At 40.3% G+C, this 121,896-nt stretch overlaps 2 protein-coding genes and 1 long non-coding RNA gene across 7 annotated transcripts; 2 read left to right on the top strand and 1 right to left on the bottom strand.

Annotated features, from left to right (window-relative positions):
- Nucleotides 1–526: 526 nt before the first annotated feature.
- On the bottom strand, nt 527–9,385 carry LOC308185253. The gene is made up of 3 exons (XR_013943219.1): nt 8,029–9,385; nt 6,889–7,441; nt 527–6,776 (listed from the first exon to the last, which is right to left on the bottom strand). It is a non-coding gene; the product is annotated as an uncharacterized lncRNA (long non-coding RNA).
- Nucleotides 9,386–10,622: 1,237 nt separating this feature from the next.
- TENT2 (terminal nucleotidyltransferase 2) lies at nt 10,623–54,621 on the top strand. Of its 3 annotated transcripts, none has more exons than XM_080573125.1 (17): nt 10,623–12,935; nt 13,067–13,166; nt 13,862–13,936; nt 14,699–14,890; nt 15,210–15,329; nt 18,223–18,472; nt 19,410–19,524; nt 19,635–19,726; nt 21,118–21,184; nt 27,048–27,117; nt 28,899–28,975; nt 31,451–31,579; nt 35,563–35,606; nt 41,704–41,840; nt 46,544–46,635; nt 51,898–51,977; nt 53,491–54,621. In XM_080573125.1, exons 4-17 carry the CDS (start codon nt 14,736–14,738, stop codon nt 53,563–53,565), a joined length of 1,503 nt encoding a protein of 500 aa, XP_080429251.1. In that variant the 5' UTR covers nt 10,623–12,935; nt 13,067–13,166; nt 13,862–13,936; nt 14,699–14,735; the 3' UTR covers nt 53,566–54,621. The 3 variants fall into 3 exon arrangements, with proteins under 3 accessions (XP_080429251.1, XP_080429253.1, XP_080429252.1); XM_080573126.1 differs by having other exon boundaries at nt 12,748–12,883; XM_080573127.1 differs by lacking the exon at nt 31,451–31,579.
- A 137-nt stretch (nt 54,622–54,758) lies between these two features.
- On the top strand, nt 54,759–104,801 carry CMYA5 (cardiomyopathy associated 5). Of its 3 annotated transcripts, XM_080573068.1 has the most exons (13): nt 54,759–59,062; nt 66,096–78,141; nt 80,415–80,510; nt 81,179–81,412; nt 83,115–83,137; nt 85,127–85,248; nt 89,848–89,997; nt 90,934–91,080; nt 94,291–94,435; nt 101,651–101,784; nt 102,416–102,515; nt 103,077–103,253; nt 104,174–104,801. In XM_080573068.1, the coding sequence occupies exons 1-13, from the start codon at nt 58,902–58,904 to the stop codon at nt 104,424–104,426; spliced, it is 13,788 nt and encodes a 4,595-aa protein (XP_080429194.1). In that variant the 5' UTR covers nt 54,759–58,901; the 3' UTR covers nt 104,427–104,801. The 3 variants fall into 3 exon arrangements, 1 of the variants encoding a protein (XP_080429194.1); XR_013943215.1 differs by lacking the exon at nt 83,115–83,137; XR_013943214.1 differs by lacking the exons at nt 83,115–83,137; nt 85,127–85,248.
- The last annotated feature ends 17,095 nt before the right edge of the window (nt 104,802–121,896 follow it).

Raw genomic sequence — 121,896 nt, 5'->3', positions numbered from 1 at the left:
TGAGAATTACACTTAATCTATAACATTTAGGTAACCAAGTTACAAGCATCTTTTCCTGTCTTACTGTATGCAATCTTAGTGTCAGATAGGTTGCAGGGGGAAGGCCACAGCTCCAATCAGAGGCATGTAACACCTTGCTATACTGCACATGTGGCTCCACTGCTGTGGAATGCTGCAGTTTTTCTCACATGGCAGGAGTCAAACCACCAGGTGAGCTGTGGCTAGCAGGTCATCCTCATGACAGGCACCAAGGTTCTGTGCTGCCAGGACATGACATAGAGACTCTCTGAATTGTGGGGGACACCAAAGAAGTCTTGTCCATGAAAAGAATGTGCCGCAGTAGTCTATATGGTCATGAAACAGGTGTTGCTTAGATATTTGTTTAATATATTTTTCAGAGGCACATTAGCAAATACATCCATATGTTATGAGATAAATGAACAAATGCAGTTGAGAAAAAAGTATATGCAGGATTATCCCACAGAAAGAGTATTGTCAGCTCCTCTACCCAACACCAGGGCAGAGACAGAAAATGATAAAGGATAATTTTCCTCCCCTTACTGCAAAATGTTGGAAGACACAGCTAAAAAAATTCTTCCTCACACATTTAAGGCTTAATTAAGAAAGTAAACATAAGCATCATTTTCTACTTTTTCTTATATTCTGATCTATAGACTAACTTCTAAGTACCATCTTTCTTTTCTCTCCTGTTGGTGTACACAGCACAGTAGAAATGAAAGCGGCATATAAGATCAGTCAGCAGGCAGAGGGCAAAAGGATAACTACTGCACACTAACACCCCCTCTTTTTCCGTCTATTTCAGTTTAAGAGGAAGGCTTGTATCTTCAATATAATTGAAAATAGAATAGGTATGACAAAAGATTAAAATATTTTGCACAAAGTTGAACTTCAAAGCTGTTGTCTACAAATTTTGAATAGACAAAAGCAGCTGCCAGTCATTTACAGAGATCAAACTATAGCTGAGGCTGGAAGGGATCTCTCTAAGTTCTCCAGTCCAACTACACTGATCAAAGTAGACCCAACTACAGCACATTACTCGGAACATTATCCAGTTGAGTTTTAATATTCCCAAATATGGAGACACCACAACCATTCTGGGCAACTTGTTCCATTGTATGACAAACCTCAGAGTGAAAAAGTTTCTTCCTATCATTAAACAGAATTTCAGAGGATTTTATGATGGAGGACTTTGTCTGCTGTTTTAGAGAAGTGTGTTCGGTTTCCTCCTGAACCCCAAATGTCTATGAGTCTAAAAGCCCCTTCACCTGTATCACAAAGTCACTGAATGGTTGAGGTTGGCAGGGACCTTTGTAAGTCACTTGGTCTAACCCTTCTATTCAAGCAGGGCCACCTACAGCAGGCTGCACAGGATCATGTCCAGATGGCTCTTGAAGATCTCCAATGGTGGAGACTCCACAGCCTCTCAGGGCAACCTGTGCAAGTTGTTGCAGGGATTCAATGCCTGAAGGGCTGTGGGAGTCCTTGTGGGACACAGGGCAAGAGCATTTCAGGGTACCTAAATGTTACGAGGGGATGTTGTTCAGGGGCTTATGCTGGGATGTCCCGGGGAAGACCCGAAGACAGGGGAAGGGGATGGTCCAGCTGGATGGGGGAGGAAGCAGTGTGGGCAAGGAGAAGGAAAGGACATTGGGAGGTGCACAGAACAGCTTCCTGCTCCAAGCTGCATAAGCCAGGAGGTCAAACCAGGAATCACAGAATCATAGAACATCCTGATTTGGAAGGGACCATAAGGATCATCATGTCCTACTCCTGGCTCCACACAGGACAACCCAAAAATCAAACCGTGTGTCTGAGAGCATTGCCCAAATGCTTTTCAAACTCCAGCAGCTCAGTGCCATAACCACCACCCTGGGGAGCCTGTCCCAGTGCCCGACCACCCTCTGGGTGCAGAACCTTTCCCTAACACCCAGCCTGACCCTCCCCTGTCCCAGCTCCATGCCGTTCCCTCGGGTCCTGTCGCTGTCCCCAGAGAGCAGAGCTCAGCGCCTGCCCCTCCGCTCCCCTCGTGAGGGAGCTGCAGGCCGCCATGAGGCCTCCCCTCAGCCTGCTCTGCTCTGGGCTGAGCAAACCAAGGGACCTCAGCCGCCACTCATATGTCTTCCCTTCTAGACCCTTCAACCATCTTCGTAGCCCTCCTTTGGACACTAATAGTTTTATCTCCTTCTTATATTGTGGCTCCCTATATTACACACAGTGCTCAAGGTGAGGCCACGCCACTGCAGAGTAGAGTGGGACCACCATTTACGTCTCTCAGCTAGCAATGCTGTGCCTGATGCACCTCAGGGTCTGGCTGGCCCTTTTGGCTGTCAGGACACACTGTTGACTCATGTTCATCTTGCTGTCAACCAGAACCCCCAGATCCCTTACTGTGGGCCTGCTCTCCAGCCTCTTGTCCCCCAGCCTGGATGTATAACCAGGTTTGCCCCATCCCAGGTGCAGGATCTGGCACTTGCTCTTGTTAACTTCATGTGGTTGGTGATTGCCTAGCCCTCTAATTACTCAAGATCTTTCTGCAAGGTCCTCAAGGGAGTCAACAGCTTCTCCTTACATAGTATCACCTGCAAACCTACTTAATATGCATTCCAGTCCTGCATCCAGACCATTTATAAAAGCACTGAAGAGAACTAGCCCTAAAGCTGAGTCCAGAGGAACCCTACTAATGACTGGTCTCCAGCCTGACATAACCCCTTTTACTACAACCCTTTGAATCTGAACCATGAGACAATTGTTCACGCATCATACTATGTGCTTGTCTGGCTGTATGCTAGGAGGCTCAGGTCCTTCTCCAGCCTGCTTTTGAAAAGGGAACCACGGACAGGGCTGTCAGCATGGCTTCTCTTCATAGCACTTGGATTAGCAGGTCCTTAGGGCAAGTGGCCCAGCTGATACTCAGGACTCAGACAGCCCTGTCCTGCTGCTTGGAAGAGGGAGGCTGGGAGAGGATGAGCAAACTGGGCTGTGCTGCAGCATATGTGGGAAACAAAACCAGAACCAAGAAAGACTCCCTTTTTGCCTTCCCACGTTGCAGAGACAGTGCTGGAAAGCATTCCCTGCAGAGGGTTGTTGATTGGTTCAAAAGAAAACTCCCCAAAATGCTTCTAGCTGTTTATTGGATGTTGAGGAAGCACAGGAGCTGAGCACGCAGCTGCAGCATGCCAAAGCAGAGGACAGTCCCATTGCAGGGCTGGCCAGGCACTGCCCTGCACTCAGCAGTGCTGGCTGCCCCAAAGCGCTGGCTGTGGGAGCTTGCAGGGAGGAGGCACTAGAGGGCCCTGCAGCTGTGTCACCCTGCAGTGCTCACTGGCTTCCCACAGGCCAACTTCTTCTGTCCACGGGCTGTTTGATGCTGGTCAGCAGGTGCAGTTGTAGTGCCACCGTGGGGACCTGCTCCGTGCCCTCTCCCTGGCCACATGCCTCTGGTGCTGGGCGGACACGCTGACCACATGCTCCTGTTAGCCAGAACCTGCTTGCACTGCATGCAGAATGTGGTCAAAAGGCCGCCTGCAGAGCAGGCTCTCGTGGCAGCCCACTGCCAGATGCAGTGGAAGCAGGAACAGCGGCAGCAGACGGGCACGTGGGCTGCGTGGCGGATGGTGCCTAGGCAGATGGGGCACTGGCAGCCTGCCTGCTGCAGCTGTCTCACGCTGCCCATCTCTGCAGAGCTGTTCTGCTCCAGAGCCTTCTGTGTGCCTGATGCCATGCCCTGCCAAGAGAGGTTTCCCAAATACCTCTGCTTTTTTAGCGCTGGGAGGAGAAAAGCAAAGGAAAACCCAGAAATCAGTGGGAGTGAGGAGATAAGGGCACCCTGAAGGATGTCCTTCCAGGTGCATCCCTGTGGGCCACCCAGCCCAAGGACAGCCCCTCCTGTCCTGCCTCACCCCCACACACTGTCCCCAGTCCCAGACCCGCAGGACTCCTGCTCTCCCCCAGACAAGCAGCACAGCTGGAGTTAGCACAGGGTACCTGAAGGAGGCAGCCAGGGAAGATGGAGGGACTGGAGTCTTCCATGGTGCCCACAGCCCTGGTACAGCCACCCTGTGAGACCCACAATAACCCCACCAAACAAGACTCTGCACAAAGGCACTGCTCCACTGGGAAGCCCACAGTCCTGCAGTCACTTGAACACTGTGTGTGTGCCCTCACAGAAGCCCTGGACTGAAGGCACTGGCACCGAACCAGCATCTGCTCTAGAGCAGTGAGGTCATGGGCAGTCACAGACATTTCTCAGCCACATCCCTGGGGGGCCAAGGGCCACCCACAGAGGAATGCTAATGTCCCAAAGGTGGGAAGCCTGCTGCTTCACAGGATGTTTGCCATCTTCTTTTGGGGTTGTGGGAGAAAGGGTTTTAACTGCAGGTTTGTCAGGTCCTGTGATGAGAGGCTGGTGCTCCTTGGGCATGCTCGGCCAGCAATTTGGATGGCAGAAGTGCAGGCGTGGAAGCCTGCTGACCTCCTTAGTGCAAACAGAGCTCCCTGACTTGGCTCCTGCAAGGGCTGTCAAAGGAACAGGACTTGCCCATTGTCTCCTGTGAGAAAGCCCCAAAGGTTGGAAGGGGTTTCTGGAAGTCCTCTCGTCCAACCCCCCTGCTCTGCTGTACAGAGGTGTATTGTCTCATGTTGAACTTGTCTTCCATGAGGACACCAAGATTCCTTTCTGCAAAGCATCTTTCCAGTCAATCCCCAGCATATACACTATTGCGTGGTCTTACTCCTTCCCAGGTAAAGAGCTTTGCAATTCCCCATGTTGAACTTCATTAGGTTCTTGTCAGTCCATTTCTCCAGACTGTTGAGGTTGCAGTAGCTGGCAGTATTACCCTCTAAGTATCAGCTACTGCTCCCAGTTTAATGTCATCAGCAAACTAGCTGAGGGTACGTTGCCCAAATCTCTTTTGGAGATGTTAAATAGCATTGGACCCAGTATTGACACCTGGGATACACAACTAGTTACTGGCCTTCAATTTGACTTAATGTCTTAGCATGGTAGATACACTGAGGTGGTGGTCCTGTCAGTCTTCATGTTGACTGTATGGGAGTTTCTTAGCTTTTTCTCTGTGTGTGTTGTGTTACCAGCAATTGCTGACAGCAGAATGCTGATTCCAGACAAGCCTATGTAACCAGATGTATCCTGGATGCACCCTACGTTTTAAGTGCGATGCAACACTTACATCTGAAAATAAACATTCAGATAGAAAAGAGGTGAAACATTGATTCACTGGTGTTGTAAGCAGAGGAACAGTTTGAAAGTAGACAGTAGAAGGCCTGACAATCAGCCTCAATAGACAGGATTTTAGTGGGGCAAGGAAAATATTTCTGACTGGGAATATAAGGAGCTGATCATCTGCGGGAAACGGAGGTGTGTATTGTGGGTTTTGAACTGAATGGAGTCAAGATAAACTTCACTGACTGTCTGGTATATGAGTGGGTTGCTGGTTTAAGCATGTTGGGGAGAGAACAGGCACTACAGAGTTACAGTGAGTAGAGCAGGGAAGTGCATACTGGTGCAGTAGAAGTAAAACAACTGAATAGAAACAGGTATCTATATGGCAGAAATAAAACTCTGGGTGTGGAAAGAAAATTAAACATATGTACACATGCCAGAGGGGCATGTGGAGATTGTTATAGAAAAGGACTTTAAAGTTAAAATACTGTTGCATTGGATTCTATATATAAGAAAGAAATGTCTCAATAATTGAGAAAACTTCAGGTAGTCCTTTTTGAACTGGACAGGGGAAATCTCAGTTTTGCAGCCTAACGCAAAATTTGCAGTTTTCATAGGGCGTGCCAAGCTGTTGGGAAGGAAACCAGAGTAGGAGCAAGAGCTGTGTTCTTGTGAAGAAGAAGATGGAGTACTGGAGGGAACAATGCACATTTGTAAAGCACTCGTGCTCTTTTTTTTTTACGCTTTGCTGAAGAAGCATACCACAATCATGGGTAAACTTTCCACAAAGTACCACTTTCAATTTACCTCCTGTAAATTGCCTGTGTTTTCTACAGTTCTGCTCTTGCTGTGATGATGCTCTGTAATGTGATAGCCACACTGTGCTATTTCAGAAAAAAACACTTGTTAATACCTTGGCCAGCAAGTTAGCTGTAGTAATATTTTCTAGATACACCATATAGTCACCTTAATATCAGCGTGCAAGGAATTTACATACAGTCAGTCACTGGTAACATCTGATTTCTAACATTTGCTGAGCAGCCAGTGCAATTAATATGTATTATAAATAGCATTCAATATCATCAGAATTCATATAAGAAAAAGAGGGCACCTATAATGGAGTTGTACAAAGAGAAAGTAATTAAAACCAGTAACATACTACCTACCTAAAGGTGTAGAGTTAAGGTTTCCATGGCAACCTTAACTCTGCATTTCCTGCCTTTTGTATTTCCAAAGCTTAGCTTCAGTGTTGCTTTAATATAGTATTTCGCACTGAATATTTTTACCAATAGGATTATTTTGAAACCTGAAGTTTCTAGGGCTCCTAATACTAACCCAGATTGCACAGCAACATTATAAATTATTCAGAAGAAACTGTACTAATACAGAGCTCACAACAAAGATCAAACTTGCCTTAAGCTGGGGTAATGTATTATGGATATGTTGTAGCCTCTTCATAGATAAGGTGCTGGCAGCTTCCCTTTGGAGCCCTGTTTCATTTCCTCTATGACACTGGCTGAAAAACTATCTGGCTTGAAAAATGTCAGATTAAAACTGAAAGCAGGAAGAAACATGTCTGCAAATGTAAAATGGGAAAAAAAAAATTATTTGAATTACAACTCACTAAGGAACATACACCATGTGCATCTGGAAAAATGAAGACCATGAATAAAAGCAACACTGAATACCTGTTGCAGTAAACAGAAGTATTCCAAGTTTAAACCTGTAACTTTTGATTAGACTTCTGTAACTCACTTAGGAAAGAGTGCATATGGGCGTTCCATGCATATAAATACCTGTCCATCTCTTAGGTGCCTGCATTGTAGAGAGAAAGTCACTTTTATAGGTTACTAGTAACATAAATGTTAGTACTCTGACAGAGAGAGACACTTGGGTTTGCAGAATCAAAATACATAGGTCAAAATCCTTAGAGAATGCTCTACTTAAATGCTAAGTAAAAAACATATTTTCAGTTATTCCTATTTTAAGGTTTCATAGAAAAACACTGAAGAAAGCACATGTACACGTATTGTAAAGTTTAAGGTACTCTTGACACTTGACAACAAAAATACTCTGATTTCTAGAGTAAAAACTCTGAAATACTAGAACATTTTATTTCAAAGTTTTTATAGTACGTATAAATGTACTTCATTCTGCCAAGTGGCAAAACTTGGCAAACTTTACAACAGCTTTTGTGTACAGAGGCCTGTACTACCCAGAATAGTAGTGCTGTGATTTAACCTGGTGTTGTGGTTTAACCCGGCTGGCAGCCAAACACCACACAGCCGCTCGCCCACCCTCCCCCCTCCCTCCCCGGGATGGGGGAGAGAAACGGGAAAGTGAAGCCCGTGAGTTGAGATAAAGACAGCCCACTAAGACAGGAAAACAATAATAACAACAACAATAACAATAGTGACAATGGCAATAGCACCAACAACAACAATGCGCAAGAAAACAAGTGATGCACAACGCAACCACCCACCACCCGTTGACCGATGCCCAGCCCACTCCCGAGCAGCCGGCCCCCCACCCCGGCCAGCCACCCCTATATATTGTTTAGCATGACGTCAGATGGTATGGAATACCCCTTTGGCCAGTTTGGGTCAGCTGTCCTGGGTCTGTCCCCTCCCAGCTCCTGCTGCACCCCCAGCCTGCTCGCTGGCAGGACAGAGCAAGAAGCCGAAAAGTCCTTGGCCTGGTGTAAACACTGCTCTGCAACAATTAAAACATCAGCATGTTATCAGCGCTCTTCTCATCCTAATTCAAAACATAGCACCCTACCAGCTACTATGAGCTACTTAACTCTGTCCTAACTGGAACCAGGACACCTGGCAGGCAGCTGAGCACTAGTAGACAGCTGTTCCCTCACTCCCTTTGCAGTGGGACTGGGGAGAGAATTAAAGACAGTAAACGTGTGAAAGCTCGTGTGTTGGGATAAGGAGAGTTTAATAAGAAAAAGGGGAAAATAAACAAAAGAAAAAGAAAAAAAAATCACAAGAAAAGCAAAAATTACAAAGCAAATGATGCATAACACAACTGCTTATGACTAGCCAGTTGATGCCCAGACATTCCCCAAGATGTAGCAGCACGCCCAGCCAACTCCCTCATTTTTATTGTCCAGCATGACGCCACGTGATATCGGACATCTTTTTGACCAGTTTGGGCCAGCTGTCCTGGCTGTGTCCCCTCCCAGCTCCTTGTGAACCCCCAGCCTCCTCGCTGGCAGGGCAGCACAAGAAGCGTAAGAATCCTTGGCTCTGTGCAAGCACTGCTCCGTAACAACTAAAATGTTGGTGTGTTAACAGCATCACTTTCATCCCACATCCAAAATATAGCACCGTACCAGTTACTAGAAAGAAAACTTAATTCTATCCCAGCCAAAATCAGGACTTACCTTTAATAATCTTCTAGTGGAGGGGAAAAGAGAATGGAATTCATATACAGGTCTAGCCAAAAGATATACTTCTTTGTCAGCAAAGCCACTATTTTTTTCCCCCTAAAATACTATCATCATATATATCTGAGTGACCAAAATTATTTTTTAAACATGGGAAAACTGAGTCAAACTGGGTGTTTGAGTCAAACAAACTGGGTATTCAGCTGCATTATCCACAAACAAGTAACAAAGCAAAACCAGACGTAAAACCAGGAAGGAGACAGTAAAGAAGTGTAATACAACAGTATCTAAGTTGACCATCACAGCTAGCTTTCACACCTACTCAACCTTCCGCAGTGCTAGGAACTCAAGACACCAGGTAGCAAGCAAGTTGTAGTTTATTTATTAGCGCACAGTAGGTCTTTCCTAACTTGTTCAAACTTCAACCCTAGTTGAGACCTACTAAGTCTATGCTTAATTTAGAAAAGTGTAAAAGAGGTAATACTTAATGTCTCAACAAAATGCTTGGTGCTTGAAGAAATAAAAAAAAGATTGCATCTGTTTGTCCCCCAGTCTGGCTATATTAATATATACATACAGTTAATTTATTAATTAAGTATTGTCTCCAGATCCATTAACCCTAAATGGTTATTTCTCAGCCACTGATAAAAAAAGACCAACTGGGCCACAGTGAAATGTCTACTAGACCTTTACAACAATAATCAAAGTCCTTGATAAAAATCTAACCCTCAGTAAATGGTTTATAAGGCAAACCTCACAAAAACTTTACTCACTAGTTTAGGACTTGATGAACATTAATATCCTCATGGGATTACAATGGACTAAAAATAAATAAATAAAAAGTGAAACAAAACAGTTTTGTAGAGCTGTGCAGAACAGCTGGCATCATTCACTGTTTTCAATCAAAGTTCATGGCTCCATTTATTTATTTTACAACTTGTCTTTATTCACATGAAAGAGAAAACAGTAAAATTTAGGAAAAATCAGAACTTAGACTTCCCTTTAAAAAAAGCTGTATCTAAAGGAGTCTAATTACAAAATTTACAAAACTGGAGCACTGAAGTCATGAAATTACTAGCAAGTAAGGACATTACATGAATTAGTGCACAACAATAATGTTTATCACAACAGTCTTGGTTCTCATCAAAAACAAATACTGTAGTCTCAGCAGTAACCTAAAATGGCACAGTACAAATAATGAATCTGAAAAAGATAGATCACTCATATGTATGCACATTTTTACATCATCTCTCTCAAATAAAAACAACTGTGCAAACATATTTTGCTATAAATTAGTACAACAGATATATAAAATTTGTATTTTAGAATTTTAAGCTAGAATTCATAAGTACATGTATACTGGTTGTATAGTTCCTATACATTTTCGCATCAATGCTTATGGTATACTTCTTACATGTAGTACACTGTATACTGTGTGATCGGTATATACACTTAATAAAAATACAATAAAAACTTATTGTAATCAATAAATATATCAACTTATTTCTCAATTAAAAAGCACCAGAGAAAACACATATAGGAGTAACACAAATATCACTGAACCTGGTTCAACGCTGAACATCAGAACTAGGCTGTTAGACAGTGAGAAAAAAAAAAAGTTGCATTTATTTAATTAAAACAACAACAACAACAACAAAAAAAAGCACTACTACTTTCACCTTCACTATTTGCTTGCTAAACTTTTGAGTCTTGTTTTCAATGCACTAGATACTGACATGGACACCAGCCAACGTTTACCAATAGATTTGTGCTTTTTAAAAATAGTTTCTTAATGTACACTTGATTTAACTTCTTCATATTATTATTACAATCTTCTATTGCTTTCCTGAGGAAAGCTGCTTTTTGCCTTATACATAACATTTATTTTAGACCTACATCTCTGGTTTAGCTTCATTGCCAGAATATCCTGATTTCTAAACAAAACGCTAAGTACATCATATATATCAGCTGCAATCTTCACTTTGGATCCTGCACAATATTAATCCCTGGTATAGCTCAATTTATTTAATTAGAGTTACATTTCTTTCTTTCTTTCTTTCTTTCTTTTTTTTAATGTATTTGCCATGTTTAGTCTCAGTGCAAAATACAAAAATGGCATACTTATACTGAAATACTGTGTTGATACAAGTTTCATTATTTCAGACCCAGTCCTGGAGACTAGTAACATAAAAAGCAACAATGTATTATGGCTGGTTTTGATACTCAAAAATGTTTCAAGAAAGTTGAGCTTCCCTGTAGGGAAAGCATGAGCACAGGGCTGCTTGCTAAAGTATTCAAAACATACTGCTTCCTCAGTTCCCACAGGTATTACCTACCCAGTGTTAAGAGAGCAAGAAAAGAGCCTATAGACTTTTTAAGATTTTAAGGTTTCCATAAAAGAATAGCTTTTTCTTCTACTTATGCTGCTTGTGCTATTGAATGTCAAACTGCTCTGACCAAGCTTTCCAGCACTATTACCTTCAGACAGCAACCTAAACCTGAAGCATTTCAGCCCTAAAGAAGTTTCAGAAAATTGTGACCAACACCAAACAGGAACTTAAATGTTGTGTAAATTTTTCCTTTCTATGACAGAGATTGCAGCTGCTGGATCAGAGTAGTAACCAGAATTGCTGTATCCAGAATTGACTTCTGGAAAGTATCTTCTTCTCTATCCACTAGAAATAAATATTATTTATATTTTTTAGAGGTTGAATTCAGCACTCTGCTTCTATTACAGACCATACTTCTTTCATTGTTCATTCAGTTTCTCTGTTGTTGTTCCAATTAATTCGCTTTACAAACTGTTCTAATAATTATACCATTTTTATTCTAGAACAATATTCTCTTTGGAGGCAGAAACACAAGACCAGTCCTAATCCTATTCTGTTTTGGTATTCAAGTTAAATTTCTAGTGCTAGTTCTCAAATTCCCTCTCTTACGGTTGTTATCTCTTGACCAGCAGTCTCATTCTTTGCATGAATGACTAAAACCAGAAGTAAGGCTTTGAAGCTCTTTTCTGATATAAGAGGATCTGAGCTATCCTTTAACTTTCTGAGATCACAGTTGGGGTCAGGATGTAAGAATGCACATATTGAAAAGAATAGAACAATACCTCTCAGCACGTCAAAGCAGAGATTTGTCTCATAAGGCTGTTGCTGATCTTTAAAACATCAGGTTATTTGAGGTGCTTCACTGAAACATGCAGCTATTTTGAAAAACAGATGCAGGTATGACATGGGGTAAAATCCTTAAGACTGAACACTCTGCCAAAAAAAAAAAATAAGGTTAGATTTAGTACCTAGATTAAGGCACACATTAAATATCAAGTTGTGCCGAGCAGCAGAGGAAAAGCACACAATGAAAAACATAGCAACACAGGTTACTTAGGCACATGCTCTTCCAAATTATTGTTTTTATCTGTACACAAAATGTGATGCTCAATGCACAGGCCAGAACCTTTAGCCATGACAGCTCCATCTGTGGCCAAGGTAAGTTCGCCAGTGAACCAGTCCTCAACCTGCCCCTTCTTTCTGAAAGATGGCAGCTTCCACGGTGTCTCCACACCAATGCCTAAGCTCTTGATCTCAGTCAAGCGTTCACTGATGGTAACTCTCCTTCTCCCAGGGAAGGAATCAAACTTTGGTGTGGCTCCCGCCTCATGAACTCTTTCATTCTTCAGCGTACGAGTGTTTTGACTCATCTTGACCTCATATTTACCCCTGCACATCCACAATCTCTTGGGGCCAGCTCTTTGTTTATTTACCCAAATATTACCTCCTTGACACACGTCTGGGCTGTAGATAATGTAAACAACCAACACCCTTAGAAACCAAAGGTCCTGTATTATCAGCCCTGCGTTTTGGCCCGACTCGCCGCCGCCCGCCAGCACGACACCGAGCTGCCACCTCCTTCTTTCAGCCCTCCGCCACCGGGGAACGCGCCGCCAGGCGCTGCCCAGACGAGCCAGCCGCCTACAGCAACGGCTGGGCACGGGGAGCACACGCCGTGCGCCCGGCCCTTGGCTCGCTTCCTTGCGGGCAGGCGCCTGCCCCAGCCCGAGGACCGCACCGCGGCCCCCCGCAGCAGCCCTCCGCCATCTTCGCGCCGCCATGCCGGCGGCCGCCATGTCCGCATGCGCCCAGCGGGGGGCGGCGGAGGCCGGTCCCGGCGGGGCGGGCGCTTCCTGGCGGCGGCTGCGGATCCGGGTGAAGGGGCAGCGCCCGGCTGGAGGCTCTCTGTCGGGCTACGGGACGTGCTGCTGCCCGAGATCCGCGCTCAGACGCAGAGTACGGGCGAGGCGGCTGCCTGAAGCGCGGAGGCCCCCTGATCCGGCCCGGTGTGAGCGTGCGGAGGGGTTGGCGCCGCCAGGGGGACCGGGTGGCTTCCGCCGGGCCGCGGTGAGGCGGGAGGGCCGCGGGGGGGCTCGCTCTGTGGGGAGGTGCCAGCGCCTGCTCGTTTGTTTCCCTCAGGAGTACGCGCCCGCCTGGAAGAAGTGCCCGCCCGAGGAAGGGTGTTGCAACTGTGATGCTTGTGAGTCTCCTTTTGGAGAGCCCTGCGACTTCCTTCGAGGTACTCAGCCCGGAAAGTCGCCATAAATGCTGTCATAGCTGCCGTGAGACGGCAGCCTGGCGTTGTTTTGGGTTCCGAGTGGGGGGGACTTGTGTTTAATGTTCCCTTCGTTGCTTTTGATTTGTTTCCTTTTCTTGGTGGTTACGACCTTAAAGGTTGAAAACTGTCACTTTCAGAGCTAAATTAAACCCTGATTTCTGATGCACAGTTCTGCTACTGATGCTAATTAATTATATCCATCAACTCCTCACGTATACCGTAGAGAATGCCTTAAAAGTGCCCGGGGTGCTTAGAGACGAGAGGAGGGGTGTTAACAGCCCTTGTGCTGCCTGTCTGTGCTAGAAATGGGAAGTTTAAGGGACTTGCTTCTGTGAAAGGTTCCTTCAGCAAATTACGAATTTCTCGCTGGAATCCTTACACTGTCTACTAACTTCCTTAATACAACTTCCGTGTGTATTTTGGTTTGTACTGTTTAATGGGTTTGGGGCTGCACATAGATGTCATTCAGACAGCATGTAAACCTCAGGGACAGGAGAGAAAGAAGTTTTCACTAGTGTGGACTCTCATCACAAGAATCACAGAATCATAGAATATCCTGAGCTGGAAGGGACCCACGAGGATCACTGAGTCCAACTTGCAAGAAGGAAGGCTTGTCATTGCTGAGCAAATAAACTCCTTGCATCTTATTTGTGTAGGTTCTGTTCTGATGCTGCCTGCAGCGACAGTAGGAGCTGTCCGAGAAGGTCAGAACACAACAGCAATTCACAGTGGTAGGTGAAAGATGACATCAAGACACTGGTAGCAGTGAGCTCTTACTATAATAAAATTAGGAATAGCTGGTTTTATTTCAGAGTATGACATAATGGCTATTAATGTAACTATTAATGCATTTTATTACATATATGCATATAGTTTAAATATAATATTTATATATATGTAGTGTATTTATATACATATAGATTGATAATTGAGAGAACCTAGAAGTGTTATGTTATTCTGAACTTAGACTACTCTGTAGCACTTTTTCCACTTCTATTACTATAGCATTGGTTTGATAAAAGTTCTTGGTATAATAATTACAGAATCACTGCCATTATTCTTATGACTTCTGAATGTTCTATTTAAAAGATTTTGAACAAACTTGTGTTTGAGAAACTTGTGAGCCTCTTGTGTTTGAGTTTGCACTAACTGGGTAAATCGTTTTATGCAAGGTGTTAAGGTTAATCACGAGCAACTGTGTTTGCCAGTGACACACCTTGTTTATTTGCAGGGTTCTTATGTAACGGAAACTTAAAATAGAAAACAACTGAAGAAACTTCAACTGTCAATTGAAGTGTGAAACTTGGAGAATATAGTATTTTTATTTTGCATCTTGTCCTGAAAGGAGATACAACTAGCCCAGAATTAAAATTCTTTTAAGCAGTACATAAAGATATATTCTAAACAGTTCCAAATTTTAAACCCAAGAGGTTAAAAGGTAACTAGTAGTTATTCGTTGCCTAATTTTGTTTGTTCGTTTGTTTTGAATGTAGGTAAAAGGATACATGTTTACTTCAAGTGAAAAGGAGCATGTTCCCAAATTCCTCCAACTTGGGTTGTTCACCCTTCCCTCCAAAACATCGACAGCAGAATATTTTTTTCAACAAGCTTCCTGTAAATATACCACCTACTCTTTTCTCTAACCAGCAAATTATTGATGCTCAGATCAGCTTTCAGAATGCTGCGTAAGTACAGTAAGATTTGATATAAGGGAGTGAGTTGAAAAATACAGCTACTGTGTTATAAAAGAATTTCTGCTAATGGAAGGTGTTTTTCAGTGTTTTTAACATTAAACTGTATTAGGTACAAAATAGAAGGGTGTCGTGTAAAACAGAGTTCTGTCATCTATGTTATTGACTTGCAAGTTTTAATGCACTCCTGTGTTGTGTGTACTGCACAACAAACGTCATTGCAATAGTTAGAGTTGATAATGCACAGAAATGTGACCAACTTGTAAAAAGCCTTTTAGTAGTTGCTACATGAATTAACAGTTACGGACTTTAGTCTTTCCAGGGATCTGTTGAGTGTGAACCTTGCAACTGCTGTTATACCACAGACACTGACTTATGGAAATGGCAGTCCAGTACATACATCTTCTGCTCCTGTGTCATTCCGAGGAAGAAAGTAAGATGATGGGGGAAGTGGGTGTGGGTGTGTCTGATTAATTATGGTTGTACTGTACCCATGAGGATGTTTGTCTAATACCAATTTTTTGTGTGAGTTTAATTTTGTTAGAAGTTTCAAGAATAGTGAATAAAACTTTTTGATGAAACAGGCCATGTCATGGCTCTTAAATCATTCTTGTATCTGCTTTTGAGAAATTTTAGTCTTCATAAGGGACTTAGTATGTGTAGTTTTTCTTTTCAACAGTTGTGGCCTTACAGAACTGTGACTTGGGTGTTTTGTTTTAGTACTAAAACAGATCATAGTCTGTGTATGCTTGACTATAGGAGAGTTTGTGTCAATAAATGAGTGTTCCCTTCCTGTCTCAAGTTAAAACTCTTCAACGTTCTGGGGAATTGTGATGTCTTACTGATGACACGGTAGATGTTTCTTCTGTTTTTGCTTAATTATGTAATGTTTTATTTTTCAAATAGAAAGTGCTAAATTCAGGCGTATATGTTCTTTTTGTTTTTTGTTAAAGAGAAATTTTATGGAAACAATATGGCTACTTTTCAAACAAGTAAGAGAGAGACTTAGTTTATTTATATATATGTGTATGTATAGATAGATAAATACAGATATGGTCTGGGCAGAGAATGTATTGAGAGCAGCCCTGAGGAAAAGGACCTGGGGGTGCTGGTTGAAGGGAAGCTCAACATGAGCTGGCAATGTGAGCTTGCAGCCCAGAAAGCCAACCAAGTCCTAGGCTGCATCAAAAGCAGCGTGGCCAGCAGGGCGATGGAGGTGATTCTGCCCCTCTGCTCTGCTCTTGTGAGACCCCACCTGGAGTGCTACGTTCAGCTCTGGGGCCCCCAGCACAAGAAGGACATGGAGAGAGTCCCAAGAAGGGACACAGGGTTGGTCAAGGGGTTGGAGCACCTCTTCTATGAAGACAGGCCAAGAGAGTTGGGGTTGTTCAGCCTGGAGAAGAGAAGGCTCCGGGGAGACCTTACAATGGCCTTTCAGTACCTAAAGAGGGGGCCTTACAGGAAAGCTGGGGAGGGACTCTTTGTCAGGGGGTGCAGTGATAGGACAAGGAAGAATGGCTTTAGGCTGGATGGGGCCCTGAGCAACCTGATCTAGTGGGAGGTGTCCCTTCCCATGGCAGGGGGGTTGGAATTATATGGTCTTTAAGGTTCCTTCCAACCCAAACCATTCTGTGATTCTGTGATGTGAATTTACATAACTTAGTTACTTCAGCTGCAACAGGAAGAGGGATTTCAGATTAAGAGTGTGGTTTTTATTTTCACTTAATGTATTAGAAAAAATTGCTTTATGACTTTAGAAACAGTAGTTGATAAGTATTTGCACAATTTTTAATTATGTGAACAAGCTGTTTCAGATGAAACTTTATCTTGATAACTATTTCTTGTATGCTGTTCCTGTACCAGATTTAACAGATTTAAGAACAATTAAGTGCAATTGAAAGCACAGAGATAAATTACAGTTGAGTATACAGGCATCCCACAAACTAAAGAATTTCCTGGATTCATGCTGCATGCATGTTGTTTTTTTTTCTTGACCAGCCTGGCTTATGGAAAGCTATGCTATGTTAAGAGCTTTGCAATCCACTAGTTAATCCGTAGATCATGAGTCAACTCTTCTTAAGGTATTTTTGCTGAAGATCAGCCATGTAAGTTCTTTTCAGTTAAAATAAACTGAAACAGTTTCGTGTTTTGATTTAGCATTATGTTGTGAGTTCCTTTAAGACTGAGTGTAGGTGATGTTAGCAGAACTTCTCTCAGACTTGGTGACTGAAATGGTGACTTGAGGTCTCTTCAGTGAAATTTTTTTATTTAATTAATAATACTGTCTGTCCAGATCCCCAAATGATGTTGATGCCATCTTTCCTGACTGCAAGAATAATTGTAGTTTTATAAATAACTAATTCATTGATACATATGAACATTGGATTTCATTTATTTTTTTTTAATTTAACAACCTCGTACTAGTAAGCTTATATGCAATACTTGATATATAAGCAAAACATGAATATCCTCTCATATTCGCTTTACTATGGATAGACCACAGTACTCAGCCATTGATCAGCTCTCATTATAACTTTTTCTTAATGAAGGGTTTGGTTACCAAGGGGCTGTCTGTAATAAGATCGCTATGTGTCTTACAAGGTACATGAATTCCTATGACAAATGAGTTAATGAAGAAACACAAGTTTGTGTTTCAAAATGAGACATTATGACGTGTGACTTAGTAGAATCGTTAGGTTGGTTTGTCAAAAGAATAGTGGTCTTATTTTGCCTGGATTACACGTTTTCCTACCTATATACTAAGCCTACACAGACAAATGCTACATTTTGAGTGACTATTCTGATAACTTTCTTTTTCTCACCTCCCCCCTACTGAACTTACCTTATTCATCAGGGGGTATTCAGAATTCACAAAACTTCTCACTGCACTTCTGTTGATTTCAGTTTAAAGAAAAGTACATTTAAATAGTCTGTGCATGTCTTTTTTATAATAAAAAAGTAGTTGGTCACAAAAATAGTATGACTAGCATTTATCTTTCTTAGCTGTCCTAATTAACTGAATTTGCCATTTAATTTCAAAGTTAATATAAATACTGTTGTTTTGTAGTTCTGGTTGTGTCAGTTCACTTCAATTGTAGCTGCACTTTTGCAGTTGTGTGTTCTCTCTTCCTGTTCCAGGTTTATTTCACCTAATATCTAGGATGGACATGCCTTTTGTTCTGTAGAATAACACTTGATTTTAGTGAAATAGTCACATAGTTTAATCATTAGTATTTGTACTTTGCACTAACTACTCTTTAGTCATAGGTTGGAGCTGGCAAGATAGAGGAATTACTGTCTTTTTTCTTTTTTCTTTTTTTTTTCAGGAGACTGAGTGAACAAAGTGTTCCATATGATGTCAAACGACAGCGGTTTGATTCACCTCACCATGAAACAACTGTAGTTAACCTAGCAGTGCCTTTACCAGAAGAACATACATATTCCTTTCCAAGCTCAACTCCATCTCCACTGTTCAACACACGTTATGTACCAGATTTAAGTGTATGCGTCCCTCCGTTGCAAGATTCTTCGTTTCCATATGTTACAGAAATCATACTTCCTGTGGCCGAAGATAAGGTAATCTCCTTCTATTCCTGTGTTTGACATCTATCTTCTCTGTAGATGGGGTCTGATATTGCTGAGGGAGGCCATTCACATTTCATCAGGGTTCTTTGATGGTGTCTTGTGGTCTCTACTGCAGGGCTGCCATTAGAAGGAGTATCAAAAATGTAGCTGCCACTAGGCAGCTAGGTCCTAGGCATTTGAAGCATTTTTGGGGGTAGGCATGTTGTTTTCTTGTGCTGTTTGATTTTCACGTTGATTTCAGGAAACCTACATCTGCTCCAGAAACAGTAGAAATTGAAGGGATGGTGCATTTATCAAGGATTTGGGGGCAAGGAGAATCCTGATAAAATCATCAAACAATGGGAGATAAGCTCTTTTTTTTATGAAGAAAAAAAAAAGCTTGTGGCTAATTAGTCTTAATATTTTATCTGCCCAACATGACGAAAGATTTTAGTATGTATGTCTGATCATAACATATGCCAGTGGTGGTGTTAAAGAGAAACGGTAAATATCTGCTTTCACTAAAGATTTAACCACTTCTCTAATGGTTTGCGTTGGGTCAAAAAAATGAAGAAAACATAAGTCAGTTTTAGTGTTTAATTTTGTCCCAGTTACTGGTAGGAAAACAGTTGATATTTTAGTCAGCAGAACATATTTCTGGTCTCTTACTATTTATTTGCTGAAAGGTTGCGGATACTGATGGGACAACAATTATTTCTTGTGGATAGGCATTTTAAAACAGATTGAGCAAATTTAAATGTAAAAAATTCACAGAAACTTCTTCTGGGGTAGTGTTCAGGATGAATTCAACAAACTAAAACTACACTACAGAACAGATCACATGAAACAACGCTGGGCTTTTTTTTCAAATGCAGTTTTCTGTTTCTTATAATGGCAACAGGAAAGAATGTTCACTTCCTTTATCTTTACTTTTTGAATGTGTGTCAAGTTAAGTCAGCAGGTTTTGGAGTTGTTTCAACTATGTCAGCAACAGACCTCTGATTTGAACAAAAAAGAGCTCTGCAGAATAGAACTCCAGAGGGAAATTCAGCGAATTTTTCCAAGTATGTTTTGATTACTTAATACTTGTCTCAGCACTGTTGATATTCACAGTTCTTTCCTCTAAACTTTGACATGTCACATCAGGTTTTAATCTGTGGTTCTCTTGTTACAGACAGCAGACTCTTTTTGGTTGGGTCGTCACTGAATGGATTTGGCACTCGTAGCAGTGACGGTGACTTATGCTTGGTGGTTAAAGATGAACCAGTAAGTAATTCTACTCTGCTCTTGTGAGACCCCACCTGGAGTGCTGCATTCAGCTTTGGGGCTCCCAGCACAACAAGGACATGGACTTACTAGAAAGAGTCCAGAGGTGGGCCACAAAGATGATATAGAGACTGGAGCTCCTCTCCTATAAAGACAGGCTGGGGGAGTTGGGGCTGTTCAGCCTTGAGAAGAGAAGGCTCCAGGGAGACCTTACAGCAGCCTTCCAGTACCTAAAGGGGGCCTGCAGGAAAGCTGGGGAGGGACTCTTTGTCAGGGAGTGCAGTGATAGGACAAGGAGTAATGGCTTTAAACTAAAACAGGATAGATATAGCTTAAACATAGGGAGGAAATTCTTCACTCAGAGAGTGGTGAGGCACTGGCACAGGTTGCCCAGAGAAGCTGTGGGTGCCCCATCCCTGAAAGTGCTCAAGGCCAGGCTGGATGGGGCTTTGGGCAATCTGGTCTGGTGGGAGGTGTCCCTGCCCAGGGCAGGGGGTTGGAACTGTGTGATCTGTAAGGTCTCTTCAAATCCAAACCATTCTATGATTCTAATTAAAATATATTTATAATTAGAACAAAGACTTTTTGTTAGGTGCACTCTCTAATAACTTAAGCACTTCATATTCAATAACTTTTAAAAATGTATGTGCTTTTATAAAGGAAACTTCTAAAATGAGGATAAACAATCAAGTTCTGATTGAATAACATATTTCTGCACTGGTGATAGCTATGGATTATGGCTCCTGTAACATTACAGTTAGTAAGTTAACCCTATAAACCCTTTTACCCAACAGAATATTCCAAAAATAAGCATTGTCTTCATTTCACAAATGGACAAAGCATAACAAAACACAAGTAGGTTGCCAAGATCATGAAGAAAGTTGTTTAAAGAACTCTAGCTCATTTTAGATGCAGGAACAACTTTCTTATTTTATTATTTAGACTCTTAGACGCTGATTTTAGTGAGCAGGCATAAGAAGGAATTTGATATGCAAAATATTTTAAGTATCTTTGTAAGAGAATTATTGAGAGAATTGATGTAACAGAAAAACTTAGGGCATAATTTTGAAATAATTGGAACGTGAATTAGGAGGCAGGAAAGGAATTACTACATTTTTTGTATAAGCAGGGCTAGTTCTCCCTCAAGTTATATAGTTTGTGAATGTCTGATAGTTACTTTGCATGTTAGATATGAATTGTTCTGTCTGGCTTTTGCCACACTAAATGTGTATGTAGACTGAGGAATCTGTTGGTATGCGTGTTCATGTCTTACTTTAAGAATTGATAGTTGTTTTAATTTGAAAAGTAAAGTCATGCTTACTGTATAAGAATAAGGAACATTTAAATGAGAGATAGCAATGTTTTTCTTTAACTTTAGTATTATATTTCAGGTAAATCAGAAGACAGAAGCAAGGCATGTGCTCAGCTTAGTCCTAAAACTCTTCACTACTAAACTTTGTAAGTTCCAAGCTACAATGAGGTGGTAAGACTATTGGCAGTTTTGGAAGAAGTTTTGATGCACAGTTAGAATTACTTGATGTACTTGCCTGTTGTCTACCATCTAATCACAATATTATTTGGAGCAAAGTTAAAATATTTAGTAAATCATTACTTATCTTGTATGATGGTACTGATAGAAAAACCTAAGCATTGCACTCCAAACTAGTAGGCTTCAAGTATGGGTAGGATCTCAAATAATTTTTGAGTCATGGACCACAACTGAAGGAGTTGGAGGCAGGAATAGTGGATTTCTTTTTGGGAAGTGTCTGTTAGTGAATTATTACCAGTCTTTTAGAATGAGTGCCTTCCTGTGGACAGTACTTTTAAGAATTCGTAAAGTAAGATATCACTTGCATTAGGCTGTGTAGAACTTTATATTTTGAGCCTTGATACCAGTGAAATAGTTAACTTTTGTGCCTAGTGAAGAAAATTTAAATGTTGGCAGTACTAGCACATACAGGAGAAACAGGTCAATTCATTGTTCTTGTAAGTTCTTGTTTAGACTGCCTTCACATTAAGAATTCTCAGGGGGTAGTTCTTGACTTGCAAGTGAAAGCCTCCTACTTCAAAGAGGATTTTGTCCAGTTCTTTGAATTAAAAAAGATCCTGTCATTTTATTATTATCAATGGCTGTGTCCCCCTAGTTCTTAGCCTTGTGATGCATTCTTTGATGCCATTCCATATACTGCTCTTCTGAACAGTCTGCAATGGCAAGAGGAACAAACCGTTAATTTCTATGCAGACTTCAACAGTTCTTTACCAGCAGGTGTGCATGCCCACATTTCAACAGCTCTCTTGAGGAGAGACTGATCACATCTGTCTCAGTAAAAGCATCCGATATTTAATGACTTTTTGCTATTGTATATTGACGTTTTTCTGTAAGCAGTCTCGAACTTAATCTGGTATGCCTAGGATGCAGGTAATATCCAGTGCTGAGAAACACAGTGATAAAATAGTTGTGTTTTTAGAGACTGGAAAGAGAGCATCTAAATAAACTATCACTTAAAAAATACATATACGGTGCTCAGTGAGAGAGTTTTAGACAAATTCAAGTCTGTTTGCCAGGGAGTACCAGTAACAGAAAGGCATCTCTGTCATGGGGGAGCAATCCCTGAAGTGTTTTTTTCCTGCCATTACTCATTTTGGCTGTTTTCCTAATTCCCTGTTGCCTTGTGAGTACCTTTGGTGAACTTCATTTAATCCAACTCTTCAATGGGAGGTTAGGCAAGACAAAACACTTCTTATATTTTTCGTTCTGATTTTGTCAGTTGTGATATGTAGATCTCTTAGATCATCTCATCATGATTTTAACACCATTATGGGCAGGAGTTCCTGTATCTAGCCATCTATCCTTGTGTTTCTCAGTGAATGTTCTCTGCATAGAGCTGGTAGATTAAAGTTGTTTGAAAGCATTCACCTGATTTGAAATGAAAATGTTTTTCAATATGCATCTTTCCATTTGGATTGAATTCATTTACAAACTTTTCAGCTATGCTGAGGTTTACTACTTCTGAAACAAAGAGGTTTGCCAGTTATTTTAATGAAAGCTTATTTAAACAAATGTAATTGCTGTCATCTACAACTGCAAAATAGCTCATGGGATTTGGAGAGAGGTGGTTGGTTTTTTTTGTTTTGTTTTTTTCCCCAGGCTAGACTTCAGAAGCTAATAGATTCCTATGCTTTTTCTTTACCTCTGGGGAGGCAATATTAGCAGTATGTTTCAGTGGTGTCCTGTTGGCACTCCTATGGGTTTGTAGTGTCAGGCTTGATGTGCTTAGAAATGTCTATCCATTGTCAGCTCCAGACTGGCTAAGGTTTTGCTTGTTTGTTTTAATAGAACTGATTTTTTTTAAAGTAATTTCTTACCTGTACTGTCTTCAGAAGTCAAGTTCCACTTAGCCACTAAAGGTGGGGTCTACATCTACATATATTTAAAGAAGCATACAGAAATCGTAATACTTTTGAAACAGTGCTTCAACTTCAGCCAGAATTCTAGATTTGCAGCCTTCAAAGGGATAGCATGAGTACATGTATGCTAGTACTGTGTAAAAGCAAATGTAAGATCTGTCTGTACAAAACTTCTTTAAGAATTGCAGTTTCATTCAAACAACACCCTTTTACTGCGTGTGCTGTTTAACAGCAAGGAAGGTATGAAGTTTCTTCTGATCGTTATTGTTAAGTTGTGTGCTGTCCAGCTAATACTTGTGGTGCTGCCTTATAATCTTAATGTAATCCTTCTTTGACCACAGTAGTTAAGTAGTTCTTTCTCATTTTTGTGGAGGAAAGACTTCATCGTGTTTTCAACTGTGTGAGCTGTCATTAAACTTATTGCTTGCTAAACAATGAGGAGCAGAAAAAAACATAGGCCAAATGTGAATGCTAACTAAATATGCCAGGTTGTAAGAGAAATTAAAAGCGGGGGGGGGGGGGGAGAAGTGTGAAGAAATGTTGCTTAAAACTAAGTTTTTGAGCTGGTTTTGTAAAGAGTTAAAGGGGTGAAAGAATATATTCTTTGTACGGCAGTATTTGTGGAGTGGATAATGTTCTAAGCTTTTTTTTTTTTTAAGCCTTTTCCTAGATCATTATAGTTTAGAAATGTGGAAGAAGTTTTTTCTAGCTGCGCCTCTCCTAACTTCCTTCTCTTTGTTCCTGCGCTATGATGTTCCTGTACATTCCGAAATGAAGGCTATAAAAATAATGTGATTTTCTGCTTCACTGTAATTCCATTACTGATTGATAATTAGGAAGTATTCTGAGTGCTGATTGGATCCATCTCTTTTTCAACTTCTTACATCTCTTTTAGTTAAACCATTTTCAGAACTTTGTGTCACCTTTTTTATCCTTTATATAGTTTATTGTGATTTTTAGATTAGTGTTTCAGTCAAGTGGTATGGGAATTGGATTCAAAATGTATCTAAACTCCAGTTTATTTGAATTTGAGCTTTCAAAAGGTAACAAGTGTAAGCAAGGATCTCAAGGCCATTGTATTTCAAGTCTTAGAGCAGTAGTTTATCTGTGTTTTCACTCTCCATTGATAATATGGACTAGAATCAAGATGTTCTTTTTTGAACACTCAAGTTGCAGAGCAAAGCAAGAGAATGCTTCTGATATTTACTCATTACTTTGTGACATTTTGGTCTCAGAGTTAGGTATTGTGTTTCTACTAGAGTACAGAAATATAAGGAGAGCAGCAATTTGTCTTTAATTTCACAGAGTAGCGGAGTACATGGCCTATGGTAGATTTGTAATTTGTAGATGTATTTGTTCAGATACCTGCATATATCTATTATGTAATACTGGCTCACATCCACAGAACTGCATGTAAAAACCACTCTCTTAGGAATGCGAAAAGTGAATTTGGGGTGATAGCAGTTACAATGTATTGAAGAGAGTATAATCTGAACCACCAAGACAACAGTTACAATGTATTGAAGGGAGTATAATCTGAACCACCAAGAGTTGGCTACTCTCTTTAGATTTATCCAGTCCAGACAGGATTCATTTTAACAGCAATTTAGCAGTACTGGGTTGACTGGTATTTATACCTAATTAATAAAGAGGTCATTTTCTCTTAGTTGTACAAAAAGGTGCAGTAGTGTTGAGAGTACTAGAGTGCAATCCACATAACTGTTTTCTAGTGAGGAACATGCAGCGACTAGGAGAATCAAGGGAACTTGAACTCATATTAGTTACCTTGAAGGATTTTACACGTAGGTGAGAATATGACATTTTTAATGATGGTATAGACATAAGTCTTTGTTTTCCAACCGTTACATGGAAAGAAGAACATTCTGTTTAAAAAAAGGACCCTTCATTCTCTGTCTATTCCACACACACCCCCCCCCCCCCCCCCCCCCATATTTCAAAATACCCCATTCTGTGGCTGTTATATATACTGGGGAAGAAGCAATCTACTGTTAATGTACAGTAGAGATTCTGTTACCAGTGTCATCAGTGTGAGCCACTGGGGGTACCAACATCAGGTACCTTTTGACTTTATCATATTTCACCCTTGGGAAACAAATTGGACTGGCTTTTTATTTTTCTTAGCCAACTAACTTGACATGAGTACCTGTCAAGTGTTGGGAGGCACTTGCAGGCAAGGATGTGTTTTGAAGTGGATTGCCACTAGAATGAATCCAGTTAATATCTGAAGGGGTCCTGAGAAAGATTATAGTGAGTTAAATTAAATAGCTGTGGTGTGCATATAGATGCTCACAGTTGTCTGCCATAGGCTATGTGTTGGGCATCTTTATCTTAAATTTGGTAATGAAAGGAAAGAAGACAGAGCTCTACAGCTTTACATTAAAAGTGTTCTGGGATGTTACAGGAGAGATGTTTGGATGTGTCTTCAGGTACAGCTGGAAATAGGGGACATTTGTTTAAGTCATACTGCATGGTACATTCAATGAATATAGACCAGAGTTCCTCTCAAATACCAGCTGTAAGTCCTCCTATAAAATTATTGAGTTAGTAAGATGCATTCTTTTTTGTTTTGGTGTCTCCTTGTGTGTTGCTTAGGATCTTACAAGGCATTTGAATCCCAAGTAAAAGATTACTTCAGGTCAATCTGTCCAAATATGTATATACATAAAACACTTTCAGAAAGTCTCAAAAAAAAAAAGTAAAACTTGTTATAATTGAATATTAAACAGTAGTGTTTCAACAAACCTGAACATACCATCTAAAGTTAGCTATGGTCAAATACAAATGGACCTAGAATTTGCAGTGTAAGAAATGACTCAAACTGTGCTTTTTGCCCAAGTTTGTGCCATATAAACTAAAGATTTGCTTTTTCTTTGTCTTTTCCATTGTCATCTTTGGCCATTTCTTACTTGCGATTATGGGTAACTGCTAAGTATAGCCTGAGATACTGTGGAGAACTGGTAAATCACAGATAATGTGACTGATGCAGCAGTTTCAAGTAGCAAAGTGCAAAGATGTGTTTGGTGGCACTGGATGGATCTGGCAGAGCTTAGTAGGTTTGGGTGGTCTGGCATTGAGAGTGCATTTTGATACTGTGAGGATAATCATCTGAGGTGCAGTCCTGGGACTGTGAATTTATTGCATGTCCTATTTCCATTACCATGAAAGGTAAATAAAGCTTATCACATCTTTGATGAAAACCAATGTCTTGGCTGCAAATCCGATTTCTTGTGTTCACGATTAATTTGATAGGAAAAGTTTTTCTTGTTACATACTGTATTAGCCAAAGAAACAGTTTAAGTGAAGTTTTAAGCATAAAAAGTGCATCGTGAAGATACAGTTATGTTACATAACATTGTGTTAAGTACAGTTAGTATTTTTGATTAGTAAAATGCATAATTTCAACAGTAAGCAAATTATATGCAATTAAAAATGTGCAGCTGATAATGTGCCCCTTGCTATATATGACATAACGCAGGCATCTGACCATCTTGGATAGATGTGCTCTTGCTCCCTTCTTTTTGATCTCTTAGTTACTCTGTTGTAAAAGTTACAATAGAAAACTGTAATTTCTATTACAACTAAAGTACTTCTCATCAAAGGCGTTGTAGAACTGCATTCCATATGTTCAAATTTCTTGAATATACTTCCTATACTTTTCAGAAAAAAAATCCACAAATGTTTTTCTCTGTTTAGTGCATTTTTACACTCTTTCCTAGATAGCACTTTCGCTGCAGTTGCTAAAGGTTACTTAGTTTAGTGCAGCCCTTCGGAGAATATTGTTAAATTTGATAAGCTACTATTTGCCATAGATCATCAGTTTCATTTCACTTAGGATCTTTTTTAAGATAAGTATCTTGCATGAAACTTAATTTGGATATTTTCTCCCTTTCAGCATGCTACATTGAGCGACCTCAGCTGATTCGAGCAAAAGTGCCAATAGTGAAGTTCAGGGATAAAGTCAGGCAAGTACTCTGCTCAATGTAGTTTCTTGGACACTGACATATGAAAGTACTCTATGTATGTGCTCTCAATATGAGTAATTCCACTGAAGTCTTTTTTTTTTTGTGTTGTATTTTAGTTGAATTGCAAATTTATACAGCTAGTATAAAGCTAGTGCAGTGACAGTCAGGTGCTTACTTGATAGCCTGAAGCACCTAATATAGTTTCTGTGATGTGATTTAATAGTAGGATATCATTTATTTCTATTTTATTGATAGAGCTCTGGAAGGAAGAGGGTCCCAACAAAATTAGTTGATATTCAAGGATCATCTTTTCCAAGCTCAAGAGCAGTGCATTTCAACAAAAAGGAAGTCATGTAAAAATGCCAAGAGGCCTTGTAGATGAACAAGGAACTCCTAGCAAAACTCGGACACAAAAAAGAAGTCGACAGGAGGTGGAAGCAAGGATAGATGACCTGGGAGGGATACAGAGACTTTGTCTGAGTATCCAGGGATTAAGCTGTTAAAGCTAAAACCCAGGTGGAATTGAATCATGCAAGGGATGTAAAGGGCAATGACAACTTCTTTAAGTACATCAGTGTCAAAATAAAGACTAGGGAAAATGTGAGCTCAGTACTGACTGAGATGGGGGACCTGGTTACACAGGACAGTGAAAGGGCTGAGGTACTGAATGCCTTTGCATGCAAAGACAGAGGCAAATAGCAGCTTTCAGGTTGCTTAGGTCCCAGAGACCAGGGTGAAAGGCTGGAGCAGTGAAGATATGTGTTGTTTGGTGAAAGGTCATGGAATACTTTGATTAGCTCAGGGAATATTTGAGCAAACTAAACATTTGCAAGTCCATGTGCCCTGATAGGATGCTCTTACAGTAGTAGTTCAAGAAAATCCAAAGGAATGTTCAGACAAACAAAGGCTATATGAATGAGGCCTGGATATATAAAATGGAAACATAAATAGATATCTACTGCTTTGTCAATAATAGGCTCTTCTCTTTGCAAGTTAAAATGTTGCAGCAGCTTATTAGCTATGAATTTAATATAGCTTCTTGAGTACTGAGAGTAATTAATGTCTATAAGCAATTAAAATTTCATTTTTGAACTGATAAAAATAAAGCAGGTAATGTCTGCCTTATTTTTTGCTGTTAACAGTATGGAACTTATTAAAAAGTTCTGAAAAAAGTGTTCTGAAACAGTTAAAATTCATAAGTGGCTTTTTTTCCCCCACAAAGCATGCCCCCTGTTCTAATAAGAGTTTTCATTTCAAAATGTCTGCTGATTATCTCTGGCCATCATGGCAAAAAAGAGATTCTTACATTTTGACCCCTTCTAGTTGTGTATCCCTTTCAATTCACTGTCACGGTTTGCTGAATGAATACTTCAGAGAATCCTTCCTGACATCAGATGTTGTCCGTAGTAAATCATCTGTTGTAATTCTGTTTGAGAGAGAGATTTGTTAAAATTCCAACTATTAGTTAATATATTAAGTTGTGCAATGGTCTACGTTTCTGTCTACGTTTATTCATCATACAAAAAATACTACTGCATTTTGATAGTAATGGAATTCAAGTCCTACAAATAACTTAACTACCACAGACAAAGCAGATGATTTTAACTACTTGCAGACAAGTACTACTTGTGGAAGCTTTTAAAATATTATCATCTTTGTTGTGTTTCTCCACGTGTCACTTGGTAGTTAAAGGGCAGTAGTAACAGGTAATAGTAGGTAGTAAATACTTCGGAACTGAATACCATCACACTTGATTCTTTTTCTTTTCTCATTCCCGATAGCTGCATGGAGTTTGACTTGAATGTAAACAATATTGTAGGAATAAGAAATACATTCCTTCTGAGAACCTATGCATACAGTAAGTTTCTAATTTATTTTCTTATTTCTATAAACTTTTTATGCTTTTTTAAATTTGTGTTTTGATTTTGTGATAAACTACTAAAATTCAGTCAAATATATTAAGGTACTATATTAAATTACCAAATTAGTTACATTAGTTAGCTTTTATCTAACTGCTTGTTGCTCACTCTAAATATATGGATTAAACTGGTATATCAGCTATGTATGTTTTTAATTGAATGGTATAATATTCAGAAGATAACAAAGATCCTTCATATTAAGGTCCACATATCTGTTATGAGGGCTGCTTCAGTTTTCTGAGGGAGAGGAAGAGGAAAAGAATCACATACATCATTGTAGTCTTCCCTTTTGTTTCCTTGACAGCCACTGATAGGTGTGTGTGGTTGTATGCTCTTACAGAGTCTTTCCTTGGAAAAATCAAAAATACAGCTTCAGTTTTTATACTGACCCCAAAACAGTACTGGGTTGTGTCTCCTCAGGAGGTTGTTTTTCAGGGAAAGATTATGAAATAGATTTCTAAAGGAGAGGTATTAAGAACTTGTCTAAGCTATGTTTTTCTTACTTGGCATTAGAGTCTTATTTGGCAGATAAATGCATAAGGAGCAGACTTCAGGCTAATTCTTCTAGGTCATCTGCATTTCTTCCTTTACCAGCACATTCAGTTTCCACGTACAGGCACCTTTTCCAGCTGATGCTGTCAGCTATCAGTATATTTACTAGTTAATTTTGACTAAGATTTCAAACAGAGACATTTCAGTATCCCATATTCACTTTACTACGAGGGTCTACAACTTGTCCTGGAAAAGTTATTTGACTATAATTTCTTCATATATCCAGGAAGACATACACCTAGGAAGGGATTTCATTCTAAGCATTCTACCCATTCTATGGGTAGGAAAATAGTATTTGCCATTCATGATTATAGCTGAGGGGTTATGTCAACAACTCAAAGGTGTTTAGGAAACACCTATTAGAAAATAGGCATTTCTAGCTTCTGCCACGGATTTTCTGTTTTCCTCTCAGCAAATCACTGGAGGGCACAAGAGAATCCAGGTGTTTCTTTCTCTACATAAGCTATAGAAGAAGATCCCTGCTCAGCCAAGCTGGCCTTCTGCCCCACCTGCTTGACTTCCACCATTTTTAAATTGCCTGCTCCAGTACTCTTAAGCAATGACTCTTGAAAAGCAACCAGCACTGATGGACCCCAACACCTTCAACAGCAGTTTCCCAGGGGACCTTACTAACTATTTCTCTGAGCAGCCTGAAGTCTGCTCTCACCATATCCAGGGTTGAGGTTTTGCTGACGGTTTTCCTGCTGTCACCAAGTATTTTAAACTCAACTGCTTCGTGGTCATTGTGGCCAAGATGACTGCCAATTGGCACTTCACCCATGACACCCTGTTACGTTCACAAGCAACAAATCTAGGAGGGCACCTTTCCTATTCCTTACCTGTACCAAGAAGTTATCATCAAGGTGTTTTAGGAATCTCCTGGGCCTGTTGCTATCAACTATGTGGTATTCTGAGTTAACGTCTGGCAAGTTGTAGTCACCCATAAGGACAAGTGCATCTGATCTAGAGATATCCCTTAATTCCTTATAGAATAATTCATTGGTGTCATTATCCTGACTGGGTGGTTTATAGTAGACTCCCACAATGATATCTGCTTTATTTGCTTGACCCTTCTTCACTACCCAGAGGCTCTCAATCATATCATCACCAACTCCAGGCTCCGTTCAGCTCAGGCTCTCCATTACAGACAGTGCCTGCCCTCCCTGTCCCTCCTGAAGAGCCTAGGACTGTCTATGACAGCACAGCAGTCACAGGACTCTTCCCACCAAGTCTCACATATGCTAATGATGTTGTAGCCCTGGAAGTGAGCCAAGGCTTCTAGCTTCTCTTGCTTGTTCCTCGTGCTGCGTGTATTGGTGTAAGGGGGGAAAAAAAGCTACTTAGGCCAAGGCAATTTAAAATTAATGTTTGGATGCAGTGATTAAGTGATTACCACTTTCATGGACTCCAAGGAAAACTTAAAAAACATGAGCTCTGTCTCCTTCAGTCAAAATTCATTTCCCTGACTTCATAGTTTATATAATCTAAATTAAAAAAAAAGAATAGCTTTGGTCTTTCCTGGCACCAAATTAATTCAGAGAATTTGTGTGATGAACTGGGGATAACTTAGAAGTAGAATGTGACACTGCTACATTGACAGATGTATCTAGTTCTGTCAATTACTGGGGTTTTGCTGGGTATCTGTGGATCTGAATACTTGAATGGGTATTTTTCAAATACAAACGGTTTTTGTGACTTTTATGAGATAGATAGTAGTTGTAGAATAATTAAGTAAATTCTGTAAAAGTTTGCAAAAAGTAACCTTAGAATACAAGAAGAGTATCATGTTGATGAAGGAACAAAAACTGATTGATTTCTGTCTAAACATGCCCTTTTTTGAGAAGTATTTATTTTATTTACAGTTGAGAAAAGAGTTCGTCCATTAGTAGTGGTTGTTAAAAAGTGGGCGAGTTTTCACGAGATAAATGATGCCAGTCGTGGTACTTTAAACAGCTACAGTCTTGTGTTGATGGTTTTGCACTATTTACAGAGTAAGTATGTTTTTGCATGTTAACACTGTCCTTTTTTAAGTTTACATTTGAGTAGTTTTCTTCTTTAATAAAATTAAACACTGCTAGAAATGATCTTCCACACACAAAAAAATCTGAAAGCTATGTGTTTTTACTCATTTCCGTAGTGATGCTTTTTTATTTAAAAAGCGGACCTCTTCCTTGAAGGCAATTACCAACTTCCAAAGAAAAAAAAAATCAATGTACTTGCAGGACATTGTGTAACTATAAAATAAACTCAAGCTCCAGTTAACAAAAAATGTGCCTGTGTTAAAAAGGCTTAAGCGTGGAAATAACAATTTGTTTTTGATTTGGGAACTTGGGAATTTGAAAAGAAAATTCAAAGGGAAGAATACCGTGGGATCATTTTTCTGTGTTCTGATGAGTGAAGAACTGAATGTGAGGAGGATGTGTATATGCAAGAATGCACTACCATATCATTAGATTTTCTTCTGATTACTGCCTTATATAAGGTGACTGATGTTGAAGACCATTAGAAGTTGGGATATTTGACTGCTAGGGGCAACATCTTTTCTTGTGACTTCAATATATGGAAACATTGAACAACTGTATCGAGCAGGAAGGCCAAGGATCCCTGCTGAGAATTCAAGAAAGTCATTCAGCCCAGAAATATTCCTGAGGAATAGATAGAAATGAGCTTATCCCTCATCACTTTCTTTCATTAGAGGAAATCCACTTTTGTAATTTTGCAGTTTGCAATTCTTGTTTGAGACTTAAGGAGTCGTGCAAGAAATCACTAAGCTCAGTATGAGTTTCTTGATTGCTTATTGGGAGATGAGTGATTTCGGAAAGGAAGGCAAGAAACCCCTGAAGAGCACATCTGGTGTAGTAGTATGCCCCTAGACCTATTTTCTTTTTTCGTAATTCCTGTTAGTTCACAAGTAGCCTCTGTATCTTGTTGCTCATGTTAATTCTACATCTTTTTGTATACTTTTTGTAATGTCCTGATTGTTCTTTCCATATTATTTTAGTAACAACTGATTTTTAACATTTTATGGTAGTATCTGTGGACGAATTGCATATGCTCTCATTTTATTTAGACTTTTCTCTTTGTCAGTTTGTGTAGTTTTTTTGGTGGTAGTGGTTGTGGGTTTTTTTGTTTGTTTGTTTTTTTAAATCGGATGGAAAGATGCAATGCCTAGTTCCTATGACAGCTTGTTTGGCCTGGAATGAAGATAGTCCCTGTAGAGTGGGTAGCCAACTATTTATTAGTTTCAAGATGACGCTACACCCACTCTTTGCTAGGGTGGAAGGTTTTTTTATGATAGTTGACTCAAGCTGGTGGCTTTCTTTCAACAGAACAGTATCTGTAGTAGAGGACCTAGGAGGGTGTTTTGTGTGTTTGGGATCCAGTTGGCTGACTTACTTTTGAACTCTTTGAAGCCCGTACCATGTGCGTATTATTAACGTATCAATCCCAGGGACATAAGCAAGTCTGTCTTGTGACTGTGTTGTTTTCTCTGTGACGTTTTCTTCACATCTGATGTGGTGGAATTCCATAGATTCTTTTGTTTCTGTGGAAAGAAAAGGAAGTGTTGTCACAGCTCTGAAACCATAGTATTAGCAACTGAGTACTTCTGTATAGATCCTTAACAGAAACAAGAAAACAAAAAAAGCTAGTGGTTGATTTAGAGGAGGTGAGATGATAGTCGACTTAAAAAGGCCAAAGTAATTATTAGATACAGAATTTAAAATGTTGGAAGCTACTCTGGGATGCAAATGTTGCTATGCAAAGGTGAAGCACAAGCAGGAGAAGTGAAAAGTATCTTTACATGGTCTAGCAATTAGCAAACATCTTAAGGATGACTTGATAAGCATTTAATAGTTGGTATTACAATTTGAGTGGAACCTGGACTTTTAATTTTGAAATTTATTCTCCAAATTTATTTTCAGTGTATTGCAGAAACTCTGGGGACTGATGGAGAGTGAGGGATTTCTTGTATTGTGTGCTGTGTGCAGTCATGAATAGCCCATTACTGGATCAAAGTAATGTACAAAGGAAGAGAGTAGGTGTTACAAGCAAGTGTAAATGTGTAGGCTTGCCATAATGTTAACAATTCTGCAAGCATGACAATTCTGCAAGCATGAGGGCATTTGCTATAGTCATTTGTGGCAGCTGCCACAGCTCCCTGGGGTTCAAAAAAATAAGTTTGAATGATTCTTTTCATTCAAATCTGTGTGTAATCAGTCAGCTGCCTAGGAAGTATCAGCAGTAACAGTACAGGCCAAAGGGGAGCCTTTTTACCTATGCTTCATCAGTCTTTCCTGCTTAGGAAAGGTTGGAGAAGTGTCGTCTAAACGTGGTTTAATTTTTTTTTCCACTTCTGCTACATGCATGTGATAATATGGAAAGCAGCCTGTGTGTCAGCCATACAGTTTTCTAATAAGGCTTTTGTTGATGGTACTAGGAAAGGAAATAAATAAAAATAAAAACCACCTTTAGCAATAAATAGTGTCCCCATCTTCTCCAGGCAAATTGCTTTCCTTGACTTCTTAATCCATTTCCATGTTCTCATACTCATGCAGAAGATTTATGACCATGGCTTGAGTTTATTTTGTAGCTACATCAATGTCCTGTGCATGAACTTTCCTCCAGGTAACAGGCCCAACAGTCTTGTAAAGCAGGAAAAGAAAAACTCATGTGACAAATGCTAGTGGTAGGTAGTTAACTCTTCCCCATAACTCCATCCTCTTAGTATATTATGCAGAGCCAGATGATACATCTTGATTACTCATATTGCCCAGATCTCATTACCTTTTCTTTCATTGTAGCAGAGAACTGGAAAATATCCAACGTCTTATAGAAATAAGATGCTCTTTCATAATTCTGAACACCCACAAAGAAAGTTAAATGATTATTAAAGTAGCTGATCATATTCTTAGCAATCCTGCTAGTTAATATATTACACTCTTTGAAGATATCCAAAGCATGTTCTGAGAATTCTGCTATTCTAATTCTTAGTCCCTATGGAAGAAAGATTCTTTAACATCTCATCCCGTTTGAGACCTTGTTTGAAGGTTGAATTAGGTCCCAAGTCAAAGTCCTGTGTGCTGAACTTAATTATCATTTTCCCTAGTGAATGATGTAGACCAACTGTATAAAAAGATATGCTGATGAAGTGATGTTAAAGCTTTAGTGCAAGGAGTGTTCTAACAGTTCTGTAGGTGCTCTAAGGCTTGAGTGGGATGTGGGTACTTTTTCTGTCTGTAGCACCATCAGACCTGTGAGATAATTTTTTTCCCTTTTATTTTTATTATGCAATATGTTTTCCTGGTTCTTGACTTTCATAAAAGTTAGAATTGTTTAGTTTATTTCGTGTACGTTAGTGTCATTATTGTCTGTATGACTTTTATATCCTGTTTGCCATTTAGTAGACCAGGTAACAGCATTAAACTGTGTTTATGTATTTTATGTGGATTTTGCTGTGAATGGCTACTAAGCACATTGGGCGTTTTATCTTTAGGTCATTTTTGGAGACTTTTTGGGGTAATAGATAATACTTAGCTGCTGAAGAATGTGTACGTATGCAGTATATGGTGACTTCCTATGCTGCAACAGAATCCTATTAGATGTAGGTAGGCGGGAAGTGAAGCTATGATATGCCTTTTAGGGAATCTCAGTGAGTTTCTTATAAACATGAATGAACATGAATTTTAAAAGTCAAGTAGTACCCAGCTGTTGTAGAATCTTTCATGTCTTCTACAGATAGAAGTATCATAGTAAGAGCTTCCCTTAGTTGAATTAACTCCCTATACTACTATATACAAAATGTAGTAATAGAAATATTTGTGGAATAACTTTTACTTTACAAAATGCATGAAAATGAAGTTCTTAGTAGATGTTTCTAAGATGGAATTTCAGTCCAACTCTTTGGGGTAATTGATATGATATTGTTTCCTGTGAATTACATGAATCACAGCAACTTTGAACTTTTTTTTTATAGCCCTACCTGAACCCATACTTCCGTCCCTCCAGAAAAAATACCCAGTAAGTGTTTCTTATGAATTTACTACATCATGTATGTGTATGAAACTGCTTATCTAAAATATATGATTTTTTAAGTATCTGTAATGGGTTAAGTTAAACAGTCTGTAAGCCTAGTCATCAATACATTAAACAAGTGTGAAAAAGCTTATATGCTGCTTTTGATGATTTCTTTAATGAAAAGAGTTTGCTTTACATGAAAAGGTTTCACACAGTGAGAAATGACAACTGCTGACCTAATTCTCTTTATGCTGGGCTGAAAATACCCCTCTGTAATCTGTAACTTTCTGATTGTTATTTCTTTGTAAGTTAAGCAGTAGTGTTTCAATCCAATGGTGGTATTTCAGATTTCTGTACCTTCCAATAGCTCATGAGTTGCCTGCTATTTTTGGTTTCAGAGAGTAAATGTTTACTAGGAGACTTTTGGAACCTCACAAAATTGGGTTCCAGCCCAAACAAGAAAACACCTTTTGGGGACTCTGTTATTATGTCCAGATCATACTCTGCAGTTTTCAAGAGAACTCTGTGAATTTGTATGCTTTGATCCACTGCAGAATTAGGGCTGTAATTAGTGAGCTTTTATCTAAGAAAGACTACCTAGAAATAACAGCTATTCTCTTAAAAACATGTTTGAGAACAAAAGAACTGTTGCTGAATATGCTGAAATGGGAATATTTGATGACATTGTACATCAGGGAGAAAATAGGTGTCAACCATCTTGGATAATTAGGATAATCAAGATGCAGAAGGCTTTGAGCTATAGTAAACTGCAGTTTTATTCCTATGTTGTAACCCTATACCTTTTAATCTCTTCATTGCTGAAAGAAGTACTAAAAACTATTTGAAGCTGCTTTTCATTTCTTGTACATTCAGCTTTATCTGGTGGTTTGTTTCTTTTAATAACTAAATTTAATAATTTTATTTGCATAAATGTTATGTGCTGTAGTATTTTAAGTTTGTGTGGCATATAATTTAAAGAAAACAACTGCAAGAAACAGTAACATTTACCTTGTAATAATAATTCAAATATTTATATTTGTAGTTTGAACTGCATAAATGTCTTTACAGTACATTACAAACATTAATGGTTTAAGTGATTAAAGTGAAAGTATATACAATACCGTAAGTTTGAAAAATCCGAGTTTGCACTAAAAGCAAGGTTTCTTCTGTAAAAGTGGTAAATCATTTGGAGATTCCTGTGTTTCAAGACCGCTGCTGTAAGAATAGCATTTTTATGCTGTTTCAGCATAATTTTTTGTTTGGAGAATGGACTGAATGCTTTAGAGTAAGTAATAAAGTAACAATAATATTTTGTACACAGATATTGTAAAAATAAATCAGAACTGTGGATTAAGTCAGAAAAAACAATCATGCTAGAAATTTGCAAATACATTTTTAGTTTACTCTCTCCATTGGTAATGTAGTATGTAACTACATTACATAATGTAGTATGTAACTGCAAGTATGTAACGTGTTGTAAAGCTACAACTTTTGAAAACTGATATTGCGAAGAATTTTAAAATGAGAAGTACACCAAAATGATTTTGGTCTTGTATGTTGTTGCAGTAATAATTATAAAGCATGGGTAAATCCCGGTTTCCTAAGAAACCATATGTTTTTCTTGTGGTTGTAGCTGATCAAATCTGTGCCTCTATTCCAATACAGAAATACCATTTCTGTCCTTCTGAAAGAAACCACCCTACTTACAATCTGTTTTTCTTTGAAAATCACACTTGCAGGTCTTTCTGCAGCCTGAAAATACTTTTGTGCTTTGAAGGAAACTGCTTGCTTTAGATTATAGATGCCATGTAAAATAGACACACTTACATTGAACAAGAAACAAAAGGCAAATTCTGTGACTCAGTGTATCACTATCATAGATGTGAAGGGTGAGGAGTCCTGGAGAGACACCAGATCTTCCCTCCTGTGCGTTCTGTTGCCATGGGGTAGTCTCCAGCTGGCACCAAGCTCATATTTTGCAACACTCAGAGGGAGTGCTGGAGCATATCAGGCATGGAGTTGAATTCTAGAGCTTCCTGGCTGCCCAGCCAGATGGGATAGATGACAGTAGCCCACAAAATGCATTGTCCCATTCTGAAGCTTATGCAAAACTCACCTCTGAGTTACGATTTTCACAGATGATCTCTGTAAAACCTCTAATGGCTTACTTAGTTACTACTTCTGGTTGTTTTGCCTGCATGTTTGCTAGGGGTAAACATTGCTGTAACTGAGTGGCAGAAGGCAATGTGTGTGCGAGTCCCCAGTGTTCCAGAGCAGTCTGGCATATTAGCTTAAATCAAGAAGGAGGTGGGCTTTCGCTAGCGCTCTGGGTTGTGAGCTTCATGGACTCTGCACGAGCACGCTTTTGTTTCTGCTGCGTCAGTTTGACAAGCAGCAAGATCACTCCCAAAGGGATGGGGTAGAGTACAGGATGGTGCTTACTATAGCTATTTCATGCATGGGAGACAGTCTTTGGACAGATAAAATTTGCTTCTCCCCTTTGAGCTGCACTTTCTTGAAGTGTAAACTTGAGTTAAATGATCATTTGTAAGACTAGAGAAGGGTATTTTATGTGCTTGAATATAGACACCTATCAACAATGGCAATATACTATGCTAATGTAAATTTTTCTTTTTAGGGAAGAATGTTGGACAGTTGGAATTAAGCTCATTTTTCATTTGAATATCTTGATGTGTAGGTTTTTTTGGATACATACTTCTGTTCCTTTCCAGTATGTAAGGTAGAAATGGGAATATGCGTATGCATTATCAAGCTATGCAATATGAAGCATGTTGCTGAATGCTAGTGTTTCGTTGAGTAAGCAGCCAATCTAACTAAAGATCTAGCAAAAAAAAAAAAAAAGTTTTGGAATCCCTTTTTCCGTGAATATTTTGAAATACTGGAGATTAGTTATTTATTTCTTAATCGGATCCTGAATTTCTTTTCCATTTCTTAACATGTCATGAGGCAAAGATATAACAGGCAAATGAAGGACTATCTTTAAAAGAAGCTGAATTTCTTGCTTCCTAGAACAAGCTAAGAAGAGGAAAAAATACAGGGAAGGCCTGCTGGAAACTAAGCTAGTTTGAAGGATGATTTGTATCTCTGTTTTATTAACAACCCCAATTATGTGTAGTATCTATAATCTATACTTAGTACTGTTAATTTAGTTATTCTCCAACCCTTTGGTAGCAAGAAAAGTACCATCGCCCCTGGCCTACAATAGGTGAATAAAGATGGAGAGGGGCTATGAGTTCCATGGGTTGTCTGTGGCCACTCTAATGTCTTGTTCACTTGACATTGAGTGACTGAATTGTTAACAAGCTTAAATAAATGACACGGTTGTTGATATATTGAATGTTGATTATGTCTTGACAGAAATTGTCATGAAGTCTTCCCTGTACCCTTTCTTAATTTTAAATAATAATAGTGTGGTCTTACCTGTAAAATGTGCTAATCCAGTAACAAGTTTCCTCCATAAAAAACATGCGGTATTTTGGAAAGATTAAATACATTTTTCTCTTCTACATGTTGTGATCAGCAATCTGCAATGTTAAAAATAAAAATAAATAAAATAGTTGACTAAATTGACTTACAGTGTACTTAAACGTGTAAGTAACATTTTGCTTTAGGTAATTCAAGTTAATGCAAAAAATATTTTCTGCCTAAACAGTAGTTTCAGTAATGCTTTCCAAAAATTCATTTCCATGGATTGGTATAACTACTAAAGCAAGAGGATAGATGAGAATTATTTATAACTGCATACATGTTTAAAACTATGATTTTCTTGTAACGACTAACTGCTGTAGACTGTAACTTTCATTTTTACTAGAACACTTACATAGTATAGTATGAGTTTTTTTTGAAGGCAGAAACCCTCGGTAAGAAGAGCCTTGATTTGCTTAACCTATGTAAAGCGAACGTACTTAGTATACACAGTAAAACTTAGAATTGTAGGTATCATGAAATTAAACTTAATTTTGAACAGATTTATTTTTGTAAACATTGTAATTTTAGATTTCTGAATTACACTTTTAATCCTAGTTGCTAGATGAGGATTTAGAAAATAGCCATCTATTTAAGTTTAGGAATTCTATCTTTTCTGCTCTGGGTAGGAATCTTTGAAATGTTGTACACTTCAAACAAGCAGCCTTTCAAGTTTACAACACTGGAGCTTACATGAGTTTTGGTCAGCTCTAAATTCCGTGAAGAAACATTGAACTGAATATCCTGAAAAATTCTTTCATTTGGAGTATGCTTGTATCAACATCAGCCTTTGAAATGCTGCAAAGCTTAGTAATTTAATATTCCATTAATTGTGAGCAAACTTTACTGAAAAAATTTACTTGGATAAAGTGCTACATGAAATAGCTTTATTCTTTCCTTCTTTTCTGGATGCATGCATGCACACAGAGGCATACATGTACTTCTAATTTTAGCCTTATGTTTTATTACAATAATATTTGATATATTGACTTTTGCTGTTGGTATAGCTAGTACCACATGACTAATTTTTTCATTATTCAAATGGTGTGCAAACATCAGTGCAAACTAAGTCATAGATAAAAATGTAAGTAAAATATACTTAATGTCAATCTTGCTAAGAAAAAGCAACATCCTCTAAGCTAATGCTAAAGAAAATAGCTTATTCTGAAAAATAATGTCCCATAATGTAGCTTTTCTTCCTGCTCAGTATGCCAAGTTCATTGTGCTTACAGATTCTTCTTGTAGTTGAGCAGTTCTCAGGCATTTGAACATAAAAGAAATCTTGCTTTCATTTTCAGAAAATGTCTGCTGCCTCCAAACATTCACTTACTAGTGTTAGTAGATGTCTGTTGTAGTAATTTCATTGTATTTCTGTTTTATATTTTTAGAGGCCAGCAGCACTTGTTCTCTTTACTTGTTTTCCTTTATGTCCGTTTCCTTGTGAGCTCTTAAACTGCTGGTACTAAAATACTTTTCTGTGACTCTTACACAACTTTCTGTTGATTTTTGCAGGGAGTGACTTTCACTCCAGTACAAGCCTAATTAACTTTAGGGTTAAAATTTTATATGCTGCATAACATATGAACAACTTCTGTTCCCCCTTTAGATTTTTATATGTATGCTGCATATTTGCTTTTTATGTCCGAATACATATTTTTGGTGTGTTCTGTTGGATTGTTTGCTGTTGCATTTTGAGCTCCTGTAACTATAACAACTATAATTTTATATGCGAAATCATATTGTTTGAGAAGACGACCTCATTTTTTTCACAGCTGTAAGAATGGCCTTTTTTCACAGAAGGTATGTTCCACAGAAGGTTCCAGGAGGTCCTGCAGAATTGGCAAAGAGGACAGGAGTCTCAGACTTTCCAGTCCCACTGGTTTGATCACTAACCATACTCTCCCCAGACAAAACATTGCCTGCCTCAGACGAAACATTGCCTGCTGTGAACTAGTAAATAGTGCATAGTGCTTCCAGTGATATTCTAGTACATAAAGTTTGAGAGTCATGCATATTACTCTTCAAAGTAACAAAGAGGGTGGGGGAAAAAATACAGTAATAACCGAACAGGTTACTGCATTTTTAGATGTATCTTCTTATGTGAATGTTAAACTTGCTGTTGTGTATCTTGGGTTCATTTTCCTTAAAATACATGACATCACTATATAATGTAGCATCCCCGTAGTATAGCCTTCTTTTTGGATTGTTTTTATGCTGCAAAAACTGCTGACTTGGTGATTACTGTGTTTATTTCCCCTATCCTATCTCAGTTCAGCTGCAGCCAGCTCAGTGCAGCCTACCTAACTCAGCTTCTGCTCATGTTGTTTTACTAGCGTGTAAACATCAGTTCAGAGATTCTCCTGTGTTAAAATTATTTAGCAAACAGAAGGCAAGGGTGCTCTCAGATGCTCCTGTGCAAGATGGTTCTACCTGAGCTCAGTCAGAGTAACAAATATCTAACAGAGGAGCACAGGAGTAATAGAGCTCTTTGCTTGTAAGTTGTACTTGAACTTCTAATAAGCAAACAATGGGCAGCTTTTGTGTTGTGAAAAAAATATACACCTAAATTAAGGCAGCGTGTGTGTGTATACATACTCTAATTTTATTTTGACAGGAATCTTTTGATCCTACTATGCAGCTGCATCTCGTTCATCAAATTCCATGTACCATTCCTCCTTACCTCTCAAAAAATGAATCAAGCCTTGGAGATCTGCTAATAGGCTTCTTCAAATATTATGCCACAGAATTTGAGTAAGTAATAAGCTCTTCTTAGTGTTTCAGAATATTAAAATTTTTCATTTGTTCTATTCATTATATCAGTGCTTTATGACCTTTGAAGAGGAAAGAATAACTGTAATGCAGGAGTAATCACTGACAGAAAAAACAGATGAAATGACTGAAGGAAAATAGGAACGCTGATAGAGTGTCTGAAGTAGTTTGCGTAACTGGGTAGATTATGCATTCAGATAGGGAATTTAAAGCAAAAATAAATAAAGAAAAGTATCTGGCTAGTTTTTCCAGCATAAATTAAGTGCAAATTATTTGAACGATGGACTAATGATGTTTTGCTATAAAAAAAAAAAGGTAAAAATTATCAATTACAAATCCTGTATTGAAAATTTTCTATAGCTGAGAAGTCATCCTGGGAAATGCTGCACATCACTCAGCAACTTAGATTATTTTTAACCCTTTCTGCTAGGGAAATAAAACTGAATTGTACTGTTGACTTGGCCATCTGTGCATCCCTGATAACTTTAAATCCTGTTTGAAATGAGCAAAACATTTGCCTTGAAGATATTAAAATTCTGTATAGTTTCATTAAAAAATTGCTAGTTGGCTTCAGAAGAGAAACCCAAATTAATGCCCATGCTGAGGAAAAAGCAGGCAGAACATGATGTTTAAATATTTTCTGTGTGATAGCCAGCTAGTGAGAACAAAATAGAGTTATGCTATCCACAGTATATGTTATCTTTGCTTTGAGGTTGCTGATGGAAACAATAGCATAAGCGGGAATGAGGGTAAGAGTTAAATAGACAAAACACAGGGATCTGTGGTGCCTTTTGTGGAAGAGCTAGTATTTTACTCCTGTATGTGTTGAATATTTTCATTGCTGCAATCAACGCCTTTTTTGTTCTTTCCTTTTCCTCTAAAACTAGTGTTCTTTTTATGCACAGAATTCTTGAGATTATACTTCAAATTACAAAACTATAAAGTTAGGTCACATTCGACTGATCTGTACCATGTCAGTAAGCTGTCACTGTGGAATTGTAATGTGTTTGATTAAAAAGATTGCTACTTCAATTTTCATAAAAGTGACTTTGTAGATTCCTGTCTATGGAGTAGGACACCACAATACAGGGTTTGATATACAGGATGCATTTTGCTGAAGGAACAGCATGTAGTCAAGAATGAGATGATGGGTAGAGATCATCACTTTGGATAAAATGATTAAATGAAGTTGCCTGCCTGAAATGCTCAACTGATCAACTATGTGCATGTTATTTGTCAGGAAGATGAAGGGAAGATGGAAATATGTTGTTTTAAACCTCCCTCCGCCCCCAGTATAGCAAAGGCCAGTAGGTATTTCAGTTAGAATGTGTATTTTGTTTCACTTGATTCAGTGAGTAATACTTAAGAGCTGGATAGGTCCAAGGAGTAGGGTGCAAAGGAAGAAACAAGAGCACTGCATTCTGCACAGACATAAATAATTTTATCACCTTGCGCTGTGATTTTTTTCCCATATGCTATTAATCTGTTCTGTTTATTTAGACTGTAAGTTCTTTCAGAAGAGATTGCCAGTTACCATGTGCTCATTCCGCGGTCTGAGTTTGGGATTTTTGTTGTTTCTAGAAGAAGTAAATTTTCTCCCCCCTTCAGAAGTTATCAGAAATGTGATTTGGAAATTGCTGCATATATGAGACTATAGAGAGCAAGGCTTAAATAATTTACCAACATGGTTGGAGATTCTCTTGCCATAGAGTTCAAGTCTGCATAGTGTTTCACATGATACAGCTGACAAAAAGTATGCTTATATCTTTGTTTTATCTTTCACTATTTCAAATTATCAAAGCTCTGCTGATCATGCAGTGAATGTGACAAAGTAGAAAAATGTATGGAGGTGTCTTAGAAGAAAGTATTTGGAAACTGCTCCATGTTTACCAGGCCGTCTTAAAAGAGTGTCTGATTTCACATCTGCAGCAGTGAGTGAAGGCAGCAGGTTTTCACTTGGCTGCCTCTTTATAAAGTGAGACCTTGAAGCAAGGCGTTGCTACCCTTAAAATGCTGCTAGGGAACCTAGAGATTGTTATTTGGGACTGTGCTGCTTTTGTATTTCTCATTTCAAGTTATGCTGTAGTTGTTTAAGTTGTTGTTAAGTTGTATTTGGTGGACATGATCAAAGATAAGCTACACTATCTTGACAAAATATAAAATACAGTTGCTCTCTCCAGGGCAGAATTAGTCAGATGATAATAATATATTTTTGAATAGAACTATATTTAATAATGTTTGTAGTTGGTACACATTTCATAAGCCAAAGCTACTTGCAGAAATAGATTAATAATATTGATTTGGAAAGTACAGACTTTTTAATCTATTTGTAACATATTCATACACAGGCTTACACCTGGAAATTTTGTTTTTATTCAAATTCTTGTGTTCTTCATGAGGCACTCATACCTGATGTGGAGTGACACTAGAAATAACTAATGATTGCTGTTCAAATGGTTATTGTTAATTTACAGATTGAAATACATGTTAAGATTATTCACTTAACATTGGAAGTTATGAAGTTTTTGTGTGCAAGCCAAAATGTTTATAATTAATAAACAAATCATTTCCTATTGGTAATTCATTTATAATTCAAGTTGATTTTGGTACCAAGGCAGGGTTAATGAAGGTTTAATGTGAGAAAGTAGTCCTTTCTAAGTTTAAATATGGAACTCTTTAAAAAGGTAGAAATGTCTTTTTGTTGTTGTTGTTGTTGCTTCTTGCTAACTAGTATATTATAAATGCATTTGTTTCTTGCTGAGGAATCAAGTCAACTATAACCTGTGGATAAAAAGATGAGCAAAAATTAAGTGTTTGAAATGAAAAAATATTGCCTGTTTAAACTAAACATAGATCAAATACTTTTGTTGTGTAACATTTGTTGCTTGTCTGGATCTCTCTTAAATGCTATTTTAGACAATGCAGAATAGTTGAACTGTCTGCTTCTTCCAGTCATGACCAATGTACTGGAGCTGCAGTTCAAGCTCTTTTGATGTTCCTGTTGCTTATTTTGTTGTTGTAATCTGTCTGTGTGTGTACGTGTTTCTGTTTATAAGCAATTCATCTGAAGTTTTTATTAAGCTTGTGTTGATGACAGGTTATTAAAAAGACATGACGGAAAAGTATTTGGTTCTTCACAATATCTCTAGTTCTTGCAAAAGTAGACGAGTAGTCTACTCCGGGAATTAGGAAGAGGGAGAGTGATAGGATTCAGTGAAAACTTTAGTTTGCATTTAATGCTAGGACTGATCTTCACTCGTATTAATTTTCTAGAGTGAAATCTAAAAATGCACGGCAGTGGGTAACTAGTAATCTAAGGTACACAAACATGTACTTCACTGGTTGTGCCCTGTGCCTTTTTGAAATATCAAAAAGCCCTATTCGTATTCTTAAACAGAGTAGTGTATGTGCTCTATTGAAGTAAAGATGTTTAAGTAAAAATGTTGAATTAAATTCAAGCAGCTGGATTTCATAAGTGTCTTTAATAATGAGTTGTACCCAAGTTAACTTGCAGAATCTGCAGGCACAGACTTTTAGCTGGTATAAACTGTCTTATTGCCACTGACTTAGTGGAGTTATGAGAGCTGATCGACGACCTATGGAACATAGAGTTCTTCCAAATTTAACTGATAATTTAGAATTGTATTTTGTTATACAGTTGATATTAACAGATTTACTGCAGGTGGTTGATGTACGCAGCTGAGTGCCTGTATCTTTGCATTATGTCAAAAGATCCATACAGTCAGGAGATCCAGTCAGGTGTACATAACACCAGTTCAGCTATCAGCATGCTACCCTGCTGTTTCTAATCCCTATCTAGTCAGGGTGTATGATGATCTGTTGTTGGCATTCCAGGCTTTTTGCTAATACAGCAGTTGTCTGGCTTAGTTAAGAACAAATGAAAACTGGCTGGGTAGAACTGGTTAAGATCATAAAACTGCAGGTGGTAGCTTTGGCTGCCATTGTGTTTGGCATATCATTGTGCCAAGACTAATAAAGATTGCTGTCTATGCTGTAGTGCTGTTCCTGTTTGTGTGATCATTTCCTGTGGTTTCATTGTTCTAAATCTGTGTGCAGAATGCAGTAGATTATCTTCAGATGCACATTTGAGTTGTTGCACTGATGTTACAGAATATCAAAAATACCACATATTCAAAGTATTAGTGCTTTCTAATAATTTTCTTGCATTGGGAATGCTCATTTGTAAGCGTGCTTTCTTTGTGTCACTTCATTGTTGAATATATATATATGGCATTCAGTATCAGACTTCCTCTGCACTTAAACTCCTTATGGGCCTTTTTTTCCTCCACAGAAATACCTGAAAGATAAATTTTTGAGGCTATAATTTCTTTTGAATTTAGAAATAAATGTAGGTGTCCATATTCAAGTTGATACTGGCTTTTGAAAAAAAAAATCTGTCATGAACATATGTTACTCATGGGAAACCTCTGATGTTGTTTTGCAGATGTTTCTATTTATAAACTTACGTGCATGTGGAATTTTTTTCTTGTTTCCTACCCATCATTCCTTACTCTTTTGTAGCACTTTATATTAAATTGCTCATTATTGTAAAGTACTGTGCTATCCAGGCTTGTTATGTAGCAGTATGACAACTTATTAATGTAAACGGACATTATTCAGAATCAAGAGTTAAAAGATCTGCAAATTGTTTTCCTTTTCCCCAGTTGGAGCCATCAAATGATTTCAGTTCGTGAGGCCAAAGCTATTCCAAGACCTGATGGTGTTGCATGGAGAAACAAATTTATATGTATAGAAGGTAAAACATAAAGCTCCTTTATCATCTTTAACTGCTAAGTCACTAAATACATTAATCTGTTACTTTATGGTGATTATATTTTAGTAATGCACACATGTAGTGTATGTATGTAGAAAATGAAGTTTAACCAATGTCAATAGTTTTGGAAACAGTCTCGTCAAAAACATTTGAGAAGGAAGCTTTAAGTTCTATAGAGTTTAAAAATAGTTCTCCTGACCTTTTCTTCAAGAGGACTCATTGCCCTGTTACTTTTGGAACAGAGATTAGGGCTTTGAGAAGGAAGGGCCTTAAGAACAGTAGCATGTTTTGCTGCTCTGTAAAAATAGTCTTCACTTTTGCCAAGATTGTGCTTCTGAAAAAACACAGTGGGCACAAAATCAGATTCCTCTCTAAGAATATTCTTTGTTCTAGTAATGCTCTGGCATCTCAAGTCCTAGCAGTAACTAAATTATGCATATGTTGATCCACTTGTGGCTACTATTTTTGACTGTCTTTTGAATGTACAATTTCCGTAGAAACTATGTGATGCCCTCCAGAACTGGAGGGGAAAAAAAAACAGCCAACCTTTTGGAGTCACAAGTATCAGCTTTTTTTTTTTGCATTGCAATTTAGACTGAACTGGGGAGTAGCACAATACAGGGAACCTCCATGTGCTCTTCTTACCTTTCAACTGTGATCGGTAGTCTTCACGGAGAAAACGAACAGTTAACGTGCATAGGAGGTGAAGCTTGGACCAGGGAAAGAGAAGATAATAGACTAAGAGAGGGATTGTGGTTAGAGAGGAGTATGAGGGTGAAGGAAAAAAAAAAAAGCAGGGAAGGGGCCGATAACTACCATGTAAAGTGGGAAGAGTTGACTCTGAAAATAGTCAAAAAAGGGAAGTGAGAATCAGAATGCAGGAGTTGAAGGTGAATTGGCTGGACAGAAGACCATGGGAAAGGAACTAGGATGGAGAATAAGCAGAATTAGAAGTAGCTGGTTTAGGACACTGAGGTGAAGAGGGAAGGTTTGAAATGTGGAAGGTAGCCAGGGTCCTGGCTGTAAATAAATGGGAGACTATTGGGGATTACAGTATCAAGGGTTGAAATTTTAGGTTAAAAGAGCTTGGACAGGAATGGAATGGAGCTTGGACAGGAGCCCAACAGTATGGAAAAGAGTTGTTAAGAAACTGGGAAAATCTTGTTGGTATGGGGTCAGTAAGGCAGAAGACCTGTGGGTTAGGTGCAGATATTCTTCAAAATTCCTGGGGGGAGGGAGTGCAGTATGTGCACTTCATTTCCTGCATTTTTGCTGCTCTATTCAGAGAATAATTACCAACTGGTGAAGTTAGTTATTCTTTGACTGGAGCTCACCAACTTGGCTGTAATTGTATGGGTGGCAGTGTGAACCCGCATGCTCAATTCCTGTCCTTTATTTGTCTTTTGTGGAGAAAAAAAAAAAAAGGAAAGGAAGTAAAAAAAAGAAAAAAAAAAAAGGAGGGGGGGGGGGAAATACAAAGAAAACCCAAAAAAAGCAAATATCAGTCATAGGGAAAAATATACCAAAACCCATGAAGAAAGCTGTACACTTGACTTTTAATTCTCGCATTTCTTAACTCTGAGACTGCAGAGTATCTGCACAGCTGAAATGATCTACTACGCTAGTAGTGGAGGCATTGCCAAGGCTCTGTTCTGAATGTGGGAGGTGGGAATGCTGAGCAGCTGTGCCTGCTGCTGTCATATGATGCTGATCCTCTGAGTTGCAGGGCGGCTGTATGTTTCAGGCTCTCAATCTTTTCACAACATTGCAAAGTGGTTGAATAATTAGATTTTCCTTCTGCTAGTTTGGAAAACAGAATATTAGAACACAAAATAGCCATCCTAGATTTTGTATTGAATATTCTTGATTACATGTAATTTTTTCCTAAGAGTACATTTGCATTTGAACTATTAAAAAGTAAAATTATCTATAGTTGGCATATCTGATTCCTTCCTGCTACAGTGTGCATCCAGACTTTATGAGGATTAATCCCACTCTTAATATCCTAAATTTTTATTTATAAATTGGAAGGGAGAAAATTACATTTCTTATTTCAACCCAAAATAGGCCTCATAGTTCAGCTTAGCAGCTGCTGTAAAAAGTTTAACAAAGTATTTGGGTAGACTTCTGTGTACTTTGAGAAGAAGCTTACAAAAGATACTTAAACACGTCAGCATGTTCTGGTTTCCAAGTCTGTCAGATTTTCCATTTAGAGGACTAAAATTTTAGTAATTGGTATAGTGTGTGTTTTTAAATACCTTAAATATGTTTGTTGATAGATTACAGAAGTCTATGCCAGCAAGTTGTCATAATTCTCTATGTAGCACGATATTTAGGGTTGCTTAAGGAAAAAAAATTGTTCTAAGTTTTATTTGTCTTAAGACTGATTCTCAGTTTTTCTGCTTTTTGAGAAACAAATGGAGTAGCAGCGATCTTTTATGACAGTTTAAAATCTGTCAAGCTATTACTATCATAGGTGTAGAGAGAACACTGCTTTTAGCTAATGATGATGAACATTCCTTGTAGGGTATCTCTAAATTACTGGTGACTGCTGTAGTGTGAGTTTAAATCTTGTCTACATCAAACAATATCATATCAATATTAAACTGTTCTTTTGAAAAAGACAAGTTTGGAAAAACTAGAAACTTGGTAATTTTGTGACAATTATTTGTCTCTTAGTCACTTAGGGAAATTGGATCAGAACCTGTATAAGCTGCATCTGATTGATTCTCGTATTTACAAATCTTTCAGTTCAGATATTAAAAATGATAAAAATAATTCTTCAGGGTGTGTTTTGAAGTTTTATGATTTCTTTTATTTTCACTTGGAAATATGATCCCTTTTAGCCTTTTCTTTTAATATCAGTGTTGGAGTTGGATTACATTTTTTTTCTCAACTCAGTGTATGAACAAAGTAACTTATGATGGACTCTCACTCTTCTCGTGGTTAGAAAATACAAAGTGGTAGCAATAGTATCTGATTATAAAAGTATTCTTGTGCTCCAGGGAATGAATTTGTCTTTTGACAACTAGTAAATGTGCAAGAAGAATAAAGGGAAGATGTGAGTCAGCTTTTTTTGACTAGGAAGAGCACCTTTTTTCCCCACTGACAGTTTTGGAAGATTGTACAGCTTTGGTCTTGTTACTTCAAAAAATGTCTCTTGACTCAACATTAAATATATAAAGGTCCTAGCATTAAAGAAACAGTTAAGATCAGATATAAGACAAACAAAAGAAATGCTGTACTGCTTAACATGCTAAGGAATATGGAATTCTTCATAGTAGGTCAGTATGCCAAATTATGTGGCTGGTAGTAGAGGAAGAGGTACCTTTTTTATTACATTGACAGTTTTCTGTTGCAATCTAAATGTATGATGCATTCTACAGTAAAATAAATCTGCCTGTAAACATCCACTAAAAAACTTTATAAGTAGTTTGAAGAAAAAACTTACAGAACTAATACATTTATTGCTTTAAACAATTTATTTCATTGCAAATTTAAATAGCCTTCAGTAATAAAATCCTAATGCCATGGAACATGTTCCAAATTTGAAGTCCCAGTCTACGTAATGGCACAATCCCTGTCTGTGTAATGCTTTATGTTACTTTATGTCCCTATCTGAATAAAAGCAATACATAACCAACTGTTGTGGTTTAACAGTGGAAGGTAGCCAAGCATTACACAGCCGCTCCCTAGCCTCTCTCTTACTCTCCCTCCTCAACGGGACAGGGGAAGAAAATAGGATGAAAAATGCTCATGGGTTGAGATAAGGACAGGGAGATCACTCACCAGTTATGTGACAGTCAGTGTAGGGAACAGGCTCATTATAGGGAAGATTAATGTCATTTATTGCCTGTTACTAAGAGACTAGAACATCAAGAACTAAAAGCAAATGAAAGACAACTTCCTCTATCCACCCTCTTCCACCTCCTCCCCCTCAGCGGCTCAGGGGAAGGGGTAATGGGGCTGCGGTCAGTCCCTGGCGCTTCGTCTCTTTGGTCACGGTTACTCTGTGCCCCTGCTCCCCGTGGGGTGCCTCCCACGGGATGCCGTCCTTCCCGAACCGAGCCTGCGGGGGCTGCCCACAGGCAGCAGCTCTTCAAGACCTGCTCCCACACGGCTCCGTACCGCGGGGTCCATCCCCCAGGAGCAAACTGCTCCAGCACGGGTCCCCCACGGGCGGCAGCTCCCCCCAGACCCCCTGCTCCTGCGTGGGCTCCTCTCCACGGGCTGCAGCTCCGGCCTGGGGTCTGCAGGGCTGGTTCACATTTTCTCACTCCTCTCTCCCAACTGCTCCCACACAGTGTTTTTTCTCCTTTCTTAAATATGCTGTCACAGAGGTGCAATCAGTGGAGCTGGCTTTTATCTGACACGAGGTAATTCCTGGGCCCTTGCCATATAAAACCAATAGACCAACTAAACAAAAAAATTACCGAATCTAGCACATGCTTCTGTACTTCACTGGTCCTTGAGGACTTTAAGACATTCTGCCAGTGTGAAATTGTGTCATTTACACAGTTCTCTAGTAAGGGTGAAAAAAAAAAACTGTATGAAATCTGTTTTCTAGAGCATTGCAATGCATAATTGTTTAGAACCTGTTACTTTGTTACTAGCATTTTATCAGTTGCAAGGAGTACTTTAATCCCTCAATTACAAAAAAAAAAAAGTTCTGAAGTATTAATTACTAGCAAATAAAAAAAAAAAGGAAAACATCACAAACTTGTAGTCTGTTAGAAGGAGAAAGCTGCAAATTGTTAACTTATGAACAGATACTGTAGAACAGGTAAGAACTGAAAATGTTTTTACAGCAGTTGATACTTAGGTAAAAAGCTGTAGCAAATGTTTTAATGTTCTTTATGTATTTCACTAAAACTGTTGATTGAGATGAACCTAACGTAGCAAGTCTCAAAACATTTCAATATGCAAAATCATATTTTGATATGTCATCACAGACTGCAAAGCAGTCACAAGTAATTACTGATGCATGAATTTGGCACAGTCATACCATGCTTAGATAGAAGTAATAATTTGGCTTTATTGTGGTTTACCTACCATTAGAGTGTTCAGAGTGTGAGCATTTTTTGAGGAATATTATATGGAAATAACACAGAAGTGGAATCAGCTGTGCAAAAACCTTTTGGGAAGCAATTATACATTGACTCTTTTTTTTTCTTCATTCCTAGCTCAGCGAAGACAGCATAACTGTAGTTTTTTAACACGTAATATTTGCATTTGATCTTGCAGAGCCCTTTGATGGAACAAACACTGCTAGAGCTGTGCATGAAAAACAGAAGTTTGATTTTATTAAAAATGAATTTTTCAGGGTAAATATTGCATCTGATGTCATTTTTCCAGTCACTTTAGTTTTCAAAATAATTATAAAAAGGATGGTCATTGAACCGGCCTGCTTCTGATGTTTGTGTTATGATTGGTTTTATGCTTTGTATCGTGTGTATATATGATTTTACATATATTGCATATAAAATTACATATATATATATATATATAAATCTTGTTTAAATAGGAGTAGTAAAACTATTAATATCTATGCTAATAAGAATCAGGCTTAAATTGAAATGAGTACTTGAAATAGTAAACCCTTTGTCTTAAGAATTTTCAGATTTACATAAACAAGAAAATACTGTGATAGTTGATAGCTATAAAAACATAACTATTTTCACTCATAATTTCTTCCTACACTAATTTGACTGGTAATAATATTATAATAATATAAAATTGACTGTTTTATACCTCTTACAGTCCCTTTTTGTAATACCTTGGTTTTCTGCTGTTTTTTGACAACAGAATTAATTTGTTAGTTTTCTTTGGGGAAATCACAATTTTAGTGCATGAGTAATTAAAACTGGAGCTTATACTGTTCCAGTCAGTGGAGGAGACAAGGAAACTTTAAGTGAAAAAAACTGTGATTTAGGCCTTGGTTAAATATCTTGCTTCTAAAAATCTTTGCTGCCAGTTATTGTATTATTTTCTGCTATGATAGCTATTAATTTTGGAATTACACTCATGTGTCTAAGCTCAAATTCTGGTGTTCTGAGATTTCTGACTATTCATAGTGCAGTTATAAGTAGTGATTAGTGTGCAGAACTGGCTTCCACCTTTAACCGGTTAGACATCATAATTCTATTCAGAAATGTTGGTTTCCTTCTATTTAGCTATTTTAGCATAAAAAATACTTAACTGTCCACATTTTTTTCCATAAAATACTTGATTGTTAATCTGCTAAAGCAATGATTGACAAAGTAGACTGGGATCTCAGTGCTGTTTTGTGCTGAAATCAGAGTGAACTTCTCCTTTCAGAGTTTTCAGTTAAGAAATTGTTTTCAAACCTGTGTGGTTTTCTGAAAAAAGTAAAAGCAGTTGTCCAAGCTGTCTGGAAGCCTATATGTTGGAGTGTCCTGGAATCCAGAAAAGAATACAGAAGAAAAAAAAAAAGTAAATAACCTGTTTTAAAGACACAAATTCTGGTAATGTTAGAGTATAACTTCCTGTATCAGGAGCAGTGGCGTGCTTTTAAGATCATTATTTTACAGGCAGATTATCAATGTAATACTTAAATAATGTGAACATTTCAGTCTCCACAAAAATAGATCCACTCTCTTCTTGAAAGTACATACCTTTCTCAATAATTCATACATTTTGCATACCTTTGGATTCTTCTTCCCTAAAATAAATAAATAAAATATTATGACTTGGAGTGGGGGTGAAGAATCAAACTGATATTTGTGGATATGTGAGGCTTACTACTTACAGTGATATTTAAATATAAATGGCAAAGATGATTTTGCTTTTTAAATCTTTTATTTTTTTTTTCCCCAGTCTTGGCAGGCACTGCAAAACAAGAAAAATCTAAACAGTATACTACCCTTAAGAGCAGCTTTACAGAAAAAATAACCAACTTCTTTCGTTTTCTCCGTTTTGGATCCTGCTGAAATACAGAACAGTATCAAAATCAAAATGCAGTTACACGCATGGGTTTTTTTATGACATGCTTTTCTTGGTAAACTTTTGTTAAGGAAATCTTTATAAGACAGAATACATATTTTATGATTGACACTTGTTAATACTGCTGTTTATTCAAATGTGTTTTCTGAAAACACTTGTGTTGTTGACTTCTAGAAGAGACTTGTGACTCAAACAGCAGACTACAGAAATAAATATATTCTAAGGAGATATGGGGAATGTACTGACTTGTGTCATAATCTGTCAATCATCAATTGAGACACGTTTAACAATGAAATAAAGGAATTCAGAGCTAATGATGTATGAGTCTGTATCCTTAAGTCATTGCACACTTTACACTCTTGATGAACAGGCAGTCTGTGCTTTATGTGTGCTTAATGCAGTACGCACTTTTGCTCAGCTCAGCACTTTCTGTTTTTATTTCCCATTTATATGGAACAAAAGGCAACAATTTACGCAAATTAAGCTAGATTATATTTGTTAATTTTTGGATACCAAGAACTGTAATCTAAACTGGAATTTTCAAACAACAGTTCTACTACAAAGAAGTTAAAATAAAAAATGGCAAATCAATTTATATGAATGCTTTGTATTGACCAACAGTAAGCAAGATAAATTTCAGTGCTTCATTTTACATATTCAAAGTAGTAGGGATGTCTGTTTAAAAAAACTCAACCCTCCAACTGCTACAGTAAGCTGGGCTTTTGTTCTGATTTTGTGCAAGTATTTGTAAATCAGTCAGGTACTGTAAAAAGAATTTAAGTAAGTCTTGAAAATTTCAATAATCTTGAAAATTTTACCTTTTCCAAATAAAAAAATTGTGAAACTTCTTTTAGACCTGCTGTAGCACAGTTTGTGCCTCTGGTTTGTTATTAAAGACCAACTAATTGTTGAAACTGTACTTATAATTGATGTCAATCATACTTTCATTTTTAAACTTTAATATTTTGTATGGTGTCCAGTGAAATAAAGTTTATACATGGAAAATACGGCTTTTTTCCTTTTTTTATGTTGTTTGGTATTGGGCATTTAAAATATTTTCTAAAATTAAATAGAAAAGGAAATGAATGTAAAAGTCAAGGTACCTGTTAAACCTTTTCTATGGTTATTTTGCACTGCATCCAGGTATAACTTTCATCTATTGCTGCTTCTAACAGCAGCCCTTATAACTGTTAAACAGCAAACATTGCTTCTTGTGCAAAATGTAAATTCTAATTTATTTTAAGTCTTACAATGTAGAAGTAATACAAACTGTAAACTGCCTGCTGAGGCGTCACTTACACAGACAATTAATTGTGATCCAGTCTATCTAATAGTTTGGCTTGCTTCCTGAGACAATTTCCTTCTGCAATTTACACAGGCTCTCAGTTTTAATCTGACTGGTAAGCCACTAAAATATTGTCCCTTCATGTGTATTTGCCCCCACACAGGCCTTCATCTTTATAAGGTGATAGATGTTTCACCTTCCTTTTTACCTCATTTTATTTAAAATGCAACCAGAAGTTTTTAGTACAGAATGATGCCTTGAATAAAAGATGGCATGCAAATTGGGAGGTGGAGGAGATGTTGCTCCTTTAAAAAAAAATAAAAAAAATCTTGCCATCTTTTTGTCTATAAAATGTAAACTTTCTCAAAATAGTATAAATAAGAAGGGGCATGTGTTTAAACTTGGCAAAAATGCATTTTAAGTGAGCTGGACATGAATCACAAAACTTTAATCATCTCTTAAGATTTTGCATTCAGAACATGTACAGTAAAAAATGACCATCACTTTTGGAGTTAATATGTCCCAGCCCTTAAATTATTGTCTTATGTTGGAAAATCTTTTTTTTTTTTTTTTGGTATCTGTTTCAAAACAGACCAATAAAAATCTGAAACCTTCAAGCAACTTTTTAAAATTGACCCAATTCAGTAATCTCTTTAATACAGTCTTACAATGGCCTGTATCCTTAAAAATACTTCTTTTTAAAAAAAAAAAAAGTTTATGTACTTCTGATAAGCTATTTTTATAATCAAAAATGTAAAGTCTAGATGTTAGTTTTTGCAAATGTTGGGACAAGCGTGTTTGTCACATCCTCTCTTAAGAGAAAACTCCCCAGTAATTTAACACTTACGTAGCACTTAGCTGTGTTAGCTCAATTGCAGGCACAATCCTGTGATGTGCAAATTAATGTGACTTGGTTTACCTTACAGTGAAAGAAGCGAATTGGACAAGTGGGTATCTAGCAAGAGCACAGACAGTGGCAATACTTTCATGTATTAAAAGATAATCTGAGAGGTCCAGAAAACAAATTTCACCAGTGTCACCTTATATTATTCTTTTGTCGAGGCAAACAAATGTCATTACTTTCCATGGAAATGCCAGACAACTGGAACAAGTGGACATGATGTTGGGCTGCAACTTTTGACAGAAAACTTCAGTTAAAGTACCACAGTATAAATTGTTTTGGGATAAGGACTAGGAACTGAACTTTAACTTTGGATTCAGTTCTGCATAGTTGGAAGTTGTTGAGAGACTAGATTTTCATCTACTCAGGGTAGGTATCCAGAGCAAGAAATGCACTAAGGGCCACTGTAAATTTTAGCATTAACATGAAGTCTTCCTTTTGCCTCAACTTCAAAATAAAAATCTTTGTTACATCTTGGTGTACACTCTGGGAAGAATACTTTTTCTGGGTCATCTTTAGTAAAAGGTCTGTTTTTCATTGCTAACCAACATTTCAATGTGTGTGCAAGATACTAACATCTCTGAGGCCTCTTACTACCTACAAAAAAAAATGCTTTATTTCAGCTTTGTAATTTTAGGGGTAGTTTTGTGTACTTGTTTTGGCATCGGGTTCACCTGTCACTTCTCACATTATATAATGTCAGAAACTGCTAATGTCTTATCTAGGATTTTAGGAACTCTCTTTAATCTTCTAGCAGGGCTTTTAATTAATAGGCTTAGATTTGTATGGGAGCAAGAGCTCCCAGTTCAATGTTATCAAGAGCTTCCAATTAAATAACAGTAGTACCAGAATTGGCATAGGCTGTATGCTGTGAATATTAAACTTCATGTATCTTCTAGCTCTCTTGCTTCTAGTTATATGTGATATTTGAAGTAACCAGGGAAGGGGGCATAAAAAATATGCTCTACGTATCTTAAGGTATTCTGACAATATGAGAGTTATTTTTAAGAAATACGTTCAGAAGAATCATAGAATGGCTCAGGTTGGAAGGAACCTCATAGATCATTTATTTCCAAACCCACTGCCATAGGCAGGGATGCCATGGCTCAGGTTGGAAGGGACTTCACAGATCATTTATTTCCAAACCTGCTGCCATAGGCAGGGACGCCACCCACTAGACCAGGTTGCTCAAAGAATTCAATATGAAACAATTTTAAGACCCAAATTGAAGGGTTACATGGTTATTTTGAATAAATAGGCAGACATAACAGGAGGATGCAAGAGGAATTCTAGAACACCGAAAGGTAGTGTTTGTGAATACCATTCTAAATGCCTATTTGTAAACAATGCTTTATTTGAATTTAGGTCACTGAACTTGATTCACAGTACATTTATTTGATGTTAAATTCCAGTCCTTCAGAGAATGTCACTCCTGATCTAATGTACTGTTGCTCTGGGGAATCTCACGAGTACTTTGTAGTGTTCGTTTTTGTTGTGTTTGTCTTGTTTTCTCTAGAAATTCAGTTGATCTTTTAATCCTTATGTGTATTGATATAAATCTTTCCCTCCTACAGAATTTGATGCTTGTAAGAAAGGCATGAGAGAATATGCTATTTTGGTCAACTTAAAGGCTAAAGTAAATTGTGAGAAATACAGAAAGGAGAGAACAAGTTCTGAAAATAATTTGGAGTGGTACTGGTGAAAGGGTTGTCACCTTGTTGTCACCTTCCTCTCACTGTGTGTGGACTGAATCAAAACTTGTGCAATACACACGTTTCATATAGATTGATTTCTACCAGACTGTAATGCTCATCTACCATACATACACTTTCTCTGAACTCACAATAAAATCTAGAGTTTAAGTTTAGTATGCATTTCAAGTACTCTGAGAAATTACATTTTGACCTTGTGAATTGTGTACCACTGGTGTCAGTGGGTTGGTCAGGAGAACAGATTGCTTTTATACACACATACTGTTTAGGAAGTATTTTACATCAGGTGAATTTGACAGTAAAGTTTTAATTTAGCACTGCAGAGAGAGCTTGTACTTAGAAATACCTGCTTGGGTGTTTCTGTATTTATAGCACTAGGAAGAGTTCGCTGATTGCTTGACAATTGTCTTTTAAAACTAAAATTACTGAGATTAGAGTTGTGCTGGGTATACAAACATTGTATATACCTGAAATAATTTGGAAGTTCTTCATTTAGAATCTGAGCATAGATGCTTTCCTGTCCCTCTTTCATTTCATTTTGTTTTGTTTTGTTTATTTTATTTTTATTATTTTTTTTTAAAGACTTTTTTGGCTAGTGATTTGGAAATACTTCCATTTTGTTTGTGAAAAGCACTGCTTTCTGAGTGAAAATGCAGAATATTAAAGGACAAATGTGGCTTGACGTTAACTCTTCATGGTAATACAATTTGGTTTTGCTTTAAATTAATATTGGTTCTAGTCCACTGAAAAAAGATACTTGAGATGTCCTGGGATTTAATACATCAGTGGATTTCAGGGTTCAAACATATGCCCTACATGTTGTTAAAAACCAACAGTGTACCTGATACCTCTCAGAGCACAGCATTAGTTACTAAAGGTGCACTTCCAAGTCTCACCCCCTGGGTAATCTCCTGTGACCTCTCTAGCTCCAGGAGGTCTTGCCTTGAGCCACCACATGTCCCCAGCTGGGCTCCGTGCTGGAAATAGCATTTGGGCATGCTAAAAGCAGCTTTTCTGCAGGGGCACGAGAAAACACTCGCTCTGTTTGTGCCTCCCCCCCCCACCCCCAGCTCTTTAATAAGACCCGCTTGGAGCAGCTTGGCTGGGGCTTGGGCCCCGTTCCCCAGCCCATGGCCTTTGCCTTTGGGGCAGCGTGCGGCAGCCGGCCGGCTGTCAGCCTCCGCCACGTGCCCTGGCACCCGGTTGGTGCAAGGACCCGGGGTGGGACCGGCAGCCAGTCGGTGCTGCAACTTCACTGCCTCTATTTAAAGACTGCCCTGAGTCAGGAGAAGTGAGAGCTGCTGGGGATGACAGTTGCTTCAGGCAACCCTGGGGAGGACAGGGTCGGGGGTAAAAATCACCGTCGAGGGCCTGAGCTAGAAAGGGAATGGAGGGGTACCGCGGCGCTGAGTGTGACCGGGCATCCGAGACCTCCTCCTTCATAGAGGATGAAGAAGAAGAGGAAGAGGAGGAGGAGGAGGAGGAAGAAGAGGAGGAGGAGGAGGAAGAGGCTGTGGACCCAGAGGAAGCAGAGGAGCTGACTAACAGGTATTGCCTCCCCCATGGCTGCGCAGCCTCGGGGCTGCTGGCGGCCTCGCCTGACAGCACTGCCCTGTGGGGGCGAAGGCTTGGGTGTAGGCCCGGTTCAGTCCCTCTTCCCCCTTCCAACTTCTGCAGGGGCTTTTTGACTGCTGCAGATATGAGGTGGGGGGTGTTTTGGGTGGGGATGGCCGTAATTAGGTTTTGTGCAGCAAGTGCCGGCTCTGAGTTCCCTGAAAGCTTTTCTATTTAAAGAGCCTCTGGCATGCCAGCTCAAGTGGCATCTCCCTCTGCTCCTCCCTTTCTGGCTGACTCTTTGTCACATTTCGATCTGAGACGTGTTGGAGATTTGCCTGTCGGAGGAAAAACGGTCAAATATTATAATGGTGCGTTTAAATTTGTTCCTTTTTTCTGCCTTCACTCCCGTCCCTCCCTCATCAGTCCTTTCTTTTTTCAAAAAAGTAAAAACTTGTTCTACACACTCTCCACTAACAATCAGGATTTGTGAGGCTGATTTTTGGGTGGAATGAGGTGTCACTTTGACTTATTTATTTTTTTTATTTTTTAACTCTTGCACGGAAGCTGTTTTTGTCCTAACACTGCATTTCTACCATGAGGAAAACAAGGCGAGGGAACTTGGCCCAGCACACAGTGCTTGGTGTTGGTCCCACAGTGGATGCGGGAGCTTCTGCAACTTGACTCACCCTAACATCTTCTTCGGCCATGCAAACACAGTTACTTTCATAAAGAGACAGAGAGGCCACCTCTTTGTACCAGGCTGCAAGGTTTCTTGAGCAAAGCCAACCAGTTTGGGGTGAATACTTTAGGAGGAACCGATAACATTATTGTTGACAGTTTAAGATATTTTCAGAAAGAACTTTTGTAAGAAATTTTGGTCATACAGGTCCTAAAACTGAAGTGCTGTGGAGCCATCCTGCATTTAGAAACTGCTCTGAGTATAACAGTGCAAAGCATTTCTCATTTTCACTGAGCTTCACTGGGACAGAAAGAGATGGACGAAGAGAGGTGGTGGGACAGCATCTGTGCAGCCTAAACCACCCTGAGTCCTGCAGAAGTGAAATTTAAACAGGGAAATGTAGATCAGGAGAGTTGGAAAAGCTCTGTGCTCTGAGAATGAAGAGCTAGTTTTCCAAAAAGGGGGGGATGCCTCCTGTAGGTGACGTTGCTTTTCTCCCAGGGGAGACGTTAACTCGGGTCCGCACTGGCAGTGAGAGGGGTTACATGACTATAAATGGTATTTACACCTGCGCGTAGCTGTAACCTGACAAGAAAACCAGCTGAAGCTGGAGCTACTCACTCCAGACAGCTAAAACACAACAGCCTGGATTCTTTTTTAATGCTATCTGCAATTAAATGGCTAATAATAAAACTCAAATTGTAGAACACAACATGAGTAGGAATGGCTAACTTTTCCATTAAAGGAATGGAAATACATGTCTGTATGTAGCACTGCAGCTATTTACTGCTCATGACGGGAGGACGACTTCTCCTCAGGTGCCTGTTTGCAGCTCCCCACAGCTGCGACTTGCTTCTGGCTAGCAGCCTCTGCAACCAAAGCTCAGGCGTTGCATTGCAAAGCTTAATTAAATCACAGAAATCATTCCCTTTAGCAGTCAGTTATATTACAAATTCCAGAGTTCATACCTACCTTTAACCATCTACTAATAAGAGAGAACAGAGTCTACCAGCGAGTTCTTTAACAGCTGTGCCCAGTGGTAACTGAGTATATAACTCCATTTGATTAGTTTAATTAGGCTAATTGAGATGCAAAATTTTGGTTTTGGCACAGATACAGTAACTGCACTGAGCACTCAGAAATAGCTTATTAAAGTTAAATAAAACGAATTCTTTAACAGCTTAAAATTTGATATTGCAAACGTCAGTGTGCTAGTAGAGTTTAAAGCCTTCTGCTATGCTTACTGCCCGGGCAAAATTCATGGGAAGTACTGGCTAAGCAAGAACAGCAGGGCGAAACCCCTTCCGTGTACTCACCGAGTCTGTACGATAGTTATTGGTTGACAAACATTTTTTGAAGCCCCGGATGCAGAACATAATTTTCTGGTGTTTTGAAAACGTAGCTGAGAGGATATGTAACCAATATGCAAACTTGGCCGAAGACAGCCTGTCCTGGCCCCTGTCGTCACTGATTTATTTTTAACAGCCCCAAGCTCTCTGCCGTTTTTGTGTTCCTCCTTTACATGCAGTTGAATGGCACCTGATTGTGCAACATTGCAGTCAGCAGGAAGTTCCCCATTGGCTCCTTCTATTTCCATCTTTCGAGCATGCATATTCTCATTCCTATTTTATAAAAGAATTATGCAACACAACGGCAGGCCCAAGGTCGGGAAGTGCTTCAGGGAGTGAAGCAGAAGAGTCTCGGTGTTCCCCTGCTCCCTTCACGTCACTGTACGAGCCCTGACTGACCTGCACCACCTCCACATGTGTTCCTTTGCAGCAGTTATGGAGCCGGGCACATTTTTTGCTGCAGCTTTCTTCATGCGTGCCCCTTCCAGCAGAGAAGCCTGTCTTCTGCGTCTTGTTAATCTCCACCGGCTGCCTGAGCAATGAGCAGGTGCCTGTGTACAGCGCTCTGATGGCAGGTCAGGGTAAAGGTTTGGTTTTGTTTTCCCTTCCATAGCACAGGTAGAACGCCAGCCAGCTGTCAGACCCCTATGGGTTACTGAGAGCACTTCTGAGGATTAAGAAAATTATACTTCTCTGATAGAAAGTGCTTTCCTGTTGGAAATGCACCACTTAATTCATAAGTCTCTTTAGAGTGTTCAAAAAATACATAAAGCTGCAGCAGAGCTTATGGCTTGCCCAAGAATTATGATGCCTGCACATAAAGCAGAAAAGTTCAGGTTTTACTATGCTTTTTAATGTAATCTGTAAACAATTTGGTTTCCTATCACAGTTTGTTATGCAAGTAGTGCGACTAACACATGACATCAGAACCCATATAAAGCTGGAGTAAGGCATCGCATCCTGGTCAGTATAAATAACCCATTGATCTTCAAAAGGTTCATGCGATATTTTCTTGCCTTTGGGCATTTTGCTGTCTGAGACTGATGGCTCTTGACAGATGTCTTTTTTTTTCTAGTTCCATGTAGAATAGATCGTTTAAATAGCAAAATATTTTCAAAGCACTTGTTTTATATTTTAAGGCAAACAGCAAACATGAGTAGATTTTAATTTTTGTGTTGATGACTGTGAGATTACAGTCTAGTTGTGGGAAGATAGCACCCAAGTGGTTTGTGTACCTGCTGGAATACCTGAGCCTCTAACTGTTACGTGACATTTGAGCAGCTGTGGCACAGTTCTGCCTCTCATAACTTTCCCAACTGATTTACTTTTGCAGTGGCAAAGTCTCAGCATGTGTCTGTAGACAAGGCTTACGTTATAAGGACTCTGCAGTCAATTTATATGTGTTTCCAGGTAGCTGGAATGGGTGTGGGACTCTCTTTCTATTTAATGATGACCTAAAAAGGCCAGTTAATGAGGTAAAAGTCATGGAGTTCTGGAAATTCCTTCTTTTTTTTTCCCTTTTTTCCCTCCCCCCCCCTTCATTTTTAAACGAAGTAGTCATTCCACAGGAAGATATGAAGTTAACAGTAGGCTAATAAATGAAAGGCTGGGTTTAAAATAATGAATTTCTGTAGTGCCTAATTCTCTTACCCTGCAGAAGGAAATGGATGAGCTATAGCCCTAGGAAATGCAGAGCAATAGGGAGACACAGCTGAGCATACAGATTGCTGTAGGGTGAAAGGGGCAGCATAGTAAAAGCAGAGACCGCAGGAATGTGCAGAACAAAATCACAGAAAAAGAACGTGTTTCTTTCAGCTAGGATGGGAAGTTGGCCCATGCAATTTTTTTCTCCCTGCACTATGCTGCAGGGTTGTGGTAGGAGCCTTTAGGAAATGAGAGACCTTGTCTGTGCAGGCCACTGCCACAGCCTGACGTCTCAGTCGTGTCATCCCGGTTGCTTTCGCTTTGCGAGGTGTCGTGCAGCACAACAACAAATAGTGAAGGTACCAGGAGCGACGAGGTCTGATGCGAAGAGGAGGATTGTAGAAAGCTGATGGACTGGCAGTGCTTCTCTGTAGTGTCAGTGGTGTAACAGAGATGGGCAGACTTCCCTGGGTCTAAACCCGACTGCTCTGGCATCCAGGGAGGTGAAAAGTCTTCCCCAGCATGATATGCAAGGGAGCACGTGCCCAGCCTGCCACACTGGGCTAGAAATCTGAAATCCTAGCAGGCACAGCATGGAAGTTGAGGTGAGAGGCAGGAGACTGCGAGAAGCAGAAGGAGAAGAGAAGAAATCTCTGGGGTTTGGGCTATTACAACAGGAAGCACGAAACAGATTGTCAGTGTCTTCAAGAACTATAGAAGGTTTGAGCCAATGGCCTAGCGTGGAAATAACAGACTGACTGATCTGCCAACAAGATTGGGTGTGAAATGTCTGTGTGGAAAAAAGCAGCATTGTCTTCTGTCCCTGGATGTCAGCACTTCCACATCTCTATTTATGCACTTGGAATATTGGGAATGTCGTTTTGCAATGGCAGACACTTCCAGTGACTAGAAGCCTACTGCTGTACAGCATACAAATTCTACAAAAAACTAGAGGAGCATTTGGAAGTACATTGGATGAAAATGCTTGAGTTGTATGTCTTTCATTCTGGCTTAAATATACAAATTGTGCTGTAGAGGAAGATGGACTGCGACTGCAACTTTGGAAAAGAGAGGATGACTTGAATAATTGAAGCTCTTCGCATAGGCAGAGCCAGGGCAGCCTGTTCTTAATGACTAATACCAGAAGAAGTGGGAGAGCTGCTCTATTCTGTGTGGGATTTTATTTAATAACACCAGTGCAGAAGAGAAGGGTAAAAAATATATGAGGGCTATTCAGAAGTTGAAAAATCTATAAAAAGATTAGGCTTCTGTTATTGTGGATTCAAGTAGGACCTGAATTACTTCCTTAGTACTAATGCTATGGATTTTATTTATTTATTTATTTGCTTATGCTATGCCCAAGTCAACCCAATGCCAAATCATGAAACTGGCAAAGGAAGTGGTACCAGCAAAATTGATGTAGATTTTGTCTGCTTTGTCTGTTCTTCCACACTATAAATCTTACCTTATGAAGCTAGCCTTGCTAGGGAGTGCCACACCTAGCCAGGTAATCTGCTGTACATGCGGCATTTTTGTTTTGGTTTTGCTTTGGTTTGTGGGCTGGGCATTGCATTATGTTTTTGTTTGGTTTGGTTTGGTTTGGTTTTTTGTTTGTTTGTTTGTTTATGGCTAAGGTGATTATTTGTTATTGTACTGTCAGACTTGAACTTTGGGCATTACTCCAAGCTGTCCTGCTAAGCACAGCCTTCAGGCCAGCCCAGTCACCACAACTGGATTTAAGTCCTGTCACTGGATTTCAGCACTGTGTTGTCCCACCGCTGTCTGGTCAGGCTGTGTCCCGTGGGTGACTTCAGTCTTTGGGCAGCACCAAGCACATCAGAGATGGGATATGATCTGCGCGAACCTCAGTGTGGGCCAGCCCAGGACAGCTCCTGTGCTATGGTCTTAGGAGAAAATTCCCCCCGTTAGGGAAAGGTAACACTAGCAGTGCTAGAAGTATTAGCAGTATTAGAATTCTTTTTTTTCTTTTTTTTTTTTCCTTCTGGTAGGTAGTGAGCAGTTTTGCTGAGTGATCTTTATGAATTCTTTATGGTTTGCAAAGTTTGCTTGATGGAGAGATGATGTCTCTGCAGAATTTCCTTTTCTCCTCCCTCAGAGACCTTTGCCTCCTGGCATTTGCTCAGCACCATGCAGAGCAGCGCTGAGAGCTCCACGCCTGTGTTACCCTTGCCTTGGGCACCCTCATGGTCATAGCTGGGTCATCACTTGGGTCATCACTTCCAGCAGTCGGTGAGCCAGGTGCTGCAGCTCAGAGCCCATGTTCAGGAGCCAGACTTCTTCACGTTTGTTAAGCACTCTATCCTAATCACATACAAAGTGCCCCCATCCTCTGTTTAGTGGAAGCAGGGCTTTGGGTAACCACAGGTTTGCACCCTTCTATGGGAGCGATTGAGTTCACCCCTTCTTCGCCAGCTTTGCTCTGCTGAAGCCTCTGCCTCTGCTAGCAGGCACCCTGCATTTCTTTCCCTTAGCTACTAACACAATTTCCCCCAGTGAACTTCTCAAGGAATATGGGGGTTGAGCGTTATGATCACTTTTTCTATGTTTTTTCGAAGTAACTATTACAACCCTAGTAAGATATTTTTTTAAAATAGCACCATGTTTCAATGTCTTTTAATTGCTTTTGCTATTTTTTACGTTCTTCTTTCTAAGACTGTTTTTCCAAAGCTTCTCAGAAAACATTTCTCCGTTTTTTCTGAAACTAAGACTAGATTTAATTGCAGCATGTGACAGTGTACTGTCACATGCGTATCATAAGGTTTCAAGTTAGCTTTATAAAACATTGTTATTTCAGAATATTTAGATTGTTGAACGTATTCTAAATTTGTTAAATATGTAGAGTGCTTAGACAATGAAACATAGGTGAAGACGGTAACAAGTTAGATTTGCTAGTCCTTTGCACATTATATCAAAGCAAATGTGGATGCTATTAAAATATTGACAGTATTTTATAAATGTTTAGTGCAAGGTTTAAATTATACTGTGAGATAATCAGGCACTAGAGAATAGCCCCAGAATCCATTCAGTCTCACACTGGCAAATCAAGGTCAGATCAAAGACTTTTTGCTGCATTGTCAAGAGCATTTAAACACCTCTCCTTCGGTGAACTAACCTTGCAACATGCACACTTAGAAAAATGTTTCTGAAGTACATTCATCAGATGAAATATGACTTTGCTTCTGCTTGTGTTTCAAAATATATGCACATGCAGTATTTTTACAAGTTTGAAAAACATTATTGTTTTAGTGCACTGGATTTCACAGCAGTAATTTGATGTTATGTGATTTTATGGCATTTTTTTTCTTTTTTTTTCTCTTTCTTTTTTCTCCAGTTTAAAAGATCTTATCCAAAGTGAAGATGTGAAACCCAAGCTGCAGTACATCATGACTAACCCCTCCTTTTCTATGGTAACAGTTCAAAGTGAAGATAGTGGAATAACCTGGGAAACCAGCTCGAGCAGATGTTCTACTCCCTGGACTTCGGAAACTAGCACAACTTCTGATCTTTACAGTATGGAAAGTTCACCAGTAGGTTCTCCTCCAGGAAAAGTTATCTTTATCATGGACGAAGGTAAAATTATTCGGAAAAGGAAGCGTAAACCTTCAAATAGGGTGCCACTGCCTACAACTCTGACAGGAGGCCAGGGCAACAAAAAACGTGACTCTTCTGGAATGCAGAGACAAGAACCAAGAACTGTTCTAGGAGATGTGCAGGGCTCAGTGTTAAATGTTGAACAGATGGAAACACGAGATACAGATGAGGAAATGTTGGATGACAAAGAAGATCTGGAGAACATTGCAGAAGAACCAGTAAAACGTGCTCCGATAAGATCAATATTTAGAGAAAACAGACTGAGAAAAGTAGGGCCGATCCTTGGAGGACCAGTGAAAGCTAGAATCCAGATGTTCAACTCCATTTTTGGAGGAACTGGGCCAGCCCCTGAAACACTAGAGAAAACTAGTATCCAAAGAAAGAGCTCGGTTTCAGGAGATTCTGAACACTTCCTAGATACATCAGTAAAAGAAAGATTGCATCAGTTCAGTTCATTTTCGGAAGCAACACATCCAAAACCTTTCCAGAGGATAAACAGAAATCTTGAAACACCATCAGAAAGAAGAAGGAATCAAAGGCAACAATCTGCAACACATTCAAATCAAAGCTATTCTTCAGCAACACATCTTGAAAAACAACATACTAATAAAGATGATATTTCATTTCAAAATATTAAACCTACTAAAATGAAAGATACACCAAACAAATTTTCAAGCTCTGCTGAAAAAACAACTCTTCAGCATAAAGAAAGAAAAGACAAACAATCTCTACTGGAGACTCCAGATGAGGTATCAGGACAGTCACTGAAGTCCTGCCCTCCTGAAGAAGCAAGGAAGCAGCAAAGTTTCTCCTATTCACCGGTGGCCAAAATGGCAATAACAGAGCAGTCAACATCCATTGCATTAAAGCCTGATGACAAATCAGAGAAACAAGTGCCAATTCCTTCAGCTGAAACTGCAAACAAGAAAACAGACCAATCACTGCTGACAGCATCAGATCCTCTGGATGAACCAAAGGAACAGGAAACTCAGGCCAGTTCAGCACCACAGCCTGCTTCAGAAGATTCTGTTAGTGAATTAGATAGACAAAGCACTGAACCTGTTTTGCCTACAGCATCTGCATCAGAACATCCTGAGAAGGAAATACAGAAGTCAGCAGTTCAGTCTTACTTACCTAGTGCTCTATCAGCTAAATTCAGATATTCCACTCCATCCAAAACAAGACAGGAGGATATTATGCCTCAGTCATCAGAAAATGCACAATCAGAGTCTGAACATGTGCTTTTACCGCATTCTGTGGATGAAACAGAGAAGCAAGAAACTGAGGGTCACTCGTTAGCAACTGCACAGTCAAAAACTGATCTTTCAGGTCCATTGTATTCCGTTAAAAAAACGGAGAGTCAAAGGACCCCAATACCAGAAAAGCAAAATGTTCACTTACAGAAGCAAACAGAGTCAGAACAAGACTTCTCCACTCAGATAACAGAGGAGAAAGGAGTTAAATTAAATTCACGTATTCCTGAAAAGTTAGATTCCAAATATCTTGGCATTTCCTATGCTGTTTGCAGAGAAAAAGAAGAAACACAGAAAAGTTCAGTTGTAAATAAAGCAGTAGATATGGATCACCCTTCTGTTTCCACTGAAGAAAACAATCAAGCAGAGAGTGCACAAATGGAGATGGAGAATCCGGAGTTCTCATACTCCAGTGAAAAAATGTTGGAAACAGAGAGTGCAAAACTGGAAACAGAGCATCCAGACTTTTCTTATTCCAAGGAAGACACAGAAGAAGCAGAGAGTGAACTGCTGGAGATGGAGCAGCCAGACTTTTCTTTTTCCAGGGAAGACACAGAAGAATTGGAGCATGCACAACGTAAGATGGAGCAGCCAGATTTTTCATATTCCAGAGAAGAAATGGTGGAATCAGAGAGTGCAAAACTGGAGACAAAGCATCCAGATTTCTCATACTCCAGAGAAGAAATGTTGGAAAAAGAGAGTGCACAGCTGGAGATGGAGCAGCCAGACATCTCTTTTCCCAGGGAAGAAACAGAGGAAATGGAGAGTGCACAACATAAGTCGGAGCATCCAGATTTTTCATATTCCAGAGAAGAAATGGAGGAATCAGAGAGTGCACAGCTGGAGATGGAGCAGCCAGACTTTTCTTTTTCCAGGGAAGAAACAAAGGAATTGGAGAGTGCACAGCTGGAGATGGAGCAGCCAGACATCTCTTTTTCCAATGAAGAAACAAAGGAAGTGGAGAGTGCACAACATAAGATGGAGCATCCAGATTTTTCATATTCCAGAGAAGAAATGTTGGAAAAAGAGAGTGCACAGCTGGAGATGGAGCAGCCAGACTTTTCTTTTTCCAGGGAAGAAACAAAGGAATTGGAGAGTGCACAGCTGGAGATGGAGCAGCCAGACATCTCTTTTTCCAATGAAGAAACAAAGGAAGTGGAGAGTGCACAACATAAGATGGAGCATCCAGATTTTTCATATTCCAGAGAAGAAATGGAGGAATCGGAGTGTGCACAGCTGGAGATGGAGGAGCCAGATTTTTCTTTTTTCAGGGAAGACACAGAAGAACCAGAGAGTGCACAGCATAAGATGGAGCATCCAGATTTTTCATATTCCAGAGAAGAAACTGAGGAGTTGGAAAGTACACAGCTAAAGATGGAGCAGCCAGACATCTCTCTTTCCAAGGAAGACACAGAAGAATCAGAGAGTGCACAACATAAGACAGACCATCCAGGTCTTTCATATTCCAGGGAAGAAATGCTGGAATCAGAGAGTACACAGCTGGAGACAGAGTATCCAGGTCTTTCTTATTCCAGGGAAGAAATGGTGGAATCAGAGAGTGCACAGCTGGAGATGGAGCAGCCAGACTTCTCTTTTTCCAGGGAAGAAACAGAGGAATTGGAGAATGCTCAATATAAGACGGAGCATCCAGACTTTTTATTTTCCAGGGAAGAAACAGAGGAATCAGAGAGTGCACAACTGGAGACAGAATATCAGGACTTTTCCTTTTACAAGGAAGAAACAGAAAGGCAAAACTCTATTCCTATTGAACTGGAACACCCAGAGTCTTACTCCCCTGAAGAAGCAGAGCAAGAAACAACAGCAAAACTTGAGTTGGAACCTTCAGATTTATCATGTTTGAGGAAGGAAGTAGAGAAAGAAAACACTACAGAACTTGACTCGGTACATCCAGATATATACGATTCCACTGGAAGAGATGAGATGCAGCAAATGGGGCATCTGAAAACAGGACATTCGGATTTACCATATCCCATGGATAAAACAAAGCAACGAACATTGGCACAAGTAGATTTGGACAGTTCTCTTTCATCATATTTTGGTGACAAAGGAGAACAGCTGCAGCCTGTACAGCAGGATCCACAACTTGGAGGTAAACTGTACTCACATGGCAAGGCAGTGCAAGGAGAAACTACTCAACTTGCTCAGTCTGAGCATCCAATTTTGTCATATTCTACTACAAAAGAACAGCAACATATAACTTCACAGCTGAGGGCAGAAGAGGCAGATACTTCATATTCCACTGACAAAACAAAACAGGAAATATTGCAACCAAAGTTGGAACATGCAGATGCCCCATATTCCCAGGGAGAAGCAACACAGGAAGCTGTCCACAAAGACTTAGAAGGTCCAGGATGGCCAAGTTTCATTAGTGAAGGAGAGCAAAATGAAAATGTACTACCCTCAGAAAACAGGGATCTGTCATTCACCACTGGAGAAATAGTGCAAGAAGGAATAGAGTCGGGATCATTATACTCACATTCAGTGGACAGACCAAATTCCAGGGAAATAGCACAGTTGGAGCAGGATTTATTTCCTTCCTATTCTACTTCTGACAGTAAGCAACAGGAAATATCACCACTGGGTTTGGCCCAGCCAGATACATCTTATTCATTTAGAAAAATGGAACAAGAAGAGACAGAACACAGAGAGCTGGAAGAGCTGGAAGAAGCCCAACCAAAAGCTACACAAATGGAATTGCAGTATTCAGATTTGTCAGAAACCTGGGGGAAATCAGATTCACAAGACATAGACCAAATGGATTTGGCACAGCAAGAAACAGCTCAGCCAGAGTTAGCATGTCCTCTGCCATATTCTTTCAGTGAACAAATGCAAGAAGAAATGCAAATGAAGCCAGCATACCCAGAACAGACATTTTATGTAAGTACAGGCATGCAGGAGGAGGTGACACGATGCAAATCAAAGCAACCACTTCTTTCATGTTTTACTGGAAAAATGGAACAAGATGAAGTAACATGTCCAGAGCTGGAGCAAACATTGTTGCCCTCTTCCAGTGGAAAAGAGTCTCCACTGGAAATGGAAGTGAGTTCAGAATATCCAGATTTGTCATATTCCTCTCATGGACCTAAACAACAAGAAAAGTTTAAACATCCAACTTTGCCATTTAGTTCGAAGCAACAAGAAACTGCACCGCTGGTGATGGAACGTCCAGATTTGTCATGTACCACTGGTGAAGTGAAATCATATGATGCCATACAGCAGGAGTCAGAACATCCAGAAAAGTTACACTCCATGGGAGAAATGCAACAAGAATTAGAATATTTAGATTCATCAGAAACCCTGAGTGGAGCACAAGATGAAGCCATGGAGGTGGAATCTAAATACCCAAATTTGTCATGTTCTGTTGGTGAAGAAAAACAGCAAGAAACCTTACAATTGGACTCAAAACATCCAGATACATCATTTTCCTTTGGTAATTCTGCAGAACAATCAACTCAAGAGTTTGAGTCAAAATGTAAAGATTTGCCTAAAGCGGCCAGAAAAAGAGCTTTACCAGGAATTGCACAAATCGACTCGAAACATCCAGGTTTGACGTATTTTCTCAGTGAAGTTGAGAAGCCAGAAATTGCACAATCAGAAGTGAGACACACTGACTTGTCACATTTCACCAATGAGACAAACAAACCAGAAGCAATACCGTTGGATCAGAAACACAGAAAAATTTCTGTTGACAGAGAAAAGCATCAGCAAACCCCAAAACAGCAGTTAGAGCAAGAAAAGTTTTCATATTCTCCTGGCAACATAGAACAATTAAAATATGTCCAAGAGGACTTGGAACAATCAGGTTTATCATTTCCCACTGACAGGCCAGATGACAAAAGGACTTTGCCAGGGACAGAACATGCTGATGTGATACGTCCTCTGGATAAATCAGAGGTGCAACTAGAATCAGAGCAAATGGGTTTAACTTACTCCGTTGGAAAACCTGAACAGAAAATGGTTCAGCCAGAAGTGGAAATTCCACATTTGGCCCATTCTGTGGGCCAACAAGAATGTTCTGCAGAACAGGAAGAAATAGCAGAGCCAGGGCAGGGACATCCTGACTTGCCTTATTCAGTTTTCAAAGAAGGAGAACTGAAAACTACAGAGCTGAAACCCGAACATCCTAGTCTAGTATGCTCCCTCAACAAAGCAGAGGAAACAACACAATTGCAAGTGGAACCATTTGATGTGTTGCATGTCCATGACAAAACAGAGCAACACCCACCTGCTCAGCTGGAGCTGGGCCACAGAGTCTTGGCATCCCCTGCTGACAAAGTGGGATGGCGAGGTATGGCACATACAGACTTGGAACACCCTGATGAGGTGCAGTCTGTCGGCAGAACAGAGCATCCACCACCTGCAAAAGAGAAACAAGGAGTTCCAGGTGCATCTCCTCATAGTGGAAAAGAAAAACAAAAAGGAATGGCAAAACCAGAGCTGAAGCATCCTGATTTATCATATTCCATTGATAAAACACAGCCACAAAAAAATACACAACTGGGGCTAGGAAAACCAGACTTATCATATTGGCCTGGCAAAACAGAGAGAGCACAAGCTGCTCAAGAGGAGCAGTCAAGCTTCTTCCATTCTTCCAACAAAGCCAAACGAGGAGAGAAAGCACAGCCAGAACTGGGACATTCACAGTTATCTTATTCTGTTAGTGAGGCAGAACAAGAAACTGCACATCAGAAATCAATTCATTCAGATTTATCTGCTGGCATATTAGAACACCACGAAGTTATACAGCCAGAGACAGAAATAATGGATTTATCATGCTCAGCTGGTGAAACACAGCAACCTCAAATTGCCGAGCTGGATTTGGAATGTCCAGATTTATCACATTCCACTGGTGCTTTACAGCAACAAGGAGTTCAACCAGAGCTGGAAAAGCCAGGTGATTTTTCATCATCTCTCAGCAAAGAGCAATGGGAAAGTGCAGGAATGCAGGCAGAACACTCCGGGTTGCAGTACTCTGTTCAGAAAACAGAAGTACTGCAAAACTCACAAGCAGAATCAGAATATGCAGATTTGTCATTCTCTGTTGGCACAGCAGAACCTCATAAAGCAGTACAACCTGAGTTGGAAGAACTTGATTTGTTGCATTCTACTGTCAAAACAAAGCAATCATGGGCTGCTGCACTAGACCCTGAACATCCAAATGTCTCAGATGCCATGGCCAAAGTACTACAGCCTGATTTGTCCTCTTCCATTAGCAAAGAAAAGCAAAGTGCACAACTGGATTTCAAACAGGAGAGGGAAAGCCATACATTACACCCAGAGGAAGCAGTACGACTGAAATTAGAACAGCCAACATTGTCAAGTACTCATAGAACAGTGGAGCAACCAGAAAGGGCCCCAGTGGAAGGGGAGCTCCTGGACGTCTTGCATTCCTCTAGCAAAAAAGAGCAACAAGAAATGGCAAAACAAGAGTTAGAGCATTCAGGCTTATCATATTCTACTGATAAAACACAGAGACAAGAAACGGCACAACTTGTGTTGGGACAAGCAGATTTATCATCTTGCCCTGGCAAGACAGAGCAAGCACAAACTGTTCAAGTGGAAACAGAACATCAGGACTTGCTACATTCACCTGGTAAAACACAGTGGCAAGGAACAGCACAAACAGAGGTTGAACATCCAGGTTTGTCATGTTCTGTTGCCAAAATAGAGCAGCCACAGGCTATGCAATGGGAATCAGAGCAGACTGTAACACCCCATCCCATTGTAAAAACAGAGCAACACGGAGTGACACATCCAGAGCAGGAACTTCCCAGTTTACCATATTCCATTTGCAAACCACTATCACAAGAAAGGACAAAACTAGACATAGGACAAAAAGATTTAACATATGCCCTTGGTGAAGAAGATGAAATACAAACTGTGCAAGGTGAACTGGAACATAGAGCTCTGCTGTATTCTTCTGGCAAAACAGAACAAGAAATGGTGTTGTCAGAGTTGCAACATAAACAGCTATCTTATCCAGTCAGAGAAATAGAAGAGGAAGCTATACATCAGAAATCAAACTATACAGATTTGTCATATTCCATTGGCCAAAAAGAGCACCATGAAATAGTACAACCAGAACTGGAAGAAATGGATTTATCCTATACAAGTGGCAAGTCAGAACACTCACAACCAGGCCAAGTAGTACTGCAACAGCCAGAGGTTTTGGATTCTTTTGGCAAACTAGAGGAAAAATCGATGACCCAGCCTTCCATTTTGCACTCACATGGTGAAGAAAAGCAGAAACTAGCTTCACAGTTAGACTCAACACTGCCAGGTTTATCACATCTGCTTGATAAAACAGAAATACAGGAAACTGCAGAAGAACGGTTTGTGCCTTCTGATTTTTCATATTCTATGGGAAAGGCAGACGAATTGCAAAAAGAACAAATGAAATTAAAATGTCCAGAATTGTCATATTCTCTTGGCAAACTAGAAACTCATGGAGTGAAACCATCGAGTTTAATGTACTCCTATGGCAAAGCAGAGCAGCCACAGGCTGCCCAGATGGAACATCCAGAGACACCATACTTCATGGGTGAAACAGAGCAGAAGGATGGGGCCCATCCTGAAGAGCAGTGTTTTAATTTGCAATATTCTGTTGTTGAAGCAGAGCAACCAGAAACACCTTCTGTATTTTATACCTTTGGCAGGACTGAGGAGCAGGAAACTGCACAACCAAAGTTTGAACAATCTTTTTCAACCTCCACTGAACAAGCAGAAAAGCATGAAACGGCTGTACTGAGAGCAGGACATTCAGAGAAGTGGGACACTGGGACTACTTCATCTCTAACTACTCAGTTAGAAACTGAGTGGGAAACTGAACAAGATTTATCCTTTTCCACTGAGGAAGCAGCAAGCCCAAAAATTCAGTCCTATTCATCTCTTACTGAAAAATCAGTGTCTGTACCTCTGGGTGTTTCACATTCTGTTTCTAAAACAAAAATGGAAAGAAGTCCAAAGTCTCCACCTGTAGCTGGAGGCATGTCCCCTGAGCACTTAGATTTATCTTACACCCATTATAAAACAGAGCAGTCAGAAACTGCACAGCCTGTGTCAAGTTTCTTCGCCGCAAGAAAAGAAGCAGAGAATACAAGAATTGATCCACATTTGCATATGGCTGCACATTCAGAAGCTGAACATATAATTACATCTGAAACAGAGGGAGAACAGATTCCACATTACTTCCACACAACTAAACAATTAGAATCTGAACAATTAAATACATCATATTCTATAGATAAAACAGAAACTGTACAAGGCCAAGAGTATTTAACTGTACCTTCAAAACTGGAGACTGAACCTTCAGTTCCATTTTATTCAGTTGATGAAACACGTCAGCAAGAAATTCCACCTTATTCAAAACCTACCTCTGAGTATTTGGGTGCCAATTGCTCCCTAGCTGAACACGAAAAGCAAAGCATGCTGCTAGTTACTCCCCAGTCTGCACAATCAGAGAGTAAATATGTAATTCCACCACATGATGAAATAGAATTGCAAAAAGATCAGCTATATTCACCTAAAACAGCAAGCTTGAATGTAGCACAGATGGGGGATAAGTCCCTGTTGCACACACAAGAACAAGACGAGCAAAACCTCACAGAATACTTGTCACCAGAGCAGCTAAGAAGTCACGCCGCATTCACGGCCAACCAGGATAAGCAAGAAGTACAACCTGATGTGCAGAAGGTGCCATCATTGAGGAGCACCGAGTCAAAGGTGACTGCTGTAGCAGACCAGCAACCAGTACCATCAGATTCATTTGTTCCTTTTCATACTTCATCTGAAAAGTCAGTATCTGTGTCTTTCACTGGTGATAAAGAGAAACAAAATACTTCATTATCTCTATCTAAAATAGTAGGTACATCTGGGAACCACAGAAACGTAGAAGAGGATAGACATGGAATGCAACCCTATTTTGCAGAGCAGAAGTATACATCCTTAGAGCAAATGGGAGCTGTTTCACCAGATCTTGTTTATGAAACTGTGACACACAAAACTCAGCATTATTCTGGTGAACAGGACAGACTTTCTTCAGCAGAGTCAAAGTCTGTCTGCTCTAGTTCTGATGAAAAGCCAAGTACAGACATTCCATCTTTTGATTTGGCTAGCTGGCTGGCAGAAGAGGTGAAAGCTCGTTCAATTAATCCTATACGAGCTACAGAAGTAGACAAGCAAAGAATTCAGCTTTCTCTAAAGGGAACTTCTGGTTTTGGATCAAAACAATACCCAGCTGCAAGTTGTGCAGAACTTAAAGTTCATGGCACTGCTGTCAATAAAGGAGATACATTTAGAGTTTCTGATTCAGTGTCAAGTGAAATTTCCCACGGAGTGCCCTCAGAAACTGGTTACAGAATGCAAAGACATGATTTACTATCTCCAAAAGCAGATAATCCAGGTCCAGACAAAGCTCCAAAGAGTGAAACTAAGTTTGTAAACCCTACAGGAAGGGAAGCAGTGCAACATCCAGAGGCAGACAAAATGTCTAAAGTGCCCGAACATTACGTAACAAGAGAAGAGGAAGAAATGGAGCAAGCAAGTGCTGTAGAAGATACTCAGCATGATCGAGAACCTACTGAACAAAAAGATCTATTTAATATAATTTCAGAAGGTTATGAAATACTCAATATTCATGCTCCTACACATATTTCTTCTGTTGATCAAGAAGAAAGTAAACACATGCCAGATAAACTAGAATACTTGGAAACAAATCCTTCATTTAAAAGGAAATTAGCTCATGATAGCCGTAGTGCCTTAGCTTCTGGAACAACCACAGAAATTTCAGATAGCTCAATGTTGGGAAAGCCAGAAACCCATGAACAAAAAGAATTGGTCAAGAATGATGACATTGAGGAAACTGAAGAAACACAAAAGGAAAATCCACTGTTGCCAGAAAGCAGTATTGATGTGATGTTGGATCCTGATAATGGTATGGCTGATATGGATTATTTTGAAAAGTACACCTTGATTGATGACAAATCCCCAGTTAAGCCACATTTTGAAAGACCAAGTTCATCATTTCCTGAGACAGAAGATCGTAATGAACCTGTGGAACAAGCTGCATCTTTTAAAGAAAGCACAGAGGTAGATACTTTGGAAGAGGAGTTTTCCCTACTTGAGGATCTGGATGAAGTCTTTTATGGTACTGCAAAAGGAGAAAGCAAAATGCAGGCCTATGCAGCAGCTCCAGAATCTTTACCTCTGCAGAAATCAATTGACATTAGCAGTAAAAGAGTTACAAATATAGAAGATGAACGGAAGTCACCAGGGACCCCACTATTTGATTCAGAAGAAGGAGTGCTAGAACGATCTCTATTTTTTCCAACATCGGTTGCTGCTGTTAACCCAGAGCTTCTAGAAGAGCCACCTGCTTTGTCATTTTTGTACAAGGATCTCTATGCAGAAGCAGTAGGAGAAAAGACAAAGGGTGAGACTCCATCTGATGAGGAGAGTGGAAATTCTAATGCATCTTTTCCTAGTAGAAATTCAGACACAGATGATGGAACAGGAATATATTTTGAAAAATACATTCTTAAAGATGAAATTCCAGGTAAGGTCTTAGAGCAACAGAGGGAAGAGATACCAGAGGATGAGTCTTTTAGTGGAGGAATTTCAGTTCAGAGTTACGAGGACAAATACAAGTATAGGTCTGCTGGTGTTTTAGGAACTGAGATTCTGCCAGAAAGGGGTGTTGTGGAGACAGAGAAAGTCCAGGTAGATAGTGACATAAAAGCAACAATTTGTAAACCAATGCATGCCATTCCTTTTGGAAGAGAAGCAATTCTTTCAGGTGCTAGAAGTGATACTACTGAACAAAGAGAAGAAGAAAATGTACCTGTAGAAACAACTGAGGAATTGCCAGAGCAAATGAGTCATCAAGAGTATAGACAAATAGTCGATTCTCAGGGAGCTGCACATCCAGACATTGGCAATAAGCGGGAAGAACGGCACAGAATAACAGCAGTTCCTCAAATGGAAAAATATGTCCCATATATCAGAACTCCTGTTGAAGACAGTGAAGATGATCAGTATACCCAGGAAAGTATCTCATGTGTTCCTACCATTCAGCAAAGAGAGAAGACAGACTTGCAAAGAGAGGAGCAGCAGCACCCTGATGCTTATGAAGATCTTGCTGAGTCAATGGACTATGATGTGATTACACAAGAAGAACTGTTACAAGATGAAATGTCATCTGAATTCACACATGAGGAGCTATTATTTGAAGACAGGGACTCTTTTGAGCATGTTGGGGATAGTTATGAATTTGTTAATGAACCAGAGCAAAGAACACCTGTTGAACTTGAAGATTCCGGCTTTGTGGTGATGTATCCTGAAAAATCAACTGCAAACATTCCTCAAGTTGAGAGTCCACAAAGAGAATTAAAGAAAGCGCAGACAGACACATATTGTTACCACTGCAAATGTCCAATATCTGCCATTGATAAGCTTTTTGGAGAACACAAAGATCATGAGGTCACAACACTAGATGCTGCTGCAACCAAGATGAAGGTAAGAATTAATCTGGATGGGGAAGGAGATACTGAACCTAATTTCTCTAGGCCTCTTGTGTAGTCAGCGGAAAGGCTCAGAGAGCAGTCCAGAGACTGTCACAGTATCTATAAAATAAAAATTATTCCTAAACACAGAGGTCTTGAAGGGAGAGTATCTTATCATTAAGGTATTCTGAAGAGTCCTGGGCTTTCTAAGCTGATCTTATTTGTTCAGCAGTTTGAATGACTATATTTATACATAACAGTTACCAGATTTTCCATCTTCTAGTCTTCTTATCTGTGCACATTCATCTGTTTTGTACATGTAGAGTAATAAATGAGAAGATATTTCTGTAAAGAGAATTTTAGTAACAGCAGCTCATTTCATTTGGCAAGGTACAGAAACCTCAATATGCAGGAACTACCATCATCATAAAATGTTCTCCATTCCAGTTACGTGTTGCTGTTTGGATATGTTAGACTAGTTACAGAGTTTATGCTGTAAATTGTTGAATCCCCATCCTCATTTTCCGTTCAGTTCATGTTCATCTGCCTCAATATCATTTTAGCTATACCACAGGTAAGTTTTGCAATTCCTACTTCTTCCCACTATTTCTACGCTGTACTACTGTAAAAGATAGATAGAAATGTGCCCCATTTCAAAATAGTACACCTTTGCTATCAACGCTAGTGAAAATTCTGTCATTTTTGTGGAAGCTCATTCATTACTTAATTGCAGTTCTGCTTGTGAAAACTGCATGCGTGTGATGTTTCACTTTTCCCGTATCAGATTTTTATATACAAATATACAGATGTTCCTTTCTTGTTTAGCAGCTGTTTAATCTTACCCCAGTGTCTGAAAAGCGAAGTCTCTTTTCTAGCAAATGTTCAGTTGTCCATAATTCAGATTCAGTGAAATTTCCTTAAAATTTCAGAAGGGCTTATATTGCTGGTATTTGTGTTATTTTTATGTATATAAGAAAGAGCAATTAAAAGTAGAGGAGTAATGTGCCAGTTTCAAATATCAGCATTTGCAAACTGTCTCCATGGTATGTAGATGTATGACAGCAGAGTTACTTTTTATATATGGCCATTCATGCTTGACTTACAAGTGATAATTAGCCACCAGTAAGTCAGCAATAAGTCACAGACCACAGCAATCCCTCGAATGTACCTGCATTGCAGCAAGTCAAGTTAAGCGTCAAATAAATGTCCCATGATATCACTCCCTGGCTGTGCAGCATGGACATGAAGCCAGTATTAATTCTGGCCACAAATCAGGCCCGGCTTCACATGATTTCTAGTACTCAGGGCTCAGGTTACTTTGAGATTGTGTTTGTATGTTTCTTGTTACTTCTGTATAATTACTGAGAAAACATTAAAATAGCAAAATGCTGGTTCCCTGAATTTTAGCTGTAGGGACATAACTTCACAATAAAAGAAATGAGCTATGGATGGCACCTGTCAGATTTTAGAAGTTATCTTGACAAATAGAACTTTGCCTCTGAATATTGGCGATTGGACCTAAATATTTATAAAGTTAGCTTTTGGTTTTACTGTCCAATGTGCATTTATAGTTAATTGCTGTTAACTAATATGCTAGTTTTCAAGCAGATGTTGCTGTAGAAGTTTGCCATAATAGGAAGCTGTTACCAAAGAATGTTAATTTTCCTTTTAAATCTATTCCAGCTAATTAAAATTACGTATTTCTAAAAATTATAAATTTTCCCTGAGCACTCTTCCAGCTTGCTTTCATGAAAGGTCAGGAAGCACTAAGAAAAAAATTCTGAATTGTCTCTGGTACCTGTTGTTTCTTGGACTGCTTTTATTTGCACATATAATTCAATCAGTGATTTTGATGGATTCTGGTTAAGAGACAATATCTTCGAATTTCTAATTTTAAAAATATTGCAGTGTTAGCCTGTGTCTTAAAATCAATCTGTTAACCTCATAATTACCTGCCATATTTTCCTTCTTATGGGCTTTATCTTCTTGAGGACACTTAAGAAGCTCGGAGTGCCCTCTGTTTCTAGCAAAGCTACAGTAGAATTCGTAGTGCTCGACAACTTGTAGAGAACTGTGCACCTTGTTGAACTGAGATCACTTTTTTTTTTTTTTTTTCATTTGGAAACAGTTTTGTGGCTGTTCCAGTTGCTATATCTGTGCTTGTAGTCAGGGAGATGCCTGAACTTAATTTAGCCATTGTTCCATTATGGCAAAACAAAATATTCATCTCAAGTATGTTCTGCGTGAAAACAACATACTTAATCTCTGAAACTTTTTAAATTTCAGGATCAGTTAGGTGAATTGTTAAAAGCACTGGAAGAAAAGTCAATGAAGATTGAAGAGTTTGTGAGTGATATTGAATCCCTATTTAACTCTGTTGAGGTAAGTCCAGTGTTTTTTCGTACTAGTTCTTTCCCTCTACAAAATTGCTTCTAAATTATGTTTGCCTTTTTTGTTGTTGTTGTTGTGTCATTTTTTTTCTGCTAAAATGGGCTGTTTCTCCAGTCATCAAACTGACTTCTCCTGCAGAAAAGAGTTACCCTAAGGGAGACAAAATACTGCTTTTTTCATACATCATTGCAAAATGGAATATGTGACTATCAAGCACTGGAGGAAAAAGTTCCCTTAATTTTGGTTATGTGTTTAAAAAGCTCACACGGTGTCTATATTTAGAGTCCTGTGTTGAATACCTAAATGAGTTGCCCAGTGCCTGTAAGTTCTTAAGCCTTGAGGACTGTATTAATTTCAGTTAAAAATATGGATTTTTAGCTATTTTGTAATCAGACTACCCATCTCTATGCTTAAATATAAAAGTTTCATTTTAAACATTCACAGTAAAAAAAAAAAAAAGAAGAAGATCTACAATTGTTTTAAGTGTATTTCTCTAGTATAATTTCTCCCAGATGAGCTTGCTTACAGAAATAAAGTTCTCTTACTGTCAGGATGCCAGAAGGAGTCTGGTGGATGGATTGTGTAATTCTGTGTATTCATTAACTGTTGTAATTTTAGTCTGATCTTTAGATCAATTTACATTTGTTTTCATTTTCCAGGAAAACTGTAAGAAAAATGCAGAGTTATTGGAAAAGCAGAATGAAGAGATGCTTAAGAAAGTGGTAGCACAATATGATGAGAAATCAGAGAACTTTGAAGAAGTGAAGAAGATGAAAATGGAATACCTGTATGAGCAGATGGTTAACTACCAGCAAACTGTTGATTCAGCAAAGGAAACTTTGGAGACAACAGTAAAGCAAATGGAAGAACTTGATGGATTTGTTTTCCTAAATGTAAGTATAAATGGCATTCATACCATAGCTTTTATGATTGTAGTTAGGAAAACACTTACACAGTGCCTAGGCTGAGAATGAGTTATTTATCTTCCATTTTTCTAAGATCACTAAATCCTGCAAGCTCAGTTATTCCACTCTGAAACTGCCAGATCAGTTGTTTTTGTCATGTGAACACTCAGAGAGAATTGCAAAGATGATGCATAGGATGAAAACATGCCTTACACCATTAAAATAATTCTATCTATTTTGTTTTGTGAAGAGAAAGCTGAGAGACGTCTCAATAATTAATCTAGAATTATTCACTGAGGAATAATAAATGTCACAGTAAAAGATACTTTACTGTTGGAAAGAAAGGTGGAAAAAGAAAGCATAATTGAAAGTTACCCAACCTGGAAGTAGACTGGGTTCTTTTGGTGGTTTCGGTTTTGTTTGTGTTTTTATGAGGAGATGCTGGGAGTAGTTATGTACTCAGATTGGCTGTGATAAACATTTACTACTGAAAAAATTCAAAATGGGTTAGGTTTAGAAATGTGAATGTGACATTCATGTCTGTAATGGTCCTTTCTGGATTTTAAAAACTTTGTGAATCTGTATGACTTGAGTTACCTGGCTGATACAGTTATCAGCTGGTTTCAGAGAGTCTTGCAGGTTAATTGTTAATGGCCTGGGTCCTCCAAGACTGTTCTTGTGTTGCAAGAATTGCCCACAGGTCAGCTGTGGCATTTTCTCCTCTACAGAAGTGTATCAGGAGGGGATGGGATTTCTGGGACAACAGTCTTTAGCTGTTACAGAATTAGCCAATAGTTTGGAATTTGCAGAAGCTTTCCTGGGAAGCAAGAAAATGAAAAATTAAAATTACTGTTTGAAGACTGATCATTCATGCAAAATAAGACCACTTCCTGTGTAGAAGCTCCCAATCCACACACCAGTTATAGAAATGGTGGAGCAATACTTGGCTTTCCCCATTCTGAGTTACCCAGTGACTTAATATCCTGTAACCAAGTCAGTGCCTTGGAAAATAGGATACTTTGGGATGGGCGAGAAATGTATTTTAACTTCTTGAACTTTGCAAGGTACTGGATTAGTCCTCTGGCAAAAAGAAAACCTTGTAATCTGAAATTCTTTTGTAGAGTGTGTAACCATTTCCCAGAACCCTCAAGGTTTTAACTAGATAAAATCATAAAAGATCCCTTGGCCCTTACTGCTAGTGGTATAGGACAGGAACTTTTCTTTCTCTGAGACAGGAGATGTTGGCTAAGATTCATTAAATATGAGAGAAACTCTTCCTCTGTGGGTACAAATCAACTTCTGGCAATCAGAAGCAATGAAGGAGATTTCAGCCAGAATTCGTATTAAGTGTTATTAATGTAAAAATGATTTCCTTCTGCTATAGCCTTCATTTAGAAAAGTATTTGACTGTGCCCTGGTCTTTATAGCTAGATATTGAATACTGAGTCCTCAAGAGTTTTAAACCAGATACAGACTCCATCAGCCTGCTGAGCAAGAGCTTTGAAGTGAAATATTGTTAAGGAAACAAATTCTCTGCAGGTGTGAATGAGCAGCATCCCAGCCAATATCAAGTCAATAAAGCTGTGTGTATTTATCTCTGTGGAGAGTACCAGAACTGCTAGATGAGTGGCTCTGCAGCATTCTTAGGGTTTTGAAAACTGCTAATACATTTCTTCCTTTCTTTCCTTAGTTATCTAAAGAATTGAATAAAAGGTATATGAAGTATGGGTTAAGTGCACTGCAGTGAATACTAGGCTTCACCTGCTGGATGCTTCATTTACTAATTACATTGCTAATATCAGTAGTAACTTTTAGAAACCTTGCAAGTAATGAAATTAAGAGATGTTTTAAACTTATTGCTTTAATACACTGTTTTTGAGGTGTTTTGCACACGTTCTGTGATATATCAATTAAGTAGAATTTTAAAATATCAACTCAATTTTAAATCTCTACAGAGGCTTTTTTAAGCATGTTCATTGTAGTTATTACTATATACACATATAATAGAAACCGTTCTGTCTATGCTCACATCTCTTAGCATCATTATTACGTATTTTTGTTTACTGGTCTGGTTTGGTATTACATGATTTCTGAAAGGTTATAATGCAGATTATCACTCACATGTCTGGGGTCGATAGGCTGTATTTGTGAACAAAACTTCAGAAGAAAGAAAAAAAAAGTGACTAAGTAACTGTTTTATCCATTTTCCATCATTGCTCTTTCCAAAGCTTACCAGGAGACTACAGGGCAATCCTGTCCTGTCTCCTCATCGACGCTATCTGATTCAGGATGTGTGTAAGGGCTCACACGTCATCGCAACTGCATCATGGCCCACCTGCAGAAAATAGTAAATACATACATTGCAAATAATTCTCTGCCATGTGCAATTTCCTCAAGGGAGTAATTTTGATGACACCCATCCTTCATGAAGGAAGTGTTCAATTATAGTTTCATATTCACCCAATAAATTTTCCAAGGTGAACTATGAATATTTAGACAGGCTGTCTCCAGGATTCTCCTGTGCAAGTCCACAAACCAAGGGAAATTCCTCTTTGCCTGTGCATTTTCAAAAACCACCACCAATGACTTTGCCCAAGGGGCTGGGGCATTGTGTGGTGCAAGCCTACCCTTGTCAGTGTTGCCTCAGTCATGACAGTGATACACATGCTGACGTGGGTTTTTGGACTGAGATGTAAAAATGACACAAGTGTTCCAGTTCATAGTCAAATTACAACCCCAGGAGAATGGTCTGATGAGTATCTGCCAAACATCCCTTCACAGTTTCCATTAATTTGCAGAATTAGGATTATTAATTTGGACTCACCTGCTGTATAGCAAAATGTGACAGTCTGCATGTAGGTTTTTTGTTCAAGGCTTTCTGTATACTTAGTTTCTATTTGTTAACTTACATGCTAAACCTAAAGTTGATTCTGTTTTGTGCATGGGTTTGGTTATTACTTTATCAGTTTATTTGATAATACCTGACTTGCTAAAAAGGTTAGGAACAATCCTGTATCACAATGCATGCTTTTCTAAAGAAAATATATTTTATGTTTGTTGTGCTTTGTGAAAATTATGCATAATTAACTACTTCAGTGACTGAAAAAAAAAAAAAGCAGGGAAAAAAGGTAAAATTCAGTTGCTTTGAAAAAATAATCTTTCATACCCTTCAAGCAGCTTCTGCCTCAAAGTTAAAAATATATAGTTTTTTGTTTGTTTGTTTGTTTGTTTTTTCCTATAATGAACTCAGCAAATACAGGATAATTAGGTGGAATCTGTATTTCTTCTTGTTGTGATTTTTTTTTTTATTTTTTCCCTTTTTTTCTGCTTGCCACAAGTGGCTGCTTTACATTACGTCTCTGGAGTCAGCTGTAGTTCAGTTCTGATGTTTGTAACCTTTAAAGGCAGTGTGTTACCAAGCCCAAACCCCTGTGTTCTTGGGATTCTTGCTGTGAACTTCAAATCCTCATGTTCTCACGGATCAAGTGTATACAGATTGTGTTTGCTCTCACCACACTCCTTATCTGAAATCTCAGTATGCTCTAAATGTTCAAAATCAGGAAAACAGCTTCTCCTTGCATGCTGTCCTCAAGTTCATGGGAAATATTTAGAGAAGCGCACGTTGCATGTGCTTTGCTTCTGGACCTTGCAAGTTATGTGACACCACAAGGGATTTACACAGCTATGTTTTCTTCCACATAGGTTACTTTCTGCAATGGATACTACTCTCTCTTTAGAAAAGGTGCCCAGTGCTTTTCCACTGTTTGAGCACTACGCGGACAGTCCAGGAAAAAGCAACCAGCACTCTTTAAAACATGTGGCTGGTAAGACTCTGGATATTATCTTAAAACTAACAAAAACTAACATTTTGGCAATGCTTTCTAAATTTTGGGAAGCTAAAAACAGTATCTATTTGAGAAGTATGAATTTGCAAACCATATAATTAGCAATCAGAGTTGAATATAAAATGAAGTCTAATTGTGCACAAGTGTTTGGCTTATAGCAGGGCATTAAGATGAGCAGAGGGAAAAGTGCTAAAAAGGGGGATTCTTGCATTCTTGCCTCGTTTAAAATATCAGTATCTCAGACTAGCAGCAGATCTTTTATCTGTAAGTCTCCTGAGGCTAAAGAAGTTTCTGTTCCCTTGCAGGCAGGGACAGAAGACTCAATCAAATGGTCTCCCGAGCCTGCTTCCTCCAAGTGGGGGCAGACCCAGCAGTGCTAGTGGGGGGAGGAGAGCAAGGGGCTGGCTGATGGCTGAGGTCCCTGGGTTTGTGCCACGTGAATGAAACCGCCTTGAAACCCCTCTGTATGGGTGTAGCTAGTGATAACTGTAGCTGCAAACAGCCTCTACTGAGGACAGTGGCAAAAACTGCATGTGATAAAGAGATTTATTTATCTCTGTCTCATATTGCATACACTGTGAAAAGCCTGCCTGTGTGGGCTTTCTGCTCTGTCTGTACGCACACCTATAGAAATTATCTGGTTCTGGTCAGCTGTCAAGGAAGATCCCTGCTCCTCATAATGGGGTCTCAGTCCGGTGTAGCCTTCTCAAGACAAGTTTTTTTTTCTGGGATCTCACACCTCACTGTCATGATTTTTGTGACCTCTCATACACTGTCACATGCGACGCTGCCGTCATAGTCACTCTCTGGCTACTCAGGTGATGCCTCTCTCTCATGTTTGGTCCCTGCGCAGTGCAGCTAGAGCACAAATTTCCATTAGGTGCTTTGTTCCCTTGCTGGATTATCAGGTGGGACGTTGGAGAAGTGCTGTCTTGTGCAGACTCCTGTGTCTATTATGAGCTGAGCGCACTCAGCCATGTTACTGTGGGAAGACTGTCTCTCTCCTGCAAGTGGTCACTTAGCTTTTATTAGATGTAGAGGTACTGAATATCTCTCGGACCTTCACTTCCCTGTAAAGTTTGTGAATTTGCCTAAGGTATTCCAGACTTCTCAGGTGAAGTCAGACAGGCATTTGTGCATGCAGTGTTATCTCAGCCTTATTTCTTTAGGAAATCATATGAAAAGATTTTTTTTTTTTTTTAATTTTTTAACCTGCACTTACCAAGTGTTCACTTAGTACTGCAAATGTGCTATCTATTGTAGTTTAGTTCCTAGACTCCCTATCAGTCCCCTGTGTGCAACCATGCTTTCCTCCTAGGTTGCTATCTAATGTCAAGGTCATACAGAACAGACCTAATTATTACACGCTGTATTTCCTTTTCCCACAAGTCACTCCAACATGTTTTTCCCCAGACTGCTGAGATCTGCTTTTCAGTTTTGTATGCATTAGCTACCGTGTTTACTGAACACTAAATGGCTCCAGACCAAGTTTGCTTTTACAAACTGGAAATGACAGCTAGCAACCAGCCTTCAAGGCTCTTCATCTTATATGCTTTCTACTCCTTTTTTATTTCTTTTTTTCTAAAATACACGGTTTTCATTCTTCACTTCCACTTCTAAGTATTTCAGTGGCTATTGTGATTTTTGCTTTGGTGAGCAGTAGAGCAAATATATATATATAGTTTTTCAACACTATGCCCTTCCTGAAGGAAAATGAAGGTAAATGCCTACATGAAATCAGTTTTGAATTTAAAGCTCTGAGTACATCATTTATCAAATACTGAAGGCAAATGCCAGACACTCTCAGAATTTGTTTTGACTGAAGCCATTTGATAAAATAGATGTGAATTTGCTATGTTTCTCCAATCAACATATTTTTCCTTCAAAATAATAGTCTTTCACTGAACAATTTCACAGAACTTTATTTTCATTGCTTCAAAAACATCTTTCCTTCAAAACACCCTCTATTTCCAAATTTTCCACATCCACTAATGGAAAGTCCTTTTCTCTCAAATTCTTCCTACTTCCATGTAAACTACCCATTAACAAATGTGTAAGCATAAAGAAAACCTTGCAGTATGCCCTTGGTCACACTGGAACTTCTGCTCTGTCAGAAGAGGAGTTAAGTCATTTCAAAATGAGAAAATCATTATTTCCAAAGCCTACTGTGAGTGCTGCCCATTCATAGCAAAAGACAGGGACCTTTGTGATGGTAACAATCATTCATTAAAATCACAGCGGAATGTAAATGCTCTTTGTCTTGAAGTTCATGAAGCAAAGAAAATATTATTTACTATTACACCAGAAAGGTGTAAATATCCATAAAATATTTGGGATTATTTTTTTCTCACCTGGGGGCCATGGAGATAAGGTAGCATTAACAAAATGTTTCCTTACTTCAGTGAATCACTTCAGTGAAAACTGAACTGATCAGAAAATGTCCCACTTTTCTGTTGAAAAATATAACTTAGTCAAAATTGTGGTGCAAATAGTTCTTTTGTTTGACTAAAATTCATTTTAAAAGGACTAGCATTTTGATAACACAGAAGTGTTCTGTTTCCATAGAGAATAGTTCAACTTTTTTTGCTTTGAAATTACTTCCTTTCAAAAGTTTATTTCTTATTATGCAAAAGTAAATTAGAAATCAAATGCTTTTCATTGTTACTGAACTCAATTTTGATCCATAAGGTTTTTTGTTGTTGTTGTGTTTTGTTTTGTTTTTTTTTTTTTCAGAAGTCACATTCATTAAGCTAGCTTCTCTTCAGATTTGGCATAAGAATAAATATTGTAATTGTGGGGTTTCTGTGATCATAAATGGCAGTTTCTAGGCAACTTCACAGAAAAAAAAAAAAAAAGGCAAGCTGATTTTCCCACTGGGTCCACTAAAAGGAAGTCCTTTCCTAAAGGTGATCAATTTCTAGATTGACCAACTGTAGATGCAGTCAAAAGACAAAATATGTATTGTTTTTAGCAATGAAAAAGATATATTTTCTTCCAGTGGGAAACAGATGTAATCTTACTGTACTGGTAGCTCTCTGCATAGATCAACAGTCAGCATCTGCATTTGCCTTGTACATGCCACAGGGGATCATCATCATTACTATGAAGATAACGGAGAAAAAGTAAAAGCTTTCTGCTGAGATTCTAACAGAGTTCATGCAATATGGAAATTTACTAGATGAGGATAAAGACCCATGTATTTTTGTTCCCTGCATTTACTTTAACAATGAACATCTTTGGGGGCTTTTTGCTTGTTTCTTTTCCCTCCCTCTCTGTTAAGCCATAATCTTAGAGGGAAATAATATCTCAGCAGGGATGGATCTGTGCATATCAGCAGACAAAGTTTAAATTAAATCTGGGGAACTGTGGTGGTCTTTGAAGCACTCTTTGTGAGGGATGCTCCTGACTGTCTCTTGGAGTGTAGATGCTTTGGCTAAGGCAAAATTCAGGCTCACCAACCCACCAAGGATCCGGACCATGCTGGGTTTGTAGGGGACAGGACCATGCCAGCCAGGAGTACCCAGTTGTCTACCTGCAATATGAGTCCACTTCTGGGCAGATGGGATAGCAAGGAGCCTCCTGCTCCTCAGGCTTAGAGTGCAGGAGGTCTGAGCCTTCCTTATCCTAAAAGCATAGGGCTGTTGTTGCCAGTCTATCGGTGGATTTGAGACTCTGCATGAATCCCACCCCAGTATGGTAGCTCCTTTCCCCTGTCTGTGTTTCTGGTGTCAGTTATGTCCATCTCTGCAGGAGGCTGTCTGTTTTTGCAAGCTCCTTCTCCCCATCAGTGATCTATCCTGTGCTGCTTGCTGCAAACAAGTGCTTTCAGTCCCCACTTTCACAAGCATCCTTTCCATAGGATTTTCACTCCTCTGGTGAGGTCAGATAATGTAGAAGGCAGTCGCCCAAAGGAGCTTGCACTGAGGTCCAGGGTCTCCTGGCCCATCTGAGGAGACGGCCTGAAGGTAATAGGCGTCTCCTGGGGCTTCTTCAGCGCATGTGCCTGCAGAGTGCCTGTGAAGTGGAGTGCAGAGGTGGAAAGCTCTCTCTGTGATTGGAGGGAGCAGGTCTCCTGGGGAAAGGAGAGGGGTCCTTGATGCCACTGGGGTTTTGTGACAGTTCTGCATGTCCATGATTGCCACAGGCTTGGGAGGCGGTGTGCTGCTCCAGGAGGCAGCTTGCTGCTCCCCTCACCCTGCTGGAAGTCTGAAATGAGAAGAAATTACTCATCTGTGCAATGGTCCTGTAGGGAAGGACATTGAGATCTGCACAATGCATGAACGCAAGCTTTGTGCTGGGTTCAAGTGGTCCCAGAACTGGATCTTAATTTGCTGGGACTGTGAGGGAAATGGGCCATCAGATTCTATTCTGAGCAATTAATTTCTTTCCTCTCTAATTCAGACACACCTATTGCTCCAAAATTTCACCAGTATCGTCCATATTTCAAATATTTGATGTATTTGTTCTGTGAAAATAACAACCCTTGGGAAAATAAGCAACTTTGTTGCCTCTTGAGCATGTAGTAAATTCACCTGTATATACAGGGGTGTGAATAACAACTGAAGACTTTCCATTCAGTCCCACAGACACCTAGTGTAATACCTCAGGAGCAAAACTCAGCGACTAGCACCTCCATTGCCGTCTACTGGACTGTGAATGAAGGGGATGCCATTGACTGCTTCCAGGTGTATTGTATGGAGGAGCCACAAGCCAACAAAGATGAGGCAGGTGCGTAAAGTCTTGCCTTCATGACAGCAGCAGCCCTTTCTCCAATGATCTCAGGTCAGCAGAAGGGAGGCCGAGCTACAAGGGAAAGCCCAGGATGCAGTGAAGAAATCATACATAGGACGGATAACAGTGGAGGAGAGCATGAGGTAGATGACATTTCTTCTCTCCTTCATGCCAAATACAAGTTAATATTGTGGTCTGCATAGTGCAGGGCAGTTGCTCATAGAGAAACAGCAACATCTGTATTTAGATGCTTTTATGAAGCAAGCTGACCTTCAGAGAGGATGTGTCCCTGCTGCCCCATGGGTAGTAATGGGGACTGCAGACAGAGGTCCCAAAAGGATGGACCTGATTAGGTTTTTAGGGCCCTGCATGTACTTCGGAAATGTGTCCTAATAAAAAAAAATACAGGAAAAGATGATCAGTATTTCCATAGTATTTCCACGTTCCAGATTTTTTTTTTTTTCAAAATGACATTACATTATTTAAAGAGTAAATATGGAAATTGAGAAAAGAGGATTCAAATGCTCATTCATTAAAAAGCACAGGCTGATCACAGAGTCACTTAAAACACCTGGGTGCTACACATATCCATGTGTGCATGTGCATATGTGTGTGCACACTAAAGGATGCATGGGATATAAATTCCACTGTAAGAAATGGTTATTCTCTAAAGAAATGAAACCAGGGTTGATAATTGTTGATTTTATGTCCCAGTTTGCAGCTCAGTCCTCGGTAGGACTGAGAATGCACTCAACTCAAGAGCACGTCAAAAGATTTCTGTCAAAACTGAGCTGGAGTAAAATATTGAGATCTTGGCTAGTATCACATTCTGGACTTTAACACACTATTTTTTACATATGAGTTGAAAGTAGCAATTATAGGCCCCTACCAGTGAAATGCATAGGTGTAACAGCCTGTGTATGTTTCTTCTAGCTTTGGTGGAAGAATACAGAGTGACAGTGAAGGAAAGCCACTGCATTTTGGAGGACCTGGAGCCAGATCGCACTTACAGTGTGTGGGTCATGGCTGTGAACTGTACAGGATGTAGCTTGCCCAGTGAAAAAGCCATTTTTAAAACAGGTATGTACATAGTTTGGCATTTGATTACCGTAAGCTTCAGGTTCCTAGAGAAATTTTTGTCCATATTGTTACTAAAGCAGATAAAGCTGGTTTGTTTAGTCCATCTGGTGGATAGCCGGCAATTCACAGTCATTTTGCTAAAAGATGGCAACATAATTGCTCCTGAGAGGAAATTTGAAAGTATTCAGATCTGAAGCTGTTTCCGATCTCAGGTCCTGTGACTGGAGCATTGGGGCAGCACGTTATGAACTTCTCTTCTGAGTGGGCTGCAGTGCTCCAGTGCAGCTCTGGGGAATCCACCCTGCTGCTCTCTGCCTCTGCTTCTCCTGTGGAAAATGGAGGCAGCAGCTGCATGTTTTTGCCTCTCTGCTATCCTCCCAAGTACATCTATGTTGCATTGATTAAATGATTAGCATTTCAGGGGGAGGCCTGCTCTGCAGAGGTTACATGCCACGTCTAGCTCAGTGGGACACAAATCTCAGGTGTGGCTGTGAGAGGCTCTGCAGCTGTTTAAGTGGTGTAAATTGCGATGAGTAATTAGACGAGTATTGTTTATGAGCTTCATTTGACTGATTCATTTTCCTGAGTTTTAATTTCGTAAATAATTCGTATTGACAAAACTGTTGCTTCTTAAATTACGAGCAAGATGAAGCATCTTGTGTTCTAGATTTTATCTGAGGCCCTCATGCCAGATGATTTTTCTAGTGCTAGAGGATAAAAAAAAAAATCATTCTACACTTGAATTTACAAAATAAAGACAAGGATACTCAACATTTTCATAATGTAATAACTTTGTACAACATTGAGTGTATTGTTGAAATCACTTGGCAACAACCACAACTTCAAGCCTTTTGCTTATTCCATTAGACATCAAATTTGTTAATTTTCCATGATATTCAATTTGCTGTTCATATTTTTAGCAAAGCTGATTTTCCAAAGAATTTAAAGTAGAAATTCAAATGTTATGACATCAACAATGTAGTTGTGAGCATGGTGCAGAAGTCCTTTGAAGTGGTCAAACAATAATGAATCATTGCTAGCTATGTCATTATTTATAAAGAGGTTCTCACCCATCTCACCCAAAACTTTGGTACTTCAGATAGCCCGCTTAGCCATATGAACTCAAAAGCAAGAATTTAGGGTGTTTATTTTCAGTGTTTCAGATGAAAAGTCTGTAGGAGAAAACCATTTGGTGGTATATACAGTTATGGGAACATTAATAGTGGATCAAAGCTGTGTCTCTTCCAGTTGTTGGGAACTCCCCCAGTGCATTGGGATTGCACTCTCAGATCCGTGGAAAAGGCAGGAGGAGCTTCCCCTGTCTCTGGCTCCTTCACCTCCCAAACTAGCAGCCTTTCCTCCTTGGGAACACGCTGTTTCCTAGAAATATTTTCAGTGAGGGAATGATGGTGAGTGCAGCAAATATCCACCTACACCCCTTCTATCTGTCCACCCAGGAAAGTGGTAGAGTCACTGTCCCTGCAGGTGTTCAAGGAAAGGTTGGAGGTGGTGCTTAGGGACATGGTTTAGTGGGTGACATTGGTGGTAGGGGTACGGTTGGACCAGATGATCTTGGAGGTCTTTTCCAACCCTAATGACTCTGTGATTCTATGATCTAAAGAGATATTTGGATGATAACTCTGCAATCCTAAACTCAAAACTTGTCTTTCAAAACTTATCTGATACTTATCCTGTATCTGAGAGACAGAGCAAGAACATAACCCATTCCACTCTTTGCATCTTGTAAGATCACTTATGAGCGTGCAGGAATATTACCAGGAAATCAAATGTGTATTCTCATTAGAACAGCTTGAGTAACTACAGTTAATTTGCTAAAAAACTCAGAAGCACAGTAACAACTTTTTCTGGCTTTCTGACTCCATCTATTCTCTAGACAGATAATTTCAGATAAAAAAGTGTGTGAGATCTTGTGATGTATTGTTTGCATATCCATTAATGTGGGTATGTGTGTCCATTTCTGAATGCAGGCATTTGGAGATTTAGCTATTAATTTTTCATTTTCTAGAAATAGATACTTTTAAAAATAGACAGTAATCATGTATGTCAGAAGAGAATTAAAGGACTATTGCCAAGGGAACTGCACAGATTTATTAGTCGATAAGAATCTATCCCGCAGATTCTTTGCTCTGGTGAATACCTACATTAGCTGTTCCTGTAGTAAAACATCAAAACTGCATCTTAACCTGGAACCTGATTTTCACTAAACCAGGAAATCAATATGTACTTCTGTTGTTTTTTTTTTTTTGTTTGTTTGTTTCCTTTTCTGATAATAAGAAATTATTTTTGTTACAAAACAGAGTGCATCTTGAACGTTCACTGCAGCTCTATAAGATTATCTTGTCACAAAATTGTCCTTTTTCCATCTTTTACCTAGTAGGCCTTCTATTTGAAACTTAATTACTTCAAAAGCAAGACAACTTCCTATGACATCTTTAAATTAAAAACTTTTATTTTAATGATTAGTGTTAAGACTGTTTATCTGAGAGTCAACAACAGACTGCAATGTTCATATGTTGCTGTTCCCTGGAAAGAGATAGAGTAAGTGAATACAACTAAACAATTTTCAGCCTGTGATGTTGGGTGTGCTATTTTACACAATAGCTTTTGATTACTTGCATTCAGTGCACTGCTTTACATTCAGTTTTCTGTCTTGCAGTAGGGCTTGCAGTTCTTAAACTGAGGCTCTAAAAATGAGAAATTACAGGACCAATTTTTAGAATCCGCATTGCAAAAATAAACAGGACATAATTAAGCAGAAACTCATCATTACCCCTCAGTTCTGCCGCAGTACATTTCTTTCTGATGCAGTTCATACAGAAACTGCTGAGGACAGGATTGAGGTAACCTGGGCAGGGCTATATGTAGCAGAGTCTTGATGCTCTGCTCCATAAAGAACGGAGGAAATGGTAAAAATGTGCTTGAGTAAAGGCATAAAAATCTCCTTGGACATTCTAAGGATGTGAAGGTATGCACATATATTCACAGTGACTTTCCCAGCGTGTTTTTTTCCCCTGTAATGTAACCCTCTGCTGTTGAAACACAAATAAGCAAAAGATCATTGCTGGACAGGTAAAGCTAACTGTCGTTTGGGTGTTTTGGGGGGAGATGAGTCTTCCTTTCCCTTGACAGCATGTAAGCAGCAGCTGGTGCCCGCCTTGCAGTGCAGCTAATGTGTTCCCGTGTCCGCAGCACCCGCCATCCCCACCATCAAGGCTGAAGACTGCATGGTGTGTTGGGATACAGCCACCATACGCTGGCATGATGGCTCAGCAGCAGCAGAGTCCTTCACCCTGGAGTACTGCCGACAGCACTCGCCGGAAGGAGAGGGTCTCAGGTCAGTGCTGCGGTTGCAAATGTTGCTCAATCAGATTAGGCAGATGTTAATGAGCGCTCCCCAGACTGCGGGTCATTACGCAAGAGATTATTCTGTCTTCAGCTGTGCAAGAGAGAAATCAGCTTCTGCATGCTGAAGAACTTAGTGGCTGGATACTAATCTATGAGATTAGGCTGAGAGATATAAAAATAATTCCTTTTTATTCTGCTTAACCAGACAATCCCTTTCATGTGGGGTCAAAACCCTGGAGATGTTGCACTGTCTGCAATCAACCAGAAGTTGCAGGGCTGTGCTGGCTGGGGAAGCAATCACTCCCCCACAGCTGTGATGGCCCCAGCCAGGGCAGGAGAGGGCAGTTGAGCTCTGTGAGAGAGAGTGGGATGGAGGAGTCCAGCCCAGTGTGCTGTCTGCTTTCTGGGGAACAAGATAGGAACCAGCTGGGGAACACAGCAAGGACAATACTGGTATCTCAGTAATGTTGGTGACCCATCTGTGCATGTGCAGATCCCTCTCAGAGCACAACAGATCCCAGTGCTGTCCTACTCTGCATGTGTGTGCCTGCACCACTCTTTGCAAAAATACCACAGGAGTCTGCAGCAACTCAAAGAACAGCTTTGAAATTCAGCGTGGCATGTTCTTATGTGAGACCCTCTCTGTTTCCCCTACACTAAGTGTGAGTGGCATACAGGAGAAGTCAAGAAGGTACAAAGATACCATTAAGCAATGAAACCATTGGCTGTGTTGAAATGCAGAAAAAATTACATGGTAGTCTGTATGTCCTTATTTTGTATTTTGTTGTTGTTGCTGTTTGTTTGTTTAAAAAAAAAACACAACAACAACAACAAAATTCAACCTGCAATAAAAATTAGTTAAGTGGATTAAAGAGTTCACAGGTTTCTAGTAGACAAGTAAATGCATTTGTGTGTATCTTTTTCCTTAGAAAAGTAGGCTAAAAACTGAAAGAGGAAGCTTCTGCAGGGTTGGGAGACCTTGTTTCACCCAGTACCAGCATGCTGTGTTAATGCAAACAAGAGGAGGAGGAGGCATCTTGCCCAGATTTCCTGCTCTCTGAGAGGACAGCCATGACCTCCTCTGTTTTATACATATTTCATGAGGCCATCAGGTTGCTGTCAAACTGCCAAAGTCACTGTCGGTCAGGGATAATGTAGCTGCTCCCCAAATCTGGGCTGTGTACTTGTCCTTAAATTTCTTTGCTGTTAACTGCAATTGCCTCTTTTTCTCAAAACTGAACTAGCAAGTGTGTCCATTTCTGTAATCTGTGAGAGAAGTGCTGTTAACACCAAGCCATTTGCTAGTGTGGAGATAACTGTTGCAACAAGCTGCCAGAACTGACCCATTCCCTTTTTCGAGTAAGCTTGTGTAAAATCTAAAATGTTTATAATTATATGGAGTCACATTTGACTTTTTGGCCTTTATGTGGGCAGCAGCTGTCCTTTTACTGTGACAACTATGAAAAATTCACAGAGGACAAAATCGTGACTTTTCTCAGAATTGCTTCAGCTGAAAATCTCTGTGTTTGTGGAAGGGTTCTGACATCTTTTTACAGTGTCAAAGACCACCTTTTACCACTTATTTTCCCTCTTATTTGCCTCTCTTTACTATTCCAAAAGCAACCCCCCTAAGATTAACCTGGGAAGCTTAGTCCATAATGGCACCGGCTATTTCTAGGATGGAGAATTTCTATTTTTTTTTTAATTTCTGTTTATTTTTTTGTGTAAAAAATAGAAAGTTTGTGGTATTGCTCCCAACACCATTGATGTGCAAGTTAGAACTAGAAATCAATTCCTCATGTAGCTGATCGGTGAGACACATAGCTCCAGGTGGTAAGTCAGGTCTTAGATGGGCTGAGTTGCCTTTTGGAAGTATGTGTGAGGAGCTTTGAGTTACTCTGTCAAGTACCTATAGTAGGTGGAATAAAATAGTGTTTATACCCACCTAGGAGCATTTGAGCCTTGAAATGCTATAGTTTCTATTGGCTACTTTCCTTGAAAGCTCGGAGTATGTCCTTCCCCCATTTCCTGAGCAACATTCATCTTGGGGAACTGCCAAACACACAGCCTTCTGACAAACAACCTGTGCCTCTCGTGCTTGCCCCGGTCCCTTAGCTGAGCAATTCCCCCATCACTGGGTGGGAGTCCAAACACATTTCCCAGCAGCCCTGTAAAGTTCATACAGCTGTTCTCAGGGGCACAGCAGGTAAGCAGCAGTGAGGGAAGGCCACCTAGAGAACTTGTGGGCAATAATGTTCAGTTATCTCACAAACTTCACTTGGAGAAAGCGACTCAGTCTCAGCTTGCATGGCTGTTTTCATGCATGCTGTTCTGGCAGCTCACATGAAGCAAGGGACACTGCCAAGGGAGCACGCAGGGTGAAATGCCCCCATCAAACAGCTGGAGCCGTGTGTGGAGCCCCTGGATGGGACCAGCCCACTGTAGCCTTCAGCATGTCCTTGAGCAATCCCAGCTCCCCAGAGAGAAAACTTGAGGAACCTCTAGAAATAAATGCTCATTAAAAGTTTTCTTCTACATACCATCAGAAAATCTAGATTTTCCTTTCTGGGTTCTCTTTGCCAACTTGGCATGGTTTTGTATAAAACGGTGTTAAACCTTCTACAACCACAAGTCCCTGGCCTGCTGCTGTGGTTTTAAAGCTCCTCATTGGGTTGATTCTTTTTCCAGAATCTTTATGGAGCTTTGAAATGTTTCTTTCAGTTACCAGAGCTCTGCTATTTTCTTGCTCTTCAGACTCTTTCTGTTGAGAAGTCAATGGAACTGTGGGTGGAAGATGGAAAACTGTGAGAAGTGTAGTCCAGGGATTAGGTGTGTGGGCTGTTCAGATGGAAGCCATGTATCACATCATGAGAAATATGTAAGACTCAAGGAGACAGAAATTAGTACATTATGCAGTGAGTTCATAGAAGTGGAAGCGACTGAATGTTATCCTCTCCACTAATGGGAGACTGACACCACTAGCGACTGAAGTTTTCTGTCTACTCCAAGAACAGGTCTAACACAGGAAACAGGAGAGCAAACCTCCCTCCTGTTGTTTTGCCCGTCACTCTCCAGCCAGCTCAGGAAGCAATGTGTAGAAAATAGGGTATCTTCCTCCTCTCTGACTGTTCTGAGTTTGACATCTTAGATAGAGACGAAGACCATTGCAGATGGTGCTTTGTTGATCTAACACTGTAACAGTCAGAGCCAGGACAGAGGAGAGGAAATGAACCATGCAGCACAGCTGGAAGGGAACTCAGAGAAATTTGCTCTTTCTATTTAGCTTCTAGGGCTTTTTTTGCACTCATGGTGTACCCCTTTTGTGTGCTTCTGCATCTGTTTTCGGAAGCCTGCATGCCTTCAGCTATGACTTGGTATCAGTGGTACCTGCACAGGTCTGGAGGTGTTGTTTCCGTGTGATATTGGGGGTGGGAATTACAATGACAACACAGAGGGTGTTATGAATCACTATGAGGCATATCATTTGCTGGGATTATGCAATATTAAGAAATACCCTCTAGATGCTGCTTTCTTGAAATAAATGAGGATGCTGATGAGAGAAACATGCATCAAAACACAGCATCAGGTTTTCCTAAAAACAGGGAAATCACAAATGTAGGAGACAGTTGCTGCTTGTCAATTTAAAGGTGAAGAAGCATGTAACTCCTTTCTGCTCTGCTTTGAATACCTGAAATTTGGACCCTGCGTTTTGAAACTTACAGGTTATTCTTGGGAAGATAAAGAGGAGATACATAAAGTATTTAAATTCAATGTTTCTTGAATTTCTGTGCTCTGAAATTTTTACGATGATACCAAGATGTTGTGGGGAAAGAGTAAATGTGATAATCTTTATGCTAAAGGCCAGAATACATCATGCTTTGACAATAACATCATTACATTTCCAATCACCTATGAAGTAGTCAGGTATCTTTTACGTAGAAAACAGGTGCCACAAAAAAAAAAAAAAAAAAAAAGGTTGCAGTTGCATTTCTTTTTCTTTCATGGCCAAAATTACATGCTTCAATACTTTAGGCGAGTTTGAGAAAGACCTAGCTGCAATGCTTGTTACAAGAACTCAGAAATGAAACAGGCTTTTATCCAAAACAATCAGGATATTAGAAATGCATTTTCCCTTCCCTTCTCCCGTGCTTGTCCTCTATTGCTGTAAGCTGGGCAGTAATCATACCTTCTTTTCCTCTTTACTTTTTCATTACTGATTACATGGTTAACCTGAAGCATGACAAAGAACAGTAATTGCTAAGAGCCTGAGAAGCCCTCAGTATTCACTTTCCTCCCTCACCCTATCCTCTAGACAGAAAGGCAATAGCAAAACCTATTTCTTCTTTGCACTCAGCTTTTCATGAGCTTGGGGCTGGCTCAGTGTTGCAAGTGAAATTCCTTCTTGTTGGTATATACAGTTTCATTAGTTGGCAGCAGCAGTACTGTTTTTTAAGCTTTAATCATAACTAAAAATGATGGACTCTTACTCTTAGGCAGCTTAGAGATGGCTAAAAAAGATTGCCAAGCAGAGAACACTATTTGAAAACCTGATCACTGTTTTACTGACCAGACCTGCTTAAAGTTCAGGTATTTCCTTCGCACTATTACAGCTGAAAAGAGGTATGTTATTGCTCTCGTATCTAAACATGCAACCAAATTCTTCTTTGAAGAATTTCAGGTTTGAAAGAAACACAAGACTGAACTTTGATGGCTGACCCTGTTTTCGATCAGCTGGACCCCAAATCTTTTCTGAATATCCAGGCTCTGGTATCCACACTTCAGAATATTAATATCCCAGCTCTGCTTCTTGCACTAAAATGTACATGCCTACTTAGAATAAAAAGCATTTTTTTGTTTTACTAAGTATCCATCAGTTAACTAGCTAATAGTGAAAAAGAAAATATTTCCTAATTTCTTAGCTTAGTGTATCTTCATCTCATCTCACCTGCAACTACTTGCTCAAACTTCTTTCTGGTTATTTGTGCTTCAGATCCACACCAAAGATGTCAAGATGGTGCTCTTAAAGAGCAGATTGGACTAGACTTATCTAGGAAGCATGGAAACTTTCTTCAAAGCCTGGATGTCCACTTCTTTTCCAATACCTCAGCTTCCACCCCCATTTTCCTTTCTATTGCTTCCTCTATATTTGCCTCCTTGCTCAGTTCCTATGTTGTATTTTTGTTCGACTCATCTTTCCATTTTCTCATGTTCCCTGTACACAAACAAAGCCTTTTCCCTGTTTCGTGTGTGAAGTTCACTCATGAGGGTTGCGCCTCTTCCCTGAACCTTCCAGGAAGAAGTGATCATCCTGCCTAACTCCCAGTGCCTTGCTGAAGTGCTGTCATGGTTAGGGCTTTGGTTAATTACAGGGGTGAATCGAGAGTGCAATTGCTTCCATGTTTGGGCAACCCACTTCTTTTGTTTACTGCATTAGTTCTAGCACTAATGTAACACATTCCCCAAGGCAGCAAGGCCTAGTGCTGATCGTGCAAGAGCTCCAAACTGTCTGAAATTCTTTCAAATCGGAAAGATCACAGAGGCACCCAGCACTTTTTCTCAATGTATTCAATCACTTTTAATGTCAGCTCTCAGTTCAAAATACATGTTACAGACTAATAAGGATGAGGCACCAGCCTTTCCCCAGGATGCTGTCCTCCTAGACACAGAGCTCTACGTGGTGTTAACAGGAATATGCTGTGTGTAGGACTGTATGTGAGATTTTAGCTTTGTCTGATAAATGCAGCAGAGGGAGGCGTGTTAAAAATCCTAATGGATGAGCACTGATTATTTTTCAGATTGTGCTGCTCTCTGGTGGGACATACGGGGAAAAACGTTCACAACAAATGAATAGCAATGATCTTACTTCACAGCTGACTTGCCTGCCTTACCTCCTCTGGGGTCACAGTTATTAGTGGTGGTAAAGGTGATTTGTTTAATCTGGCTCCCCGTGGAGACATTACCTGCAGGAGGCAGACAATCCTGAGCCCCGCTCTCAAACCCTGGTTGGAAAGGGAGGTGCCTTGCATGCTCGCTAGAGGCAAATCTCCTGCTTGTGAATCTGCTGGAGCGCAGAGCAACACTCCTGCATTCAGCTCTCCCTCTTACCACTGAGGTTACTGTCTTTCAGCCTGGAGGACAGGGGGGTTATCTCAAAAGACATGTATTATGTTTGAAAATTAAATACGTGCCTTGAAGACTTCCATAAGCATTTGTTGGAGGAAATTGCCTAATCTCTACAAATACACAGTCTTTACCAACAGGCATACAGTGCACTGGGTATACACCGTCTGGCTTTGCCATGTGATGCAAAAATGAGGAAAAGCAGGACCCATTGTGTGAGAATTTGTTAAGCCAATCTTTCAGATTCCCAACAATATATAAAATAAAATTGGCATTTTTCTAGCCATCCAAAGTACTTTCACTGGTGCTTCAAAGTGCCTGTGAAGCAGATTGAGTGGGTGCTGACTCTCATTTCCCTGCCGTGTGTCAATACTTCAGTGGCTGAGGATGCGAGGGCTTGAGCTTTTCAGACACCTCAAAGAGGAGGCAAAGCAGGGCACTGTGCAAAGGCAGGTCTCCTGCTGCTGCCTTTTTCAAAACTAGCCTGTTAGAGCGCATGTCACAGCGAGGGAGACAGAGCTAAAACTTTGTTGATGAACAGTTGGTGAGCAAGGCATTCATAACAAGAACTGCAAGGTTTCTATGTGGTCTTAGAAAAGGGTATCCCTTTTGGACCTAGAGCGTGTGCCCAGACAGTACAAACACAACAAGAGTGTTCATAATCATGCAGCTGAATTAATTACAAGCTTTTTTTCTTCATAAGCTTCTTCATTTTGTAATGCAGACTTTGTACAGGAGGTTGATGAGAATTTGATGCTGTGCTGCTAGCATTTTATGTGATGACTTATGCTGCAAAATAAACATAAAGTCAGTGTTGCACCAAATGACTACACTGAGTGCAAAGGAGTTAAGGAACAAAGGTCTGAAAATTTATCAGACAAAGTAGTCAGGATACCTCAAGTAAAATTGCAAAGCTCCTGCAGAACTTGTTTGTTTTAGAAAACAGTGATCACCTTTCTTTTTTGGAGTTTCTCTATGGTGCCCGCTTCAGTAGTCAAAAATAGGTTTAGGTGGCTTAGATTAGTCTTTCCTTTTCTGTGTATCTGCATGCATTTTCATGTATGAAAATCTTCAATATTTGCAGATCTTTTTCTGGTATAAAGAGAAATGAATTGAAAGTATCCCTGGAGCCCAATGTGAACTATTTCTTCTACTTGAGGGCTGTCAACACATTTGGGACAAGTGAACAGAGTGAAGCTGCTCTCATCTCAACTAAAGGTATATCACCATTTTTTGATGTCAAAACATTGGGGTAAGTGGGCAAAGCAGTCATATAGAGTATATAATTTTATATAATTTTTTTAATATAATTTTCCTCCAGAAATCATAACTGAACTTTCCGTTATGGGAGCAAGAAAGCTATTGAGATAAAAGGCACCATAATTTATCTCCTTAAAATTAGCACAATCTGAGACTGCTTTACTTGAAGTTGGTAGTTGTCTGTCAATTTAAAAGTGTTTTGACCTCAGAAGCAAAACTGTTGAATTCTCTAATTCTGTCAGAGATTGAAATGATTAAATCATCCATCGTTCTTCCAAACCAGCCTCAAAATACAAATTTGCTATTCTGAAAAAGCAGTTCGTTGAAAATTCAACCATCTTTAACACAAAAGACTTCTTTGTCAGCTAACTAGTTATTTTTTTGGATAGTATAACTTGTTACAATCCTTGGGCCTGGTTTGCAGAAGAGTCCTTGCATTGTTGCAGCTTTCTGTTACTCCTACCTGCCAGCAGGCACAACTCTGTCCAGCTAAGGTGACAGTAGTTGTTATTTAATATATTATGGTTCATCTCATGCTAATGTTGGTAGCCTCTCTGAACTGGCATTTCTTTGTTGTGAATTATACCAGGAACTCGATTTCACATACTGAGTGGCACAGCCCATCCCGCTTTGCAAATCTCCCCTGATGCAACTGTGATCTGCCTTCCCGAGAAAGCCAAATTCACTGGGTGAGTAGCAGCATGCTGAGCACAGCCAGCCTGGGGGATTCTGGATGGTCAAAACTCTTGCTTTTCTTTATAGGCAGCTTTCACACATCACTAACTAATTTTGTAGAAGCACTGAATTTTTCAGTCATGCAGCCCCTGTACATTATGTGACAGACCTCCTTTCAAACATTGCAATCCTTCAATAACGCTGGTAGCAGCAGTGATTTAGGTGCTGGGCAGAGTTCAATGTTGAACTGAGGAATCTCCACAGAAAGTCAAAGGCAATGGTCAGAGAGAAATTACCTACTGGGACAGCTGAGTTTGCCTGGGTCTTTGGTCACTGCTTAATCCTTGAGTGCACTATAGTCTCAAAGAAACTTGTTCCTGCACTGAAAAGATGAGATTTGTTGGTTTATTTTTGAATATGTTGTGGCTAGAAGTAATCTCTCCTTTCACTTTGTTCCTCATTTTGTAATCCATTAGTAATTTTAGGTGATGCTTCATGATGTAACTATAACAAATATCACAATATGGTTGGTCTATCACCACACTCACTTTACCCTATGCCTTTTCCACAAATAGGTTTCCATCAGTCCTGGGTGAACCGCTGCCTGCTCGGGGACGTCATTACTGGGAAACTGCTGTCTCTGCCTGCAGAAGCTACAGGATTGGGATTTGCTATGAGACAACACCTCAGAGCAGTGTCCTGGGACTGAGTGATACTTCCTGGTGCATGCACTGCTGTCCTACACAAACCAGGTAAGCCTGAGTGAGTCTGGCTGCTTGGGAAGTTACTTGTCTGTCCTGTAAACAAAATTGGCGAGCTTCAAGAATGTCAAGAGCAGAAAGGACCTGTCTGCTTTCTTTCTGAAAATTTTGTAGCAAGAAAAGGACAACTACAAAGTATCTTAAAACCTCCTCCTCTTAATAAAAAATCTTATAGTGCACCTTCAAAAAAATCTCAACCAGGCCAACTTACCTCCCTTTACCCAGCCAATGAATTGAAATCCCATTTATTACTGCTTTGTCTTTCCAGGATCATATCCTGAACCATTTCACAAAATGTCGCCATAGTCCTTAAGCACAGTCTTTATAGAGTCTATTTCCAGCTGCAAGCCTCTATAGGGAATGCCTTCTGGTGCCTTGCCCTTCACAGCAACACAGACCCACCTGCTACTGAGGCAGGACTGCAGGGTAGTCTTCAGTAGGCCAGTGTCAGGAGGCCAGTGGAAGTTTGTGAGTCATAACCCTCTTAATGATGTGAAGGTACTCTTGATGTAAACAAGTGTGTTTTTTTGGTGTGAGATCATGTGAATGCATGAACATAACCAGCTAAACGAAACACCTGAGATATGAAGGGCTTTGCCATAGCATTGCTCATGCTTAAATCCCCACAAAGACATGTAATAAGAAAAATACAGATGAATACAATTTTAGCAAGTCAGATTTCAGCATGAGAGTTTGAAGATGCTGAATGAAAAGACTCATCAGCATGCTGGACAGGGCTTTGAAGCAATGCCATATTTGCTTAGGTAGGCAGGTTATACACTGAGCAAAATTCTGTTGCCATGTGATACGCTGCTGTATCCCGCTGTTAATACGTCGGAATTAAGTGGTACATTATTTCTGTTAAATCACAATGAGGAGGCTCACTGTATTTAATTTCCATTTTTCTGCAGCTTTCTTTACAGATTTTTTCACACGGGCATGATGAGCGATGTCCATGTGACAGAACAGCCAGCCAGGATCGGCATCCTGTTGGATTACAGTGGTGGCAGACTGTTATTCTTCAATGCAGAGAGAGGACTGGTGCTGTTTGCCATCAGGCACAAATTTACTGATGCTGCTCACCCGGCCTTTGCCCTGGAGCAGGCTGGAGTGCTTACCCTGCACACAGGAATGGAGCTGCCAGAGTTTGTGAAGCACAGTTAATTCCCTGCTTCACACTCTCAGGAATACTAACAGTTACAGTGCTAGGGTCAGGGAGGGAAAGGGGATAGTCAGGGAGGGATGTCAAGTTTTCTCTGATGAATGCTATGTGCATGGCTCTCCCTCACATCGTCAGTAATTGTAGTTAGTGCTCAGCCACATAATCACCTTGAGCCCGGAGAGAAAACAGCACCTTCGGTGGAATGTACACCTAGTGATATACACAGCAGTATTTTGGAGGAGGAAAAAATGATTTGTTAGATATGAGCTTTAAAAGGGGGAAAATGTACTTTTCCTGTGAAGATAATGACAGTGCTTGCTGTCTTTTTAAAGTTGATGATGAGCCTGTGTATGAAATAAATGCATCTCTCACTGCAATACTTGACTTCTTTTGTCAGAAAAAGCCATCATTTCATCATTTGCCAGGACAATCAGAGCCGAATCCAAGATGATGTGTTTGAAAAATGTGCAAAACTTTCAATAACTGCAACATCTTGCAGGTTAATATATCGTGTGTTATTATTGACCAACTCTTTTCTTTAAATACACAAGAAAACTTGGAAACTTAGAAATCTGTATGTTTGCAAAACAAGTGAATCCCAAAGTAGTCTCCACATCAGTCGTGTGAAGTTTGAGTATACAACACGTGCCTACCCTGCTCACAGCAGACTAACAGAAGCAACCCAACTGTGTTTCAGTAAATATCTGTACCTGTAAACAGGTACTCATGAAAAACATGTATGAGGAAACATAACATCAGTATTGAAATCTTTTCCCATGTTTTTCATCCTCAATTTGTTGAGTGAATGGTTTCAGTGGTGAAGGGGAGGTTGCCACCTGGGACCTTAGAGAACAGTCAAATTACCAGCAACCTTCTTGTGGATTACCCTTTTTCCATCACTGCTTCTTGCCTTTGCACTTGCAGATTTGATGCTTCTAATTTCAGGCTTGTGGACATTTCTGTGAGCCTGCTGTGCTCTGCCCAGTAATCCACACCAGCACCAGAACCACATCAGCAAGATGCAGTGTTTCAGGGGGATTGAACAAGGCAGGCTGAGTATGGTTGATGCCAGCAGAGGAACAGAATGCTGATTTTTCCCCTTGGCTTGTTCAAACCAAATTTCAAAGCACTACACAAATCAGTGGTACTGCTTTCTTCCTGCCTGCCCGAAAGGCGGAACACATGAGGGCCAGTGGTGCCAAACTCCAGTGAGTGCTGGTCAGAAATTAATCTTAGGGAACGTGGGTGATGGTTTTAATGCTGTGCCTGCTCTGGCAGTTTCTGCCATAGGGGACTGCTTTGCCAGACTCACTTCTGCGCTCAGCTGAAGAGCCATACTCCCTGAAGAAAAGCAGATTTCAAGAGCCTAATGGAAAGGGTTTGCTTCTGAAGAGAGAACTTCAATGGGTTACAATAAGGCTTCTGCTTTTTGTGCTCAGAGGAGGTGCCTGCTGTTGCTGTTTAATTTATGGTATAACACCACCTAGACGAGTGTTTTAACCCGCTTAATGAGACATGCTCAGTGTCCCAGAGAAGCCACACTCTTTAAGTGTCACAGCAGGCTAGGGTGGGATGTTTGAAGCAAGATAAACAAGATCCTGTGACCATTTATCTTAAGCCAGAGTTCTTTTTGGCATTTCAATTAAAGAGTGCCACTTCCGAGTTCTTGCTGGGGAGAGAAGGGAATGAAAAAGCAGGGTAGTGTCTTATTGGCTCAAAAGGGTGTTTTGTAGCAGTGTGGAGGATGGTGAGAAAAAGGTCCAGGATTAATCAGAAAAGAAAGACAGCAAGGGTATTGGGGGCAATGCTATCATGAAGCCTGAGGAGGTGGAGGCAGAAGGCAGGACGGAAGCTCACACGGAGCAGACGGTAACAAACTAAGTGTCAGGTCAGTGGTGTCAGCAGCATGTGTTCCTCAGGCTCCCACCACCACTGAGCTCACCAGAGGTTTGGCTATCTCAGGAGCTTAACAAGGGGCTTTGAATCAAATCTGAAAAATCCCAGCATTGGGGCAGTCGTATCTGTGTTCTCCCCTCCCTGATTGCTGCTGTCCCAAGGGTGGGATTGCTTCACCAACACGAACATGACATATTGCCAAGGGGGCAGAGAGCAAGGAGAACAAAATGACATGAAACTATTTGGGTGGATTTTCAATTAAGGCAAGAAGCAATTGCCTTGTCAAACGCAACTGTGTATTAGTAAACAGTGGTTTTAACACAAAAAGCTAAGGCTTTATCTATTGCCACACATTGCTACTCAGGAACTACCAGGACATTTCAGCTTGGCAAAATTTGTTTTTGAAAGCAACTCATTGTTAGAAATATTTATTTCATTCTGAAAAACAAACAAACAAGCAACAACAATAACAACAAAAGCCATACCACCATCAACAACAAAAAAAATACCTGCTTTGTTTTCTTCCCAATTTTTATTTAAGGCTCAGATTTTTGGTTGGATAATATCAAAAACTGTAGTTACTGTTTATGTGAAAGCTGGATAAATGATTTGGAGTTTAAAATGTCACTGAAGGCAACTCTAAAAAAGGTAATTTGACTTTCTAAATCTGGTCTGCACTAAGCCATGTCAAGCGAAGAAATGCCTGGAGGCAGGATCCTGGTTTGGAGAGATGGAAAACAGTGTACAGTAAACAAAAAAACACTATGCGAGACTTAAGATTTGGTTTAGGCAGAAAAATCATACTAGTGAGGAAAGCAGATCCTGAAAGCCAAAATCAAGCTGCTAGTTGTCATAATCTATGGCGCAAACTCTTACTACCCTTGGAAAACCTAGAGGTACATCTGCTCTTATTTTTTATTTACCTGATGGGCATGAAGTGGCACCATTCAGGAACTCACTTTCCAGAGGGTATCTATCCCTGAACGTTTGAATATAACAGTGCAGTCCGTCTGACTTTCCGTTCAGATGAGCTGAGATTTTGAGACTCGTTGCATCCATTTTTCCTGGACATTGTAACCACATACCAGAGAAAAAAGGGCAAAAAACTCCTGGTCACTGTATTTTTCCTGCAATTCATGAATTTAGCACTAGAAATATATTAAAAATTGTGTGACTTACTTTCCAGCAAAGGACGTTAGCTTGGTTAACAGTAGCTAAGCCTTTGTATAAATGCTGGCAGGGTTATGTAGTGTGTGTATGCCGTCTGATCATCAGTCCATGCTTAGAAATACATAGGATTATATTTTGAGAGATAGAGAAAGAACCATAAATGAGTACCAATATTTGGGGGGTTATTTTCATTCTGAAAGCACAGAAGTAGATACCTAACACTGCAATTATTATTAATAAATATTTGGAAGGATCTGGAACATATTACATTAAAAGGAAAGATTTCGTTTCAGTGGGTTTTAGATTAGGCTCATAAACCATCAAGCTCTGAAATGAGAATATAGGCCTGACTGTAAGAGGGAAACATTGATTTCTACTGTCAAAACAGTGCCAGGCTGGAATATTGCTAGTATCTGTAGTATTGATCCACAAATCCTGCTTAGGTCTTTCTGCTCCAGAAAGATTTTAATGCTTCCCTGCAACATCAGGCAGAGGAGCTTGGCCATATATCTGTAAACCACAGAGCACGTGGTGGGACAACTTTGCTCTCATGCGAGCCCTTTTTACAAAGGGATGTGTCACTAAAATTTAAACATGTTTGTACTGAAAGTGGTCCACTGATGCCTTATTTTAGAAGTTAAGAACATCCTCCCCCTTCCCAATACTACTATTGTGGAGCTTAATTACATGTTATCACTGAAGCTGTTGTAAGACATATACCCAGTAAGGCACAGTACCAATAAATTGTTGCTAAATTCACGGTACTGTGATACTGTCTGTGATGCACATGTGAATTACAATTTCTATCAGCAGCGCTTTGAATAGGTATGTAGCAATGGGTGTTAGAGTAATACAAAGTTATGATCTTTTTGAACTGTTCTCATTGCAGAATAATAAATAGGACCTCTGCTGTATTGAGGTTTAAATTGGATTTGGAAAACTACATTCTGTGCTAGAATCGCTACTGCATTATTGTCATTTTGCTGAAGGATTTGCTAGCTCTCAAAAAGCTAATATGCTCAGATAGTTACACAGCCAGCGAGGAAGTGAGAGTGTCTCTTCTGCTTCCAGCCATGTGCTGTGGCAGGGAGATGGGAGTAGAAAAGTATCTTCATTTTTTCATGTAGAGTTTGGCGATTTTCTGCCATAGTGGAAAGTAGCATTTGTTGGTCAGGGACCACTTTGCAGGGCATCTCCTGGAGCACAAGCATAGCCTGGAAGGAGGTGGAGGAGATCTCCACTACAATGATTTTATCAACAGTTAAGATATGTGTATTTTCAAGTGCAGTTCCATTCTGGAAAATGTCTATGTAGAAAGACACCTTCCTTTTCAGGGCCTGTATTACAAAGGCACTGTATTTCTAAAACATGTTTTTCTCAGCCTTGGAGAAGCACTGCTGCAAGCAGAGAGGGAAATAGCCCATAGCTTATCATACACTGCTAAGACAGTGGTCAGCTGAATTTCAACCTGCCAAAACATTACCAAACTACCAAGGAGTGAGGGATGGAGAGCTGGACCCCTGGCCACAGCAGCTACAGGAGAGAACTGGCTTCTGCTGAACAAATAAACCAGTGTGACTTTCAATGCTGGGGCTGGCAAAAGGAGACCTTCATCTGAGCGTTATTTTGTGTGGACCAACCTTGTGATGTTGTGAAAACCTATCTCACACCATGTCATGAGCCTGGCTCAGGATGCACAGCGCACGTGTAGTCCCACAACTCTTATTTGCATATCAACGGCAAAGAAGAGAACTACATTTTGAGGTGAATTTAAGAGATTACATAGTCTGTGATTGTATTTTAGATATGTGTCTGTCTGCTTTTCTGAAAAAAAAAGTACTGAAAAATGATACTTATAGAATGAATTATAACCTTTGGAACATGACTGAATACAAGTGAGCTCTGAATACTTGCTGACAAGAGAGAGAGCTATGCATGCTGCTCCAACAGCATCCACTGGTGTTGGCGTCCCACATTGGCTATCTAGTAGCTACCAGTATCATTATCTTAACCATGAAGGTTTTTTTTTTTTGCTGTTGTTGTCATTGTTTTTGTTTGTTTTGTTGTTTGTTTTTTGTTTGGTTATGTTTTTGTTTTGTTTTTGTTTGTTTTTCTTAAACAAATATTTATAAAAATACTATGTGCAAAATGTGCAACTAGATTTGCAAATAACTTAAATGATTGGTAGTGCTTAGGAAATAATCTGTATCAGTATTTAAAGTACAAAGTGAAGACTTCCCTTTTGAAGCAAAGAACGTATTCAGAAAGGTAAAGAATTTTCTGAGGTTCAATCATAGCAGAATTACATAGGAATACATAAATAGTCTACCCTAAGTACGAAAGGGCATTATTCTCTAGGGTATGAAAGCGGATTTGGGGGCTTAAATAATAGCATTTTGGGGAGACAGGGGTAGTGGGGGAGTAGGAGAAAAAAAAAAAAACACGTCACTAAGCCCAAGTTCAAGTTTGCATCTTAGCTTAGGGCCATATATTTCTATTATATGCTTCTCAAGCAGAAACTGAAACTATGTTCTGTGATTGCAATGTAGCAAGACTCAGCTTTTCTGTGTGGGTCTGCAGTTATTTTTGCACAGATTTGATAAGTTCGGTGGAGCCTGAATAGACTGGGCTTGCTGGTCACATGTGGATCACCTGGGCAATTAAAGAGCAATAAATCAGGCATTTCCTCAAAGCGTGGGATTCCCAGGACACCTGCATATCTGTGGTGGGAAAATGGTATGCTTTTCTTCCAGACACTCTTCCAGGGCTCCTGGACCCTGGAGATCCCAAGAAAGAAGCACAGCATCTGAACAGTACTTCCACTGCATGAAATATTCGTGTTGGAAGAGCATACTTTGTGCCTTACTCACCCCTGAAGTATCTCTTCTGCTTGAGCCAACAGGGCAGGCAGGTTTGCACATCGCTGTTTTTGTTTAAAAATTACTGCATGAGAATTTAAACTCAGTCCCTTGAAGACGGCATTCAATTAACCAGTCAAAGAAAGAAAGTCCTCATTCCCAGTTACTCCACTGAGCACTGTGGGGCTGTGTGCCCCTGTAGGGCAGGGTTTGTTGTACTGCTACTTGCTCAGCAGAAGGAAAAATTGAGTACCTGCTCTCCAAGCACTTTGTAGGATACTCCTATCTTTAAAAAAGCAAGATCCCTCCTAACAGAAAAATGAGTTACAAGAAATCCCAAGCAGTTATACAGAGCTCTGTCTTCATCACTGTTACATTGCTGTTTTCCAAGCAAGAATAGAATTAAAGACATGCACATTAGTGAAATTCTTCTCTTACTTAATATAGTATTGATCTTGAGTTAAACATGTTGGCTTTAACATTTCAAGCATAAAACAGTTATCTGCCTTCTCTTGGCAGGTATCCATGTTTTAAGGTGGTGCACATGGTCTACCCATACTCCCTCTTGAAACTGCATGGCTACTGTATTATCTGCACTGCAGTGGCTGTGCAGTACAGTAAAGGTGATGAAGGAATACGCTAAAGGAAGACACTGTGCCCTCACCCTCCAGAGGATGCTAATAAAGCAGCAAATCCAAGAACATGGCCAGCACCACTCTTGTGTAGAAAGCAGGATGTTAGCACAGGGAATCAAAAGCTTGGAGCTGTTACTGCCATGACCCAAGGAACAAGAGAATGCTGACTTCTACTCTATATAAAAAGGGACAAATAGGCAAGAGAGATATAAAAAGGGACAAATAGGCAAGAGAGATGTTCTGGATGCTAGGGCCAGATTTTTATTTTTGCCAGCCTGTAACAGATGTGTAACAGCATGTCTAGCTCCTCTTTTTAAAGTACAATTAATTAGACTTTTTATGAACCCAATGGATCACATACATACACATTGGAAAGCAAACCTATCAGACTCATGGCACTGAAATGATTGCAGAGCAACACTTCCCAAATTACTGGTTGATGTAATCCTTGGATACTCCCTAGATTCACGGCTTGCTTCAGCTGAGTCTTCCAGTCTGGCATGAAGACAAAGCAGAATAAAACTGCAGAAGTGAGGCTGACAGTGAGAACAAAGACTGATGCTGCCAGCAGGGACACCTTTCTCAGGACTGCTGCTGAGGGGGCATCACTGAAAAGAACAACGATGCTGTAGTGCTGTTGTGCTTCCTTAGCTCTGCAGGGAAAAAAAAAAAAAAAAAAAAAGACATAAACCATGTATCCATGTATTGTGTTTATGTGGCAAGGTTTGGATAGCGGTCAGCTTCAGGGGTGGCCACTGTGAGCAGAATCCAGCAGCTGCCCCATGTCAGAGCAGCATCAGCTCCAGCTGGCTCCAATGGGACCCGCTACTGGCCAGAGCCAGGGAGAGACACCGGTTGGGCCTCTCGGAGAGCAGATTGAAGAAAAGGGGAAAAAAACCTGCTGTGCTACAGCAGCCTGGAGAGAGGAGTGAGAAGCAGCCCTGCAGACCCCCAGGTGAGTGCAGCAGGAGGGCAGGAGGTGCCCCAGGCAGGCAGCAGCAGTTCCCCTGCGGCCTGTGGAGAGGCCCCTGGTGGAGCAGGCTGTCCCCCTGCAGCCCACGGGTCCCACACGGAGCAGATCTCCACGCTGCAGCCCGTGGAGGAGCCCCCGGTGGAGCAGGTGGATGTGGCCTGGAGGAGGCTGCGGCCCATGGAGAGCCCCCGCAGGAGCAGGCCCCGGGCCGGAGCTGCAGCCCGTGGAGAGGAGCCCACGCAGGGGCAGGGGTCTGGGGGGAGCTGCCGCCCGTGGGGGACCCGTGCTGGAGCAGTTTGCTCCTGGGGGATGGACCCCGTGGTACGGAGCCGTGTGGGAGCAGGTCTTGGAGAGCTGCTGGGAGTGACCCCATGTGGAGCAGGGGCAGAGAGTGACCGTGAAATAGCAGTGGAGACAAAGCATCAGGGGCTGACCGCAACCCCCATTCCCTGTTCCCCTGCGCTGCTCGGGGGGAGGAGGTGGAAGAGGGTGGATGGGGGGAAGGTGTTTTTGGTTTTTTGGTTGTTTGTTTTGTTTTGTTTGTTCTCACTTCTTTAGCTTGCTAGTAATAGGTAATAAATTTTATTAAACTTCCTATGCTGAGTCTGTTTTGCCTGTGACGGTAATCGCTGAATGATCTCCCTGTCCTTACCTCAGCCCTTGAGCCCTTTGCATCATGTTTTCTCCCCCTTTCCCTTTGAGGAGGGGGAGAGAGAGCTGTTGTGGTGGATCTCAGCTGCCCACCCGAGTAAAACCACCACAGAGCTGCAGCAGAGTAAACTGTCAAATCACCCCTTTCAGCCCCTTGCTTCCACACTTACAGGAACAAGAACCGGGAGTGATAGAACGGCAGGTCTCAAGTGAGGTGGCAGAAAGAACACAGAAGGTGTTTGCACACAAAACAGGCGGTCTCCTCAGAGCTGAGCAACAACTCCAGGCCTGTGATGCCGTTTGCTCCCCCCCCGCGTTGGGTGCACACCCAGCAGGAAATGAGGGGGAGCAAAGCCTGCGTCCTCTGCCTCGTCAGAGGTTCCTGGGGCATCTTGAGGTGCACCCAAGGGCATTGCCTGCTGCGGCCAGCTCACGCTGGTGCCTGGAAAAGCCAGAGCCCCCTGGGAAAGCCTAAGCTGCAAACACCACATTTGCGAAAGGCAGCAGCGCAAAACACATCGGCCTTCCCTCAGGAGAGAAGACAAAGCAAAGGAAAAGCTGTGCAAGTGGCAAGATAAAGAAATCCGTAATGTCTTCTCCAGTGCTGAAAACAAGCAGCAGAAGCCACAATGGCCTCCAGCTTTGGAGGACACCCCCCCTCTCCTATCCTCCCCCGGGGCAGGTCAGTGGCTCCCACCTGCCGCAGGCAGCCCCAGCAGCAGAGGCAGCCACTCTGGGTACACGGTGCAGTGGGAAGTGTTTACATTTTTTTCTCTTCCTAGCCTCCCAAATGCCCCCTTCCCAGGGTTTTGCTCGGTGCCCAGGCACGCCCGCAACAATCTCAACAGACATGAACCAGAGCAGGTGTTTTGTGCTCCAGGGGAAAGAATGTAAAAACATTCGTGGAAGGCCCACTACTTCTTCACTGGGGTGATCCATGCCAGGATGGGGACACCTATTTCTGGTTGGGGCCATGAACCACGAGGGATCTGCAGCCCCTTTGGATGTCCTCCCCTCCAATGTGGTCTCTCTGAATCCTCCCAGGCAACAAGGAGACCTGGAAGAAGGCAATGGAGTGGTTGATGCTGTTTTGTGCAGTTTATGCTGCTGGCACAACTTTCCCTTCTGGCTGGGCTCCTCCTGCTGCTCTCTGCCATCGCCTAGGTTGATTGCTTTGCTCCTACCTGCATCAGCAACTCAACCTTCTGACTGCTACCATCAAAGGTGTCCCTGCAGGTACTGTCTTAGTACCCACTGCAGAGTCTTTTTCTTTCCTGGGGAGCAGGAAGGCTTTACTGTACATCCTTCAAGTGCATTTCCTAAGGGTTACTTTTAATCTTTCTTTCTTTTTCTTTCTTTCTTTCTTTCTTTCTTTCTTTCTTTCTTTCTTTCTTTCTTTCTTTCTTTCTTTCTTTCTTTCTTTCTTTCTTTCTTTCTTTCTTTCTTTCTTTCTTTCTTTCTTTCTTTCTTTCTTTCTTTCTTTTCTTTTCTTTTCTTTCTTTCTTTCTTTCTTTCTTTCTTTCTTTCTTTCTTTCTTTCTTTCTTTCTTTCTTTCTTTCTTTCTTTCTTTCCTTTTCTTTCTTTCTTTTTCTTTCTTTCCTTCTTTCCTTCTTTCCTTCTTTCCTTCTTTCCTTCTTTCTTTCTTTTTCTTTGTACAAAGCTAGTCCTCACCTGCAAGGCTGTGGATAAATTCAGTTCCTCACTGTGCACCCCGCGAAGATTAAAACCAGCTCTCTGGATTGATTCTGGAATAACTACATGTTTCTTTCCAAAGAGGACAGGCCTTTCCAGTGCAGCCCAGCAGCTCCCCGAGCCCAGTTTCTCCTCCCAACCAGCTGTGTTCAGACACCACTCTGCTTGCAAATGCTCTCTGGTTCCCTGCCTGGGAAACTCTTCATCTCCAGTTTGAAATGGTCAGTGTTCAACATTGTCATCAAAAATGGTGGCTAAGTGTCACGTGCCATTGACTTACACAGGATTTTCACATCTGCATGTCTCTTGCCATAATTCTGGTAGAGTGGAATTATTGTTCTGCAAGTCTCATTTCTGTACAGCCCAGTTTTGACAAATAGGCATTTTTTTAAATGAAAAACTGCTTTATAAGGAAATTCTTGACCTCTTGAAGTTCAGCAAGGCCAAGTGCAAGGTCCTGCATCTTGGCCGGAGTAATGCCAAGCACCAGTACAGGCTGGGCAGTGAATGTATTGAGAGCAGCCCTAAGAAGGACCTGGGTGTGTTGGTTGACAAGAAGCTCAATATGAGCCGGCAATGTGAGCTTGCAGCCCAAAAAGCCAGCCGTGTCCTGGGCTGCACCAAAAGCAGCATGGCCAGCAGGGTGAGGGAGGTGATTCTGCCGCTGTGCTGTGCTCTTGTGAGACCCCACCTGGATCCCTGCGTTCACCTCTGGATCCTTCCACACAGGGATGACATGGACCTATTGCAACAAGTCCAAAGGAAAAGTCAAAGAGATAATCAGAGGGCTGGAGCACCTCTCCTGTGAGGACAGGCTGAGGGAGTTGGGGTTGTTCAGCCTGGAGAAGAGAAGGCTCCGGGGAGACCTTACAGTGGCCTTCCAGTACCTAAAGAGGGTCTACAGGAAAGCTGGGGAGGGACTCTTGGTCAGGGAGTGTAGGGATAGGAGGAATGGCTTTAAACTAAAAGAGATCAGATGTAAGGAAGAAATTCTTCACTCAGGGTGGTGAGGCCCTGGCACAGGTTGCCCAGAGAAGCTGTGGGTGCCCCATCCCTGGAAGTGCTCAAGAACAGGCTGAACACTGGGGGTCTTTGAGCAACCTGGTCTGGTGGGAGGTGTCCCGCCCGTGGCAGGAGTGTTAGAACAGCACGATCTTTAAAGTCTCTTCAAAACCAAACCATTCTAGGATTCTGTGATCCTGTGGTTCTGTGATTCTGTGAACTAGCAGTCTGTAATCCCTTCTATGACCTTTCCCTTTCTCTCCAGGTAGGGAGAGACACTTGTACCAGGAATCATGGACAGCTCTGCTATATCACCAGAGTGTATGATGTATCAGTCCTCCTGGCTGGTGCTTGCTTGGCTAGCCAAGCCTCTTTGGTTGGCTAATCAGGGTGGTGAGCATACTCATATTTGCCTAATAGTTAGTTCTGATCTAACTACCTTTTGTACATTAGCCAATACGATTGCTTTATATTTAAAAATGTGTATATCACACACATAGTGTCCTTGCACTAACAAAAGGTAACATCTACAACCCATAGCATCTACAAGTAAGCAAACTAGCAGCCACAGCAAGTAGCACATTTTCTCTCTCATTTCTCCTGCAGCCTGTAGTGACAGCACCGTTTTCTGTTTTTGCAAGTGTCTAATCCAGTGACTGCACTTACTGTGAGATGCTCTCTCACTTTATCCTACTTTTGTCTACAGAGTCAAAGTATGCATGTGTGGGAGTACATCATGCAAGTATTGCTTCACAAGAAGGACCGACAAATTTTTAAAACATTTTTCTCTGATCTCACTTCTGGAGTGACCCCTCTGCCTTCAAAGAGAACTTCAGCAGTTTTATGCCAGCACACTAGCTTTTACTGCTGATGCTGAGGGGAGAGGAAGTGTTTCACTTTCAGAGAGTTTGTCTGTGTGGATCTTCCTGGGATACAGCAGAAGGCAAGGTATATTTTTTGAGACATTATTCTGCATTACTCAGGTGGGATGTGTCCATCTCTCTCATTCTACCTGGCTGCTGTAGAAAATAGTGCCATTTCTTCTTCAGTCCCAAAAATCTATGAGTCTAAATGCCCTTCAGTTGAATCAAAATGTCTGAGGTTGGCCAGGACCTATGGAGGCCCTCTGGTCCAACCCCTACTCAAGCAGGGACACCAAGAGCAGCGTGCCCAGGGCCGTGTCCAGGTGGCTTTTGAAGATCTCCAAGGAGTAGACTCCACAACCTCTCTGGGCAAACTGTGCCAGTGCTCCATCACCCACGCAGTACAGAAGTGCTCCCTGGTGTTTAGATGCAACATCTTGTGTTCCAGTTTGTGCCCGTTCTGTCACTGGGCACCACTGGAAAGAGCCTGGCTCCAGCCTCTTTGCAGCCTCCCTGCTGGTATTTATGGAGTCTGGTAAGATTTCCCTTTGAGCCTCCTCTTCTCCAGGCTGAGCAGTCCCAGATCTCGCAGCCTCTCCTCATTGCAGAGGTGCTCTGGTCCCTCCATCATCTCTGTGGCCCTTTGCTGGACTCTCTGCGTCTCTTTCTTGCACTGTGGGCCCCAGAACTGGACACAGCACTTCGGGTGTGGCCTTCCCAGTGCTGAGTATTGGGGATCACCTCCCTTTTACCTGCTAGCGACACTCCTTCTAATGCAGCCCAGCATACCACTAACCTTCTCAGCTGCCAGGGCACCTTGCTGGCTCACGTTCAGCTTGGTGACCACCAAGACCCACAGGCCCTTTTCTGCAGAGCTGCTTTCCAGCTGGGTGGCCCCCAGCCTGTTCTGGTGCCTGGGGTTGTCTCTCCCCAGGTGCAGGACTCCGCACTTCTCCTGGATGACCTTCATAAAGCTCCTGCAGCCCACCTCTCCAGCCTGTCAAGGTCCCTCTGGTTGGCTGCAAGACCCCCTGGTGACTCTGCCACTCCCCCCAGTTTTATGCCATCTGTGAATTTACTGAGCGTGCACATTCCCCATGATCCATATCGTTAATGAAGATGTTGAACAATATTGGATCCAATATTGACACCCGGGTTACACAGCTAGCTTCTGGACACCAGCTAGGCTTCATACCATTGACCACCACACTGAATCCACCTACCCAAGCTCTCAACAAAAATGTCCACCCTGATCACTTAAAAATAAAAATAATAAGAACTCCACAACACAGAAATATTTTAAGCTGCTGCAGTAAAATTAGCTCTTTATAATGGAAACTTTGTGTGTAATCACATCTCAGTGGGACGTCTGAGCTTCACCATGACATTCTGGTGAAGCCGATCCCCAAGATTTTGTGGAGGTCCAATGCCCACATAGTTACTGCTTAGCAACCAAGTGCTTTTTCAGGGGAAAGCGAACCCTTTTCAGCTGGGGAGTTGGTTGCTGTGACTGCCATCCAGGAAGGAGGAGGAGAGCTGAAATTGTGAAGTGAGTGGCTGTCAGCATGTTCATCTCCACGAAAATACCAATGGCTTTATTCCTCACACCATGATCTCCATTAATAGTTGTACCCAGGGCAGCTTAGAGCCAGCCACTGCCTTGCAGAGCTACCTGGCGCTCTGGGGACGTACACAGGGCTCCTGGTTTCCTCTGGAAGGATATTGCTTACAGGTCTGTGGCAGGAGTGCTTCTGCCAAAACCCAGGCTGTTCTGCACGTCCCTCCTTCATACAGTCACACCAGAGATCTTTTATATGCTTCAACAAATTTTAATCAGTCCAGATAGCCTTAGTCCAGCTTGAGAAACACTCCCCATGCAGCCAGTGGGGAGATGGAGCCAGCTGAGGTTCAGTACTTTCTTGGTGTGGTGGACATCTATCCTGCCACCCTTAAAATTATCACGGGAGACCTTCCCTTTATGGTGCAGCATCTACGATCTTCTTCCAGAGCTCTTGAGTCTTGTTGAGAATCAGATGAAGGGAAGGAGCAGTTGCTAAGAGAGGCTGGGAACAATGGTTGTTCCCAGTGAGCATGGGCCCCTCCATAGATGTCTGACCCAGTCCACTCAGAGTATGTTCCCGCTGCAGGATCACTAGCAAAGAGATGCTTGGATGCCTGGATTATCAAACCTGCCTGAAGTTGGACTCAAGTCGATATTTTGCTCCTTTTCTGAAGCATTTGTGCTCTCTTTCCCCCTTATTACAACCTTCTGCATCTTTCCCTGCCAAAAATAAAACGACACTGTGTATGGAGAGGAGACAAAAAGGAAAAAAAAAAAGTGTTTCTCAAATGTGTTTCAGCTGTTGTCTGTGTTAAAACTGACTCAGTCTTTAACAGCACACTACCTAACTTATCTCACACTCTCAGTTTTTCTTTCGTTTTCATTATCTTTTAGTAACTCCTTTCTGATGTGTGATTTACATTGTTCGGCCACTTCTTAGGGTCCTTTCTGTAAATTTTAGGAAGTTACCTTGGAGTTCTTTCCATAAATATTAAGGCATTCTTAACCAGCATCCTATATGGTCTCTGTGGCAACATTTCAGAGCTATTTTTAGGCCCACAGTCTTGAAGATTAGTGTGCAGAATTCATCATCACTTTGCTCTGGGAGGTTCTCTTGTCCAATAGGATTTTAAATTCTGCAACCATTCTGACAAGCAATCTAGTACTTGATGTTCCTTGTGGCTCCAGATTTTTAATTTGTGCCAAATGTAAATGTTCCTTGCTATGATATAAGCAGTGACCTTTCTCACAAGTGACATGCAGAAAGATCTATCTTCTTCTAGTTTGCAGATATTTTTTATATTACCGTGCTTCTGCTCAGTCTTTTCTTTGCTTAAGTCCAGTTTTTATTCTATTTTCTCAAAAGTCATATTTTCCATACCTCTGAATAGTCTTCTATGCCTTTTCTGGGTGCTCTCCATGCTCTGTAACTAGTCTGTTCATTTTTTTTTTATTTTTTATTTTTTAACCTGACATCTATGGCCTAATACAAGAAATTAAGACCATCTAGTATTAAGTCAAGAAGCCTTTTTTTTTTTTTTCCCCCCTTAGGTCTTGCTTCTGTTTATGTACTTCCAGAAAATATCTGCCTTTTCTGCAAAAGTGCAAACCTTCTCTGCTTACGATTCAGTAAAACCTATATAGCCATTCTTGAAACACAGCTGCAAAAACAATTTTTCCAACCTTATGTGTAACTTTATTCTTGCCTAATTTCAGAGTATTTGTACTTATTCTTCAGAGTTGCACCCTCTTCCTATTGTCAAGGTCATTTTAGGCTCTAATTCTATCTTCGAATAGCCTTGTGTCACTTCTGACTTAGTGTCATCAGGCTCTTGAGTAATTCCCGTTCCAGCACCCAAGACATTGAAGTTGCTCTGGAATAGCCATGAACTCATGAGTCTCCTGGCCTCCACGTCCTGGTTATTACAGGACTTCATCTTCCATCTAGGTACTATATAATACATTTATATAATAATAATAATAATAATAATAATAATAATAATAATAATAATAATAATAATAATAACAACGTAAGAATTTTTTTGAGAATCCCTTTTGTTGTCATTTCTGGTCACCTATTGTCCATAAGGGGGCAATATATGGCAAGAAGAACAGAACCGCTGAACTGTGGGAGGGCTTCTCAGGACCCCAGATTACGCCTATCTTTGCTTTTCCTGCTGGAGCAGCTCCACTTCACCTAGAAGATACGTGAAGGACCCCAACCCTGTAGTGCTATTGTTTTTAAAACCAACATTCTTTCTGCTGGCTGTTGAGAAGCTTGTTTCATTTTGCACAAATATGGCCTTTGATTAGGATGGCTGTGCTATTTTTAACATTTTCTTTCCTGTAGAGGATGAGAAAAAAATACTTTGAAGCAAACAGAGGGCAACAGATCCTTCCATTCTGATATGCCACATCAAGAACCGTTACATGATAGCTGCAGAAGGAAAGATCATGCAGAGCAGGTCTGTGCAGTCTCACTCTCTTTCCTGTTAGGCACAGACCTAAAGCTGTGAGGAATCAGTCCATACCTAGAGGGGTCACTGAGGTGAGGTCAAGGGCAGTGAACTGGAGGTCAGGAATTGCACTTATTAAGCAAATCTCTCAGACTTTTTGGTTAGCTCCATCTGCTGCCATCTGAAAGTCCACTCTGAGCAAATTGTACTTGTTAAGTATTTTGGTGGTATGGTAATGTTTCTGAACACATGCCAGGAACAACAGCAAAAAGTACCTTCACAATGCTAGTGACTAAAATCACTAGCTTTTATAGAGGCCAGCTTCCCAATATCATTCAAATGCCAGGCAGAGTCAGCCCTGAGCATCTCTTTCGGAAAATGAATCTGCTTGCTGAAAAATAGCACAAGAAAGGAGAGTAAACTCGCAATTATTCTGCCTTTCCATGGAGCTGGGGGTCGTGGTGTGGGTTATAGCACATATTCCTTAGGCTTGGGATGGGTCATCCAGCAGTGGTTGGGTTTATGCCCTGGTGCTACAGGGATGTAAAAAAAAAAAAAGTTTTAGTCTCTGCGATGGTGACCTTTCTGCTCTGCACTGCCTCAACCTCTTCTTCTTCTGTGCCTGGCTTCCTCTCTAGGCAGCAGCAGTCACCACCAGTGGAGCTCAGACTTATTTCTCTGTTTGACTTTTCTGTTATCGCACTTAACATTGAGTGACCCAAGAAAAGCAAATTTTAGTCAGGGCAGGTTCTGTGCTGACAGAAATTGAGCCCTGTAGTGTTTTTGGCTGAGATGGAGTTAATTTTCTTGATAGTAGCTTTTATGGCGCTGTGTTTTAGGTTTGTAATGTAAGTAGTGGTGATAACACACCTATGTTTCAGTTGTTGCAGAGCACTGCTTGCACAGAGCCAAGGCCTTTTCTGCTCCTCATGCTGCCCTGCCAGCAAGGAGGCTGGGGGTGTGCAAGGAGCTGGGAGGGGACACAGCCAGGACAGCTGGCCCTAGGGGGCCAGACGGGTGTCCCGTAACATATGGGGTCACGATCAGGAATAACAGCTGGGTAAAGAAGGAGGGAAGGGGGGGCATATGGAGTGATGGCTTTTTTTTTTTTTTCCCAGCCCTTATGCAGTACAAGCTATGATTTCCTGGAAGTGGCTGAACACCTGCCTGCCGATGGGAAGTGGCAAATGGATTCGTTTTGTTGTGCTTGCACACGCAGCCTCTGTTTTACCTGCTAAAGTACCTGTATCTAATCCCATGAGTTTTCACAGTTTTGTCTTTCTGATTCCAGTCTTTCTGATTCTCTGCCATGTCCTGCTGTGGGAGGGAGCAAGTGGCTGAATGGTGCTGAGCTACCTGACGGGTTAAAGCACAACCAGCCCTCAGGAAGAGGTGGTATTAATGCTTGTGTGCCCAGCCCGAGCCATTAGCCCCAGTAAAATGCTGTGCAGGTGGCTGCTGCTTCTTGTCTGGTTTCACATCTGTCCGTACCTCCAAGCAGGCCCCGAGGCATCAGGCCCCATTCGGCCTCTGTGTAGGGTTTTGTGTAGGGTTTTGTGAACTGCCTCCAGCACCCAGCCTCTGCTATGCCCAAAGCAAGACAAAGCAGAGCAAGAACAAAAGGACTCAGCTGTGAATGTGTGTCCTCAAACTCTAATTGAAGTGTGTATGGTCCCCTAACTGGCTGTGCAACTCCTCATTTCAACATACTCTCC

This window comes from Anser brachyrhynchus, assembly GCF_964034855.1.
Source record: "Anser brachyrhynchus genome assembly, chromosome: Z".
Taxonomy (NCBI): domain Eukaryota; kingdom Metazoa; phylum Chordata; class Aves; order Anseriformes; family Anatidae; genus Anser; species Anser brachyrhynchus.
Note: the sequence above shows the minus strand (reverse complement) of the source record. Positions and strands in the feature narration are given on the sequence as shown.

What these genes read in the sequence shown, in the direction of transcription:
- CMYA5 (XM_080573068.1), top strand. Translation starts at nt 58,902, where the DNA reads ATGGAGGGGTACCGCGGCGCTGAGTGTGACCGGGCATCCGAGACCTCC. An exon ending in GCAGAGGAGCTGACTAACAG is followed by an intron (nt 59,063 to 66,095) that starts GTATTGCCTCCC and finishes TTTTTTCTCCAG; the next exon opens with TTTAAAAGATCTTATCCAAA. An exon ending in TGCTCTCATCTCAACTAAAG is followed by an intron (nt 101,785 to 102,415) that starts GTATATCACCAT and finishes GAATTATACCAG; the next exon opens with GAACTCGATTTCACATACTG.
- TENT2 (XM_080573125.1), top strand. Translation starts at nt 14,736, where the DNA reads ATGTTCCCAAATTCCTCCAACTTGGGTTGTTCACCCTTCCCTCCAAAA. An exon ending in TGGTGGTTAAAGATGAACCA is followed by an intron (nt 19,727 to 21,117) that starts GTAAGTAATTCT and finishes ATTATATTTCAG; the next exon opens with GTAAATCAGAAGACAGAAGC. An exon ending in GGTTTTGCACTATTTACAGA is followed by an intron (nt 31,580 to 35,562) that starts GTAAGTATGTTT and finishes TTTTTTTTATAG; the next exon opens with CCCTACCTGAACCCATACTT.